This window comes from Rana temporaria, chromosome 1 (assembly GCF_905171775.1).
Source record: "Rana temporaria chromosome 1, aRanTem1.1, whole genome shotgun sequence".
Classification (NCBI taxonomy): Eukaryota; Metazoa; Chordata; class Amphibia; order Anura; family Ranidae; genus Rana; species Rana temporaria.
In genome coordinates, this window is record NC_053489.1 from 502,809,920 (window position 1) to 502,954,098 (window position 144,179).

The 144,179-nt window shown below is 43.3% G+C and overlaps 1 pseudogene; it reads left to right on the forward strand.

Moving 5' to 3' along the window:
• Nucleotides 1-124,591: 124,591 nt before the first annotated feature.
• LOC120918972 lies at nt 124,592-125,235 on the forward strand (annotated as a pseudogene).
• The last annotated feature ends 18,944 nt before the right edge of the window (nt 125,236-144,179 follow it).

Genomic DNA, 144,179 nt, shown 5'->3' on the forward strand with positions numbered 1-144,179 from the left:
CCCTGTATAACAGTCTCCTCCACAGCTGCCCCCTCCCTGTATAATAGTCTCCTCCACAGCTGCCCCCTCCCTGTATAATAGTCTCCTCCACAGCTGCCCCCTCCCTGTATAATAGTCTCCTCCACAGCTGCCCCCTCCCTGTATAATAGTCTCCTCCACAGCTGCCCCCTCCCTGTATAACAGTTTCCTCCACACAGCTGCCCCCTCCCTGTATAATAGTCTCCTCCACACAGCTGCCCACTCCCTGTATAATAGTCTCCTCCACACAGCTGCCCCCTCCCTGTATAATAGTCTCCTCCACACAGCTGCCCCCCTTACCTCACACAGCAGGTAGAAGACAGAGCATGGCATGTCCGAGCAGAGGGCGGGAGATGTTCAACTCTTCATTTAACAGAGATGATTGGTTGCTAGGACCGCCCCTAGCAACCAATCACAGGCTTTTTAACTTAAAAAGTTTGACAAACTTCTGCTCGTACATTGTGTCTTCTCTACCTGCTGGATGAGAGCGGCGGCGGGGGAAGGAGGAATCACACAGGAGAGGAGAGAACACCCAGGCAGGCTGTTCTACAGGTTCACTGTCCCCTGCACATGAACCCCCCCTCACCCCCCTCGCTCTCTTCAGCAGTGATACTCTGCAGCAAGCGCTGGACCTAACAGTGCTGGGAGCGCAGTTTGCACAGAAAGCAGTAGCACAAATGAAACACCTCACTCCTCACCGACGCAAGTAGCCAGCATTGCGCTCCCTACTGATGTGCGCTCTAGGCCATCGCCTAACTTGCCTATTGGTAGCGCCGGCCCTGCTTCTAGGATATATTCCAGCAGAAGTATAAAGTTAAATAAAAATAGCAAATGTTATCAAAGTGGAGAAGTACCCCATAAACACATGGGGGCAGATTCACGTAGAACTCCGGCGGCGTAACGTAAATGAGATACGTTACGTCGCAAGTTTTACGGTAAAGTTGCAGCGGTGTAGCGTAAATCCCCCTAGCGCAAGCCCGCCTAATTCAAATGATCTGGGTAGGGGGCGTGGATCATTTAAATTAGGCGCGCTCCCGCGCCGATCGTACGGCGCATGCGCCGTCCCTAAAATTTCCCAACGTGCATTGCGGTAAATGACGTCGCAAGGACGTCATTGGTTTCGACGTTAACATAAATGGCGTCCAGCGCCATTCACGGACGACTTACGCAAACGACTTTAAATTTTCAAATTGCGACGCGGGAATGACGGCCATACCTAACATTGGATACGCCACCTAGGGGGCATGTTTATCTTTACGCCGCGTATCTCTTACAGAAACTACGTAAATTTACTACGACGGGCAAGCGTACGTTCGTGAATCGGCGTAACAAGTCATTTGCATATTCTACGCTGACCGCAATGGAAGCGCCACCTAGCGGTCAGCGTAAATATTGCACCCTAAGATACGACGGCGCTGGCCATCATATCTTAGGCATGTTTAAGTGTATCTCAGTTTGAGAATACACTTAAACATACGACAGGCTTAGATTTGGAGTTACGTCGTAGTATCTACTGATACGCCGGCGTAATTCTATGTGAATCTGGCCCATTGTGAATAATAAAAGCTTGGCATGTGAGTAGTTGGTAATTTTTTGGGAATCAAAATTACTGAAACCCTTTATTTCAGGGGTCTCTGAACTCTTTCGCCCCATGAAGTTTCAGATTGTTAATTGACCTCAAAACATTTAGTATATGAAAATAATGTAATAAACACTATTATTACTACTACTAATAATAATAATCATAATTTTTTTTAAATAATATGTGATTATTTCTACACTTCCTCTTGGTGTTAGCAGCTAATATTATGGTTGTTACTATCCTAATTTTATTATATTTTATTCTGTAAATAAAGAAGCAATCAGTTCTTTGACATCTCTCCCATCACCATGGTTATACTCAATTGTACTCACTAGCTCCTCAATAAAGTTTAAACAGGGAAATATGCTTTTGCGTACCTGATCGGAGACTGAACTGATAAGGTATCTATAGCCAAGGTTGTACTGAGGGTACAGAGGGACAGGAGGAACATGAGTGCTAGCAGGTGTTGATACAAGTGTTTTCAGCAGGAGATGCAGACCCTGGCAGGCTGGCAAAAAATCACGTCAAGACAGTAGCTGTAGTTAAAGCGGTTGTAAACCCTGACATTTTTTTTTTCAAATCACCTGCAAGACAAAGCCATAATGAGCTAGTATGACTAGCATACTAGCTCATTATGCATTACTTACCTTAGATCGAAGCTCCCAAAGCCGTCCTCGTGTCCCCTTCCAGCCGCAGACATCTCTCCACAGATATCCGGAAGGTTACTCTGTGATTGGCCGGAGCGGCAAAGACATCACACCGCGCATGCGTGCGGGAGCCGGCAAATACGGCATTGGCGTTTTTATGAATGGAATTCATGAATGGAATGCGCCATAGATAATGGTGTATACCTTTTGGCAAATATCTCCTAAACCGTATAAGTTTAGGAGATATTGCAAACACCTACAGGTAAGCCTTAATCTAGGCTTACCTGTAGGTGTAACTTCCTGGGGGGGGGGGGTTTACAACCACTTTAAAGGGGCACTCCACACAGGCTGCGGGTTCTAGATGTGAGGCTTGTCAGAGCTCCCAGCAGGCTTGAGACAGAAACTCCCTGTGATGAGCAGAGCTGATTAATATGACAGCCGGTTAGGCACTTGAACCAGAATTGAGAGCAGAGCCGAGAACAGCAGCATAGTCTCAGAGATAGCTGAGGTCAGCAGTAAGTGGGCAGAATGGTACACAGATATAAGACAGTTGTGATGTGGTCAAGAACAGAGTCGGGAACAGGAACTGGGACAGAGTAGAGGCAGGATCCAATTTCAGGTCAGAGGCAAGCCGAGTAAGCAACAAGGGAACAAGCAGAGTAATAGCAGGACACAGGCAATAGCTGACAGACCAATAGGCACTGGAGCATGAGCCCCTTTAAATAATCCGTCTGCAGCCAACATGCATTGAGTCCTCGATCATGCCCATGCTTGTGCCTGTCTTCCCATGTGCATTCATGTGCACATACACACACCTAGTCACTATTCTGCAGAGAATTCTGTGTGCATGTGCACTTATATTAGCCATTCTTCATGCATGCACATTTCTTTCTTTTTTATACATCATAAGACACAGAGTTAGGCTAATATTCATTACCTACTGGGTTATATGCCATCTCTAGGTGAATGGACACTGGTAGACAAAGTCTTAGACAGGAAGTGATCCCCTATATAACCCCTCCCATACAGGAAGTACATCAGTTTTTTTTACCAGTGTATGCAAGGTGGATGGGCACATTTGTTTGAGCTCTATGAGCTCCAGGTCTCCATTCCCACAAACGATTCTTAAAGGAATTAAGAAATTTACCAATTGGACCCATTTGACACATGTTCTATATGCTCAGATAAATGGTACCCGAGCCTCGCAAAGAAGACTCAAGATCCTGCAAGGTTTTGCCTGTAATGTGACCTCCGGGTGCTGGACTCTGCGAAGTGGAACCCTGGACACCACAGCACTAAGGCATTTCTGTAGGGTTCTGTACAGGTCCATGGTAGTGGACCCTAAACATGAAAAAGGTACCCAGTCCTTCAAGGTCCTCAAGTGACAGGAACCTACCATGATGAGTGAAGATTGGGCTCTTAGTTTCTAAGCTGCCCATGTGCCTGGATGGGTAAGTAAAACCCCTTTATTTATTTACTGTGGGGTGTCCTAGGGATTTTAACAATCAGTCAAGCTAGCTAGAGACTGGACACCTGTGTGCGGTGACCATACGGGGGAGTTTTGGGCTAGCTGTGGGTGTTTGCAAAGTGTACCTTTTTTGCTTGTGTCTGGCTGTTTATTACCTGTATGATAGCACACAACAGTACGCCATTTTGCATTGGTTCGCCATGGCGCATGTGCTGCTGTGCTCAGCAGTTTGTTTGGCAGCCATGATGCACGCGGCTTCACCATAGGCGTTGTGTGCACTCAGAACCACGCATGCACCATAGCCTAATATGGGCACACAGAGATTTGCATCATATGCGAATACAGCCGTGCCCGTTTGCCGAGACCACACGTGCATGCACACGCATGTGCGGAATATCCCGGCACACAGCCAGCTTTTTTAAGCTGCGTGTGCCAAGCATGCTACAGTGCTTCCAGAAGGCAGCTGTGGGACACAGAGCAGACTCTGAACCAAGCATTTGCAGCAGTTCCTTTCTCCTTATCCAGGTCACGTGAGTAACCAGGTGTTGCTTGACAGGCTAAGGTGCTTAGCAGGATTGTTGCAGAGGGGCATGGTGAGCCCAATCAAAGGGTCTCCCTTCTGAGGTGTGTTAATACTACACCCAGGTACTCTCTTTTTGTGGCTTGTAAAGGTCTTCAAAAAAGATGAGTGGGGCTAAGACTACAGGGAAGAGCACACCTATGTCGTCAGTATCTCCTGATGAACCTAGTCGTATCTCTAGTGTAGTGTTGCTCACGAATATTCGCATTGCGAATATTCGACTCGAATATAGCATATTCGAGAAATCGCGCTATATTTCGAATTTCGCGGTGAATATTCGCAATTCCGAATATTCGCATTTTTTCAATTTGATTTTTAAAACAGATCACATCCTATCGACGTCTAAAAGCATTGCTGGTATGATTAGAGACCCTGGGCCGAGTAGCTAAGCTGAGGCGATCCTTTTATGTTGCCAAATTGAAAAAAAAAAATTGCGATTTTTCGCTATTGCGAATGCGAAAATGATTGCGAATTTTCGATAACTGTGTTAGGAGAACTCTGATTGTCTCTGATGCAAAAGGGGGGGGGCTTTGTGTATGTGTATGTTATGAATATTTGTATGTTTGATATTATTATTTTTTGTAAGAAGGAAAAAATTGCGCATACCTTAAAAAAGGGGAGAATACAGCAGCAACTCAAAATGTTATACAACATAAATTAATACAAGACAGAAAATGGAGTCGCTCTACAAGAATAAAAAATATGTCTAGTGACAAGACATGTGGGCAAATTATAAAATAAGCAAGCGCAAATAACTTGTGAAATACACAGTGAAACAAATATATAAAGAAATATAGTCCCAATAATAGAAAAATAATCTTTCATAAAAATGTCTTTGATATGTGAAGTGAAAAAAAGTCCAAAGCATGCAGCATGAACGTGTTCAATCTTCAAGGTGTTTGATTGACAAACGGCTGTGACAGATGGATAGAGTAAAGAATCACCACCAATGCAAAACACTTTTTATTTTCTATTGTAAAATATCAAGAATATTCTGAGCCAATCAGAGTGCTCCTTCCGCATTTGCCGAATATTCGCAATTATTTTGTATTGTAAAATATCAAGAATATTCTGAGCCAATCAGAGTGCTCCTTCCGCATTTGCCGAATATTCGCAATTATTTAGTATTGTAAAATATCAAGAATATTCTGAGCCAATCAGAGTGCTCCTTCTGCATTTGCCGAATATTCGCAATTATTTTGTATTGTAAAATATCAAGAATATTCTGAGCCAATCAGAGTGCTCCTTCCGCATTTGCCGAATATTCGCAATTATTTTGTATTGTAAAATATCACGAATATTCTGAGCCAATCAGAGTGCTCCTACAGCATTTGTCGAAATTGCGCAATAAATATCGCATTCGCATGTTGCGATATTTCGATAAAATATCACGAATATTCTGAGCCAATCAGAGCGCTCCTCCAGCATTTGTCGAAATTGCGCAATAAATATCGCATTCGCATGTTGCGATATTTCGATAAAATATTACGAATATTCTGAGCCAATCAGAGCGCTCCTCCAGCATTTCTCGAAATTGCGCAATAAATATCGCATTCGCATGTTGCGATATTTCGATAAAATATCACGAATATTCTGAGCCAATCAGAGCGCTCCTACTGCAGTTATCAAAAAATCGCAATTATTTTCGCATTCGCAATAGCGAAAAATCGCAATCATTTACTTTCGATAAAATATCACGAATATTCGAATTTAGCGAATATATCTCGAATATTCGAATATATATTCGAGATATATCGCGAAATCGAATATGGCATATTCTGCTCAACACTACTCTAGTGTTGTATCTCCTGAAAGACCAGAGGCTTACGGGCAATCGGAGTCTCTGTGCCTATATGGTATGGTGCCTACAGTCAATGCTGTTGCTTCACCTTTATCACCAAGGATGAACTGTCCTCGGCCCTAGCTAGGTTAGAGCACAGGATTGCTGGCATGATTGCCTCCATCCCGCATGGTGGCAAGAGGCATTACAGATCCCCCTCCCCTGAGCCTCCTAGTATGAAGCAGGAATGGGTTGAGGATGGGGAAGAGCTAAGAGCTCAGGATTCAGTGGAGAGCCTGGCAAATGAGCCAACTGGACAAGAAGATATCCAGTTGGTGTCTGCCTCTCAATCGCAGAGGCTTTTGATCCAGACTCTTACTGACATGGTTTGTTCTGCCTTTAAGTTGCGTCTTGCATAGGTCACTGAGCCCCCCTGGTCCTCTTTGTGGTCCCTGAGGCCTCTTCAGGCCACACAGGCTTTCCCCTTACACCCACTGTTGGAACAGGCGGTGTATGCTGATAGGGAGCATCCTGGCAGGATTTTTGTTCCTCCTAAGAAGTTTTCCCTTTTATATCCCATGAATAAAAAGTTTGTTAAGAAGTGGAGCATACCATCTGTAGATGTAGCAGTCTCTTCCTTAAACAAGAACTTAACTTGTCCAGTGGATAACACACAGGGCTTGAAAGAACCTGCTGACAAGAAATTTGAGTCATTTTTAAAGGCTTTCTTTTCTTTGTCCAGTTCAGCCATTCAGCCAGCTGTTGCAGCAATTGGTATCTGCCAGTCCATAAAGGATCGGGTCAGACGGCGAACCAGGAGGATGATTTTGCTGAAAATAGGACATATATTCCTCAAATGCTGTGTTTTGCCATTGATGCCTTAAAGGATTCAATACAGTAGGTTTATCGTTTGGCTCTCGTGTCTGTACATATGCGCAGACTTTTGTGGCTTAAGAACCTGGGCAGCCGGGCTTTCTTGTAAGAAGTTATTGGCAGATTTCCCCTTTCATGGGGAACGTTTGTTTGGTGATGATTTGGACAAATATATCCAAAAGATTTCTGGAGGGAAGAGCTGTCTACTTAATGTAAAGAGAAGTACCAGGCATCCCCCATTTAAAACCTTAGGGATTGCTTCCTCAGATGTCTCAGTGCCAACAGGGAGCTAGAGCCAGGGGCAAGCAGCAAGGACAGGGCCAGAAAAAGCCCTGGGTCCAAAGCTCTTCTAAACCCAGCACCAAGCCCTACTTTTGAGGGGACGTTCCCACTCTTTTGGGTGGGAGCAAGGCTGATGCACTTTGCGGACATTTGGAGAACAGTGGTTCAGGATGAGTGTGTCATCTTGACTATATCCCACAGTTACAAGCTGGAGTTACGGGGGTTCCACCTCAGAGGTTTCTAAGATCCAGCATTCCCTTAGATCCTCCAAAAAGAAACTTACTGTTTCAGGCACTACATCATTTAGTGCATCAAGAAGTGATTGTACAAGTTACTGTATCTGAAAGGGGCGCAGGGTTTTAATTTAACCTGTTTATGGTTCAAAAACCAAATGGGGACACAAGGCCCAGTTTGGATCTAAGATCTCTGAACCAGTATCTACTAATCCAGTCCTTTCGGATGGAGTCTGTCCACTCAGTTGTAGCCTCGCTTCAGATGGGAGACTTTCTAGCCGCCATCGATATAAAGGACACGTATTTACTGTAGGTGACCGCGATATTGTGTCAATCTCGCTCCCTTTCTCGGCGAGATTGACCACCTACGAGCCCCGTCGCGGGAGCCAGAGCCAAGCCTGCTCGCCGCAATGGGGAAAAAGCCGCCATAGAAGCGACGGGGATCCAACTTCGATTCCCGCCAATTCTAGCCGCGGCGTTTGGTATGAATCATGAGGGAGAACTCCACGCCAAACGGCATGGTTCCCCCCCAGGGGCATACCAGGCCCTTAGGTCTGGTATGGATTGCACGGAGACCCCCCTACACCGAAAAAACAGCGTTGGGGTCCCCCTACAATCCCTTCCAGACCAAGCACGCTGCTGATTTTACTCTCTCCCTATCCGGTTTGGCAGGTCAGCATCTGTCCTTTTCTAGGAAGACAACTATTTTGTTTTGTTTTGCTTTGTTAAATATATCTAAACAAATTACAATGTATGATTTTCTTATATGTTGTTTTTTATTCTGTTAGAGCTGGCTATCTAATTCTGCTCGTGTTCAAACCCCTGAGGAAGCCTAATAAGGTGAAATATATTGGGTGACAACATCTTAAACTGACCAGTTATCCAAAATTTGGGAACTCCAACGACCCGGATATACAAGTTCTGACTTAATACATTTGTTTTTAATTTTTGTATCATGTATTCTATTATCTCTGACTCTGATATTTTAATAAATTATTAAAATTATTTGTTATATCTAGAACTTATTCTATATAGCACCGCCATAATCACACTCCTCTTTTTGTTCTTTTCTTCAGATGTTGACGCGTCGCTTCCTCCCGCTGTAATGCTGGGTGTCCGATGCCTGATGATTTATATAGGCCTCTTATGACGTCACAGTCCCATCATGCTCCGGTCCCGGTCCCGGAACATGATGGGACTGTGACGTCATAAGAGGTATATGTATGTATGTGTATATGAAAATGCACATAAATATGTCATACGTGTGTTGATATATAAAAATAGTGCTCATATTATTTTCAAAAACATGCACTACCCTCTTTCAGGTACACAAAAATATGAAATTAAGAAAACAAAAAAACAAACAAATGTCACCAAACCACAATTGGTGTAGTGAAAAATTAAAAAATAATAATAAATATATGTGTGAAAGAGAATTCCTAAATGGATCCTCTTCTCTTTACTAGAAAGAAAGTCCCAATGTAATAACCACGTGCTCTTAATCAATAAATATTCCTCCTGTGGGGTGTTCAAATGCAACGTGATTTCACCACTTCCGTGATCTTCCCATCACTGTTAAAAATGGCCACTCACCAGATCCCATTCAATAAATGCCTTTGGTTCATTCCCAGGATAACCAATCCTATTTTATGTCACCACAACTGTCAGGTATCTTGAATGTATTGTTATGGCATGTCTCTCTCTCTCTCTATAAAAACTCACAGAGAAAGGATGCCCATTATAGTATAGTAGGTAAAAAATGTATTTTTAGTTTAAAATTAACATATGAGCACTATTTTGATATATCAACACATGTATGACATATTTATGTGCGTTTTCATATACACATATGCAGTTGTTTTAGAAGAACACATATACGACTTTTGGTGGATTGTCACTTATCAGTAAATTTATGGTGGAATAGCACAAGGTAATACTTATAGGTGCTAACTAACTGTGTTTACTGCACAGGATTAGATATAGATTACCCACCACGGTAGTGCAATCCTTATTCTACACTAATTACACTTTGGGCAAACCACCATCAAGTGACTTGCCCTTTTTTTGATTGCAGCAGACCATTCAATACAGAGCAAAAGAGTTTTTCCATTTGTGCCAGTAACACTCTTACTATAGATTATCTCAGCAGCCAGAAGATCTGCCCAGGGAAATAGTCCCTGCACCCAGGGGTGTTCCAGGAAATTTGCCAGCATTGGGGATAGCCAGAGGTTGATCTATTGGCATCCAGGTTTAACAACAAGCTACATCAGTTTGTGTCTTGAACAAGGGATTCTCTGGCAATTGGAACATATGTTCTGGTAGTTCCATGGAGCCAGTACTCCCTGGTTTATACTTTCCCCCGATCCCTCTCCTTCCACATTTTTTGCGCAGGATTCGGAGAGAGGGGGTTCCAATCATTCTGGTGGCACCAGCTTGGGCCAGAAGGCCCTGGTTCTCTGAGATTGTGAGACTGGTAATAGATGGGCCATGGTCGCTTCCAAATTTGACAGCATGGCTATTGAATCCAGGGTGTTGAAGGACCGTAGCATCTCAGGACCAGTGGTGTCTACCCTAGTGAATGCTAGAAAAGCTGTCACTAAGAAGATCTATCATAAGGTCTGGCAGACTTATATTGCTTGGTGTGAAGCCAGAAAATAGCATCCTCGGAAATACATGATTGGGAGAATTCTCTCTTTTCTACAGTCAGCTGTGGAAATCAGATTGGATTTGAGTACAATCAGAGGTCAGATTTCGGCCCTGTCAGTATTCTTTCAAAGGCCTTTAGCCTCCCATTTTCTGACCAAACCTTTATGCAGGGGGCAACTCGTTTGTTTCCCCCCATTAGGTCACCTATGTGTCTTTGGGACTTCAACTTGGTGCTGTCTGTGTTACAGAAACAACCATTTGAGCCTATCAAGGAAATTCCATTAGACTTGCTGTCATGCAAGCTAGCCTTCCTGATGGCCATCACTTCGGCTAAAAGGGTGTCAGAGTTGGCGGCCCTTTCGTGCAGGGAGCTATACTTGATCCTTCACCACGACAGGGTCATGTTTCGACCTGTTCCGTCCTTTTTGCCAAAAATGGTGTCAGCCTTTCAATTAAATAAGGACATTATTTTGCCTTCTTTTTTTTCTCAGCTTCGTTCGGGTGAAGAGAGACAACTGCATTCTTTGGATGTTACCCGGGCAGTCAAGTTTTATTTGTCTTGATCTTCAGAGATCTGAGGATCAGACTCCTTTTTTGTTTTACCAAAAGGATCCAAAAAGGGGCAGGTAGCTTCCAAGGCTTCCATTGCCAATTGGGTCCATCAATTAATTCAGGCCTATGGTCTGAAAGGTAAAGCTCCTCCCTTTAGGGTGAGAGCTCCTTCTACCAGGGGTGTAGGAACCTCCTGGCCTTTTTCACCATCAGATATCTGTCGCTCAGATTTTTAAGGCTGCTACCTGGTCTTCAGTGCATACGTTCACAAAATTTTATGAAGTGGATGTTCGAGCAGCCGAGAATACACCTTTCAGCTGCAGTGTACTGTGGGCTGACATATAAGGTCTGATGGATTTGTTTTGCAGGGCGTCTCCCTCCCCTCAAGGCTATTGCTCTGGGACATCCCAGTAGGTAATGAATATTAGCCTAACTCTTAGTCACATAAATCATTTAAGTCAGTATTTGCCATGCAAAATGCTAATGTCATTAAAAGCTTTTATAAACCAACACATTTACTGAAAAGCTCAATAAACAAAAAATTACCTTTGCCTTTAACATAGCAGTAATTCTTAGTAATATTTAAAAGAACCAAAGCACCAAAGTAAACTGAACAGATACCAAAATATAAATAAATAAGGTGCTAACACATTTTTATTATTACCACATTGAATATAGCAGCTGCAGGGGAAAATTAGTTGTGCAAATCAATTAATAAATGGAAAGTAGAAAACCGCGCTAGTGCTAAATGGTATATAAACTATAAACCACATGTGTGCTAAGGTGACCTGCAATGGGGTCGCTGAGAAAATAGTCCTCAATGAAAAGTGCTGGTACTCAAACAATGTAAATTGGAACAATTCCACAGATTCAGAGTGCCAAATAAAGTGCTTGTGCTCATAACATTGGAAATTCCGTGTTTCTTAGGTGCTCAGACAGGATGCCCCCACATAGATGTAAACGCTCCCCTCAGAGTGGACCAACTATCGCTAAAATGGTCAAATGCATTTGTGGGGCAACCCTGATAGGTTTCTTTAAGACTGGCATTTCCTGGGATGGGTATTCCTCATGCAGATAAGGGTAACAAAAAAACTTCATTGCGCAGTACCGTTTAAATTTTTTATTTCATATAAAATCATAATAGTTCAACTCACATTTCATGGTGCCTGTATGCTGGCACCCAGTGTGAACAGCAGGTAAATTAGCCATGAAATCTGCCCATGGTACATAATATTCCGCTACCATGGTAATGGCTCAATTTCCGGGATGGATGTCTGGGCAGAAGTGTGTCATGATGATGCAAATCAACCTGATTCCCTATTTTGTAGACGCTATAACTTTTGCGCAAACCAATCAATATACGCTTTTTGCTATTTTTATTACCAAAAATATGTAATAATATATATCGGCCTAAACAAAGGAAAACATACACATATACATTTTTTTTAAATGGGGCTATTTATTAGAGAAAAAAAGTAAAAAATATTGTGTTTTTTTCAAAATTGACGCTCTTTTTTTGTTTATAGCACAAAAAATAAAAACCGCGGAGATGATCAAATACCACCAAAATAAAGCTCAATTTGTGGGAAAAAAGGATGTAAATTTTGTTTGGGTACAGTGTCGCATGACCGCGCAATTGTCAGTTAAAACAATGCAGTGTTGTATCGCAAAAATGGCCTTGTCATTGAGCAGCCAATTCTTCTGGGGCTGAAGTGTTTAATAGAAGAACAGCCTGCTATCTGTAATCCTCCTCACTCTCTTAACTTAAAAAAATGACACCATGAAAAAAATGGTGGTACCACTGTCCTTCTCTTTACAGCTGCAACAATCAAGTGAGATATTATCACAATAATGAATGAATGAATGAAAAAATATGTTGCACTAAATACAATAAAAACCTCCCATTTACGATTCACTTCTTACTGGTTGCTCTAAACTGAGGCTTGTTGGGAATAGAATAAGTTAAGTTCGACTGCTTTTACAGCTCTGTTTGCCATTGTTAACCTGAAAAGATGTGCATAATGTCATTATCTGTAATGCATCACAAGAAAAGGATTTAATGGTTAAGTCAAGAATCTAATTTTTCTTTCTAGTCATATTCAAAATGGCTTCTTATTTCGTTAAAGTGAAATGACTAAGCCCAAGAGCTGCCAGTTTGATTGTTTCATCATCTCAGCTATGAATCTGTTCTTCAAACATCCATTCTGACCACATATTTTTTTAACTGTGGTGTGCAAGAACAGAACCAGAAAGATGGGAAACCTCTCACACACAGTCACCCTCTCCCTCCTGGAGTTCCAGTCATCATGTGACACACGTAGACATAGGGGGTTATTTACGAAAGGCAAATCCACTTTGTACTACAAGTGCAAACTACAAGTGCAAAGTGCACTTGAAATTGCACTGAAAGTGCATTTGAAAGTGCAGTCACTGTAAATCTGAGGGGTAGATCTGAAATGAGGGGAAGGTCTGCTGATTTTATCATCCGATCATGTGCAATCTAAAATGCTGTTTTTTATTTCACTTGCATATTCCCCTCGGATCTACAATGACTGCACTATCAAGTGCACTTTGCACATGTATTGCAAAGTGGATTTGCCTTTCATAAATAACCCCCATGTCTCTTTCTCATATTCCCCTTTGCATCGACATCCATAAAATTTACAATGCATATTAGTTGCATGCATGATTTTAAGGACCAGTCATTTCTACAATGGGATTCTAAACCACCTGTTGGTGGGTTATACCTCATATAAAGCATTGTAATAAAAATCTCCATCAAATAATGTGTAAATGTGTATTAATGTAAGTGACAACACGCATTCATCCAAAAACAACTCATATGCTGCCCACACATTCATTGTTTTAAAAAATATCCAAATAAAGTCCAAAGTATAAATAGCACCCAAGTGAAAATACAGTATAGATCCCAGTAGTGCAGAATTATACTTTCTCTATGAACATGTGCTCCAAGTGAAAAGACAAAACCCCCCACCTTTCCCTAAAAGGTGAAAGCTCGCCTCCAAAAATTTAACCTCATCACAAAGTACAATTTAGCATGTTGGAAGGAACCAAGATCCAGAGAACACCTTCAATTTGCTCCAGTTTGTATATGCAATCATTCAGAGAAACAGCAAGTCACAGCTATACAACCATGCTACTTGATGACATTGACCACAAAGGATATCCATCTCTTAAACTCAAAAGGAAGAGAGGCAAACCATAGTGCTCACCTCACCTAAAAACACTTTATTAAAATCATAAAAATGCCCTCACATATAATAAAACCAGGCAGACAGTTCTGAATGGCATCAGCCAGTGTGAGATGTAATGCTATCTGGGAGGAGTACGAACATATACCACTATGTTAAGACAGGGATCTCTCTAGCACTACATGTTTTATCATGAATGATGTAATGTATGTTTTGGACTTTATTTGAATTTATTTTTCAACAATTTATTTGTGTGCAACATATGGATAGTTTTGGGTAACATATAAGTTGTTTTTGGACACATTAGTGTTGTCACTTCTATACACACACAATTAACCATTTATTTATGGACATTATCATTACAATGCTTTCCGTAGTTTTTAGTGCAGCACATTCATACACATAAAATATATTTTTGTATCTGTTTTATTTCAGAACATCCCAATATTTTGCTAATTGTTGATTAAAAAATATTCTTCCATGACATTTACTGTGGACTTTTTTCTCATTATAACTTTAATATTTTCTTAACCAGTGACATTACCCAAAATTAATCTTTTGAGAACATATATTAGGGATTATAAAAAGTAACTGAAAGCTCTGTTTCAATATCAAGTCATTTCTGACTGATAAAATAGGAACACAATTATGGAAACATTTCCAGGGCAGAGAACGTTAATTGAAGATATTTTGTTTTGTGTTTTGAGACAATAAAAAACAAAGTGCACAATTATTAAATCTGACATTACAATTAAAGTACATAATTGCTATAAAATGTTTTGTCATGTATTCTTTGAAAGGAACATGACTTACTAAAACACAGTGAACTCTAAAGAAGAAAACTTCCTGTAGTGTAACAATGTAAATTAGGAATTTAAATACCCACGGGGTTAGCTCTAATGACAAATAATATATTTTGCTAAAAGTTATTTTTTTTTCATATAAGTTGTCTCCTTTTCAACTTTCACATTTTAATATCTATAATCAGTATAACGCAGAGCATTAGTTAACCTTTACTCTTTGTTCTTTAAGTAGAGATGAGAAATTTTCTTAAAATATGCTCTGTCAATGATTTTCCTTGGTGATCAACTTCACGGCATGAACATTTGCATTGATTCACATATTTTCCCAGCATGAGTTTTTAAGCATTAAAAGTCATTGAAGAAAATGTTTCTAAAAGAATCCTCACTCATGCCATCCCTTTTCAACCCAAATACACATTTGTAAAAAATATACCAGAATTTATCCGAAGATAATACTGATCCAAGCGCTCTATGGATATAGTGTAATATGTATGATGGTGGTTTTGGCAGAATAGCAGCTATTATAAAAGTAATACTATAAATGAGGAGAGGTGTCTCTAAATGGAAACACTAACAGCGCTCTGGTAAAAGATTGTAATAAATCTAAAATTACCCCTCTGCTTATGGTGATAAATAATCACCCTTGGTGAGAGCAAGTGTTAATCTGAATCAATCATAAGCCATGAGTGAAAAAGAAGAAAACAAAACCTCACTGCAATGATAATGGTTAAAATTGAAAAAGAATCAATGATGCAAAGTCCATTCACAAAAAAAAAATCATTAGCATAAAAAAGTCTCTAAAATCATTGTGATACCTGTGCGTAGATATTCCTGAAGTGTCCAAACAAAGATCTTCACCTACAGGTCTCCCTTAGGAGTTCTACTCACCAGATGCCTATGGTGTAATCAGCCTTGAGAACTCCTGTAATCCTGCTGGGATCCTTCAAATGGAATAGGTTTTGTTTTCTTCTTTTTCACTCATGGCTTATGATTGATTCAGATTAACACTTGCTCTCACCAAGGGTGATTATTTATCACCATAAGCAGAGGGGTAATTTTAGATTTATTACAATCTTTTACCAGAGCGCTGTTAGTGTTTCCATTTAGAGACACCTTTCCTCATTTCCAAATACACATTTATAAAGGTCATCACTAAATGTTACTTTTATATTTGCTTTTAGGAAAATGAGGGAAGCAAGGGAGGACACAAGGGGGTGAACCCCACCCCATGCAGGCTAAACAAATACTGTATCAATTGCTCACATCCTACTGGAGAATAGGAATAAGATTGAGGCCCCCGATGTCTATGGTGGGAGCCAATCCACCAATGTCTGCTGTCACCAGAGCCTCCCTGACTGATACTGGGATCGGAATGGGAATGCAGGGGCGGTTCGTGCTGTTTACCAGTGGCAGTGTGGAGGCCCTTGGACTGTCCTGCCCTTGATGTGCAGAGCTAGCTGTCCGGATCCTGCCCTTTGCTCCGTGCAAAAAGTCCTGAGAGTATTTGTTCCGAGTGGAACAACCAATGGAATCTCCTTGCGAGTACCGGGTCGATTGGATCACCGGAACGGTGACCGCGGAGGAAGAGGTTCCCTGGCCTACTGCTACTACTACTGCTGCTGCTGATGCTGCTGATGCTGATGTCATTACTATTTCTTCTACAACTGCAATCACCATGTCATCGGCCGCCACTCCGATCGTGTCACCAGAAGTAAGTGACTCTGATATCAAGGAAAGTTTGTCTGCTGTGAAGGTGGAGGCTTCAACGAGAATGTGTATATGGCAGTGGTCCCTGCTTGGGTCACCTCTGAAAAAATGGGCCCGTGAAGGTCTCCCACTGCTGTGGTCGAGGCCTACCCTTGTGCGGACATGAGAAGGACTCCAGGGGAAGTGTCGCCCCTGATGAGCCCAGAACCAAGGACAAGCTCAGTGCATCTGTTACCGAACGTGTCTGTTTGCCTGCAGAAGAATTTAACACTTCTCAAATTGACTCTTCCTCTGATTTGGGGGATGATTAGTGGTTTGAACCGGATCAACCTGGGTCACAGTGGGGCAGAGGCTCCTGTGTTTCAAAACCCTGCAGGTTTAGGAGACATTCCCAGGATACCACGCCAAGGGCGGATATCCCGCAGTTAACCTGGGGAGTCACAGAGCCAAATGTTAGTGACACAAGGGAGACTGCTCCAATACCAATACCAGCTGCACCGCCTGTTGTAAGAAGCGCACTGGATGCAATCTGCCAAAGCTAGCTCGCCTTCAGGGTATTGTGATGAAGAAGGTGGCTCTGGACTATGAGTGGGAATTTCTGTGCCCCCAGCTCTTATGGCACTGATTGAAGAGAGAAAGGGAGGATTGGTGCAAGGATGCCATATGGGAGTACTTGAATGTCCCGAAAGCTGCTCGTGACACGGACTATGCTTTTGTTACCATTGGCCACCGGTTTGAAGGTTGCCTAACCGACTGGAGCCCTGGTCGGTACATCTACCATGACAGAGTGGTCATTAAGAGCCCCGGAAGAGTGGATCGGGTTTATTCAGTTACCACAGTGAATGACAAAGGGGACGTTATCACTCTGCCAGATCCCAGGTTTTACCTGTAGGTCCAATACCAGTTTTTTTTTCTGCTGCTGTCGGAAGAAATCAAGGACAGGAACGATCACCCCTTTTAAGTTTTTGTTTTTAGTTCTTTCTCCTGATCCACATTTGGCTGTGATGTGAAGAACTTCGGGGGGATGGAATAATAGGTTAGTTAGTTAGATTAGGGTCCTGCGGATTTCATAACAACAAGAAAAAGAAGAAGATGAAGTTATTTTTCCCCTTTTCTCCTGATTGCTCTATTTTTGAGTGTGGACTGCACTATAGTAGTAATACCAGTGCACTGACTGCTAGGGGCAGTGTTCAGCAGCTGTACTCTTGCAGAAAAGACAATTCTTCAGTATTTTCTCTTAGGCCCTTGCAGTTGAAAATGTTTTAGCACTTATCTTTAGAAAATGTCTCTTTGGGAGGAAGGAGGCTCCGCCTTAACTGGCAAAGGTACAGACTCAGTCACCCTAAGCGACTGTAAATAATGTATATTGTGTGTATATTTTTACATTTTTGTTTTGCAGGTTGTTGATCATCTATCAATACTATCAGAGAATGGGGGAAGGCTAGATAGACAGGCATGGCTATGTCAAAATGCACCACTGTGTGAATTGTTAATATGTTTTATATTTTTATATTCTTTTCTATCTTTCCTCCCTTTACTTTACTGTTAAAGCAGATCCAGGTGAGGTGTTCAGGAGTGAACACTATTTTGTTGTTCAGACACTGATGACAGTGTCTATTCAAGTGGGGGGAGTGTGTAGCGCCTGGTTACTTTCCAGAATCGGTGCTATGTTAAATTTAGAAGGAGTCAGAGAGTTAGTCAACTCTGACCATGTCGATTTGTTTCAATTTGGGTCTCTGTCTCAGCGTTGGCTGTGCTGTGGGTTCATTCTGTCATTTCTGGGGTGCTGGTCTCACCCCAGGTCGACAGGTGGCAGCAGTGGAGTCAGCAGTGGAGTCAAGGATTGGGTGATCTTGCCCAGCAGCCATCAGGAGGGTTTGGCCTCGCTGTGCATGCTGGGAGAGAGTATTTTTGAGGCAGACGCCATCTTCCTGGGTCTCTCCTCATGTGGCGCCAACCTTTAGGGTAGCCACTTCACGCCGCCCCGGCAAGGGTCCTGGATTCGGGACCACGTTGGTCCAGAGCTATTGATCTGCCGCTTGGGGACTCAGTAATCGACTGGGTCCCACCAAATGAGGTCCTGGGCCATCCGTCCAGTTGAAGGAGGCCATACGGTGGAGAGTCTGCCTGAGGAGTACCAAGAGAGGCTGGTGTTCTGATAGGGAAAGGCTGGATGTTGGCCACCTGTCAGTCGGTACCCTAAATCAAAACTACCTGAAGGAGATCCAGGTGCCAAATTTGCTAAGGAGGATTATCTCCGCTGTTCAATTATCAGGAGGGTCTGTGGCAGAGACTTTTTCCTAAGGTTCAAGTGACATTCTGGCTGCCAGGCCGGTGAGAGAGGCCTGTCCAGGTGCACTACACCCACTCAGGCTCGAGTGGTGAAAAAGACATTACACGTGGGAGCAGGACTGTTTCCCTATTGCTGACATCTTGATCTGCTATCTTCATTTCTTCTAAACCTCTACTCTTCACCAAGTTTTATTGTTTTTACCCGGCTGTGTAATAAAGAGCACAGAAAAAGACACCTGTCATGGACATTCCATTACTACAACCTTCACTAAACACCCCTAGACATCAGAGAAACACAAGGTAACATGCTGCCCAAAACAAATCAGCAGCTCCTTTGGGGGTAGTGTAAATGTAATGTGCTCAAAAATGTATCTAGATGTACTTGCATGTCCTGACTCTTGATAGATGGTCCAGAACTCTCAACCAGAAGAGGGTGCATCCACAAAAAATACCTTTACCTCTCTCCAGCTTCATTTCAGGATTTTTAAAATGATTACCACTCATGTGAGGTCAAACATATTTGCATTAAACTGTCAGCCATGTTCCCATTAAAAAAGGGTCACAGGAAGTAAAGTAAAAAGTGAGCAATAAATGCATTGTGAAAAGTCAATGCAAAAAAACTACAGTTTACAAAATTTGCAACTTCCAAAGCATGTCAAATACATTTTCTAAGACTTGCTTTTTTTATTAGTCTGAAATACCATCTAGTCTTATTTTATAATTTTATGGATAAAAAAATAAAAGATTTAGGACCAGATTCACGTAGAATCGCGGCGGCGTAATGTATCCTAGATACGTTACACCGCCGCAATTTTTCATCGCAAGTGCCTGATTCACCAAGCACTTGTGATGAAAACCTACGCCAGCGGCCTCCGGCGCAAGGCGGGCCAATTCAAATGGGCGTGTGCCATTTAAATTAGGCGCGCTCCCGCGCCGGACCTACCGCGCATGCTCCGTTTCTGAACTCCCGCCGTGCTTTGCGCAAAGTGACGGAATTTTTTTGAACGGCAACGCAGTTTTTTTGAACGGCGACGCGCGTAGCATAATTCCGTATTCCCGGACGGCTTACGCAAACGATGTTATTTTTAAAATTTCGATGCGGGAACGACAGCCATACTTTACACAGCAATACGATTGCTGTGTAAAGTTAAGGCACCAAAAAAAAACGACTAACTTTGCGACGGGAAACTAGACTAGCGGCGACGTAGCGAACGCGAAAAACCGTCGGGGATCGCCGTAACTCCTAATTTTCATACCCGACGCTGGTTTACTACGCAAACTCCCCCCAGTGGCGGCCGCGGTATTGCGTCTTAAGATCCGACAGTGTAAAACAATTACACCTGTCGGATCTTATAGCTATCTATGCGTAACTGATTCTATGAATCAGTCGCATAGATAGAAACAGAGATACGACGGCGTATCAGGAGATACGACGTCGTATCTCATTTGTGAATCTGGCCCTTAGTTTTCATCAGGGGATCATACAACGTTTATCTTAGTCACTCTGTCATTAAAAAAAGAATGGAGGCTGTCATTGCAGTACTTCTTTTGAAAATGCTAGATACCTGGCTGTGTCTGACTTCTGTATGATTTAGTTAGAGCCACTACATTGTATCTGTAAAAGAACACCATTGTAATCCTACGTTTTTCTCCTGAATGGACCACAAACATCTTCCCCTCTCCTCATCTCCATAATACGGGGGAAGGTTCTCTAGTTCACAGGAGAGCACTTGGAAGGTTGATAAGATTTTTAGGATTTCCTGTCCATGTATAAAAAGTTAGAAAAACATTGGATTTCTGTCAGGATCTGTTGTTATATGAATACAAACTCTGCCCAGCTGACCCAAACAATATTTAAATCCAGCTACACAGTCAATACATTTTTATGATGAATAGTAAAACGATGTAAATTCATGTTCGGAAAGATAACGTGGCAAAAGTTACAGTCCACATATAAAAACAGGGAAATTCCGTTTTTTGTAAGTACTAAAAAAGCATGTCTTGTTTAGAAGAGCCAAGAATAAAATTAACCCATTAATGCAGTTAGCATTAATCAATTTCAGAGAGTCTTCAAGAATGCCGAAAATATGTTTTTTTTTTACTGTGTTTTTGTTATTTACTAAAGCATAACAAACTATAAAATATTAACAGGGTGCCATTTACATTTAAACTAAGTATGTCAAGTGGCAACTACTCTACATATTTTAAAAGGTTGATTGAAAATGAAGGTCCAAATGACATTATGTAATGCAACAAAGCATTTCTAAGTCTTGCCACCTCTGTTAATTTAACTTTAAAAAGGAACTATAAATTATACATTTATATTCCTTCTTGTGCCAACATAAAAGTGAATTAAGTGGATTTCAAATGCTGTAAGTGCATGGTTCTCAAACAATGTTAACATGCTTATTTTCACATGGTATAGCAATGTGTTTACTACTTTCAAATTGAAATTTTGTGTCTTTTTATTAAATATATTAAGTCAGATTTGTTTTCCCTTTACCACCTGCCAACTGCTCACAGTAAATATACTGCAAGCCGGCTTGCTTCTGGGTTTTGGACTCTCAATCATATGCCCCATTCCGTCCTGTGTTGTGAATGGACTTAGCATGAGTTTGTTAGCAGTTTTCAGCCAATGATTTTGTCTGATTTTGTCTGTACAAACACACAGAGCTCCAGGTACAGAGAACACCGATCTGGCTGTTTCTTCTCCCTAAAAAGCAGATAGAAAAACAGCCAGATCAGTAAGTAAAAGCTGATAACATGGCACACATTACACTTGTTAAGCACACAGGTAATCCCTTGATTGCCCCTTAATGCTAACCTATTCAGTGTCATTAGTACACTGTACAGTATTATGACTGATCATTGTGTTAGTGTCAGTAGCAATGCCAGTGTCAGTTCCTCAGTCAGTGACCGTCACAGCCAGTGTCTGTTAGTGCCAGATTGGCCGCCACACTATAACAGTTACACCAGAAGTCACTGATCACCGCAATTAGAGTATAGCATCTATAGCTGCATAAATTCCAGTATATATACTGTAGTGTGTAGACACTAATAACTTTTACACAAACCATTTAACATACTGTACACTTATTGGGATTTTTTCTTTTTTCTTTTTTTCTGTTCAAGTATTTTATTAAAGAAAATCACAGAGTACAGCAAAAAATAGTCCTGGTTGGAACTATAAAACACATTTCACGGTACATCTTGGGTGAGGTCAATACAGTCATAACAACAAAACCTTCTAAACATAGACAACGTACATTATCACGGGCCAGAGTCAAGTGAAGTACAGTGATAATAACAGCTGTAAACATCCTATTCGATGACAGAGAATGCATACAAAGGGGAAGGGAGTAGCTCCAATCCAATATCAGTGTAAGCCAAAGGCATATACTCTGCGAGTCAGGAAAAAAGAGACCATAGGACAAGCCTAGAGAATAAGCCCAGGCCTAGCCACAGGAACTCACAAATAAAACATTTTAATCAGGCAAAAAAAGAAAGGGTCCAGAAAGCAGAAAAAGCAAGAGGAAACAAGGATAGAAGGAAAATAGATATGAGAAGGAGAAAATAAAGAGAGAAGAAGTGTTGGTGGGACCGCACGGATCCCCAGAGGATCATTGTATCGGACAAAACTATCTTTCAAAAATTCAATTCAAGCATCAAAATTTGGAGGGAGAAAATTTTACACCCACGGGGTCCAAATTATGCGGTGTTGGGGGATTCGGTCCAAGATCGTGGCTTCAATTTTACTATGGATCATCATCTGGGTCACTCTATTCTTTTCTTCAGCTATATGTAATTTCGGGGTCTTCCAGGCTCTGGCTATTGTCTGCTTAGCAGCTGTGTTTAATTGAAGGAGGAGACGAGTTTGAGCCTTTGTATAAACTTTTTGTACAAAATTTAAGAGAGCCAGGGATGGATCAGGAAGAAGAGTATCATGGAGTAATGTGGAAGCAATTTGGAATATAGTCGTCCAGAATTGTTGCACAACAGGGCAGGACCACCAAATGTGGGCATGTGTGCCCCTCTCCCCACAGCCTCGAAAACATACAGATGGGTAAAATGGCAGAAATTTGGAAATCCTCGCGGGAACAAGGTACCACCGCATGAGAACCTTGTAATTGGCCTCCAGAGCCACTACATTTTGTGTAGAAGATTTTGTGCTGGCCCATATGCTTGACCAGTCGTCTACATCCAGCCTGACCTGTAGGTCCTTGGACCACTGTACAGCGTAAAGGGGAAGATCAGCTGGAGGGGAAGTGAGGTGGGTGTAGATATGTGAAATGATACCTGGGGTTACAGATACTTTCATAAAAAGAAAAACTGTCCAGAGAGGAACAGGCACCTATCACTGATTGGACAAAGTGGGCTATTTGGAGGTAATGGAAGTATTCATTAGCGGGTAACATATCTTGAGTTTGAAGAACTGAAAATGTTTTAAGAGTGGTATTAGAAACGAGATCGCAGATTCGGTGTAACCCAGCCTGAGACCAAAATTGAAAGGAACTAGGTTCGGTAAGGGCAGGGTAGAAAAGTGGGTGACCTATAAAGGAAAGTAATGGAGCATGAGGAGAAACCAATTTAAAAGGGCCACGTAGACTATCCCACAGCTTTAATGAATGATGCGTAACTGGATTAGTCATAGGGCCTCGGTTGCTGGGGGCAACCACAATAGATTAGATACTATTAGGGGAGAGAGATCAATTGCTTCCAGACTGACCCAAATTGGGATTTCAGTGGATGCATGAAACAGAGTGATTTGGGCCAGCTGGGCAGCGTAGTAGTAACAAGCAAAATTTGGGAGCCCGAGGAGCTCCGAGTCCCACCAGTGACATCGGGGTATTTAATTACCCATCTGAGCCAAACACATACAGGCATCTTTAGCCCAGATCCCCGCGGAGTCCGGTGCTGTAATTTTGGACGAAATTGGATGACCAGCGCCGGAGAAACCCTGCCACCAGCTCTCGAGGCCGCCGCCATATTGCCTGCTTGAGGCCTACCGAGGGAGCCGAACCTAACCACTCCCGGAGGTAAGGGACCACTTCCAGCCATCTCCCTCCTCCTCCCCACCTACCTAGTACTGTCCGGAGGCCGAGCCGAGTCCCGTAGTCGTCTGCAACAGCCGCGGTCTGCTGCGGCCTAGTTGGGCCTGAGACTTTCCTAGCAATGTGCTCCGCATAAGCACGCCTCGGCCGAACCATCCCTGGTAGTATGGACCCCCACTGGCATCCACCCTACCACCCATCCTGAGCCCTGCTAAGGCCATTATTTGGATCTGCATACCTGATTGTAAAACTACCATACAGTAGACTTACGGTGGCCATCTTGGTACACCCGAGGCCTACAGTCCTCCTGCAAACTAAACCAGACCCTGCCCCACCACTAGAGCCCCCAGACCTAATAGAGCTAAACCTCAGTGGGGGACTAGGGTGGAGTCTTCCGATCAATGAATGGAGGGGATGGAGATACTCTGCTCTCTACACTATAACTAAAGTGATCCATATGGGGCGAGACTTGCCCTGTCCCGAAATGGCCGAATAGAAACGGTGCTCCAGGCCCCACAGGGAACAATCGGCACATAGCAGCCCACACAGTGGTGATTGAGACAACCTATCTTTATAACTACACTGCGCTGACTCCTGCAAACATGACCAAGAAACAGAAGGGACCTCAGAAGCCGCATAAACTAACAGAATACTTCGCCCTAGAACAGAGGCAGGATAGCAGCAGCACGCCTGTGCCCTCTGCAGCCAGCACTCCTCATCTACTGCAGAGAAAGGATAAACCCTCTAAACGTTCATCTCCTGCTGGCAACAGACACTCTCCTACCTCCTCTTCTACATCTGGGAGCCCGGAGAAAGCCAGATTTAAGTTGGATAGCACAGGATCTTCCCATGAGGCGAATGCGAGCCTTGAATCGGGAGATGATACCAGGGAACTCCCGGACTCCATCGACCGTTTCCCCATGAGTAATCAACCAGTGTTAGATACCACACTTAAAGATATGTTGGTCTCTCTGAGGAGTTCCCTCCACAGCGACGTGATGGCATGCCTCCATAAATTTGCAAGCAGTGACATCACAGGTAGATCATGTTGAGAACAGGATGGGGGAATTTGCAACCACAATCAACAGCCTTGTGGATGCCCATGACGCAAGAGATGAAGAGATGGAGGCGGTCAAAGCAAAAATAGCATACATAGAGGACCGTTCCAGGAGGAACAACCTCAAAATACGTGGGGTTCCTGAATCTGTTCCACAATCAGAACTGCACGAATATGTCGCCAAGATCTTTACCTCAATCCTGCCTGATCTCACTGAAATGGACATAACAAGGGACAAAATCCACAGGCTACCAAAACCCTCCTATCTTCCAGATTAAATTCTGAGGGATGTTATCCTACGCCTGCATTTTTTTCACGTAAAAGAACGCCTGATGTCCAAGGTGCGTAATAGGGATCTTATCCCACTGCAATACAAAGATCTCCAATTCTTCTCCTATTTGTCTCAATTTACGTTGCAGAAACGACAAAGTCTCAACACCATCTCCAAGGCACTGCGTAACCACAAAATAGTCTATAAATAGGGATTTCCAACCAAACTCATTATCACCAATGATGGAAAGGAGCATACAGCGGACTCCCTGGCTAAAGACGCCTAATTGTACCCACCCTAAATATCCACACATCTTCAAAGCCAGTGCCCCTGCTAAAAAAAGGGGGGTAATGACTGCAATTAGGGACATTGTGGCGTTCAAGTTGCACAATGAAATTGCTGACTCTCAGGGAAGATACCACATCCTTGTGTGTGACATTAACTCTACCACTTGTTTATGCGCCTAATGACCACCAAATACGCTTTGTGAAGCAAGTCCTCAGATGTGTTAGGCCGGTGAAAAAAGGCTTTCTTCTTTTATGCAGAGACTTCAATCTCCCCCCTGATCCTCAGATTGACTCCACGTCCTGCTCAGGCAGAAACCATCACTCTCTACAACCAACACTACACTCACAGCATCTCTATGACGCTTGGAGATGTCTCCACAGCACAGAGAGGGACTATTCTTTCTTCTCAACGAGTCATGGTGTTTACACAAGATTAGATCTCTTTCTTGTGGATAAATGGTTGCTGCCTAACATTGTGGATTCTAAAATTAATGTTATCACATGGTCGTGTAACGCTCTCGGTTGCTGATTCGCCAGGCGTGAATACTGCATTCGTCTGGCATTCCAACCAGAGGTTGTTTCAAGCTGATCACTCTAAAAAGACCCTGCAGAAGGAACTAACTGATTTTTTTCTTGCAATGTTGGTTCTGTGCAACTGGGAATAGAACTGGTCCAATGAAATGGACTTTAGACGGTACAGGTAGATATAGTAAAAATACTATGGGTATATTTATTCATAAAAGTAGAAAATTTACAGAACAAGAAATGATATACAGAATGAAAAGAGGCTCACCAAAATATATGCGTATAAAAAAGCTTTGGGCTAATGCACAAAAGTATAAGGGTAAAACACGGTTTATGTCAGGCGACAAGAGATACTCCAAAAGAAGTCCCAATAACGAATCCGGGATTGGTAGCCAGCGAGTCTGGATAGCTTGTAGGCTAGTAATATAAAGAGAAGGACCACCTGTAAAGGATTTCATGATGATGATATGCACCAGAAATGACCCAACCTAACCCTTAAGTTTAAAAAGTAAGGGGAGAAGAAGAGAGGGGGGCCTTAAGGCCCATAAGATGGTGGAAAATATATAATAAGGGCTATATGAAAAGCCAAAAGGTCAGAAATGGTCACAAAGGAATCTTAAAGAATAGTGAGGTTGGAAAAGTATAAATTACCTAAATATCCAGCAGGGCATGGAAAACCGGTCCGAGCAGGAACCAACAAGAGTATACAGTGTCAGTGTCGCACCAGACATGTGCAGCAATGAAGCCATGGCAACAGCCATCTTAAAAAGGCAGCGCCACCGGAAATGAATCGGCGGAACCGGAAGTGACGCAATTGCGTCAAATGCGGGCGCATGCGCAATAGGCGCAGAAGCGTCAGGGCATGCATGGGAAAACCCAAAATGGTGGCGTCTATGGTTTCAGTTGTAAACACTGAATAGTCAATACCCACACTGTAATTAAACAGAATTAGCGGGCAAATATGTAATAACAACTGTGGAGACGGCCAGAAACTGGTAAAAAGGAAAATAAATAAATAAACAGGGTAGAAGAAAAAAAAAAAAGCAAGGTGCCCCGGGGGACCGTGGTGAATACCACATGCAAGCAGCAATCAGGCAGTGGCAGAAATAGTTAAAAAGGCCCTAAATCACAGTTTATATTAAAAATCTCACCATAGGAAGTGAGACAAACATAGAAGATGGTTGTATACATACAAAGCAATCAGGGAATCTAGAGGTAAAAAAATATCTGTGTTAAGAGGGCACAGAAAAGACAATAGTACAGTAGCACAATAATCATTATATACCAAGAAATGTTTTAATATATGAAAAACAAAATGAAAATTAAATTGCATAAAAATATAACTGTACATATACAACAGAGCAGATCGTTATTTATAGCACTGTCTCAAGACAGACATAGACTCAGACTAATGAGTAAAGTGAATCATGTAACTAGATATATTCCCTAGATCGAAAATGTTAGCATGTGCATAATTAACCCCCCCAAAAAAACCTGCATAATACAGATGTCAATGGTTATTGACAAATGAGTGCTCAAAATAGTGAGCTGTGTAGTGAGTGAAGAAAGAAAGAGGATTATCATAATAGAGGAGAAGGCAATTATTAATATCTCCTCCTGTATATGTACTCCTGTATGTGATTAATAAAAAAGGGGGGGACCCAAAAAAAGGAAACCGGAAAAAGGGAGATATAAACCTCCTAGTAGAATATATCATATCAATGAGTGTATATGGTGAAACGTAGTATCTATGTGTACTTCCAAAAACGGGAACGAAAGGACTAAGGAGAAGGATGGGTGGATCCATCCCTCTAAGTACTGTAGTAATAGTGATAAAGTGTGATGTGTTGTGATATTCAAGCAGAAGGTCATTGGCTGAGGGTTCGAAGATGAATACAACCCAATCATCAATGATGCCGTTTAAGGTTTCAGGTTAATTATGAACCATGTATAACATTACAAGATAGATAGATCTGAGTTAGTCTGTCTGGGTGAATGTATCACTTATTTTACAGTAATGAGAATACAAACTAAATGAATATAATATCTAAAGAATCAACAATACAGAGGATAGAAAGATTGATCAAATCATGTATCGCTGGAGGTAGTACCAATAAATCAAATAAATTGCACAGAGGCGTGCATATATCAATATCAGACATTGCTGAGGCGATGAACAAATCACCACTATTGTTGATCACCACTGAGCAGTAAACCATTTAGAGGAAACATCTATAAGACTGTGTCTCATTGAGGCCAGGAGGGTTGACCGCGTTAAGTCTTTCAACCCAGATGGCCACTTTTTGCAATAAGATTTTGTCCCATTCCCCACCCCTGGGGTTCCTGGGTACCACAGCCAGGACCAAGAACAAGACAACCGAGGTATCAAATTTATGGTATAAATCAAGATGTCTACTGACAGAAGTCAACATTTTACCGTTACCTGAGTAGTATATGTGGTCGTTGATGCGTTGTCTCAACTGTCTACTGGTTTTCCTCACATAAAATGCCCCGCACTGGCAGGTCATAAGATAAATGACACCTTCAGTGCGGCAATTGGCCGAAAATTTTGAGGAAGATTTGTCCCCATTGGGTAGTGAGATTGTACGGCTAGTTGTTACCCAATGGCAGAAGGAACAGCTACCACATTTGGAAGTACCCAGGGGTAACTGAAAATAATCTCGGGCTTGTTGCCCACATATTTGCCAAGAAAAGCATCGTCTTGTAGGAGGTGCCAATGGTTTCCCAGAAGTGTTCTTACATCTAGATGGTGATTTGAGAATGTTGTAATCAACTTAACCGTAGATTGGGGAGGGACTTATTTTTGTACAGTAGTTCATTCCGAGTTTTGTTCATGGCTTTATGGTAAGCCCTCCGCAAAATGGATTTGCTGAAGCCTCGGGCCAATAGTCTAGATTTTAACGCATTGGCCTGCGTTTGAACGTCTGGCATGTAAGTGCAGTTCAGGCGTAGCCTGATGTATTGAGCATAAGGGATACTGCGTAGAAGGGCAGGGGGGTGACTACTAGCCGCGTGGAGCAGGGTGTTACCAGCTGTCATTTTTCTAAACAAGTCAGTGGCAAGAGTATTGTCACTGTTTTTGAACACCGTCATATCTAAGAAGGTGGTGGTAGTTTGATCAAAATTAAAAGTAAATTTCAAATGAAACTGGTTATCACCAAGCTTATCGATGAATTCAAGTAATAGAGTTGGTGTACTAGTCCACACGATAAAAACATCATCAATATACCTCATCCAGACGAGCACATGGCATAGGTAATTAGCCATGGACTCGCTGGAAAATAAGCGTCGCTCCCACCCCCCCAGGTATAGATTGGCATAGCCAGGGGCACAGCAGGTGCCCATGGCTACGCACTGCACCTGGTAGTAGTGGGAGCCGCAAAACGCAAACCAATTGTGGGTCAAAATAAATTGTAATAACTTAATGACAAATTCATTATATGGCCAGTTAGAATGGTCCTCCTCATTAGGGATGAGCTTCGAGTTTGAGTCGAACTCATGTTGAACTCGAACATTGCCTGTTCGCCTGTTCGGCGAACAACGAACAATTAGGGGTGTTTGCGGCAAATTCGAAAATCCACGGAACACCCTGTTAAATGGGAGAAAACTAAAGTGTTAATTTTAAAGGCTAATATGCAATTTATTGTCCTAAAAAGTGTTTGGGGACCTGGGTCCTGTCCCAGGAAACATGTATCAATGCAAAAAAAAGTTTTAAAAACGGCCGTTTTTTCAGGAGCAGTGAATTTAATAATGCTAAAAGTGAAACAATAAAAGTGTAATATTACTTTAAATTTCGTACCTAGGGGGGGTGTAAAGTCAGCATGTGAAAAAGCGCATGTTTCCCATACATAGAACTGTCCCTGCACAAAGTGTCATTTCTGAAAGAAAAAAAGGCATTTAAAACCGACTTTGCGGCTCTAATGAATTGTCGGCTCTGGCAATTACAGAGATGATTCATTCATAAAGAAAAAAAATGTGTGGGGGTTTCCCCAAATTAAATTACCAGGCCCTTCAGGTCTGGAATGGATATTAAGGGGAACCCCGCCGTAAAAAAAAAAAAATGACGTAGGGTTCCCCGCAAATATCCATACCAGGCCCTTCAGGTCTGGTGTGGATTTTAAGGGGAACTCCACCCCAAATAAAAAAAATGGCGTGGAGTCCCCCTAAAAATCCACACCAGACCCTTATCCGAGCACGTTAACCTGGCCGGCCGTAGAAAAAAGGGGGGACAGAGTGCGGCCCCCCTCTCCTGAACCGCACCAGGCCACATGCCCTCAACATGGGGAGGATGTCCCCATGTTGATGGGGACAAGGGCCTCATCCCCACAACCCTTGCCCGGTGGTTGTGGGGGTCTGCGGGCGGGGGGCTTATCAGAATCTGGAAGACCCCTTTAACAAAGGGGACCCCCAGATCCTTCCCCCCCTATGTGAATTGGTAATGGGGTACACTGTACCTCTACCATTTCACGAAGGAAGTGTAAATAGTTAAAAAAAAAAACACCCTCGTACGTCACTGTGAAAGACCCTGAAAGACCGGGTTTTCCCAGTGATGTACGAGGGTGCGTCAGAGGGGGCGGGGTCACGTGACGGGTGGCCGCTTCCCCTATATAAGAAATGTCACAGCTCCAGCGCGTCATTCCGCTGGGCTGTGTCCAGCGGAGAGAGGAGCTCCCCTGCTGCGCTCTGGACGGATGGATCTTCTCATCGCTGGACCGGACCGCTGATCATCCGTCGCTGGAGAGATCATCCATTGCTGGATAGAAGAAAACGTTGGAGTGGGGGGGCCGCATCGAGAGTGGATTCACATCGCTGGATTTTTTTTTTTTTTATTAATAAAGGATTTTTTTCTACGGTGTCTGTGTGTTTTTTTTTAACTATTTATACTTCCTTCGTGAAATGGTAGAGGTACAGTGTACCCAATTACCAATGGGGTCTGGTGTGGATTTTTAGGGGGACTCCACGCCATTTTTTTTTAATTTGGGGTGGAGTTCCCCTTAAAATCCACACCAGACCTGAAGGGCCTGGTATGGATATTTGCGGGGAACCCTACGTTATTTTTTTTATTTTTTTACGGCGGGGTTCCCCTTAATATCCATTGCAGACCTGAAGGGCCTGGTAATTTCATTTGGGGGACCCCCACACATTTTTTTTTCTTTATGAATGAATCATCTCTGTAATTGCCAGAGCCGACAATTCATTAGAGCTGCAAAGCCGGTTTTAAATGCCTTGTTTTCTTTCAGAAATTACACTTTGTGCAGGGACAGTTCTATGTACGGGAAACATGCACTTTTTCATATGCTGACTTTACACCCCCCCAGGTACGAAATTTAAAGTAATATTACACTTTTATTGTTTCACTTTTAGCATTATTAAATTCACTGCTCCTGAAAAAACAGCCGTTTTTAAAACTTTTTTTTTGCATTAATACATGTTTCCCGGGACAGGACCCAGGTCCCCAAACACTTTTTAGGACAATAACTTGCATATTAGCCTTTAAAATTAACACTTTAGATTTCAAATGTTCGAGTCCCATAGACTTTAACAGGGTTCTAAAGTTCACACAAACATTTGGTGTGTTCGCAAGTTCTGATGCAAACCGAACAGGGGGGTTTTCGGCTCATCCTTACTCCTCATAGAGGAAGGTACGTACAGTCTCGACTCCCAACTCATGATGGATACTGGAGTATAGGGCCTCCACGTCCAAGGTCACGAATAGGGAGTCGGGAGGTACGACCATCCCCTCAATCTGTTTGAGAAGGGCCAAGGTGTCCCTGAAATAAGATGGCAGTGCCGTGACATGGGGCATCAGATCTGAGTCTACCAATTTGCTGGCATTTTCTGTTAGACTACCTATGCCCGATATTATTGGTCTACCTGGGTGCGAAGTCATATTCGTATGCACTTTAGTGCGTAAAAAGTAGCCACCCTGGGAGAACAGACATTGAGGTAGTTATAAGTATCTTGGTTTACGAGTCCTTTGGAGAAGGCATCATTAATGATATCCAAGAAGCCAGTTTTGAAGGTTGACGTAAGGTTAAGACTAATTGGGCGGTACCAGTCAGGATGGAAAAGAAAAAATTGCGCTAACAAAACAGTGAATCAATTAAGTGAATAAATACGGAGGCAGCAATAGCGTGACCTAACACAAAATACTGAAGAAAAAGAAAAAATTGCGCCAACCAAGTAATATGCAATAAAGTCCTTTGTGTGTCCACAAAAAAATAATCAAATTATAAGGAAGAAAAAATCGCACAAATATAAGTGCAAATAGGTCCTTAATACGTGAACATATGCAATAATAAAGTCCAAAAAACAGTGAAATCCAGGACAAACACCATCCAGTGTGTAGATAATAACATAAACGTGATCCGCCACCACATGGACTGAGGCTTACCAAAAGGTAACCAAATAACAGCGTTATTTTAGGTCACAGCAGGATACTCCAGAGTATGGGGACACAGCTTAAGATGAACCAGGAATGTAAACAGACCACAACTCATAGAAAATCCTCGGCGGGATACAGCAAGATCTAATGTGAAGTACTCCTCCTCGGATCGTCTCATACAGCCCAGTCGATATTAGACATGCAGGGAAGGAGACCGCACATAGGGTAGTAGGTACCAACAATTTTATTAAAAGTTTAAAAACTACTTACAAACGTAGAGCGAATACGAGCGTAAAAACAAATGCCGGCCGGCATATAGCAGAAGCCCTTCCTGAACGCGGTGACGTCACTGCACGCCGTCCCAGACGCGTTTCGTCATAAATTGACGTTTTTAATGGGAATACACTCTGCAGTGAACCATCGCTTTATATAACCAGGCCTCGCTTTGACCGCCAGGAACCAGAAGTAGCAGAAACACCATTTTGAGAATGGGAAACTGTGTAATATGGCTATGTGCGAGACCGAAAAGTCCCTAAGGCTAAGACAGGGAAATAATTATACTAACGAGACTTAAAAATATTGGGCCTGATTCCCAAAAAAGCTGCCTAACTTAACTTTCAGCAGTTAAGTTACACTGACTTAAAATCTCTACCTAAGTGCCTGATCCACAAAGCACTTACCTAGAAATTTCAGGCCGTGTAACTTAAGTGCCTCCGTCGCAAGGCAGTCCTCCTCTCCGGGGGGCGTTTAAAATTTAAATGAGGCGCGCTCCCGCGCCGGCCGTACTGCGCATGCGTGTGACGTAATTTTCCCGACGTGCAGCGCGCGAACGTAATTGACACCGGGCTTTGTGGATTGCGACGGGACACTAAAGTTGCGACGGGTGAAAAAAAATATACGCGCCGGGAAAACAAATAATTATAAAAAAAAATGACAGCGTCGCTCAGCATGCATTCCTGAGAGGGAGAACTCCATGCCAATTTTCAAAGAAAAAACCGGCATGGGTTCCCCCCCCAGGAGCATACCAGGCCCTTAGGTCTGGTATGGGTTGTAAGGAGACCCCCCCCACGCCGAAAATTTGACGTAGGGGGTCCCCCTACAATCCATACCAGACCCGTATCCAAAGCACGCTACCCCGCCGGTCAGGAATGGGAGTGGGGACGAGCGAGCGCCCCCCCTCCTGAGCCGTGCCAGGCCGCATGCCCTTAACATGGGGGGGTTGGGTGCTCTGGGGCAGGGGGGCGCACTGCGGGCCCCCCCACCCCAGAGCACCCTGTCCCCATGTTGATGAGGACAGGACCTCTTCCCGACAACCCTTGCCGTTGGTTGTCGGGGTCTGCGGGCGGGGGCTTATCGGAATCTGGGAGTCCCCTCAAATAAGGGGGCCCCCAGATACCGGCCCCCCACCCTAAGTGAATGGATATGGGGTACATCGTACCCCTACCCATTCACCTGTAGGCAAAAAGTAAAAGTTATTAAACACACAACACAAGGGTTTTTAAAATAATTTATTATTCTGCTCCGGAGGCCCCCCCTGTCTTCTTTAGCTCTAATACCAGGGGGGCTTCTTCTTCCGCTCTCCGGGGGTCTTCTTCCACTCTCCGGGGGGGGTTTCTTCTTCCGCTCTCCGGGGGGGGCTTCTCCGCTCTCCGGGGGTCTTCTTCTATCTTCGCCGCTCTCCGCTGTTGACTCGGCGAACCCCGGTTCTTCTGCAGCTGTCCGGTGCCTTCTCCTTCAGCGCTGGCTGCCTGCTATCTTTGTGTGTTAGCTCAATTACTAACAGGCAGCCAGCGCGGTCTTCTGTGATGTCAGGTTCTTCTTCTCCCCTCTTCCGATGTTGACTCGTCGCCTCTTGACACTGCAATGATGGAAGCGCGCCTTGCATCCCATTTATATAGGCATCACCGTCCCATCATGCTCCGGTAGGTACCCACGTGGTGGGTGCACGTGGGTAGGCACCCACCACGTGGGTACCTGCCGGAGCATGATGGGACGGTGATGCCTATATAAATGGGATGCAAGGCGCGCTTCCATCATTGCAGTGACAAGAGGCGACGAGTCAACATCGGAAGAGGGGAGAAGAACAGAAGAGAAGAAGGTGACGTCACGGAAGACCGCGCTGGCTGCCTGTTAGTAATTGAGCTAACACACGAAGATAGCAGGCAGCCAGCGCTGAAGGAGAAGGCACCGGACAGCTGGAGAAGAACCGGGGTTCGCCGAGTCAACAGCGGAGAGCGGCGAAGATAGAAGAAGACCCCCGGAGAGCGGAGAAGCCCCCCCCCGGAGAGCGGAAGAAGAAACCCCCCCGGAGAGTGGAAGAAGACCCCCGGAGAGCGGAAGAAGAAGCCCCCCTGGTATTAGAGCTAAAGAAGACAGGGGGGGCCTCCGGAGCAGACTAATAAATTATTTTAAAAACCCTTGTGTTGTGTGTTTAATAACTTTTACTTTTTGCCTACAGGTGAATGGGTAGGGGTACGATGTACCCCATATCCATTCACTTAGGGTGGGGGGCCGGTATCTGGGGGCCCCCTTATTTGAGGGGACTCCCAGATTCCGATAAGCCCCCGCCCGCAGACCCCGACAACCAACGGCAAGGGTTGTCGGGAAGAGGTCCTGTCCTCATCAACATGGGGACAGGGTGCTCTGAGGTGGGGGGGCCCGCAGTGCGCCCCCCTGCCCCAGAGCACCCAACCCCCCCATGTTGAGGGCATGCGGCCTGGCACGGCTCAGGAGGGGGGGGGGGGCGCTCGCTCGTCCCCACTCCCATTCCTGACCGGCCAGGTAGCGTGCTTTGGATACGGGTCTGGTATGGATTGTAGGGGGACCCCCTACGTCGAATTTTCGGCGCAGGGGGGGTCTCCTTACAACCCATACCAGACCTAAGGGCCTGGTATGCTCCTGGGGGGGAACCCATTCCGGTTTTGAATTTAAAAATTGCCGTGGAGTTCTCCCTCAGGAATGCATACCAAATGCCGTCGCTTGAATGGGCCTTTACAAGGTGTGACTAACTTTCCACATTGTAAAACCAGCCCTAGTTTTGCGCAGGCAAAATCGGAACTTACGCAGAAATCACAGTGCTGCTTAAGTCCTCATTTGCATACTCAAAGCTGCATTTCAATGAGAAATGCCCCCAGCGGCGGATGCGGTACTGCATCCTAAGATCTGACCGTGTAAGTGTCTTACACATGTCAGATTTTCTGCCTAACTTTGGAAAAAGCCTTTTGAGGATCGTTTCCAAAGTTAGGCACAGAGATAAGCAGGCTGAACAGCAGTTCCGCCTGCGTATCTCTTTTGGGAATCAGGCCCATTACGTGCAAGAAATTACATGCATATTAATAAATCTCAATCTAAATAGAATGACAAAACCCAAATTAAATATAGAGTGTCCGATACAGACAAAGGCAATCCGTCCCCCTACAGATCGAGACTGGAACAGCATGCCAATGAAATTAATAATAAGTGAATGAGCATTACCTCATTACCAAATGCATCAGTATTAATAACTGATGAATTCGATAATCCAACTCAAATGTGGAGTCCATGATGACCACAAACTACACACTGAGTTGATTTAATTGTGTAAATAAATATATAAATATAAATTATATAAAAAATATATATATAGCAACATATAAAAGTACATAAAAATAAATATATACGTGAAAATTCATAAATTATTAATAATGGAAACATGATCAGATCAACCCCCGTTTGCATAAAAATATGAATTATAAAAATTAATGTGAATTAATGTGAAAATTTTATAGTGTAATAAATATATATAAATATCCCAATATTGTAAAAAACAAGACTAAATGTGACAAAAAATTTTAACAAAAATTATTCCCATCCTGGTGAGATCAAAGTGAGGCTGAAACAGCAATATACATAGAATAACATAAAAATATTATACAAAAGGCACATTTAAACCAATAATGTACACCTTAGACACCAACATAAATAGCATCAAGCGTTATTTATAAACGCATTTACGTCGGTGTCTATATTGAGACCATGGGGTACATAACATTTGAGACGGTGTATCCAGGCCATTTCCAGCCTGGATATCTCCCTTACCAAAGCACTTCCCCTCCAATTTGGTCTAAATTTGTCGATACCCAGGAACAATGTATTTCTTGGGTCTTTTTTGTGCTTTAAAAGATAGTGCTTAGACACCGAATGTTGTTCAAACCCGGTGAGAATATTTGTGATATGTTCATTCAATCGGACACGTAGTGGTCGCTTAGTGCGGCCCACATATTGTAGGCCGCATGGACATTGTATTAAGTAAACCACTCCTATGGTCTCACAGGTTATAAAGGGCTTGGTGGAGTGCTCCTTCCTTGTGACAGTTGACTCAAACGTGGTCGTACGTCTACTCCTACATGAATTAGTTGAACAAACTCTACACCGTCTGCACTGATAAAAACCTGTTAGTTGGTTAAAAAAGGTATTCAAACCATTACGCGGGGGATTTAGAATATGCGGGAGCGGATCTTAATTCACGTAGAACGAGCGGATCTATAGATCCGCTGCGCTCCGTGAATCTGGCCCTTTATGTATTCTCGCTGGAGAAGTGACGCTTGAGAGGGAAGATGATATTGATCTACAAATACCTCGATGGAGATCCCAACACAGGAAAGAAACTATTCAGTCTCAGGGAGTGTAAGAGGTCAGGGGTCCGCACAATGAGACTGGAGGAGAAGCGGTTTAACCTTAACCTGTTCAGGGGGGTTTTCACTGTCGGAGTGGTAATGATGTGAAACTCTCTTCCACAATTGATGGTGGCTGCAGGGATTATGGATATTTTTAAAAGACTCTTGATGTATATCTTAAGAAACACAACATACAGGGATATGGGAAATAACTGGTATGAGAGTCAGCTCCATCATCCTCTTCACTATCAGAAAAAATTATTAATACAGGTGGCGCATACACATTCTTATCCCAGGACCCTAGAATGCTAACTGAATATTTCTGCCTCTAGTAAGGACGCTATTTAAAAAAATTAAAAAAAGGTGCTGTAAGCAGAAATACTTGAGGTCCAATTCAAAATTGTTAATGCAGTGCATTAGCAGCCCATTCAACATATACAGGCTGCCTTAATGCAATGCAAGGTAATGCATTGCAAAGGAATGCTAAAGTGAGACACCTTCTGAAGGCTACAGGTCCCATGTTATAAAATTTCTCTGAAATCTTACATCTCAACTTTCACATAATTTGCTGCATGGCAATATCTATGCAGACTAGTATATGCATTCTGAAGTTATAAACCTCAAAAAATATGGAGGGTTTAAAAGCAGGCTTTGTTAAACTGTGGAACTTAAGACTAAAATGACAACCTCTATTTTTATTTCTGCATTTCTTTATTATTTCTATTCCTCTAGCTTACTGTTGTTGCAGGAATAATCATTTTAAATTTGTAAGAGTGCATTATTTATTATTAATTACAGGAAAGTTGTGCAGGTACTAAATTATGTTTCTTTTTTTTGTATTGACATTTTATGCCTGGAACACTCTTTAACTTCTCATTAAATTTAGGACTCAATAATGAATATTTGACAGTGAATACAATTTATGAACTTTTCTGGCGTTCCCTTCCATTAGTGTTGCTTCCTATTGTATGTCATAAATTGATTAACTGTATTTGTATTCTAAGTTATTCATTCATTGATTTTTTCAGAGGATTTCTATTATTAAAAGACTTTTGTTTCTACAATATTGATTTAATTGATTTTGTTAAACAATTATCCAGCTCTCATGTGCTGTGATTGGCCTACTTTTATGTTGGACAGCTCTATGGTTAGTAAAAAGCAAGGGAACCTGTTTTATAGGTAAGAAATTTAACTTTTTTTAATTAGAAGAAAATTAAACTAATAATGACCCATGCTTTCTGCATTAGTAATACAAAATGCTGCACCTAAAAATTTGACAATATGTTTACTTATAATATAGTTACATAGTAGGTAAGGCTGAAAATAGACAAAAGTCCATCCAGTTTAACCTGTGTTTGTGTACGTGTGTCAGTGTTGAAAATTATTTCCCATATCCCTGTATGTTGTGTTTCTTAAGATATACATCAAGAGTCTTTTAAAAATATCCATAATCCCTGCAGCCACCATCAATTGTGGAAGAGAGTTTCACATCATTACCACTCCGACAGTGAAAACCCCCCTGAACAGGTTAAGGTTAAACCGCTTCTCCTCCAGTCTCATTGTGCGGACCCCTGACCTCTTACACTCCCTGAGACTGAATAGTTTCTTTCCTGTGTTGGGATCTCCATTGAGGTATTTGTAGATCAATATCATCTTCCCTCTCAAGCGTCACTTCTCCAGCGAGAATACATAAAGGGCCAGATTCACGGAGCGCAGCGGATCTATAGATCCGCTCGTTCTACGTGAATTATGATCCGCTCCCGCAAGTTTAGGAGGCAAGTGGCTAATTCACAAACAACTTACCTCCAAACTTGCGACGGCGGATCCTAAATCCCCCGGCGGAATTCAAATTCCGCGGCTAGGGGAGTGTACTATTTAAATCAGGCGCGTTCCCGCACCGATTTAAATGCGCATGCGCCGTCTGGGGAATTTCCCGGCGTGCATTGCTCCCACTGACGTCACTAGGACGTCAGTGGTTGCGACGTGAGCGGGACTTGCGACGCGCGTGTTCGTGAATCGGCGTACGCAAACGACGTAGGAAAATTCAAATTCGACGCGGGAACGCCGGCTATACTTAACATTGGCTGCGCCTGATAAAAGAAGGGGTAAGTATACGACGGAAAACCGCTACGGAAACGATGTAAGAACACTGCGACGGGTCCGCGTACGTTCGTGAATTTGCGTATCTCGCTGATTTACATATTATTTATCGTAAATCAGCGGGAACGCCCCCGGCGCCATTTTTAAATTGAAAAAAAGATCCGACAGTGTAACACATTGTAACACTGTCGGATCTAGCCCTATCTATGCGTAACTGATTCTATGAATCAGGCGCATAGATAGGACCAGTTTACGTCAGAGATACGATGGTGTATCTGAAGATACACCGTCGTATCTCTTTGTGAATCTGGCCCTTAGTGTCTGCAGTTGTTCCTCATTATTAAGGTCCTCAAGTCCCCTTATTAGTTTTGTTGCCCTTTTTTTGACTCTTTCCAGCTCTGGCACATTCCTTCTGAGAACTGTTTACCAGAACTGGACAGAATACTCCAAATGTGACCTAACCAAAGTTTTATACGCTGGCAGGATTATAGTTTTATCCCTGGAGTATATCCCTTTTTTATGCATGCTAATATTCTACCGGCTTTGGTAGCTGCAGCTTAACATTGAATCGCCAAAACCTTCTCCATCCTAGATTCCCCCAGAGGTTATTCCCCTAGTGAGTAGTTTGCATTTATGTTTTTTGCCCCAAGTGCATTACTTTACATTTCTCCACATTAAACCTCATTTGCCATTTGTCTGCCAAACTCCATTATTTTGTTCAGGCAATTTTGTAAAATGTATATATCCTGCTGTGAAGTTATTGCCCTGATTATCTTTGTGTCATCCGCAAAGGCTGAGACTGAGCTATTTATACCATCCTCTATATCATTTATGAATAAGTTGAATAGAATTGGTCCCAAGAAAGAACCTTGGGGTACCCAACTGACCACTCCTGACCAGTCTGATTACATGTTATTTATCACCACCCTTTGGACATGTCCCTGTAACCATTTTTTTACCCATGCACAAACCTTATGGTCCATGCCTGCAGATCTCAGTTTGTAAATTAAGTGTTTAATGGGAACTGTATCAAATGCTTTTGCAGAATTCAAATACACTAAGGGGCAGATTCTGGTAGATTTGTGTAAAAATGCGGCGGCGTAACATATCTCATTTATGTTATGCCACCGCAAGTTTTACGGGCAAGTGCTTGATTCACAAAGCACTTGCCTGTAAAGTTGTGGCGGCGTAGCATAAATCCCCCGGCGCAAGCCTGCCTAATTCAAATGATCCGGGTAGGGGGCGTGGATCATTTAAATTTGGCGCTTTCCCGCACCGAACGTACTGCGCATGCGCCGTCCCTAAAATTTCCTGACGTGCATTGCGCGAAATGACGTCGCAAGGACGTCATTGGCTTCGACGTTAACGTAAATGGCGTCCAGCGCCATTCACGGACGACTTACGCAAACAACGTAAATTTTTAAATTTCGACGCGGGAACGACGGCCATACTAAACATTGGTTGCCCCTCATATAGCAGGGGCAACTTTACGCGTTGCAAAAGATACGGAAATGTCGTAACTTCACTGCGTCGACCGCGCGTACGTTCGGGAATTTTGCGTAAATAGCTAATTTGCATAGACGACGGGGAAAACGACGGAGGCATTAAATTGCATTTAAGATCTGACAGCTTAAGAGCCTTACGCCTGTCAGATCTAATGGATATCTATGCGTAACTGATTCTAAGAATCAGTCGCATAGATACGACGGCCCAGATTAGGACTTACGATGGCACAAACGGCGTTGCGCCGTCGTAAGCCCTTTCAGAATCTGGGCCTAAGTGCATAAGCCTCCCCCTACCTAGATTGAGCTCACTTCCTCCTAGAATGTTAGCAGATTGGTCTGGCTGGAACGACCTTTAATAAACCCATGCTGATTACTACTAATGATATTTTTTTCCTTGGTACATTTTTGGATATAACCCCTTATGCCGCGTACACACCATCACTTTATGTGATGAAAAAAAATGACACTTTCTGTGAAGTAAAAAATGACGTTTTTGAAACTTCAATTTTCAAAGACGAAGTTGCCTACACACCATCGTTTTCTCACAATGATCTTGCAAAGTGAGGTTACGTTCCACCACGTTTTACCATTGAAGCTCGCTTCATAAGTAGCTTCTGGGCATGCGTGGATGAAAAAATGTCTTAGAAAACGACGTTTTTTGCTACACGCGGTCAATTTCTGTGAAGTAAAAAGTGCACTTTTGAAAAACGACACATAAAATTGAAGCATGCTTCAATTTATTTTGGTCGTTTTTTACAAGACATAAAACGACGTTTTCCCCCACACACAGTCAATTAAAGTGACGTTTTTAAAAACGTCATTTTTTTTCATCACATAAAGTGATGGTGTGTACGCGGCATTAGAATCCCCTCCAATAATTTACCCACTTTTGATGCTAGGCTGACTGGCCTGTAGTTTCCAGGAATTTGTCTCTGCCCTTTTGTCCTTTTGCCCCTTTGTCTCTGCCTCTGCTATAACCTGACTCTGACTCTGCTATAACCTGACTAGGTTTAAGCCATCTGGTCCTGGTGATTTATTTGTGTTAAGTTTAATAAGCCTTTCCTTGATTCCAGCCTCTGTTAGCCACAAGGGTATGTCCTGTGTTGTGTCAACAGTACAGTCATGGCCAGTAAACCCCTCCTTACCCTGCGTAAAAACTGAGGAGAAGAAGGCATTTAGTACAGTTGCCTTCTTTGTGTCATCCGCAACCATCCTCCCCTCGTTTTTTCTTGTGTGCAATGTGCTTTGATTTTGCCTTTTTACTGTTAATGCAGTATGTCACAAAAGTGAGTACACCCCTGACGTTTCTGTAAATATTTTTTTATATATTTTTATGTGACAACACTGAAGAAATTACACTTTGCTACAATGTAAAGTAGTCAGTGTACAGCTTGTACAACCGTGTAAATGTGCTGTCCCCTGAAAATAACTCAACACACAGCCATTAATGTCTAAACTACTGGCAACAAAAGTGAATACACCTATAAATAAAAATGTCCATATTGGGCCCAATTAGCTATTTTGTTACAAGGTCTCAGGTGTGAATGGGGAGCAGGTGTGTTAAATGTGGGGTTATAGTTCTCACTCTCTCATACTGGTCACTGGAAGTTCAACATGGCACCTTATGGCAAAGAACTAAAATACTGAAATAAAAAATATTGTTGCTCTACATAAAAATGGTATAGGCTATAGGAAGATTGACCCTGAAACTGAGGAGCTGCAGCACAGTGGCCAAGATCATACAGCAGTTTAACAGGACAAGTTCTACTCGGAACAGGCCTCGCCATGGGTGACCAAAAAAGTTGTGTACACATGCTCAGCATCCTATCCAGAGGTTGTATTTGGGAAATAGTCATATGAGTGCTGCTAGCATTGCTGCAGAGGTTGAAGGGGTGGGGTCAGTGTGTCAGTGCTCAGACCATATGCCGCACACTGCATCAAATTGGTCTGTATGGATGTCATCCCAGAAGGAAACCTCTTCTAAAGATGATGCACAAGAAAGCCCGCAAACAGTTTGCTGAAAACAAGCAGACTAAGAACATGGATTACTGGAACCGTGTCCTGTGGTCTGATGAGACCAAGATAAACTTATTTGGTTTAGATGGTGTCAAGCGTGTGTCGTGGCAACCAAGTGAGGAGTACAAAGACAAGTGTGTCTTTCCTGTAGTCAAGCATGGTGATGGGAGTGTCATGTTCTAGGGCTGCATAAGTGGTGACGGCACTGGGGAGCTACAGTTCATTGAAAGAACCATGAATGCCAACATGTACTGTGACATACTGAATCAGGGCACAATCCTCTCCCTTCAGAGACTGGGCCGCAGGGCAGTATTCCAACATGATAACGACCCCCAAACACATGACCACGATAACCTGCAATGCTAAAGAAGGTAAGGTTAAAGGTGGTAGACTGGTCAAGCATGTCTCCAGACCTAAACCCTATTGAGCATCTGTGGGGCATCCTCAAAAGGAAGGTGGAGGAGCGCAAGGTCTCTAATATCCACCAGCTCCATGATGTCATCATGGAAGTGTGGAAGAGGACTCTAGTGGCAACCTGTAAAGCTCTGGTGAACTCCATGCCCAAGAAGGTTAAGGCAGTGCTGGATAATAACGATAAACACAAATAATTGACACTTTGGGCCCAATTTGGACATTTTCACTTAGGGGTGTACTCACTTGTGTTGCCAGTGGTTTAGACATTAAGTGCTGTGTGTTGAGTTATTATGAGGGGACACTGTTATACAAGCTGTACACTCACTACTTTACATTGTAGCAAAGTGTAATTTCTTTAGTTTTGTCACATGAAAAGATATAATAAAATATTTACAAAAATGTGAGGGGTGTACTTACTTTTGTGAGATGATGTATATCTAAAAAAAAAATTTTTACTCTCCTCTGCCATGTGTCTCTTTTAATCTTGCCCTGATTGCGTTTTTACACTTCTATTGCATTTCTTGTAGTGTTGGAATGCTGACGGTGACCCATCCCCTTTATATTTTTTAAAGGCCATATTTTTCTCTTTAATGAGGCTTTTCATGTTATGGTTTAGCCACACAGGAATTACTTTATATGTAGTATTGGATTATTCATCTGTCAAGGGAACGTGACAACCACCACATAAGGGAGAAATCTATTCGTTATAACTCCTTGATTCTGTTTGTAAAACCTATTATAATGAGGAGTAGACGTGCACCAATAGGATATAAGGGAGCGATGCACGCCCCCTCCTCTCCGTCCAGACGAAGCTACGCGATCACGTTTGCGAAACGCTTTGCATCGCTATGAGGATTTTCAATAGACATCCAAGTCTAACAGGCAATTGGACTAACCCGAAGGGTATTTGCCGTTAGTAGCGACACTCAATAGCAGGCAGCACACAGTAGACTAACTCACTAACAGGAGAACTGCTGGTTATTCAGTGACTCACTGCTTAACCACTTTGTTACCGGGCCTATTTTGGCACTTTTTTTTGTCCTTTATGTAAAAATCACAATTTTTTTGCTAGAAAATTAATCAGAACCCCTAAACATTATATATTTTTTTTTAGCAGACACCCTAGGGAATAAAATGGCGGTTTTCGCAACTTTTTTTCTCGCATGGTATTTGCGCAATCATTTTTCAAACGCCTTTTTTTAGGGAAAAAAACTGTTTCATGAATTAAAAAATAACAAAACAGTAAAGTTAGCCCAATTTTTTTGTATAATGTGAAAGACGATGTTACGCCGAGTAAATAGATACCTAACATGTCACGCTTTAAAATTGCGCACACTCATGGAATGGCGCCAAACTTCGGTACTTAAAAATCTCCATAGCCAACGCTTTACATTTTTTTACAGGTTACTATTTTTGAGTTACAGAGTAGGTCTAGTGCTAGAATTGTTGCACACGCTCTAACGCACGCGATGATACCTCACATGTGGGGTTTGAACGGTGTTTACATATGTGGGCGGGACTTGCATGTGCGTTCGCTTCTGCACGCGAGCGACCGGGACAGGGGCGTATTACATTTTTTTTTTTTATTATTATTTTTTTTTTTTTACTTCATTTTTTTATTTTTACACTTTTTTTGACATTTTTTTTGATCACTTTTATTCCTATTACAAGGAATGTAAACATCCCTTGTAATAGGAATCCTCTTTATGGAGAGATGTGGGGTCAATAAGACCCCACATCTCTCCTACAGACTTACAAGCATGAAATCGGTGAAAAAAATTTCACCAATTACATGCCGACAGCCGCGATAGCGGCTTTGTTTACTTCCGGGTACCGGGCGTGACGTCATAACGTCGCGCCCGGCCCTCCGACGGTTATAGAGATGACTGTGACCATCTGGTCACCAGTCATCTCTATGGTTCACCAACGAGCGCCGGCCGTTTCGCTCTCCGGGCCCCCGATGGCACGGGAGAGCCCGGAGAAGCACCGGATGGCGGCGGGAGAGCCCGGAGAAGCACCGGCTGCCTAGAAGAACGATCGAGCGGCGGTTTGATCATTCTTTTGGTGCACAGAGTCGCCAGCTGAAGACGGCAATATCTGAATGATGCCTGCAGCTGCAGGCATCATTCAGATATCACCGCTCAAAGTGGAGGACGTCCCAGGACGTCCTACGGATCTGAAGTGGTTAATAGATGCCAGGCTTAGGCTGTATAGTGTCACACTTATTAGTAATTGGTCATTAGCATCCTAACTCCATCATTACATAGTGGTTATTCCTTAACTATCCCCCGCGGGGACACACTTGTCGGTTGTTCCCTATATTTATATTATTGTCATTATTTAATTTAGATACACAGGGCCAAATTCCCAAAAACGCCGCCTAACTTTCAGCAGTTAAGTTACACAGGCGTTAAATTTCTACCTAAGTGCCCGATCTTCAAAGCACTTACCTAGAAATTACACGCCGTGTAACTTAAGTGCCTCCGTCGCAAGGCGGTCCTCCTCTCCGGGGGCGATTACAATTTAAATGAGGCGCGCTCCCGCGCCGGCCGTACTGCGCATGTGTGTGACGTAATTTTCCCGACGTGCAGCGCGCAAACGTAATTTACGCCGGGCTTTGTGGATTGCGACGGGACAATAAAGTTGCGACGGGTGAAAAAAAAAATACGCGCCGGGAAAAAAAATTCAAATTTAAAAAAAACGCAGCGATCGAAAAAAAGGTCTGGTTTTACATGGTGTACTAACTTTCCACATTGTAAAACCAGCCCTAATTTTGCACAAGCAAATCGGAACTTACGCAGAAACCACAATGCTTAAAAGCTTTGTGGATCTGCTTAAGTCCTCATTTGCATACGCAAAGCGGCATTTCGGAAAGCACATAAAGGATCATTATTATAAACACATATATAGAACCAAATTAAAAAATTGCTATTGGTAGTGATTAAGACAAAAATGGATTTTAAATTATAAGATATAAAATAAAATCCAAAATATATTGAATATAAAATATAAAAAATATATATAAAAAAAGCCCTGTACACCAATATTTCAACTCTATATGCATATACTGGACCTGCACACCTTATGCCACGTACACACGATCAGTCAAACCGATGACAGCGGTCTGATGGACCGTTTTCATCAGACCAAACCGATCGTGTGTAGGCCCCATCGGTTATTTATCTATAGGTTAAAAAAAAGGAATCTTGTTTTAAATTTAACCCACGCATGCTCAGAATCAAGTCGACGCATGCTTGGAAACATTGAACTTCATTTTTTTCAGCACGTTGTTGTGTTTTACGTCACCGCGTTCTGACACGATTGTTTTTTTAACTGATGGTGTGTAGGCACGACTGACCATTAGTCAGCTTCATCGGTTGATAAGGTGAAGGTGTGCTGCGCTAATAAATGAAAGATAACCTGAAACCAGGATATGATGGTATACAAAACGTGAATGTTAACCACTTCAGATCCGCGCTATAGACAAAAGACGTCCGCAGCGCGGACCTGAAGTGCTGGGTGGACGTCCATGGACGTCCTGTGTTTACCTGGCTCCTGCGCGTCCCCGCGAGCGCGCATCGGGGGAAAAACTGTGTTGGCCGTGTCCCTTGGACACAGCCAATCACAGATCGTGCTGAATGGCCAATCACAGCGGCCATTCAGCACTCGATCTAGCCGTCCAATGAGAGATGATCTCAAATGTAAACATATGAGATCATCTCTCATCGCTGGCTTTCTCTCCTCACACACAGACAGCGTGTGAGGAGAGAGAGAGATCAATGTGATAATATAAAGTGAGTGAAAGAAAAAAACGTAAAATCAGTGCCCACAGTCCCTGCCAGTGCCACCTGCCAGTGCAATCAGCCAGTGCCACCTGCCAGTGCAATCAGCCAGTGCTACCTGCCAGTGCATTCTCGCCAGTGCCACCTGCCCCTGCCATCAGTGCCACCTGTCCCTGCCATCAGTGCCACCTGCCCCTGCCACCTGCTTGTGCCATCTGCCATCAGTGCAATCTGCCATCAGTGCTACCTGCCAGTGCAATCTGCCATCAGTGCCACCTGCCAGTGCAATCTGCCATCAGTGCCATCTGCCTGTGCCATCTGCCCGTGCCATCTGCCCGTGCCATCTGCCTGTGCCATCTGCCCGTGCCATCTGCCTGTGCCATCTGCCCGTGCCATCTGCCCATGCCACCTGCCCGTGCCATCTGCCCGTGCCATCTGCCTGTGCCATTTGCCGTCAGTGACACCTGTCAGTGTCATCAGTGCCACGTGTCAGTGTCATCAACAACAATGGCTAAACGATCATTTTCACTTGAGGAGGCGTACGAAATTCTAGTGGCCGATGGGAGCAATGGGGAGCTCCCCGATTCGGATTCCTCCGCAAATTCAGACGCCGAATCTGACGTTGACTACGAGCCGGTAGTTAGCAGTGGAACAGAGACATCCAAGGAGAAGGGGGAGGAGGAAGAGGAGGAAGAGGAGGAAGAGGAAGAAGAGGAAGAAGAGGAAGAAGAGTAAGAAGAGGAAGAAGAGGAAGAGGAGGAGGAGGGTCTGCCCGTCAGACGAAGGCGTATTGCTGAGGAGGCAGTGCCATCCACCAGCACCGTGGTGCCATCCACCAGCACACGTGTTTCATCCACCAGAACTGCTGTGCCATCCACCAGAACCGCAATACCTCGGCAAGCAAGGTCACGTACCAGTAGGTCCCATGCCAGCCTTCCCTATTCCCTTCAGAACCCCTTGTGGCTTCCTCCTAATTCAGGAGAAGCCAACATTCCCCCTTTCACTGCCCAGCCAGGAGTCAGGGTGGACACAGAAAATTTTGCCCCGATTGATTTTTTCAATCTAATTTTTACTGACGACATGCTTGCCTCAATTGTTTCCCAGTCCAATCTTTATGCCTAACAATTCATATCCAGTAACCCCACGTCCTATTATGCCCGTCCCTTCGAGTGGAGACCCGTAACAGTGGAGGAATTCAAAAAAAATTTGGGCCTCGTATTTGTATGGGACTAAACTATAAAAACCAAATACGTTCATATTGGTCAAAACGCCCCATCTATCACATGCCCATCTTTTCCTCCACTACAATGACAATACCCAGTGCCCTCCCCGAGATGACCCAAATTTTGACAAACTTTATAAAATTCGGCCACTACTTGATTATTTTTCCCAAATTTTCCCCCAGTTGTTTACCCAAAACATATGTGTTGATGAGTCACTTGTAAAATTTTCTGGCAGGCTCCGCATAAAACAATTTATTCCCTCCAAAAGGGCCCGCTATGGGGTGAAGCTATATAAATTGTGCGACCAAGCCACAGGATATACGTATGCCTTCAACGTATACGAAGGAAAGGACAGCCAGCTACACCCCCCTAATTGTCCAGACTACATTGGGACCAGCGGGAAAATTGTTTGGGAACTCCTAAACCCACTCATGGAGAAAGGATACCATTTGTATGTGGACAATTTCTATTCAAGTTTGCCCCTGTTCCGAAAACCTTTATAGAAAGAAGAAACCAGCATGCGGCACCGTACGGTCGAACCGGAAGGGGTTTCCTCAAAGCCTTGTCACCAAAAAATTTAAAAAAGGGGAGACGGCGAGTTTACGCAATGAGGAAGTTCTGGCCGTGAAATGGGGGGACAAAAGGGATGTGTACGTTCTTTCTACCATCCACAACAACACATTTGTTACGATCAGGAGGAGGAATGGGCAAATCCGGAAACCAAAATGTATTCAAGATTACAATAAGTTCATGGGGGTGTCGACTTGAACAACCAGATGCTGGAACCCTACCTTTCCACAAGAAGATCATACCAGTGGTACAAGAAAGTTTCCATTTACTTGTTCAATTTGGCCATGTACAATACCTATGTATTATATCGGAAATCCACTCCAAGACCCAAATCCTACCTTTACTTCCAGGAGGAAATCACCACTGCCCTTTTATACCACAACAACCCACCAGCAAACATTCGATCCGATGTGGTTAGCCGTCTTTACGAGCGCCACTTTCCAGATAGAGTCCCTCCCAGACCAACAGGCCAAAAACACCAAAAGAAATGCCGGGTGTGCTCCAAAGGAGGAGTGAGAAGAGACACCATTTATTATTGTGCCCAATGCCCTTCCCAACCAGGCCTCTGCATAGTTGACTGTTTCCGCCTTTACCATTCCTCACTAAATTATTAGCCCCTTCCTGCCATTTACCTTCACACCCCTTATACCTCTGCTTATGACCCTGGCTTGTTATTTGACCACGATTCTGCCTACCGATTTTGTTTATACCTCTGCCTGATCTGGAACTGACCCTGGACTGTTATGTGACCACGCTTATGCCTACCGATTCTGTTTATACCTCTGCCTGATCGGGAACTGACCTTGGACTGTTTGACCATTCTTTTTGCCTGCCTCTTGAACTGATCTTTTACCCTGCCAGTGGACTAGTGGGATTCATAGCACAGGGGTCTCACATATGTGAGGGGCTCCAGAATTGTTTTTCTGGATGAAGAAAACTATTGTTTGTTTTCTCATTCTAGATTAGGGTCTGGTTGCCTGGAGGCTTCAAAGAGATTTGGGTGGGAGAAGCCTTTACCCCGTCCACAATCTGTCCTGAACGAGGCCCTACTTCTGCCTGCTGCCTGTAGGACCTATGCCATCATGCCTGTACTGACTATGGACAATATCCCTGCCTGTTGCCTGGACAATTGCATTTTCTTTTGCTGACCAAGTCCCTGCCTGCTGCCTGGACCAGTGCTATCGTCCTGTGGACAACTGCGCTACTAAAACCACAGGTACATTTTTTTGTTTACCCTTTGCTTAGCATAATGTATTTTGGGGTGTAATTCTTGTCATGTTCATGCTATGTGTCCCTAGAACACCTGTTGGTGTTCCTTGCATGTTGGGCCTCTGTATGTGGTCAGGCTGTGAAAAAGTCCCACACATGTGGTATCGCCATACTCAGGAGGAGTAGCAGAATGTATTTTGGGGTGTAATTTTTGCTATGTACAGGCTATGTGTTGGCAATATCTTATAAACAACTTTGCATAAAAAAAATTGCGTTTTCATTTTTTTTCCACATTTTCCAAAAACGTTTGGAAAAAAATGAATCGTTCAAAAGACTCATTATGCCTCATAGATTATACGTTGGGGTGTTAGCTTTCCAAAATGGGGTCACTTTGTGGGCATTTCCATTGTCCAGGTGCTCCAGGGCCTTCAAAAGTGTAATAGGTAGTCAACAAGTTAGATGTGTAATTTATGCTCCTAGAACACCTGATGGTGCTCCCTGCATATTGGGGCTCTGTATGTGGCCAGGCTGTGAAAAAGTCCCACATATGTGGTATCGCCATACTCAGGAGGAGTAGCAGAATGTATTTTGGGGTGTAATTTTTGCTATGTACAGGCTATGTGTTGGCAATATCTTATAAATGGACAACTTTGCGTAAAAGAATTGCGTTTTATTTTTTTTTCCACATTTTCCAAAAACGTTTGGAAAAAAATGAATCGTTCAAAAGACTCATTATGCCTCATAGATTATACGTTGGGGTGTTAGCTTTCCAAAATGGGGTCACTTTGTGGGCATTTCCATTGTCCAGGTGCTCCAGGGCCTTCAAAAGTGTAATAGGTAGTCAACAAGTTAGATGTGTAATTTATGCTCCTAGAACACCTGATGGTGCTCCCTGCATATTGGGCTCTGTATGTGGCCAGGCTGTGAAAAAGTCCCACATATGTGTTATTGCCATACTCAGGAGGAGTAGCAGAATGTATTTTCGGGTGTAATTTGTGGTATACACATGCCATGTGAGAGAAATAACCTATTACAATGACAATTTTGTGAGGGGGAAAAAAAATAAAAAAAATATTCATTTTGCAAAGAATTGTGGGAAAAACTTCAACATCAAAAACCTCATCATGCATCTTACTAGATACCTTGGAATGTCTACTTTCTAAAAAGGGGTAATTTGGGGGGTATTTGTACTTTCCTGGCGTGTTCAGGGCCCCAAGAAATGAGATAGGCACCGGTACAACAGGTGTGATAATTTTTTTATGATTTGTACCATAGCTTGTAGACTCTCTAACTTTCACAAAGAGCAAATAATATCCACTAATTTGGGTTATTTTTACCAAAGACATGTAGCAGTATAAATTGTGGCCACAATTTATGAAGAAAAATTAATATTTTGCTAAATTTTATCGCATAAACTAAGAAAAATTCATTTTTTTTCAAAAATTTCCGTATTTTTTCATTTATAGCGCAAAAAATAAAAAGTCCAGAGGTGATCAAATACCACCAAAAGAAAGCTCTGTTTGTATGAAAAAAAGGACAAAAAATTCATTTGTATACAATGTTGTATGACTGAGTAATTAACATTCAAAGTGTGAGAGCGTTGAAAGCTGAAAATTGCTCCGGGAACGAAGGGGGTTTAAGTGCCCAGTAAGCAAGTGGTTAAAGTGATAAGTAGTGAAATTATGATATAGCATAAATGACGGTATAGCCAAACAATATATATCTAATGCATCAAAGGTGAAACCAAAGTACAAAAAACAAAATGTGACATGGACCAATCAGGCCTGGGATGACCCATATGATCAAGTGCAAATAAATGTGGAACAGAATAACATATATGACTATATGGCCAAATGTTAAGGAGAGTATCATTGGCGTGACTCAGGATGAAAACTTGCATGACAAAAATGCAAACAGTTCAAAAAAAGGAGAGGGTGCATAGAAAGGGTCATTAATGGTAATGATAACAAATCTTCTCAGGTGGATGGGAGGTGGAGCATCACGCAATACACAATCCTGATGATAAGGCAAATGGTATATTCCCAGATCTAAAGGATATATTTGATTTAAATTTTAAACCAATACTGGGTACAATCAGAAAACTGTTAGAAGGCTGGAGTAGAGGGATGCACTCATGGTTCGGGAGGTGTAACATTTTAAAAATGAGTGTAGTACCAACATTTTTATATCATTTTCAAGCTCTACCAGTTCAGATCCCCATGTCATACTTCAATCAAGTCCGTATGATATTCACAAAATTTATTTGGGCATGTAAACAGCCAAGGATTGGCAGGAAACTACTGACCCTACCCAAGGGGGCGGGGGAATATCAGCACTGGATGTGCTAAAATATTATCAGGCCACCCAATTTGGGAGGATAGTTGATTGGAGTAGACATGGGGATCATAAACTGTGGATTGCTATGGAGCAACAAATGTGCCCCATACCTTTAAATATGGCAATATGGTGTTATGCGGCACTACCTCATACAGTTAAAACCCACCCCACAATAGGTCCAACTCTATGGACAGGCAATAAAGTTTGTCAGAACCCGAAATTCTCTACTAAAAGTTCCCCCCTCTACCCGATTATAGGAAATTTAGAGTTTAAACCAGGTAATACCGATATACCGATGTGGCAAGCGCGGCAGGTTTGACATTTTTTGGAAACACTGGGGGATGCAAAAAATTATAACCGGACACTAACAAAGTTCGAGGAATATTGTGGAGGGGACCAACCACTCCACCATATGGTCTCTAAAATGTATATATTGTTGACTGCACCCCCAGATGACTTTAAAATGACATGCCTGGCCAAATGGGAAAGAGACTTAGGACAAACATTTTCCCCAGTACAATGCCAGAAAATTATAGACCTGACGTTAAAATCCTCAAGGTGTATGAAAATACAAGAATTCAATTATAAAATATTAACACGGTGGTATTATATGGCAGCACTAGAGTTGAGCGAACCCGAACTGTAAAGTTCGGGTTCGGTACGGACTTTGGGTTTTTCCCGAACCCGAATAATTGTTGAAAGTTCGGGTCCAGGTTTGTCGTTCGGGAAAAAAAATGCGCGGAGGTCCCTGCAAATTCAATAACCAGACCCTTTAGGTCTGGTATGGATATTAAGGGGAACCCCGCCATCAATTTAAAAAAAAATGACGTGGGGTTCCCCCTAAATATCCATAACCAGACTGTTATCCAAGCATGTTGACCTGGCCGGCCGCAGAAAAGAGGGGGGGACAGAGTGCGGCCCCCCCTCTCCTGAACCGCACCAGGCCACATGCCCTCAACATTGGGAGGGTGCTTTGGGGTTGTGGGGGTATGCGGGCAGGGGGCTTATCAGAATCTGGAAGACCCCTTTAACAAAGGGGACCCCCAGATCCTGCCCCCCCTGTGTGAAATGGTAATGGGGTACACTGTACCACTACCATTTCACAAAGGAAGTGTAAATTATTGTAAAAAAAACCACACACACACCGTAGAAAAAAGTCCTTTATTAATAAAAAAAAAAAAAAACTCCAGCGGTGATAATCCACTCGTTCCCGGCTTCCTGCTCCAATGTTATCCTGATCCAGCGGCGGGTGCGGGTGATCTCCAGCGATGAGAAGATCCAGCGATGGGTGCGGGTGATCCAGCGACGGGTGCGGGTGATCTCCAGTGATGAGAAGATCCATCCATCCAGAGCGCAGCATCGCCGACCTCCACTCACCGCTGGACACAGCCCAGCGAATGACGCGCTGAAGCTGTGACATTACTTATATAGGGGAGGCAGGGCCACTCGTCACGTGACCCCGCACCCTCTGACGCACTCTCTGCCACGTCACTGGGGAAGCCCAGGAAGGGGGAAGACTGGGCTTACCCAGTGACGTAGCAGAGGGTACGTCAGAGGGTGCGCGGTTACGTGACGGGTGGCCCTGCCTCCCCTATATAAGTAATGTCACAGCTTCAGCGCGTCATTCGCTGGGCTGTGTCCAGCGGTGAGTGGAGGTCGGTGATGCTGCGCTCTGGATGGATGGATCTTCTCATCGCTGGAGATCACCCGCACTCGTCACTGGATCACCCGCACCCGTCGCTGGATCTTCTCATCGCTGGAGATCACCCGCACCCGTCGCTGGATCTTCTCATCGCTGGATATCACCCGCACCCGTCGCTGGATCAGGACAACGTTGGAGCAGGAAGCCGGGAACGAGTGGATTATCACCGCTGGAGTTTTTTCTTTTTTTTTATTAATAAAGGACTTTTTTCTACGGTGTGTGTGTTTTTTTTTACAAGAATTTACACTTCCTTCGTGAAATGGTAGGGGTACAGTGTACCCCATTACCATTTTACACAGGGGGGGGCAGGATCTGGGGGTTCCCTTTGTTAAAGGGGTCTTCCAGATTCTGATAAGCCCCCTGCCCGCATACCCCCAAAACCACAGGGCAAGGGTTGTGGGGATGAGACCCTTGTCCCCATCAACACGGGGACAAGGTGCTTTGGGGGGCACTCCAAAGCACCCTCCCAATGTTGAGGGCATGTGGCCTGGTGCGGTTCAGGAGAGGGGGGCCGCACTCTGTTCCCCCGCTTTTCTGCGGCCGGCCAGGTCAACGTGCTCGGATAACGCGTCTGGTTATGGATATTTAAATTGACGGCGGGGTTCCCCTTAATATCCATACCAGACCTAAAGTACATAAAAATGCCTCACAGCCACCTGGGCGGCCTATAGTAAATGGCATATAGGTAGATTCAGGTAGATAGGACTAAAGTTACGGCGGCGTAGCTTAGCGTGTTTAGGCTACGCTGCCGTAAGTTAGCTAGGCAAGTACATGATTCTCAATGTACTTGCCTGCTAATATACGGCGGCGTAGCCTAAAGCAGGTGGGCGTAATGGCGCCGAATTCAAATGTGTTGGAGGGGGCGTGTTTTATGGCAATGAGGCTTGACCTCACGTTTTTTATGTTTTTTTGCAACTGCGCATGCGCCGGGCGCCTACACATCCCAGTGTGCATTGCGGCTAAGTACGCCGCACGGGCCTATTGATTTCGACGTGGATGTAAACTACGTAAATCCCTATTCGCGGACGACTTACGCAAACGGCGTAAAAAATTCGAATCTGGCGGCGGGAACGGCGGCCATACTTTAGCATTGTTATTCCACCTAATAGATGGAATAACTTTAGGCCTGCTAATGCCTTACGGAAACGGTGTAAATCGACTGTGGCGGCCAGGCGTTACTTTCGTGAATCGGCGTATCAACTCATTTACATATTCTACGCCGACTGCAATGGAAGCGCCATTTTTTCTAAAGCCCATTGTTTCCAGGACTAAATCATTTTTGAAAGATACAAAACAGTTTATTCAAATATTAGAAACTATCCCTTGTAGGCCCAATAGTTTGCTCATTAATGCCAATGTCAGCTCTATGTATACAATTACAATGATTAGTCATGCTGATGCAATTGCGGCAGTTAAATGGGCTCTGATTCAGTCAGAATTATCAGCCAAACACAAAAAAATCCTGCTTCAATGTTTGGAATTCTGTCTGACTAAAAATTATTTTTGGTATAATCGTGATTTTTATTTGCAAATAATGGGCGTCGCAATGGGGGCAAAGTTGGCGTCGCCAACTTATTTATATCTTTATGGGAAGAAGAGAGCATATATGGTGACCCTCCACAGCAGTTAAAATGCTATAAACGCTATATAGATGATTTGGTCATGATATGGGAGGTAGATGTGTCCAGTCTTGAGGCCTTTATGCTTAGGTTGAATAACAACTCAAACAACATTTCTCTTACATGGAATATAGATCCCCAAAGTATTGTGTTCCTTGATTTGGAGATTTTCGAAGAAGGTGTTTATTTTAAAACCCGCAATCATTTTAAGCCCTCAGATAGAAATGGATACATTCCCCTGGATAGCTGCCACCATAGGAGCTGGCTGTGCAATATCCTTGGGGGTAAATTTATACGCCTTAGGCGTAATTGTACCTCCGATGTGGATTATTTTGCACAGTCGAATATTTTTGCTGACAGGTTCCAACAAAAGGGCTACAATAAGGACACTATCCAAAATGAAATTTCTAGAGTGGGTTCTCTAGACAGGAAAGACCTTGTCTCTGATTCCAATAAATTATCAAAAAGGGAAGTGAAACATTGTCCTTGATTACAACATTCAACATAGACAATTTGAAAAAATAATAATCAAGCACTGGGAGGTTCTAAGAAAGGATAAAGTTTTGGGGGCTGTTCTTCCTCCACGTCCTTTATTCATTTAAAAAAAAACACCAACCTTAAGGGACGTTGTGGCTCCAGGGGTTATTGACCCACCTGTTTTTAAGGAAAGCCGCATTTTTCCGTTTCTTACATGTTTTTAAGCCTGTGGACGGTGCCAAGCCTGCAAACAATGCAAATTTAATCTCAAGAAACGTAAGGATTTCACTTCTTTTTCTACAAACAAATCCTATACCATTACAAATCTGATTACTTGTAACACGGTGGGTGTGGTCTATATGCTGGAGTGTGATTGTGGACTCCAGTATATAGGCCACACCTCACAGGCTTTCGGAGTTAGACTAAGCGAACATGTTAATAACATTAGGCGGGGTTTACAGAACCATAGTGTCTCCAGACATTTCAGACAGTGTCACAATAGAGACCCGAAGTGTCTGAAGTTCTGGGGTATAGAAACAGTAGATCGACATTGGAGGTGGGGTAATTATATTCGACATATCAGCCAAAGGGAATCCTATTGGATCATTGAGGCCAAAGTTCTTGCTCCCGAAAGACTCAATTTTTATCTTAATTGTTTTATTTTGGATAAATAGGTTTTTTATTTATAGGGAATTTCGTCTCTTTATTTTTATTTTTATTTCTATTTTATTTTTAATTTTAATTTTATTATTACATTTTTCTTTAATATTATTATTAGGCTTATTTTGTGAATTCATATTTAATTAGCTGCATAGAATGAGATTATTTTTAATATAACATATACAACATGTGTTATTAATTAAATTCGTTTTTGTAAGTGTTTTAATATTGTACTGTTTTTCCAAGGATGGCACGAGCGAATCAGTAATAAAGTGTTTTGGGTAGTAGTTTTTCAACTTGACCACAAGATGGCGATATCTATTACCTTTTAAAAACTATGTTTTATTATTATATACTATTTCTGGATCAACGAGTAGAAATACTAGTGAATCCTAGGATTATATATTTAAATTATTTTTCAGTCGGTCTTCGGTTATCTAGGAGCTGCCGTTTGTGCTTAAACGACCCAGCAAGAACAATAAAGTTGTCCGCATTTGACTGACGCTGGACGTCCTGTCGGCTTAGTTGCGTCAGTCTGTGGTGGGTTTCCTAGATGACGGGAGCCTATTTAAAGGCAGGCTAGTGACATACAAGGCCCGCCCCGCTGAGGAAGTTGCTACAACGTAATGCGTACGGGGAAGGAGCCTGAAGTCGCTCGCTGCCATCTTTGTGAAAACAAACGCTGTGTGTATCTCTTTCTGCTGTTCATCATTCGGGCTAATGTGAGTAGCCTGTATATGCCTTTTTAATAAATGTAAGCTGATTTTAAAACAGAGAGCACTTAGATCTGTTTTTCTCTTGTTTATGATCCCAATGCTGCTGAGCTTAAGAAGTCTGCCATTAACACATCGCACCAATCTGTTTATTGATTTCTGCTGGTATGACTGCCTGGTAAAACAGGGGTCCATACTTTAAGGTGAGAGTAGCCATTCTTAACGGTGGAGGGATCACTCTATTTGAAGTTAAAGTCACCGGTGAAGATTTGGAGTGGTTATCACACTGTTCCTTTGGAATTATTCACTTTTTGGACTTTTCTGTATTTATGTATAATTATTAGTAATTTGCTATCGTATAATTTCTTTGTTATTGCACTTTTTCATTTTTTATTTTAATATTGCGCTGCACTATTTCCTTATATATTTTGCTTCTTGAAAATGCCTAGGGACCGGATATTTAACTCTGGTTTTAATATTGCCACACTTGTGTTTACCAATACGCACTCTCATGGGGCGAGACGTGCGACCTACATAGAGATGGCCGCAAGGGCAAATAATGCCATACACGACAAAGTCCGTCCCACAATTGATAAATTGCTTACACAGGTGGACCGTACCGTCAATACCAACTACTGACTTCTTTCTGTGCCACATGAAAATGCATGTGCCACAGTTCTTCACACTGCATTTGTAACTACCCTTCTGGTCAAATAGGGTAGTCCAAGCATTAATAGTTTTATTAATGGGATTTTTGACCCTGCTTGGAGCAATCATACTTCTTAGATCATGTGGCCTTCTGAAAACAACATTGGGTTTTTCTGAGAGAAACCCGTTAAGGACAGGATCTTGTTTCGAGATTCTTCAACTCTGACCTTTCTCAAACCCACTTCTCCACCCAATACACCAATAAGGCCTTTGAGATACAAAATATTTTAAAGAAAAATTGGGGAATGTTGAAACAAGATCCCGTCCTTAACGGGTTTCTCTCATAAAAACCCAATGTTGTTTTCAGAAGGGCACGTGATCTAAGAAGTATGATTGCTCCAAGCAGGGTCAAAAAGCCCATTAATAAAACTATTAATGCTTGGACTACTCTATTTGACCAGAAGGGTAGTTACAAATGCAGTGTCAAGAACTGTGGCACATGCATTTTCATGTGGCACAGAAAGAAGTCAGTAGTTGGTATTGACGGTACGGTCCACCTATCAAAAAAGAGAAAAGAACTCTGCGCTTGACCTAATAAAAAGTGAATGTGAGAAATCAAACAATTGATTGTGAAAAAATGATCAAACAAAAAATGGTGCTGCTGCTCATGAAAGCCTAAATACTTAAGGCCCAAAGAAACATATAAATAGATATAATAAATTATAAACAAGCGCGGAAACAAAATTTCAATAAAGTGTCATTATAGAAATCCCTATGTGAAATATTTAAATCAGTAATAATTGTGCATATAAAGATATGCAAAAAAAAAACAGTGAATAACAACAAGAGGCAAATGTATTCAAAGTAAATTATGTGCCAAATGTTCATTGTGTGAAAAAAGAACAAAGTCCAAAGCATAAAAATAGGACACTTCTATGATTTAATCCAATAGCTACTGCAATATTCAATGGAGTATCTGGAAAGAGCCTTGGTCTTATTTTCAGCCAAAAGAGTGTAATATTACTGCTGCTTACCGGACTGAGAGGACCTCAGGTTATAGAGATCTCTAGAGCGTGTGCATCAGCCTGCCGGCCACGATAAACGACCACCTCGATCAAGGAGGGATGCTTCCGTCTTGTTGGATGAGGATATCACCTTCAGCTGTTCATCAGACCGGATCACACCACACAGGAAGGATCACACAGGAAGGAAAAACAGGCAGAATCCACTCAGCTTTACCAGGCACTTCATCTGGGAAAAGAAGCCTCAGCAAGAGCGTGATGGCGTTAGGAAATGGTGCTCCATCTGACACATTTCCCCAAAAATGGCTTCAACTGGGAACGGAGGCTGACTTCCCACGCCAGCACATCACACTTATATACTTAAAAGGCAGCCAGGAAACCGGAAGTTACATTTTTCAACCTCACCTCCGTAGTCACTGGATAAATTGAATCAAACTAACTGAATAGACCTGTCAGAAATACGTCTGACATATCCTTCAGCAAAATAGATATATGTATGCGAGAAAAAGCTCCCTCTTTAAAGAAAGAGTTCTTCCGCATAATCGCATACAGCTATACAAAAAAGGAAAAAACATGTGCTAAATAGACAATATAAATAAATCATTTAGGACTGCATAAATAAATCACCTAAGATTGCATACAGAGAATGCAAATACAAGAATAAAAGACGTGTATGAAACATATTTGCATATGCAAATATACCCAAAAAATACTTAAAAAAGGATAAAAGATGTGTATGAAATATATTTGCATATGCAAATATACTCTAAAAATACTTAAAAAAGGAGTAAAAACCAAGAATGATTACCTATTATCAATAAAACAATTGATATTCCACTCCACATTTAAGCCAAAGGGCTTATAGCAATGGAGGTCATATATCCATCAAGTTTCACAATGGGAAATATGTCTTACCAAATTATCTCCCCTCCAATGTGGGGTGTACTTTTCTATGGCCAGTACTTTGAGTAAAGAGGGGTCTATATTATGATGCATACGAAAGTGCCTTGATACATTATGTTCAATAAAACCTCTCCTTATGTTCCCTAGGTGCTCCCCTATTCTTACATTAAAAGATCTTTTTGTTCTGCCGATGTACTGTAACCCGCAAGGGCAAATTAAAAGGTAGATAACCCCTATAGTTCCACAAGTATTAAAATGTTAGATTTTTTATGACCTGGAGGAAACATGTGAACTAAAGGTAGACGTTCTCATAGTTTGAGAGGTTTTGCAGACTTTACACTTCTTACATAGGAAAAATCCCTTTAAATTCCCAAACATACTCATCCTAGAAGCTATATCAATTACACTAGGTGCTAGTTTATCTTTCAAAGTAGATGTTCTTCTATAGACAATGTTAGGCTTGGCAGGTAGGAGTGGTCCCAATACCCCATCCCCCTTAAGAACATTCCAGTGTTTCCTCATAGTTTTATTCACCCACCAATGCTTGGATGAGAAAGTAGTAATACATGTCCATTCAAAGCTTCTACTATCATTTATATTTTTAACCTTGGGTTTCAGAAGTGTTTCTCTTTCAATGCTAGTAATTATAGCAAGATCACTCTCAAGAATGTCAGGATTATATCCTTTATCTATAAAGCGATGTTTTAAAACATTTGCTTGTTCCTTGAAATCTTCTATACGTGAGCAGTTTCTTCTTAACCTCTGGAACTGTCCCTTGTGTATCGCTTCTAACCACTTAGGGTGATAACAGCTTCCTATTGGTATGTATCCATTTCTGTCGGTTGCCTTGAAGAAGATTTTGTAATACATTTTCCCCCCTCCTTCATGATCACCAGGTCCAGAAAGTTAATAGAGGCAATGTCTGCTTCATAGGTAAACTTAATTCCCCATCGGTTATTATTAACCATGTTCATGAAGGCTTTGAGAGACTCGACATCACCTTTCGCCAAAATAATAAACGGGGACATCTCCATGAAAAAATATGGTAATTTTCCCATAGAGCCATAAAGAGATTGGTGAGGCTGGGGGCAAATGTGTTACTTCTATATATTTTATATGGTTCTATGCATTTATGCTGTTTAGCTTATTTGGTCCTGCACCTCGAATGTTTAACGTTAAATGGGTTAAGCCTCCGTCAGGATGTTGGGGTATTGCATCCACACCAGCCATTGCGGTTCTTAATAGTATGAATATTGTGTATATGGGATGCACCCACATTCTAGTTGTATACACGCATATATGCATTTCATGCCTGCCCCTGCAAGCCGTTGTGGCAGTTGCAATAATTATAGTTTGAGAGACACGGCCGGTCTATAAGATTTTTGGTCCCATGGAGTGCAATAATGCAAGTATAGCAATTCATTTGCAATAATTTGCCATTTTGCAGCGACACACTTCGCCACTGGGGGGAGGTCTCTAATAGTATTTTGTATGGCGGTCTCTGATGGGTTCACACCCTATAATGCCAGCCGCTGTTGAACTCGCTGCTGGAACAAGTCTTCAACTGACCGGGGTCCTGCATCACCATCCCTCTGATCCATCTCGTCTAGCGCAATGATCAGGGTGGCCTTGTTCTTCCCACCGGTCCCTCCACGGCTCTCAAGCAAGTCTTTTAGCATGGTTCTCCTGCAGGCTGCATAGCTGGTCATTCATGGTGGTGGTTTGGAGTTGTCCCAGTAACTGGAGAGCAAATCCCACCGCTGCCAACCAATGTGACGAGATCCTTTGCTCGCCCGGTTCTGCTCTCCCGACACTCCTCTGTTACTATTGAGTCAGCTTGCAGATTGCAACGTCTGATGGTCCAGTCATCCAAGGTTCCGGGATCTGAACTACAGCTATGTGCCATTCAGACCCATTAAGAACAAACACCAGGCAGGCTGTATGTAAGTTCAAACAGGACTCTTTATTTTCAAGTACACAGCACACTTTTATACAGAATTTGGAACATCCCACTCCCAACAACTGCTTTCCTATTGGTCAATTGTAAAGTATATGCAGTCCTCACTCAGGTCCTCCTTAATCATGCAAATGAGGACTTGAAATAGTCAACAGGGATTAGTCCAATAGTTCGAATAGAAAGACTATTATGTGTATTGAGACAGAAGCCCCAGGGGGTAATCAATGTACACAATAGCCCGGTCTATTTAGCAGAACTTAATTACTACCTCTGAGAGGTTACATTTCTTTAGATAATAACATGCTAATTCAATACTCCTGACAGGAGACTTCTGACCTTTAGAACAATACAAAGTCTTTTAGCGTAAACACATACATCTTCAAACACACATTCTAAAAGTCATTTAGTGGAGGTAATTATCTCCTAGAGACCTCCAGTCTCTGACAACCGCTTGTAACTTGCAGAACACAATAAAAGGTATTTCACAAGCCGTTCCACTAGCATTTCAATAGCCTGAGCTAAGCATTGAAGGGTCATTGTCTATTGACCTAGTCAGGACAACTAAACCACTTGTAATGTGTCCAGTATCTCCTGCAATGAACTGTCAGTAATGTCCCATCTTCTGAAATACATGAATTAGGATTTCAAGTAGAAACATTCCAGCACTGCAAGGTCCATGACAGCCTCAACAGCATGGCCTTCACCAAAATGGCAGCGATCAAGGGAGTGTCTGTCTAGTCCAGTTGGTTCGGCTCTATCTGCACGTCACGAGTGTGCTATGCGAGCAGGTCGCACAGTGATGACGTGGGGCTTCGGCGCTGGACAATGTGGAGCACAGACGGATTTGTTTGCGCTCCACCTACTGCGTTACTGTGCTCATGCGGAAGTGCACTGTTGCTGGCACGGATCCATGTGTATCTGTGGCCACCTACACCTAGGAAAGCTATGTCCTCTTCAAATTGCTTCAAAACGATCCACGCAGTGAGTTAAGCAAAGAGCTCTATATACACATGTATTTGCAGTTATACCAGTCTCTGCATAGTGGCATTACCTGTATACTTATACTAGTGACTTTATAACATTAATAATAATATTATCTACCCGGCCATTGTCTTATGGTGGTGTGTTGGTCATGGCACTTCCACTACTATTGATACTATTACTATCACCATTACTATCACCATTAATGACCACTTGTGCCAGTCTTTAGTTCTGCTACTGTCAATTCCGTAGTTTTTTTTAGCTAATGTTCTTGCACTCCATGGTTGCCTTTTAGCTGTACTATCCCGCTTGTTGTATTATCATTGCTATTTGTATTTACAATTACGTTTTGTGTTAGGCACGCAAGACCACCCCCTTTTAGGTGGGAGGAGTCTGGGAGTATCCTCACGGCTCGTTGTCATGGTGCACGGTCATGTGTGCGTATGTGTGTGTGTATAAAGGGGAGGTCTATAGAGGGTGGTTCACTGCTGGGCTCTGATGAAGAGGCTTAGAGCTTCGAAACGCATGAGCCGGCGGTGACCCTTTTCACTTTCTCCATGACCGGTCGGAGTGTGGTTCGAGGTCTTTCCAATGCAGCTTATGTTGATTAAGCCTTACTGCGATTCTTTCTACTACACTTGTGAGTAGGCCCTGTATATATATTTTAATTCATTAAAATCTTTTAACGGTAATACACTAGGCTGGTGCGCCTTTGTTTTCTCTTCTCAAGATTAATGGGGGTCCCTGTTCCCAGGCAAGATGATGTGGGGGGCCCTGTCCCCAGGGGAGATGGTTTGTGGGGGATATGGGGTCATCTCACTTACCATGACCAAGTGTGCAGGGCACTCTTCCATGGCCACCTGGGCTCCCTCCAGCAGCAGCACAGACAGGGCGATCACACTGATCAGCATATCTCAGAGGCTAGGGAGATCTGTGTGTGACAGGGGGAGAAGGGGGGCTGGCAAACAAGCCTGCAGTATCCTCCAGCTCTCATACCGCTGCACCTGTGTGCTTAAAGTTTGCACGGAAGATGCGTGCAGTGCTCGTGAATGGATGCAGCTGACTCAGGGGGAAGAGCTCTGGCTGGTAAGGACTCTGGGCTGAGAAGCTCTGCATGGGGAAGGAGAGAGGGACATGGAGGAGGAGCCATGACCGGCCGAACACATGTACAGAATGTGACACAGAGCTGCCAGTATGGTAGAGGCGGGAGCGCTACTACTCACCCCATCCTCCAACCACCAGGACGCTTCTATTACTACCCACCTCCAGCTCTTTAATTTGGCAAAGTAGGTGGTTGTGAGGCCCCTGTGAGTGCGAGGCCTTAGGCAACCACCTAATTTGCCTAATTAGAGAGCCGCCTCTGCCTTTGATGGAGTAAACATGTATGAACTAAAATAAAAAACTTCAAGCAGATAAAGCAGGCCTTGTGTATGTATTTTATCTGTGTAATCAACTGTTTTCTTGGAGTTCATTTTTAAGTGTGCTTTTAAAGTAAAAATGTTGCTGTTACATTCACATATTTGTTGAGGTCTTCTTTAGGTTCCTAAATTATTATGGCAAGGTTATGCATATTGGAAATATGGAAACAACAGACACTATAAACTGAACTAAGATAGAAACAGAGATAAGAGTAACAACATACAGTGCTATGTCTGAAATGAGTTATGCAATCTGTCTGTCTATAACCTGGAGTTTTATTCATTGCATGAATAAATATGTTCTTCCTCCTAATAAATAGATGGCTCTATCAGTTGCAATGATGGCTATTATTCTTGAAAATAAATATGTGACATGTTATTTGAGACAGAAAATATGTCAGGACTAAATGGTCAATAAATCATTTAGCTGATAATGCTTGTACAAAATAAACACAATTTTCATTAAGCTACTGATGACATGATAATGTTTATTACATAAGTACATTTTTATTAACATGATTATGGAAATAAATATAAATAGGGTAGACCTAATATAATGTCAGTGTATCTGTTATAAATTGGTATGTATTTTATTAATTCACCCTGGAGAAAAATTTCAGTCAACCAAAAACAGTGCAGTGGCAGCAAGGCTGGATATACAAGGATGTACTAGGAATGCATGGTTTATTTTGTATATTATGAAAAAAAAGGTAATGTGCTTTAATGAGCCAGTTCACCAAAATTATTATGTTCAATTTTTGGTACATACTGAAGAAACAAACATACACCAAAATCTGATTTAAAAATGTAGGTGACATATCCCACTCCCCCAGGCATGTATTCTTACCCAGGCATGCCCTTCACTTATTTCTTGCACTGCCAAAACCCTTACCAATGGAGGAGGGCTTTAAAATATGGGGGAGTGTGTGCCACCTCCTATGTGACAGCACCAGGGCCAGGGTGACCAATCACCTGATGAAAACACAGTCACACGGTGTGGCATGATGTCACCCCCTGTGTACACTCCTAAACCAGTGCACACCAGAATGTAGACATTATGCTGCAACTGGGAGATGGAGAAGGAATGCAGTTAGATACATGTAGATAAAGGGCGGGTGGCAGTGTACAGACACTGTCACATTTTTTAATGGCAAACAGACAGTGTTTCTCTAACTTTTATATGCAAACAGCACAGCCTACCTTCTAAGCATTTCTTTTCAGGCATTGGTGTGGGATATCAGTCCATCCCAGGTCAACTTTTTTTGTAGCCTCCAACTGAAAATTACACTGTTTTGGAAGCCTGCATATGATATGTGATGCGGAAAGCAGAGAGAAAACAGAATATTTACTATCAAATACTTACTGTAATTTTACATTCCAGATAGACTCCATGGCAGCATACATTTGGGTAGCCCCACCCTCATTCCTACCCCATAGGACCCCATACATTTTCAGGCTGAGTCAGAGGCCATATTCTGTAACTAGCCTACTCATGACTCTGGGAGGGAACTCCTGCTGCCATAGAGTTCATCAGGAAAGGAAAATTATGGTAAGTATTTGATGGTACATTTTACCAATTTCCTGACAGACTTCCATTATAGCATATGTTTGGGAACTAACTAGCCAAAAAAACAAGGGTGGGATGTCGGAAAATAGGGTTTCAGTCATAGCCAACAGAAACCCTATTGATAGATATTAACATCATAGGGAAGTTAGCTACATCCCACAATGAGCCAAAACCACTTTAAAGGAAGACATGTCATCCTCCTACAACTATTCCTGGTGCCCTTTCACAGGGAGCCCACAAAGTCTAAACATTCCTGGAGGATAGTGTGGTGACTGCTTACATAGGAACCTAGCCCTATGCTTTATAAGTATAATAGCTAGTTGGAATGACCCATCGAGTGAAAATTCTGGATGACATCTCCGTCCTGCTGGTTCTGCTAGAGAGGGTGACAAATATGTTATAAAACTGAGAAAAGATGTAGATTGAGAGCATGCTAGAAGTAATCCAATATCAATGGCATGGAACCAGTTATCCCTGGTGATCCTGCATATAGGAGGAACAGATATTTTGTTTTAATAGAATGCCAGTCACCTCAGACTTTCACCCAGTGTGGATATAAACACTACCCGTACTGGACAGAAAGCCACAATGATCCCTCTCGGCACAAGGCCTAGATACCTGCAAATCACCTGACTGAGGAAAAATAACCCACAGAAAGGTTGCCTTCATGACTGAGACTTTACTCAAAACTGGACTGAAAGATTCCATCTAGAGCAGCAAGCTGTCAAGGGGCCTTAAGGCCCTGACTCTGGTCAAGCTTCCTGCTAATGATGTAGCTCTAGAGAGATTGACATTGTGGCTCAATCCTTACTCAAACTGGACTGGAGGGGATCCCACCTGGAGCTATGTCACCTAAGGATCCTTCCTAGACTAAAGTTTTGATCTTGGCAAACTTCTTGGCTTAAGAGATAGCCCTTGGAGTGCATGTCTTTATAGCTTAGTCTTTACCCAAGCTGGATTGCAAATAGATCTCATCTAGAGCTGGTGAGGTAATCCAGAGCAAGTAGTAAACCCCTCCTAGAGAGTATTGGCTCTCCTTCCAGTCTCAGAAGCAGCCCCCCAATCAAAGTGTTGGATGAGTAGGAGAAAGTCTACCCAAGAAACATTACATATGACAGGGACTGACGCAATCTGCCCTCTAAAGCCCCGTACACACGGTTGGACAAAACCAATAAGAATGGTCCAACGGACCGTTTTCATCGGTTCACCTCTGAAGTGGCCGTACGACCTGATATGTGTACACACCGTCAGTCCAAAATCCGATCGGGTCAGAAGGCGGTGACATCAAACACACGACGTGCTGAATAAAACGAAGTTCAATGCTTCCAAGCATGCGTCGACTTGATTCTGAGCATGCGCAGGTTTTGAACCAATGCTTTTCTGTACTAACCATCGGTTTTATCCGATGGGGCAGCGGTCCATCGGTTCGGTTTTGAAGCATGTTTTAAAATTTTGGACCGAAGGAAAACAGACCGATAGCCTATACACACGGTCGGTTTGGTCCGATGAAAATGAACTTCGGTTCATTCTCATCAGACCAAACCGACCGTGTGTACGGGGCCTAAGAGAGCTTTAAGATCAGTTGAAGTCCAGAATGCACCTGACCTGAGGATTGAAGCAAAGACAACAAACCAGTCCAAAAAGGAACAAGCTGTATTCAAATCCTTTTGTAGGATTTATAGATATTTTCTTAGAGAAACCACAGCCAAGCCTGATCAGTCTCTTACTGCCAGGATGATAAACTGAAAGAGATGAACAAGGGTGGAATAATGCTCTTTACGAAAAAAGATCTCATCCAAGAGTAAGGACTTCAATCCAGTACTCCCGTACCAAAGGCAGAAATCAAAGCCTGTTTGACCAATAGGGAATTACTGCAAAATGTGCCATGGTTTTTAGCAAGAACCCCCCCAAAACACTGTATATGGATCAAACTGGAAAGCATATGGCTTGTGAGACCTTTCCTGACACAGCATCTGCACCCAGGGCTTGGCCCAGGCCCCTAGGGAGAAGCTTTCCAGCTTGTAAAACTAAGGATAAATGTAAAAAAAATTGTCAGATGGCGCAAAGGAAGGCAGGTAACAGACAACAGTGGCTCATGAATCTAGGTAAAATAACATGAATACGGACGTAGTTAAAAAGTTAATGTCTAATTAGTCACAAAATATTATTTAAAAGTTCATAAATGAGTCCAAAAAGCGCTTAGCGGCAGCAGTCCCAGAAAGAAGAAGCAGGCTCTGAAAGTGATAAACAAGAAAAACAAGGATGCGCCAGATCTAAATGCAATATGTAACGTTTTAATGAGTAAAAAAAAGACACACAGCCAAATGTCTACTCACAAGTGCTGAGGGATAATAGGCATGTAAATTGACTAGGGTCCGGGGTCACTGGTGTCCGATGTATTCAGGTTGTCAGCATAAGATGGAAAACGCTGTAGATGGAATGTGGCAGCAGACAGAGCAACCAGGCGGGGAGACAGCAATCCGTGCTGAACGCCGTACGAGGCGGCGTGAGCCTTAGGGTGAACCACAAAAAAAGGGACCGTCGCACCAGAAGTGACGTGGCGTGGCTTACAGAAGAGGACCAATAGGTCTTGTCCAGGAATAAAATCCATTTGGGGGAACCTGGATGTAGAAACCACTTATTGCCCAATTGGGCAACAGAATATGGATTCTTCCCAGAAATTCTATGTAGATGCAAAATAGATGATGAAGAAGATTATTTTCCACCTAGATCACAATCATCTCTACCTCTTCTCAGTGGACCTACCCTGCATGTTCTGATCTGTCCCCTGATGTAGGACACCACTGTGATGTTGTTCAGTCTCACTGGGGACTAGAAATCATGCTGTCAGGTGAAAAAAGGCAATGGAAGCATGAAAGAACTGGCCAGAAAACAAGAATGTTGAAATAACTTCCCAACCAGGGAGTTCTACTGGCAAAACAACTTCCCGAGAGGTGAGTTCCACTGGTTATAACTCAGTAGTACAGAAGATGTATTACTGAGCCAGCACCCAAGGCTTCACTTGTCTGTTTGCAAGACATGAATCGCTGGGTGCATGATCAACATTGGAGAAAAAAAAACATTTTAGGAAAGGAGGCCATTTCCATTGAGTCTCAGTATAGGGATGGGAGAGACCATGCTCCTGATCATCAGGTATCATCAGATATTGAGAAGCTGACAGGTGATAAGAGGAAAGCCAGGATTACCCAGTGTCCTACCACCAGTATGGTCTAGTGGCAAAAACGATGTATCTTGAACCGTTATGGATTAAGCTCTCAGATACACAAGGATTTGCATAAGAGTCGCATGACACTTTTGAAAGACTAGCCAGCCAATCTTTTGTAATGCTCTCCCTCCTATACTTGACAAGAATCCCTGTCTAGAGGAGGAGTGGATCGAGAACCAAACCAGTAGAAATATATTCTGCATGACGTCTTGACCCGTGTAGAAACAGAAGTATGTCAGAAGACAGCTCTGGTAGATGGAAATAGGCATCCTTCTGAGCAACAATAGTACTCCTCTTAAAATCACATCTACTGGAATTGGAATTGCCATCCCTAGAGACGGTAAGAATCACGTTGACTAGCAGAACTTTTCTATTGTTGTTGAGCAAAGGATTTTCTCCTGGCACAGCCAAAGGCTTGAAGGTGGCTGACTGACCAACATGGCCTGAAGTGCTTGACCTGAGAGTCCAATCGCTTGGACCAAAGCTGTATCTTCCTATTAGAAGACCAGATACCCATAAGATACGTATGGGTGGCACAAATATGAAAAAGGCCAGTAAGCAACCTCTCCCCCAGAAGTGAAGCTTTTGCTGACTATTTGGTCAAGTCAGATGGGCATTAGGAGACTAAGCTCTTCCAGACTTTAAAACTCTGTAGCAGATCCAGCATTTGTTCCCACAGCAGTCACGGTAAACTTCTCACTCAGTAGGTCAATTGTCATAGAAGCAAAAAAAGAAGAAAACAGGCATGTCATCATAAAATCCAATAATCATAGTAATCGAACGCAGTTGTTAGATGAACAGCAACTCGACATGTTTTGTCTGATAAGACATCATCTGGAGTAAGATTTCTTATTCAGACAAAACATGTCGCATTGATGTTCATCTAACAATTGTGTTTGATTACTATGATTATTGGATTTTATGATGACATGCCTGTTTTCTTCCTGTTAGGTGTAAGTGCAATATTCTTTTAATAAATTCAATATAAATGGTTTTACACTATGTGGAGACCACTGAGTGAGAAGTTTACTGTGACTGATGTGGGAACGGATGCTGTATCTGCTACACATTTTTTTTTTTAATTTAAACTTTATTTTGTTAAGGAATTATTTCCAGATACAATACAAAAATCCATATACATTTTAAAATCTTACATACATTCTCTTTGTAAACCCTTCACCCCCCCCCCCCCCTTCTTAACTCACTTCTACTCCATCTGTTTCTTTTTTAGCTAATGCATATATAAAGGCACTCCATTTCTCCCAGGTTAATCTGTATATTTATTCCCTTCCCTGCTCCCTGCTGCATTGATACTCCTGATCTTACAGATGTAATCCACTCTCTCTAACCATTCTTTTAGGGTTGGTTTCCCTACCTGTAGAGATTTTTTGGCATCAAAGCTTTTGCAGCATTGAGCAGGGGAGGGATCAAAGTTTTCTCATATTGTTTTTTTGTTTTGTTAGTACCGTGGACCAAAACATTCCAGGGGTTTTGTGTGATCTTGTCCCTGGTTATCTCCTCAACGTATTCTAGGATAAGCTGCCAGTGCTCTTTTATTTTGGGATACTCTTACCAAATGTGTATTGTTGTTCCCCTTTGTTTGCACTCTCTCCAACACTGAGGGGACTTATTTGGTTGAAATTTGATAATTTTCTCCGGGGTCAGATGCCATTGTACCATTGTAATTTGCCTCTATCGAAGTAATATCAGATGCAAAATTATGAACTGCTTCTATCATTTGTCTTTCGTCTAACTTTTTTGCTAAGTCTTGTTCCCATTTTCCTATGAAGGGTAGTGCCCCACGTCCTTCTAGTTCTGTTAGTATATCATACATTTGAGAAATTCCATGTTTCATAGGCGTTTTGATAATGCAAAGCCTTTCAATTGGGTTCAGTGTTTTCTCTTCTCTAAGTGGTTGAGGGATTGTGCTTACTAAGTGTTTGAGTTGCAGATACTCCCAGTCGTTTGTCCTAATTTTACCTTGTGTCACTATATCCTTTAATTGTGCATTCCCCATGTGAGTTCCCAACCGTGTCCTGTTCCCTGGGATAAAAACAACTTGTACCTGTCAACAGGATTAATGAGGAATTATATTCCAATTTTTCCTTTCGATATAATGTATCCCATACTTTAAATACAATTTTAGTTAAGTCATATGGATCAGTGCTGAGTGTTCTAAATTTCAGTGGTATCCAAATATTTTTTTTTTAACTGTGTCGCGTAGAGTGTATCTTCCATTTTTACCCATCTCTTTTTTTGTATTTGTGTTTGCCCATTCTAATAACCTTGCCATTATAACCACCGTATAATATCTTTTAATATTAGGGGCTGCCAACACACCTTTTTTTTTCCTGGATAGAAGCAAATTATTTACTCTAGCTTTTTTATTCTGCCATATGTATTTCAAAATTATTGTTTTTGGGGCGTGGCTAGCTGCAGAGTGGAATGGCAGCTTGATTCCGAGATCCGCAGGAGACCAGCAGGGCCGAACAGTTAACACACAGCCTCACCACCATGAAAGTCTACCTCAGAATCCACCTCTCAAAACCATGCACATATATCTACACTGACAAATATACCTGTAATTGACAACCCAGTGTCTGAAAGCATGCTAAAATCAATGTTGCTCACCCTGCAAAAGGATCTACACAGGGAGCTGCAGCTATCCCTCTCTCAAGTACATGACAGGCTTGACTGCCTGGAAGACAGAGCAGACACAGTAGAGAAGCACATGTCTGAAATTGGCAAAGCTCACAATGAGCTCCTTGATGCACACGATCATCATTCGGATGAGATCCAAAAAATTCAATTGAAGCTGGCAGATCTTGAAGATAGGGCCAGAAGAAACAACATAACATTTAGAGGGATCCCGAGTCGGTGTCACCCAATGAGCTTAAAAAATTAATTTTTTTCCACATAAAGGAACACGCTCATAATCTGTATTACTTACATTCTGAGTTGCAACGGTTATTTTTTTTTTTATAAGACGCCAAGAGCTATTTAATAATTTGTTATAATCCTCTAAGCAAACTACTACCCAATAAACAATCTCTTTAACAGACAGCTGTATACAATACTATGGTCTCGCTCAACTCCTGCAAACTAACCTCACTTACTTGTAATTATGCCACTCAATATCACATCTATTAATGCCAAAGGGCTTAACTTCCCTTTTAAGAGAAATTTTCTATGGAAAGAAGCATGTTCCCAACACGAGAACATACTATGCGTTCAGGAGACGCACTTTTCAAACATCAAACCACCATCCTGTACACATAAAAAATATTCACATTACTTCCTCGCCAACAACAAAAAAAAAAGGCGGAGTAATGATAGCCATTAGTGCAAAAGTCTCCTTTGTCCTACATCATGTAGACACAGATGACGACGGCAGATTTATAATTCTATCCACCACCATTGATAATCATCCCATGACTTTGGAGAATGTATATGTACCCAACACTTCCCAAAGAAAATTTTACAAAAAACTCAAAACTAAACTGGACCACGATAAAAACAATGCAGTAATCATCTGTAGTGACTTCAATGACACCCCAAACCCCACACTGGATTCCACCAATTCAGACAGAAGGAGGGCATCAGCTCTTTCCTCATTCATGAATAATGAAGATCTATACAATCTCTGGAGGTGCATGCATGATGTTGAGCGCGACTATACTTTCTATTCTCACTCTCGGATTGACCTCTTCCTCACAAACAAAAAAGCTTTATTGGCCACCTCAGATCCTCACAATACCAGTACAATTTATTTCAACACAACTGCGGACTCTCCAATCTATCATCAACTCCTTTATCTGGCAGCAGAAACGGCCAGGATAAAAAAACACAACCTAATGACCCCAACACGAATGGGGGGACTGGGCGCTCCCAATATAACTATGTACTACAAAGCAGTCATACTGGATCAACTCAAACACTGGTGGACCAAATTTACCCCCTCCAATTGGACACAAATAGAGTCAGTAGTGCTGGCTAATGACCCAAAAATTTACCTTTGTGCCTCGCTTCTTGCCCCCACCCCCAATCACTTCCTGATGGACTTAATACCGGCCTCCCTAAGAGTTTGGAAGTCTATCCCTCAAATGTTGAGAGGTGTGCCTTACACCATATTACAATACGTACCAATCCAAGCTACCCTACTCATACTTCCAGACCTCCAACTAACATCATGGATTGATGCAGGTATTCACACCTTTGGAAACCTCTTCACTGCGTCCTGTTTAATGTCATTTGATCAACTTCAATCTAAATTTGGTCTTTCACCAAGAACTTTCTATATATACCTTAGGATCGGATCACTACTCAACAAATCACACTGGATCAAGCAGGACAAGATTCTATCCTCTACGATAAAATATCTTGATTCAAACAAGGATACACATAAGGGTATCTCATATATCTATGGTCTACTCTCTCAATCAGCAGAAGAATCCACCCTGATCCAAATCTCGCAGTGGTCCAAACAAATCCCCTCAGCCCCTCCACCTATTTAATGGTACAATGCTCTACCATTACCCTCAAAACTCTCTCATTGTACCACATACTGGGAATCCCTACAGAAGCTCTTCCAACACTGGTACTACACTCCCAGCAGAATTGCCAAAATTTATCCCAGCACGTCTCACCTGTGCTGGAGAAACTGTGGCCTCCTGGGAACTCTTTTCGATATCTGGTGGGAATGCCCAACCCTCAAAGAATTTTGGAACCAAATACTAAATTTGCTCCAATCAACTGTCCCTACAGCAAATAATCTATCCTCTGTTGACCTCCTCCTAGGCCTAATGGTTCCCACATGGCCTAGAAAATCTCAAACTGTGGCCACCCACATCCTTATTGCCGCAAGGCCGGACGTTAGCAAGAAAATGGAAAAGTACTCATCCTCCTAACATAGAAAGTGATTACAATCTTAAACAGCAATTTTAAATTGGAACACAGCTTCTCCAAAGCCCAACTTACCACTGAAAATGTTTACAGAAATTGGAACTTGTGGGTCAATAACTCCAGAAGTATACAGCTGGACTGACTTTCCATTCACAAAGGATTCATAATACCCTGTTTGCTCCCATGTTACCCCTCAATAACAAACAGGCAACACACTCAACTCTGCAGTGTGCACCTAGTATTAACATGTAGTAGATTAAACAACATGTGTGATTGCCTACTGGTTCTACTTTCTATAAGTAGTAAAGTTAAGGTTAAAGTTAAAGGGTCACTAAAGGAAAAAAAATTGCCTACAATTAATGTCTGCAAGGTAGACAGACAGAATAGTGTAATGATTCTGTTAAAAAAATAGTAAATACCTATTGAATTCATTCATCTTTATCACCTCCGGCATTCTAGTTTCTGTTCTCTCTTTCACTTCCTGGTTTTCATCGCTCGTTCATGTAAGAACTACATTTCCCAGTATGAATTGCGGCACGCCCAGTAATTCACACCTCCTTGAAGTCTCTAACAAGTAGAGAGCATCCTGCCACACAGATGTAGTTCCCAGGAGGGGGTGAGCATGTTACTGACCACCGCAGTAAGGCCTCCCATCACGGTGGTCAGTAAAATCAGACAAGCAGGAAGTAAACAAAACAGAGAAGAAATAGAGCAACTTCTGAGCAAAAACGAACAATGAGGAAGTGAAAAGAGGAATGTCTGCAGATAAAGGATGCTTATTATGAAAAAAAAATGTTTCCTTTACAACCCCTTTAAGTCTAAGTCTAAGGCCCCGTACACACGACCGGATCTGTCTGCTGAAACTTGTCCGCGGACCAGTTTCAGCGGACATGTTCGGTCGTGTGTACGGCCTATCGGACATGTTCGCTGGTTAGTACACAAAAGCATCGTACAAAAAACCTGCGCATGCTCAGACAAAATGAGGGGACGGGAGTGCTCGTTCAGGTAAAACTTGCGTTTGTTTGTGACATGGCTCATTCGTCATTTTAAATATCTAGTGTGTCGTTTATTGCCTCGTTTTTTTTCTTTGTTCTCTTGCTAGAATAAACCCGTTCTCTTGCTGATGCTATTTAGACTGAGTTGTCCCATACTGAAATGTTAAATTTTTAGCTTGTGATTTTCGATTTTTTAAATGTTTGCTAGCCAGATGTTTGAACTTTTGTTTTGTCCTCCACATGTATATATTTATGTTCTTTTTAGTTAATGTTGATCTTATATATAATTTTTAATTTTTTGGTTTCAAGTTATGTCAACATTGTGTTTTTTTTTGTACTTGCAATTTTTTTTATTTATTTTGTTGGCAAGTTATGTCAACATTTTTTTTGTGTGGGTGTTTTTCCTTTTTTTTTATGGTTTACCAAGTTGGCACACCAAATGTACCCCCCCCAAGGAGTTTGTGGCCTTTGTAAATGACACATTGTATTTTTTTAAATGTTTGATGCCTAATCACCACAGTATAAAACACAATAGACAAGGTTTTAACGTAAATAAAAAAGCCATTTATTTTGGCAAATCCAAAAATTATAAATAAGCAGAACGGCAGCACTTGATCAGATAGCAACATACATGCAGACTTTTGGGTTCCAGACTGCACAGGCAACATGGTCAAGGAGAAAATGGGAAACCTTCAGGAGCACATACCGAACATTATATAAAGAACAAAAAATAAAAAAATCAGGAGCAGCAGCAAGTGAGCCAATGGAGCCCAAGCTGTGATAGTCCAACAAGTCCATTTTTTGGGTGAATCAACTGGAAGGCAGGGAATCACTTTCTCGTCTTCCTTGTAGCCTTCCTTCCAGGCTGCCTTGCAGCGGAACTTGCACGGACCCGTCCACGGACCCTTGCAGGTGGGGATGATGTGGCAGCAGGAGGAGGTACCAGGTGTTGAGCAGGCCGTTCCGGGTCACTTAGCTCAGTGTCCCTGGTCAGCAGGCCCCGGTGCATCCACGAAATACATTATTTATAAGGTCTTTTGCCAGCATCCTTTGCTCCTCCCCCGCTTGGTTGAGTTTGTGAGCAATTGATGCGCTCTATGCTTCAGTGGGGTTGAGGGGGGCCCTCATTAAAGCGCTAGCCTCCCGAGTCATCTGCAGGCTTTCGTCCTCCACCTGCCTCATGCGCCTCCTTAGGTCTGGTCGCCTCATCTGGAGGGGAGGAACTTGGCTGGTGGTGCTGAGCCTGGGCCTGGGGACCTGCTGACCTCCACTGGGCCCAGCCTCCTCCTGGCTGCCACTGACCCCTTCCGCCTGGCTGACATGTTCCTCATCAGGAGCTGCCACCTCCTGGCTGGTCTGTTCTTCCTGTGTCAAAAAAAGGGACATGTTGTAATATATTGCACAATCGAATCACACACATTTTCATGCTCTAGACTGGTTTGTTTTTTATTCATTTTACTTGAACAGACTCTCCTTCTGACCCCTGCACTTGGCATCCCTGACACCCATTTTTTATGCCCACGACTTGTGTATTTTTTCCAACTTTGTTTTTTGTTTACAATATCAACTCAATAAACAAACAATAATTAGCAGCCAAGAAATATGTTGGAAACTACTATACCTCACTGAAGCCCACCAGATCTGGGTCCATGTCAGCCAGCCCCTCGGCGGACTCTGCAGGGGTGTGGGGATCCGTGGAAGTTCCACTGGAAGGAAGCGTGGAAGGAAGGCTGGAAGGAAGACTCGAAAGTGATTCCCGGCCCTCCATTTGATCACCCAAAAACTGGAGCTCCTTGAAGAACCACAGCCTGGGCTCCGTTGGATCACTTGCTGCTGCTCCTGATTTTTTTTGTTGTTGTTCTTTATATGTTCTTTGGTATGTGCTCCTGAGGTTTGAAATTTTATCCTTGACCATGTTGCCTGTGCAGTCAGGAACCCAAGTCTGCATATATGTTGGTATCTGATTAAGTGCTGCCGTTCTGAGGTCTTTTTTGTGATATAAAGGGTCCTTTGTATTCCACAGGGATGGCATTTCAACGATATTTCTGGATCAGCCTAATGATATTGGTCTGGTCCCTGCAATTGGTCCATCCTTTTGTAGGTATATTTTTAAGTTTTAGTCTAGATTAACAAAAGAAAAATAAACAGAAAATAACGATTTAAAAAAGGCTCAGCTTTGACATTGTCAGAATATGTGCCCAAACATTTTTGAGCTACTAATACAAACACAGTGGGCCAGATTCAGGTACCGCTGCGCACTTCTTACGGAGGCGCAGCGTCCCGTTTTTGCCCTGCGCCCCCTGCAAATTATCTGCGCTACGCTTCATTCACGAAGCAGTAGCCACGTAATTTGCGTGGGCGCTCCTCAAAAATGCCTGGCGTAAGAGTGCGTAATTTAAATGATCTCGTAGGGGGTGTGGATCATTTAAATTAGGCGCGTTCCCGCGCCGAACGTAGTGCACATGCTCCGTCGGGAAACTTTCCCGACGTGCATTGCGGCAAATGACGTCGCAAGGACGTCATTTGCTTCAAAGTGAACATAAATGGCGTCCAGCGCCATTCACGATTCACTTACGCAAACAACGTAAAATTTAAACTTTGCGACGCGGGAACGACGGGTATACGTAGCATTGGCTGCCCCTGCTAATAGCAGGAGCAGCCTTACGCGAAACCCGACGAACGGAAACAACGTAAACTGCGTACGCAGGGCTCGCGTAGGGTAGTGAATCGGCGTTAGTATGCAATTTGCATACTATATGCTGACCACTACGGGAACGCCCCCTAGCGGCCATCTTAAGAATGCAGCTTACGATATGACTGGCATAAGAGCCTTATGCTAGTCATATCTTAGGCTGCAGTCAGCGTAACAAGGTTCCTGAATCAGGAGCATTCGAAACGCCGGCGCAAGTAAGCAATTGCGCTGCATAACTATGGTTACGCAGACGCAATTGCTTTTTGAATCTGGGTCAGTGTCTCCTGCTGCTAAAATGCTGGCCAGCTCTGCCCCATTGTTGTACCAAAACATGAATTTACATGCAGACCCTTTGGTTCCATTTCACAAAATACGTGGCATCTATAACCATCCACAATTATTATTAATTATAGCAATCATCAAGGCACTATTTCATGTGTAGTTATCATGCCCCTCAGCATTGATGACATAAATACACTTCCTAATTACCTCTGTCCAACCAACACAGAACCATACTTGCATGATCTGAATACACCAGTCAAAAATTAAAAAGAGGTAGAGCATTCTTCACATCTAGATTTTGTGATGTGTCCAAGCATTTGGTCCCTAAGATACATAAATAGCGTTAAAAGGGTGCAAACAACAGACAAAACCCCCATCCCATGGCTCTCAAGTTTCTAGGTCTCTGCTGATCCCATGTTGTAATTTCTTACCCTTGTCTCTGTAGCTCCTCGCTTAGAACGCTTGAATAATCTGGGCGTAACCTACATAATCACGTTGTTTTCCTTTTATACACTCCGCGTATGCATGAAACGCCGCCCTTGTCACCGCCCATGACGGATCATTTGCTCTTTTCCACGCCCCGAATGATTGTGAAATGGAAAGATGGCGTAACTCTGTAGCTCCTCGCTTCTATAACGATCAAATAATCTCTGCGTAACCTATGTAATCACGTCGTTTTCCTTCTATACTCCGCGCATGCATGAAACGCCGCCCTCGTCACCGCCCATGACGGATCATTTCCTCTTTTCCACGCCCCTGATCACTGTGAAACAGAAAGATGGCGATGTCACACGAGCGTGCATTAAGCTCTCAGCCTGAAAATGAAGGGATAGAGGCAGGAACGTCCCGATCCAGGCCCAAATGCTACAAGGCAACTAATATGTCTTTAGAAGAAATGGTGGAGTTAGTTGACATACTGCGGAGGAAGGACTATGACGGGGAATATGGCCCATACAAGACCCCTAACCGGAGAAAGGCCAAAATTATGGACATGGTGGCGAGGAGAATTCATGAGATGTTTGGTGTCACCAGGTCCAAAGAGCAGCTCCGGAAACGTTGGTCGGACTTGAAACTGCGGGAGCCACATCAGTTCAAGAAGATAAAGAAAATGATTAAGAAAAGTAAGTCCTTTTTTTTTTGGGGTCAATTGTCTTTATTAATTTTTTGGCATGTATATTTCAACATCTGCCTGGTTGTACCTTTGAACACATGTTGAAATTGTATGTGTTTTGGGAAAATAGCAATTTTTAGGAACAAACGTAGTAGTTAACATCGTTCCTTCACATCGTTTCTCCCAAATCCGATGTTTGTCCAGGAACAGCACACCTGGACATGGCTATTAGGCGAAAAACAACGTTTGTAAACATTGGGGAAAAGATGATGTGTTTGTTCAAACTTACTAGAGTGTGATAGGCAAACAGGATTCATTATCAACAGTGAGAATAAGCAGCTGTTTTCCCATCTGGACTCAAGAGCACCTGTGTCTCCCCCAAAAATACCTAACTTTTTGAGGGTCTCGGAGAAACATTTTTTATGGGGGTCATCCATGTGTGTCACTTCGCTAAAAAGGGGCAGGATCCCAGCTTGGGCTAAAGTCATATAAAAACAAAGTTTTGGCTTGCTGGAATAAGCCAAAAAATTATAGAAATTGAAAACCACTTCTAAGCAATGTGTGCAATTTCTGCCCTCCAATATTTGTGTGCTGATGAGTATACCTTTTGTTTTGTGTTATTTAGGGGAAAGAAGAGGACAGCATTTGGAGGAGGCAGGGAGGCCCAGACACGCCAAAAAAAGAACATCGCTGCATGTAGAGTAGGAGGATGTGGAAGGAGAGGTGGAAGGAAGAGAAGAGGAAGAAGCCATTTTGGAAGGAGGAGTTATGGAAGATGAAGGTGAAGTTATGGAAGAAGAAGGAGGATTTATAGAAGATGAAGGAGGATTTAGGGAAGATGAAGGTGAAGTTGTGGAAGAAGAAGGAGGATTTATGGAAGATGAAGGAGGAATTAGGGAAGATGAAGGAGGAATTAGGGAAGATGAAGGAGAAGTTGTGGAAGAAGGAGGAGTTGTTAAAGATGAAGGAGAAGTTGTGGAAGAAGGAGGAGAAGTTGTGGAAGTTGGTGAGGTGGAAATGAGCAGCCCATCAGGTCAGTGTCACCCCAGCTTCATAGGGCAAAACAGATCTAGATAGGCCTGCACCATACTAATTTTATTAATTGTGTTTTTTTTTTTAGGGGATGAAGATGGTGTTTGCACATCTGCTAATCCGCACTTTTCACGTGCAAGTGCACAAATCATCATCCAACAGATAATGGAGTGTAGCACAGAGATGGACAATATGAGGCAAAGAATGTTAGTAATTGAACAGAATTACAAAAATATCCTTGATATGATGGGCCGTGTCAAAGACTGAACCCCCCCGCCCCCCCCCAAACCATTTTATCACAATTTTAATATAATACGCCAAAATTTGAAGATGCACACACAGTGTGTAAACATGTGCTATCTGCCATCACAGAATATCAATTGTCTGTGCTTTGTGGGTACAACCCCCTCCTCGCTTCTCAAGTAGGTGAGAGGAAGGGTTTGCACCCACAAAACACATACATTTATCACCCATGATGGCAGATAGCACATGTGAACATTTTCCTGGTATCTCTGTCGATTAAACACCATTTGGCGAAGCACACTGAATGTGTGCATCTTCAAATTTCGGCGTGTTTTAGGGTGAAATCAGACCATGACTGTTGTTGTGAATAATGTAAAGTTTGAACTTTGTAAGTTCTATTGTTTGTACATTTTTACATTTGGAGTAAAAAAAAGATTTTGAAAATCAATAAACCAAATCCCCCAAAAAAAAATATATAAAAAAAAAATCTTTTTTACAAAGAAAAAAATTATGGGCCAGATTCACGTAGAGCGGCGCATATTTAGATTGGCGTAACGCATGTCATTTAAGTTACGGCGGCTGAATTTTGTGGTATAAGTGCCGTGTCCACAGAGTATTTGCGCCCAAATGTGCGCCAGCGTAACGTAAATACCGAGGCGGTAAGGCGGGGTAATTGCAGTGGGAAGGAAGTGGGCGTGCTCCTTGAAGAGGAGCTGTGACCCCATGCAAATGAAGGGCCCGCCGTACTGCGCTAGCGGCGCACGAATCTGCACCTCACTGGGCATGCTCAGAACTCGGCGGCCCGGCAATCAGTGAGATAGGAAAAAGGCCAAGCATACTTAGTGAGATACGCCCTGTGTATAAATAGCCCCACACAAACGCCCTTCCTTTATAAAAGTACATCCCTGTGTTTCCCTTCCTAAAGCAAGGTGCTTTTGCTCTGTTGTCTGTTGGTGTTTGTTGGTTAGTGTAGTAGTGTTAGATTAAAGATTTATTGTAGTAGGAGGTTGTAGTAGCTGTGTGTTTTTTCTGATTGTTTTTTGAGTCTGTTTTTTCTGTGTTTTTTTCTTTAATTTGTATTAGCTGTCTGCTTGTGTTGTTTGATATTGGTGTCTGGTTTTTGCTGTTTGATTTTTTTTGGTTTGTTCTGTGTCTTTTTGTATTTGTTTGTTCTGTGTGTTTTTGTGTTTGTTTGTTCTGTTTGAATTTTTTGTGTGTTTGGTGCTGAGTGCTGTGTGGTGAGATGGCACCAAAGAGAAGGAAACTGAACTTCTCGGTGTGTGAGAAGCACTTACTTGCAAGGGCGATCACCCAATTTGGGCGATATTTGCATGGCCCTGAGAGCCGGGACATCACCCCGGCCAGGAAGAGGGAGATCATTCAGCAGATTACTGATCGGATCAATGCGGAGGGGGGGGGAGACAAGGACCCCCAGTGGGATTGCCAAGAAGATCAATGATCTGAGGAGCCTGGTCTGTGAGAAGCTGGCCAAGCAAACAGCCCATGCCAGGGGCACTGGAGGAGGTCCACCTTGCCCCGTCAGGTGGACAGAGGAGGAACATGCGGTGGCCTGGTGATTCCATAGCCAGCAAGTGGTGGGCCTGCCTGGCTTTGACTCCGAGGAGGGCGTGAGGACAGGTAAGTTTTTTTTCCATCTGGCGAGTAGCATGTGTGGGGGGGGAAGGGAATATGTGCCAAGTGTGTGGATCCTCCAACACGTGTATGTTTTGTGTCATCCACAGATGGCCAGGAGATTTCTGGGCCATCAGGCCAGTCCGCACCATCCCCCGGACACCAGACTGCTGAGGAGCCCCAAGAAAGGCAGGAGTCCTCAGGGGAGGGGAGTGGCCACAACTCCCCTCATGAGGAGGTTCAGGGGGAGGAGGATGAGGGGGGGGGGGCTGTGGATGATCGGATGGACATTGCCAGGGAAATTATGGAGTGCTAGGATGTGGCAGTCAGGCCACCATCAGGAGTAGTCCCTCCCACTCCTCCCCCAACAGGCCCCCCCCAGGGGGATCCCCTGCTCCCAGGCCACAAGCCTCATCTGGAGGCAGTCAGGCCACCATCAGGGGTAGTCCCTCCCACTCCTCCCCAACAGGCTCCCCCCCAGGGGGATCCCCTGCTCCCAGGCCACACGACTCAACTGCAGGCAGGAAGGCCACCCAGAAGACCAGGGGGGTGGCCCGAGTTCCTGCTTGCAAATCTGCAGAGGGACCAGGCCCGTCAGACCCAACATCTGGATCAGGTCACCCGGACTTTGGCCCAGATGGAGGAGAGCCTGGTCTCCATGAAGGAGTCGGTCAGTGAGGTCAGCACAAATTCATTAGCGCTAATAACGTGTTTTTGTGACCTGCAGTCCGCCACAGCACGCGTGGCCCTGGAGGTGACTGCCCTGACCCAGGCTGTCCAGGACAATACACAGGCTGTCCAGGCCAATACGGCAGCCCTCACTCTGGGCCTGAACAGGATAGCCATGGCCTTGGAGGGCAGGCCAGCAGGTGGGCAGCCACCCGGGGAGGCTCCTCCTTCCCCTGCTCCCCCCCATGAGTCTCCCCTGAGGGGCCGTGGCCGGCCCAGGCGTAGCTCACGCCGCCGTTGATAATTTGGGATGTTCTTTTGGTTTATTTTTTTCATTTTTTTCTGATTTTCTACTGTGATTATGATTTGTTTTATGTGTGTGAATGATGTATGAATATGGGGGTGACATTCCTGGTGAAAAAGGGTGTCACCCTCATTTTTGGTGGAGTAGGGATCCCCAGGACCAGGGAGAAGTGATCCCAGGTCCATGTCAATGGTGTATGAATGCACAGTGACATAATTGGAGCCTTGGCGTGGCGTTGCTGCTCCCTAATACCATGTGGTTTACTTGGATCTAATCCAATTCGATGTGCATGTGGGGTGTGTGTGCTAGGGACCACAGTGGTGTGCATGCGTGCATTCTCATTGTGCCATGTTTAATGTGTGTGTTTACTGTGCAAAGATGCCTTCTGTGAGGCGTCTCCTGGCTGCTCTTCCCTCAGAAGAGGGGGTACCCTGGGTTAGGGGGGGATTGTCGGGTTCAGGGGGTCAGGTCATCACGTATGTCAATCTCCAGGCCCCTTCTCACTGCGAAGTTGTGCAGCATGCAACATGCACCGATGATCTGGCACACAAGTTTGGGGAATACAACAGGGTACCCCCAGACTTATCCAGGCATCGGAAACGGGACTTCAGGAGGCCAAAGGTGCGTTCCACCACTGCACGGGTACGTATGTGTGCAGCATTGTAGTTTTCCTCTCCTGGGGTTTGGGGGTTCCGGAATGGAGTCATGAGATGGGGTCCAAGTGCATATGCAGAGTCACCTGGATGGGAAAAGACAGGAGGATGTTAGTCATGCATGTGCCCCTCGTGATGTCTGCATCATGGGGGGGGGACAGTCATACCTGACACCCATGTCACTCACCAACCAGCCAGCTGTCCCCATACATGTTCTGTTAAAATTGTCTTGGGATGTCGCTTTGACGGTATATGAAGCTGTCATGGCTGGATCCTGGGTGTTTGGCACGGACATGCCATATGAGGTATTGGGCATCCACTATCACCTGTACATTGATTGAATGCCAATGCTTCCGATTGCGGTGCATGTGCTCTGTCTCATGGGGGCTGTAGTGCCACATGTGTGCAATCAATGGCCCCCACGGTGCGTGGGAATCTGGTAATTTTGTAAAAATCTGTAATTGTCTTCAGCCGCAGGTCCTCCTGGGTGGGTTTGATGATTTGGTTGGCCATGCGTCTCAGGATTGCAGGGATAACCGGGTGCACACATCTGCTCATGGAGGATTGTGACATCCCAGTCAACAATCCACTTGTGCGCTGAAAAGAGCCAGTGGCAAGGAAATGGAGTGTTGCCAGGACCTTGATCAGTGGCTGCACTGCATGTGAGCGGTGTGTTGGGCTGGTGATGTCATCCTGGGTTGTGGTTAATTCCATGATGGCTTCACAGTTGAATCTAAAGGTGCGATACACCTCAGAAGCAGTCATGCGAAAGACATCTAGGCGTCTGCGGTATATCATCTCCTGTGCCCTCCTCCTCCTCCTCTGTTCCCTCCTCCTCCTGCGTGCCTCTAAAGTCACTAGTATAGTTATGAGCATGGATGCCCCTGGCATGTTGGCATACAGATTGTAGTCCGGCAAGTGTGTGTGCTCAGCCCTTCCCTAATGGTGTTGCTTTAGCTGACCTTTACACGGCTGGTGCAAAATTAAGGCACCTTTTATAAAGTGTAACTTCCCGCCGGGAAACTAACAGATGCGCACAGGGCGTAGCCTACGCCGCACAAACTTAATTTTGTGGATCGCCGTATCTCCCTCATTTGCATCTTTGCCTATCAAAACAATGGTTTGTCTAGCGCATTTTGCGCTCCAAGATGCGCCGCTGTAATCGTTTTACGTCGGACGGAAAAAACTGGCTTTCAGGCGTATCTTGTTTCGAGGATCAGTCGCAAAGATACGTGCGGCGCATTTTTCAATTACGCCGTGCATCTCTAGATATGTCGGCGTAAGTGCTTTGTGAATCTGGCCCTATAATTCTATTTTCCAAAAAAAAGCCAGGTTTTGCACAAAAAAAATAAAAAAATTGGCTAATGAACAAACTGAAAATAAAAAAAAGTATACCAAAATCACAAAAAAAGAGTGGCTTCTTGTTTCTATGCTCAATACCCAGTTTGTAGATGAGTGCATAATGTGCAATTGTGGTTATTTACTAAAACATGAAAAATAAATTTGTCACTAGAAGTGCACTAGTTAGTTGGAGAACCAGGAAGACAGATAAAAAGAGAAAAAGCAATAATGACAAACAACTGTATAAAGTCCAATGGTCAAATTATTTATTCTTTTGGGGGCCGAATTAGAAATAAATATGATCTGGCATAGCAATGGCCCCCCGACCCATGAAGTACTCAACATATTTGTCGCGTACCTCACAAGCAGATTGGGTGGCCAAGCCAGCGCGACCAGTGTCCAGCCCAGGAAGGGTATCTGAGGGTAGCACCGATGTTGGGTAGGTACGCCTGGGAGTGCCTGCGTGAAAAATTGTGCAAAATGCAGCAGGCAAAAACAACGGTGTTCAATTTATATTCCGCCAGGTGTATCGCTGTCTGGAACAGGCGGAGGCGGCTGTTGAGTATCCCAAAGGCATTCTCGACTACCCTCAGGGCTCTGGCCAGCCGATAATTGAACACCCTCCTCTCCGAGGTGAGGGTCCTCTCGGGAAAAGGCCGTATGAGGTGAGGTCCAAGCCCGAAAGCTTTGTCCACTAAAAAAACAAACGGAAGTCCTTCAACATTGTCTTCATCCGGTGGCAGTTCCAGACCACCAGTTTGGAAACGCCTGTAGAATTCAATCCGCGCGAACACTCCCCCATCAGACAGCCGGCCATTCTTCCCCACGTCCACATACAAAAATTTGTAGTGTGCCGACACCACCGCCATCAACGCGATACTATTAAAACCTTTATAGTTAAAATAGTAGGACCCCGAACAGGGTGGCGGCACTATGCGTACGTGTTTCCCATCTATTGCTCCTCCGCAGTTAGGAAAATCACACCGCTGGGCAAATTGGGAAGCCACAGTCTGCCATTCCTGTGGCGTGGAGGGAAGCTGTGGGGACAAACAAAATACAAATTATTAGTACTTTGGCACATAAACATTGCAAACACAATACAAAAACCATCCTTGTGCAACATCACAGTATTCACATTTCAGAAAATCATTGTGGAGTGAGTATTTCTGACAACAAATATAGGCCCACTTAATTATCAGACTCCACACCCCTCTGATGGGGCAATAAACATTTTTAGGTGGGGAGGGGGGGGCAGAACTACAATGGAGTAGACAAAAAAAAATGAAAAAATTGGCTAGGTGTGTTTGGCCCTAGGATAGCATGCTGGACAGGTTAATAGTGGTAAGTAAGGAAAAAATATGCAGGTAGGCCAAAAAAAAGGACATGGAAAGCTTATCAACATGCATGGGGAGAAAAGGGAACATTCAACACACAGCATATTACAATCTCATGGTTATTAGGGAAAACACAAGAAATTAGACTTTAGCACACATTATTAAAGACAGAGTGGGGCTGATTTACCAAGCCTTTGCTCCATGACTCATGGAGCAAAAGCAGGAGTAGCAGCCGTTTTGACATTTACTAAAGAAATACGCTGCTAGTGCAGTGTATTTCCTTAGTTACTAAAGTGCTCAGTGCGCCCAGGAGAGGGCGCATTGTGCACTACTATAGACCTGGCGCACGGCACATTGAAATGTAAATATCGGGGATTCGGGCGGGAGTTTATTAGGGGGGAGGTGGGGTGATGCGGGGGAAGTGAAGTGACATGTATTTGAATGTGTGTTGCGGGCCGAATTGAAAGTGAAAGTGATTTTTGAAAACCGATCCCTGTACGCTTGCACAGTGCGCCTGAACCTCGGGAGGTTCATTTTCATACTGGGCATGCGTACAGAGAAATTTCGGAGCTTCCCGTGCGCCTTGTCAGTACGCCGAGAAAATCTTGGTAAATACCAAGCGGCGTAATTGTGATGCGTGACGCGGCGCACGGGAATCTCAGACCTGTTTTCAGCCTGCGCTGACCATGAAGGGGAACTCCGCGCCAAATTTCAAACAAGAAACCGGCGCGGGTCCCCCTCCAGGGGTACATTAGGCTTCTCGGCTTGGTCCGGAATGTGAGGGGTTAAACCCGCCCGAAAAACAGCGTGGGGTCCCCCCAGATCCAGACCAAGCCCTTATCCCAAGCACGCAGTCTGGCTTGGACAGGAATGGGGGTGGGGACGAGGGAGCGCCCCCCCTCCTGAGCCGTACCAGACCGCATGCCCTCGACATGGGGGAGTGTGAGCTGTGGGGGAGGGGGGCACTGCCCCCCCACCCAAAGCACTCTTGTCCCCATGTCGATAGGGACAAGAGCCTCTTCCCGACAACCCTTGCCATTGGTTGTCGGGGTATGCGGGTGGGGGCTTATCGGAATCTGCGAGCCCCTTTAATAAGGGGGCCCCCAGATGCCGGCCCCCCACCCTATGTGAATGAGTATGGGGTACATCGTACCTCTACCCATTCACCTGGGGGAAAAGTGTAAAGTAAAAAAAAACACACCACACAGAATAAAATAATTTATTAGTCAGCTCCAGGGCCCCCCCTTTCTTCTTTAGCTCTTTTAGAAGGGGGGGTGTCTTCTCTCCCGATCTTCCGTCGGTGCCCTGGGCTTCGCCGATTTCTGCCGGGGGAGGGCGCTATCCCTCGGTCCTCTCCGGTGCCTTCCGCCGGGGCCCCCCAACCCATTTAAGCTCTTTTTCATTAGGGGGGGCATCTGGACTTCGGCGACTTCTGCCGGGGGATGGAGCCTATCCCCCGGTCTTTCCGATACCTTCCACCAGGGCTCCGGTCTTGTTCATCTTCTGCCGGGGGTGCGCCAACTCCCCGGTCTTTTCTCTGCTGTCTTGGCGTTCCCTCTTCTGCCTGTCTCCCCCGCGGAGCCAGGGCTTTCTTTCCGCTGTCTTCTCTGTTCCCTCTTCTGCCTGTCTCCCCCGCGGAGCCCAGGGCTTGTCTCCGCTGTCTTCTCTGTTCCCTCTTCTGCCTGTCTCCTCCGCGGAGCCAGGGCTTTCTTTCCGCTTTCTTCTTCCTTCTCTTCCATTCAATGTTGACACGACGAGGTCTCGCGCTGGAATGCCGTCTGAACGGTGGGCATTGACTTATATAGGGCAATGCCACCATGTGACCTCAACCCATGTGACATCACATTCCCTGGGCATGATGGGAATGTGATGTCACATGGGTTGAGGTCACATGGTGGCATTGCCCTATATAAGTCGATGCCCACCGCTCAGATGGCATTCCAGCGCCGGACCTCGTCGTGTCAACATTGAATGGAAGAGAAGGAAGAAGACAGCGGAGACAAGCCCTGGCCCTCGCGGAGGTGCCAGGCAGAAGCGGAAGGCACCACAGAAGCCCGGAGGGTGGCGCCCTCCGACGGAAGATGGTGCAGAAAAGCCCGCGGCCCTCCCCCATAAGCAAGGAGCTTCATGGTGAAGGGGGTCCCGGCGGAAAATGGCGACGAAGCCCGCGGCCCTCCCCCATAAGCAAGGAGCTTCATGGTGAAGGGGGTCCCGGCGGAAGGCGGCGCAGAAGCCCGTGGCCCTCCCCCATAAGCAAGGAGCTTCATGGTGAAGGGGGTCCCAGCGGAAGACGGCGACAAAGCCCGCGGCCCTCCCCCATAAGCAAGGAGCTTCATGGTGAAGGGGGTCCCGGCGGAAGACGGCGACAAAGCCCGCGGCCCTCCCCCATAAGCAAGGAGCTTCATGGTGAAGGGGGTCCCGGCGGAAGACGGCGCAGAAGCCCGCGGCCCTCCCCCATAAGCAAGGAGCTTCATGGTGAAGGGGGTCCCGGCGGAAAACGGTGACGAAGCCCGCGGCCCTCCCCCATAAGCAAGGAGCTTCATGGTGAAGGGGGCCCCGGCGGAAGACGGCACAGAAGACCGGGGGGGGTAGGTGCACCCCCCGGCAGAAAGCAGCGAAGCCTGCCCCCCCCGAATGTAAAAGAGCCTTATGGGGTGGGGGGCCCTGGTGGAAGACGGCGAAGCCCGGGGCCCAATGGTGTGGTGGTGGGGGGCCCCGGCAGAAGACCCCCATCTGACTAATAAATTAATTTATACTCATTCACTTAGGGTGGGGGGGGGGCGGAATCTGGGGGCCACCTTATTAAAGGGGCTCTCAGATTCTGATAAGCCCCCCGCCCGCATACCCCGACAACCAACGGCCAGGGTTGTCGGGAAGAGGCTCTTGTTCCTATCGACATGGGGACAAGAGTGCTTTGGGGTGGGGGGAGGCAGTGCCCCCTCCCTCAAAGCACACACTCCCCCATGTCGAGGGCATGCGGTCTGGTACGGCTCAGGAGGGGGGGCGCTCGCTCGTCCCCACCCCCATTCCTGTCCGGCCAGACTGCGTACCTGGGATAAGGGCTTGGTCTGGATCTGGGGGGACCCCACGCTGTTTTCGGCGTGGGTTTAACCCCTCACGTTCCGGACCATGCCGAGGAGCCTAATGTACCCCTGGAGGGGGACCCGCGCCGGTTTCTTGTTAGAAATTTGGCGCGGAGTTCCCCTTTATCCCGGTCCTGTCAGGGGGGGAAATGCCTGATCGTCTGTTCATACAATGTATAAACAGCGATCTGTCATTTCCCCTAGTCAGTCCCACCCCCCTTACAGTTAGAACACACCCAGGGAACATAATTAACCCCTCCCTCGCCCCTAGTGTTAACCCCTTTCCTTGCCAGTGACATTTTCATTGTAAGCAATGCATTTTTAGAACATTGGTCGCTAGAAAAATGCCAATGGTCCCAAAAATGTGTCCGCCATAATGTCGCAGTACCGATAAAAATCGCTGTTCGCCGCCATTACTAGTAACAAAATATATTATAAAAAAGCCATAAAACTAACCCCTATATTGGAGACGCTATAACTTTTGCGCAAACCAATCAAACGCTTATTGCGATTTTTTGGAACCAAAAATATGTCGAAGAATACGTATCGGCCTAAACTGAGGGAAAAAAAGATTATTGTTAGATAATTTTGGGGATATTTATTATAGCAAACAGTAAAAATGTTTTTTTTTGGTAAAAAAAAATGTCGCTCTATTTTTGTTTATAGCAAAAAAAAAAAAAAAACGCAGAGGTGATCAAATACCACCAAAAAAAAAATCTATTTGTGGGAAAAAAAAGGACGCCAATTTTGATTGGGAACCATGTCGCACGACCGCGCAATTATCAGTTAAAACGACGCAGTGCCGAATCACAAAAACTGGCCCGGTCATTGACCAGTAATATGGTCTGGGGCTCAAGTGGTTAAAAATTAACAAAACACTAAAGTTAGCCCAATTTTTGGTGATAATGTGAAAGATGATGTTACACCGAGTAAATAGATACCTTACATGTCACGCTTTACTATTGCAAACACTCATGGAATGACGCCAAACTTCAGTACTTTAAAATCCCCATAGGCGACCTTTTTTTTTCAGGTTACCAGTTTATAGCTACAGAGAAGGTCTAGTGCTAAAAGTAGTACTCTCGCTCTAACGCATGCGTCAATACCTCACATGTGTGGTTTGAACGGTGTTTACATATGTGGGCCTGACTTACGCAAGTCCCGCCCACATATGTAAACATTGTTAAAACCACACATGTGAGGTATTGACGCATGCGTTAGAGCGAGAGCAATACTTTTAGCACTAGACCTCCTCTGTAACTCTAAACTGTTAACCTGAAGAAAAAAAATGTGCGTGTTCGCTTCTGACTGGGAGGACAGGGGCATTTTAATTATTATTATTTATTTTTGTTACGTAATAATTCACTAAGAACTCCCCTTCAGGCTGGAAAGCATGAGTTCAGGGAAAAAAAAAACTCTCATGCTTTCAGCAGCCATTGCAGCTTTGTTCCTGCATGTGTGATGAACTGAGCCTGCTCAGACACTTAGAAAATGTTTTCCTTTCTTTTTAAAAGGTGAAAATCACTTGGATGCTCATAGAGCGTGGGTGGGTTAGTAATTTAAGGACATCCTTACCAGGTGTAAGCACTTACAAGCTCACCCAAACTAGAGACTGAAATTTGTTCATGTGATTTCAATTGCTTAATTAGCACACATGTTATAAAAAGCGTGGATCGAGCAGTCCTCAGCTGCCCTCAGAGGGGCAGGCATGTTGTTGCTAAACGGAAATGTGGTTTGGAGCATGTTTATTTTTATTTTGCCAATGTTTTTTGTTTATTTTTAAATGATGTTCACTTTGATGTATTTGTCTCTGCTGCCTTATTTTGATAAAAGTTTCTGAAGATGTTGGGACGGTTAACCTATGTTTATTTTGATTTTTGAAATGTATTTTTGTTTGTGTGTGTGTTTGTTTGTTTGTCTTTTTTGCTTTCCTTGTTTTGTTGACCAATAAAAATTACTTTCAAGTTTTGAAGTTTGTTTTTTGTTACTTTTTCATGCTACATATTTTGACAGCTGCAGCTGAAATAGGTTTGGGCCTAACAAATTAGGGTGTGATTTTTGTCTAAGCTTCTTTCCTGGTGTGTAATCATGAAATGTTTGCCATTTTTATTCACCAGGAATTAAACAGACAAAGTGGTAAGTATTTTCTTTTTACTTGCAGTGGTCCTCAGCCATCAAGTACATGTTTTGTGGATTTTTCTTATCAAGAATTGCTGTCCAGACTGTCTTTTAAAGCACATGTGCAAGATGAAGGAAATCCTGCAACATGGCCTGGGTGGGGGGGGGGGGGGCCGGGGATGGTGGACAGGCTTGAAGTGCTGAATTTACAGCCACTGTGCTTAAATCTAGCGCAAGGCAATCCTATTCAAATTGTGGGTGTTTGAGGGAAGCCAAGTGAGTGTTAGAACCCCTGCTTTGTGTTTTTTTTTGGGTTGAGCTTTGTGTCCCTTCTCTTAAAATTGGCTTCACTTCCTGTCACACAGCTGAACGTGAAGTGAGGTTAAAACCCTAACCAGTGTCTTTTCTTGGGGACACAGGTCAATCTAACTAGTGTCCCCATTAAGCAATTGCACTCCAGCACTGCTGTGTACCACCCCAAATCATGGGTCTTCAAACTACGGCCCTCCAGTTGTTCAGGAACTACAATTCCATCATGCCTAGTCATGTCTGTGAATGTCAGTGCTTTACAAGGCCTCATGGGATGTGTAGTTCTAAACAGCTGGAGGGCCGTAGTTTGAGGATCCTGCCCCAAATTATTATTTAGTTTGGGGTTTAGTAAAGGCAAAGCCACTCTGCAGTACAAGCGTAGTCGCTGAAAATCAGAGAGGAAGCACTGATGGTTTTAACATCCAATCCTGTAGAAGCAAAGTTTTTTTGTTTTCTTCCTTGCTTGTCCACTTGTAGTACAAAGTGGATTTGCCTTTAGTAAATGGACCCCAAAGTCCAAGATCCCTAATAATTTGGGGTGTACACAGCAAAATGCTAGAGTTGAATTTACATAATGGGAAACTATTTAGATTGATCTCTGTGTCCCCAAGAAAGTATATTAGTAGGGTTTTACCCTCACTTCCTGTTTGGCTATGTGACAGGAAGTGAATGAATTTGAATTAGAAAGGGTGAAGACACCTCACAAATGTTGTCACTATCAGGGGTGCAGACATCCCCAAAAAATGAGCAGATAATACTTATTTGCAAATTAATAATTTTTTAGTTAACATTGGGTGGTGTTTGTGGGTGGCCCTAACACACACATTCATACATATTAGCAACGCTGTATCCTGGCCTATTGGCATGGTTATATTTTCTTAGGCCTCTCAATAAAACTCTCTGAAATTTGTGCTTAAACTAGAACTATAATCAACACTTTTTATTTTCTTTAATTTTGGATAGAGGGAGGGAGGGTTATAGGCCATGTCAGTTTATTTTGTATTATCTGTGCCCAATTGGGGAGATTTGCCTTCACTTCCTGCCCCATAGCCAAACAGGAAGTGAGAGAAAAACTATGCAAATTAAGGGAATCCAGTGCCCCCCCCCCCCCCCCCAACTAGTGTGTGTGTGCCCTGAAAATTCCTGGGCGGGTCATACATAAACAGGGTGTGGCCATGACAGGAAGGGGTGGGTCATTTTTCTATTAGGAGGTTCAGAAATGTAGTGAGGCCTAGGGCAGCACAAAACCTAAATATACTACTGCATATTAGTGCTTATTTAGACCGGATCCGATTTACAGCATGTTTTTATAGTGTGGGAGGAAACCCACGCAGGCACAGGGAGAACATGCAAACTCCAGGCAGATGGTGTCACGGGCGGGATTCGAACCAGCGACCCTTTTGCTGCTAGGTCAAAGTGCTATACACTACACCACTGTGCTGAACGAATATGATTTCAGCTGAAAGCATGAGATTTTTTTTTTCAATACCATGCTTTCCAGCCTTATTGACCCCGCCTCTCTCCATAAGGAGGACCTGTCACACACTAGTCCTATTACAAGGGATGTTTACATTCCTTGTAATAGGAAGAAAAGTGATCCAAGATAAAAAAAGTGACAAAAAAGTGCAAGATGAAAAATATGAGGTAAAAAAAAAATAAAAAAAATAAAACGCCCCTGTCCCTAGAAGCTCGCACTCAGAAGCGATTATGCATGTAAGTCCCGCCCACATATGTAAACACCATTTAAACCACACATGTGAGGTATTGACGCGTGCGTTAGAGCGAGAGAACTAATTCTAGCCCTAGACCTCCTCTGTAACTCTGAACTGGTAACCTGTAAAACAAAATCAAGCATCCGAAGTTTGGCGCCATTCCATGAGTGTGTGCAATATTAAAGCGTGACAAGTTAGGTATCTATTTACTCGGTGTAACATCATCTTTCACATTATCCATAAAAATTGGGCTAACTTTACTGTTTTGTTATTTTTTAATTCATGAAACCGTTTTTTTTTTTTGGGCCAAAAAAAAAAGGTGTTAGAAAAATTATTGCGCAAATACCGTTGGAAATCAAATAAAAATGACCGCCACTTTATTCCCTAGGGTGTCTGCTAAAAAAAATATATATAATGTTTGGGGGTCCTGAGTAATTTCCCAGGAACAAAATATAATTTTTACATGAAGGAGAGAAGTGCCAGAATAGGGGCGGTATGGAAGTGGTTAAAGTGAAACAATAAAAGTGAAATATTCCTTTAAATTTCATACAGGGGGGAGGGGGGTACACGCATGTTTCCCATGCTTAGAACTGTCCCTGTACAAAATGTCATTTCTGAAGTGAAAAAAAAAGTAATTTAAAAGTACTCATGGCTATAAAGAATACAGTCATTGCTCATAAAAACTAAAAAAAAAAAAGTGTGGGGGTCCCCCAAACTAAATTACCAGGCCCTTCAGGTCTGGAATGGATATTAAGAGGAACCCCGCCTTAACAAAAAAAGCCCCCCGCCCGCAGACCCCCACAACCACCGGGCAAGGGTTGTGGGGATGAGGCCCTTGTCCCCATCAACATGGGGACATCCTCCCCATGTTGAGGGCATGTGGCCTGGTGCGGTTCAGGAGAGGGGGCCGGCCAGGTCAACGTGCTCGGATAAGGGGTCTGGTGTGGATTTTTAGGGGGAACTCCACGCCATTTTTTTAAAAATTTGGGGTGGAGTTCCCCTTAAAATCCACACCAGACCTGAAGGGCCTGGTATGGATATTTGCGGGGAAGCGCACATCTTTTTTTTTTTTTTTACGGCGGGATTCCCCTTAATATCCATTCCAGACCTGAAGGGCCTGGTAATTTAATTTGGGGGAACCGCCACACATTTTTTTTTCCTTTATGAATGAATCCCTTTAGAATTGCTGGGAGCCGACAATTCATTATTGCCGCGTGTGAATTTTAAAATGACTTTTTTCCTTCAGAATGTCATTTTGTGCAGGGACAGTTCTAAGTGCGGGAAAAATGCGCTATTTCACATGCGTTTTAAAAAATAAAAAAAGTGTTGATACATGTTTCCTGGGGCAGGACTGAGGTCCCCAAACACTTTTTAGGACAAAACTTGCATATTAACCTTTAATATGAACACTTTTGATTTCTCCCATAGACTTCTATAGGGAGTTTGGCGCGGCTTTACATATTACTTGCAATGCGCCGGCTGCTACGCTGGTTCATGCGCCTAATTAAGGCTTCACCCGGCGCACTAATTAAGGCATGAACCAGCGCAGCGCACAGACAATAGTAAATCAGCCCCAGTGTGATGTTAAAATGAGGAAACTTACCTTAAGATACTCCTCCTGCAGAACTTGTATGATGGCAGAACACGTCTCCGGTATGATGACCCCAAGCGTCTGGGGAGAGATGCCTGTCCAGAACTTGAGGTCCTGCAGGCTCCTCCCAGTCGCCAGGTACCGCAACGTGGCAATAAGCCTCTGCTCGGCCGTGATGGCTTTGTGCATCACAGTGTCCTGCCTCGTGATATAGGGGGACAGAAGATTGAGCAGACGGTGGAAAACGGGGTCCGTCATACGGAGAAAGATCCTAAAGTCATTAGGATTATTCTCCTGGATTTCCCTAAGCAGAGGCATATGAGATAATTGGTCACGCTGGCGCAACCAATTCTTGGCCCAGGAACTTCTCCTCCCCCTGTTCCTGGCCAAACTACTGGATCGATGAGCAAATCAGGAAGCAAGCCCATATCCAGCACCAACTCGCGTAAAGTGACGCTGCTGCTCCATCATGGCTTCATACAGGCCGGCTGGTCAGTCAAGAACGCACTCAAACAGATAGCACACCCAAATCCAGCACTACCTGCAAAGAACGCGCGACAAACAGATACGAGTGGACAGGACACCACTGCAAAGCAGAAACAACCTGAAAGCCTGTACCTGATTGCCAACTACGATCCCGCAAGCACACGCACTGAACCCGAGATTACGACCTGTAAAGCGCGGAGACTGAAAAACGCTAATTAGCTCTAACAAAACCGGATGACCAGGTAGGAAAGGGGAAGGAAACTATAGTGTTGTTATAGCTATGTGAAAGTATTCCCCCTCATTGCTCTGGAAACGGTAGAGCCTCAACGATCACCCGTGTAGGTTACAAGAATAACATAAACAAAAACAAGGATAGATAGAGAGGATAAAACATGGATCTTATTTGAAAAAAAAACGGGATAAACAGATCAGGGAGATATTAGTGGAAATTCAGAAATTAGAACTTCAACATAAAAAGAAACAATTACCCGAGACTGGGAGAAAGCTGGGGCAACTAAGGAGGCAAATCTCAGAGATTATGCGGTATAAAGCTAAGGCGATTATACAGAGAGGCAGGAAGGCCAATTATGAGCTGGGAGACAAATGCAGTAAACTACTTGCAGGGAAACTTAAGGAAAAGAATAGGTCGGTCTATGTCCCACAGATCAAAGGGAAGGAAGGACAGCAAAAAAAAAAACCCAGAGAGATAGCCCAGACATTCGGGGAATATTACTCGGCGTTATACAATTTACCAACAGTAGGGGACAAACAGCTGGAGATAGAGGAATATTTATCTGGGGTAGGCATACCTAGACTACCATCTTTAGTCCGAAAGAAGCTGGAGAGTCCTATTTCTGTGGAAGAAGTAGGGGAAACTTTAAAAAAAATTAAGTTAGGGAAATCTCCCGGCCCAGACGGATTCTCGGTAAGTTACTATAGGGAATTTTCCACGATATTAAACGGACAGATGGCAAAGTTTTTTAATGCAGTTGGAAGTACGGCGGTATTCCCCCCCGAGGCACTTTTGGCTCATATTACTGTCATTCCTAAAGAGGGGAAGGACCCGGCCGAATGTGGCAGTTATAGGCCGATTTCATTACTAAACGCAGACCTTAAACTTTTCTCCAAGATAATAGCGTCTCGGCTTCAACCATGGATAGCTGAATTAGTAGATATGGATCAAGTGGGATTTATCCCAGGAAGGGAAGCTAAAGACAATACGACTAAAATACTTAATTTGGTACACTATGTAGGAGAAAAAAAAATCCCCTGTGTGTTTTTGAACACAGACGCAGAAAAAGCGTTTGACAGGGTGAGCTGGCGTTTCTTGGAGGAAGTACTGAGACAAGTGGGAATAGGTGAACAGATGGTCAGATGGATTATGAGTATATATACATGCCCACGTGCCTCAGTAAGGGTCAATGGAGTAATATCACCTCCTTTTAAAATTACAAATGGAACAAGACAAGGATGCCCCCTATCATCCTTGTTATTCGCCCTTACACTAGAGCCCCTATTAAATAGGATCCGACAAAATGTAGACATCCAGGAAATTCAGATGGGAGATCAGACACATAAAGTAGCAGCATATGCGGACGACCTGCTTTTCTCAGTGACCAACCCTCATGTATCACTCCCTAATCTCGTAAGAGAAATAGAGGTATACGGTAGACTATCTAATCTGAAAATAAATAACATAAAATCTGAAGCTATGAAGGTGGCGATACCAGAACCTATGGGGGATATAATTAAACAGAATTTTAGGTTTAAATGGGGAAGGGTATTAAAGTATCTAGGCACATATATATCATCAGATATTAAAAATATTTATGCGTTGAACTTTCCCCCATTATATAACGAAATACGAAGACTGCTGGAAAAGTGGAGACATGGAATGCACTCCTGGTTCGGGAGAGGAAGTATAGTTAAAATGTGTATCTTGCCAAAGGTATTATATTTGTTTCAGGCACTGCCAATCCGCATACCAATGACCTTCCTTCGACAGGTAAACACCCTGTTCATGAAATTTATATGGGCAGGGAAAAAAGCCAGAATTAAAAAAGAATTGTTGAGAATGTCGAAAAACGTAGGAGGGATGGCAGTCCCGGATATAATAAAATACTACAGAGCATCGCACTTAACTAGGTTGGTAGACTGGTGTAGACACGGGGAGTCTAAACGTTGGGTAAATATAGAGCAGTATGTGAGTCAGATAACCTCTGGCTAGAGCACCTTTGGTGCTACGCGGTTTCTTCCTAGATACCTCAAGAGACATCCTATAATAGGCCCTACACTGCAAATCTCAGCGAGAATTTGTCAAGATAAGAAATATACACCAAGTAAATCGCCATTGATACCTATAATAGGTAACCCTAATTTTACCTCAGGGATGGAAAAAAATATAAAAGAAAAATTTAAAGAAAAGGACCTCTGTCAGGTCTCAGATTTTTTGAGGCCAAATGCGTGGCCATCAATCAAGGACCTGACAGAAGTGGGAGGTACATTTGAACTTGCAATATGGCAGGCATTGCAGGTAAGCCATTTTTTTAAGATCTTTGGGCCCGGTAACAGAATTTCATAGGAAATTGACAGTATTGGAAAAAGGTTGTAGCGGGGTGGAACCAGTCTCAATGACATTATCTAAAATGTATGGGTTTCTGAACATGCCAGCTGAGGAATTTGTGATGCCAGGTATTCAGAAATGGGAGGAAGACTTGGGGAGAATATTCACCCCAAGTCAACATAAACAAATAAATACCTGGCATTCAACTCATCATATGTTCAAAATGCAAGAAGCTAATTACAAGCTCCTTATACAATGGTACTACACTCCAGAAAGATTATATCAATTTGATAAAGAGGTAGGGTAAAAGTGCAGGAGATGTGGTAGAGAACAAGGAACTCTGTTTCATATTTTTTGGTCATTGCCAAAAAATGAGACATTATTGGGAGGAAGTAAGAAGAATCTCTCAAAAATTCTCGGAAGAATTGATTTCGGACGACCTGCTTTCTTCCTGTTACATAGCTCACAGATACCAGTGCAGAAATATAAGAGGTCGTAGTGTGCCATATGATAACGCGGCAAGAGTAGGAATACGCTGAGGTGAAGGTATGTGCCCGCCCGCCATCTATTGCAGGTGGCTGAAAAGGATTGATGAGGTAGGAGCAATGGAAGATTTGGTGTATGCAGCACAGAACAGGAAAACACAGTATGAAGAAACATGGTCGGAGTGGAAGGTATTTATTAGATCAGAAGAAGGAAAGAGGTTGTTGGAGGAAAACTAGAATTTTAGAGAGAAGGAAGTAAGGTAGAGGCGGATGGGAAAGTTCTGAGAGGTTCAAGTCCTATGTCTCGAGAGAGGAGAGAGGGAAGGGAAGGGAGGGGGGATAGGGTGGGGTTTTTTTTTTTTTTTTTTTTTTTGGGTAGGGAGGGAGGTTAAGATGGGATATAAATGAAGATGGTATAGGAAGTAGGTACTGATAGATGAAAATGTGTGGAATATGTAATTGTAGTTGTAACATTTTGTGTTGTTTATTGGAGAAAACAAAATAAAAGATATGTAAAAAAAAAAGATAGAGAGGAGAGATAGTAGAAAAAGAAAGGGATGAGGAGGGTGGGATAGGGGTGAGGGGATAAGGGGAAGCAAATAACCCAGTTACGGGCTTAGTACTTTGTAGCAACTGTGCGGATACCTGGAATAAGGGAGATTCCAACATATGCAGCCCAAGGACCCCAAATCTTGTGGAATATTGCGGAGGTATCGGACAGGATGCTGGATATTTTTTCTTGTGTCATAATCCACAAATTTTTTTTTTGACAATAGTCAAGATTTGGCGATCGAAATCTTGGTGCCCAGAAAAATAAAGTGGGTTAGCCTTTGAGTGGACCTAGGAAGCTGCGGAATATAAGCATTTAGTAGGGCAACCTCAGGAGACCTTGGAACCTGGCAACCGGTCACCTTGTGGATCATGTTAAAGATAAGTCTCCAAAAAGTACGGATTCTGGGGCATTCCCACTAAATGTGGGCCATGGTGTCCCTAAGCTGACAGCCCATATGTTGCTTCTTTATCTGGTTTTCATCCTCTGCCCATAAAATCCCTGGGTCAACCCCTCTGCTTTTTTCTTGTATTTTTTGGATGTGGCTTAGGCTACCAGCCCTTAATCTACAGGTGACCTTCTACAATTTTCTCTCATATAAACCATTAGGAAACAATATTTCAGTTAAAAGGTAGCACTGCTTATAACGGCCATGAAATGTACGGGGGAAATTTTTCTACCGGTTTATATAAAAGCTGTAAAGACCCAGTTGCAGAAGATACTCTCCACTCTGCCATAATAAAAAAATACATTTGGACTGAAGCTGGTCTATAAGTTAAATTTTAAATATCCTCCTTGCATCTGTTTTTAGATTTTGTCCTTACTGTTCCTTAGACAATCGCAATACATACATATGTTTGACAGACTTTCCACAGAGTACTGTACAAGCAGCTGATTTAACCAAGAATAGAAAGCAAAAGAAAAACTTTCCTTAGCATTGATGTAAATAAAAAGAAGTCATGTGCTGTTCTTCTAAAACAAAAGGAAAAGATTGTTATAGAAGTAGGCTGTGTAGTCTGGTTTAAAAACACTATTAGAAACCAACCATATGGTATCAAAATAGCAATACAAAACTGAAAACACAATTGTTTAAGAGAACCGCTTCATAAATGAACCAGATGGTTCACTAGAAAGAATTAATGCTTTGCCTTCACAACAGGATTCTGAAATTCTTCAAATAAAAAGCAGAGAACTGATGAAGCATACTATGGCAGATGCCCACACATAATATGTAGTTTGTGCACTAGATTGTAACTTTAACTTTTTCTAACTGTATCCTGTAGTTAAAAGTTTTTCTTCAGTATCTGAAACTGATGAAACATTTTGAAAATGCTTTATGTCCAAAAAGAACGTAAACATTTGTTCTGCTCACAGTAATTTGCCACCTTTTTCATTTAAAACCAAGCGACGGGAGTCAAATTAAAATGCACCATTACACTAACTTGATTAAATGATATCTCTGAAAGTTCTTTGTATAATATATTTGCATATTTATATTAACATAAATTCATGTTTTGTATGGAATGATAAATTAATCAGCATTTTTCTTGGTATGTTACAGGATTTGTACAATTGACTATCTTTTAATTTCTACATATTTAAAGGATACGTTCACCTTTTGGGAAAAAATAATAAATGCTTATATTTTTGCAGGGAAAAAATGTGCATTTATAATTTTTTCTCTAAGGAGCCTGGAAAGCATTGTACCATGATCAGTGAATCAGTGGTACAATGTCAGACTTCCACAGACAAGCCCTGCAGCTTTCAGCCCAGGCTTGTAAATGGGCTACAAGGCCATTCATCAGTGAACTACATATCATCAGTTGGCTGATGGTACAGTAGATGTAGGTTGTGCATTCACAGAAAACAGTGAATAGCTGATGCAGCCGTGTGGGCAGAAACACTCATGGCGACATTATTTTCATATAGTGACAGGGGGCTGAGGTAGAAGATCCCCACTCACTGTCATGGGGGGAGATTGGGAGAGGCTGCAGCTGCTGGAACATGTTACATGTTCCACTCTAAACACAGTTGGAACATGTTCCAAAAGGTGAACTCATTCTTTACATGTGAACTCAGTCAATAACATTTTTAGAAACAGTAGGCTTTAGCATATTATGTTCTGTTTAAATCCATTTCAGTATTGAAAAGTACTGATATTCTTGCAATGAAGGTCTTCATTCAAGAACTTCCCGTTATGGGGTGAAAATGCTCTGTTTCTGTCTCAAAAAAGTTTTTCTGAATTTTCCCCTTGTCACAAGAGTTTCCAATAGAGATTATAAGTTTCTCTTTCAACATACATTCTAGATTCAATAAGTTTTTATTGGTAACATTTTCACAGATATGTGTGCATTGAACAACATAAGTTGAGAGCAATATAACATAAAAAGGCAAGAAGGCAAAAAGGAGAAAGAATTTTCCACATAGTGCTGGCACATATCGGACGATACTACTATAATTTTTCACAAAATAGTCATAAAATAGTCACAAAATAGTCATAAAATAGTCATAATGCATAACTCTATTTATGAATCCCCCGTGGAGCCCATCGCCCGGAAGGCCAGGCGGACAGCGCCGGGCGGCGACCCCCGGCGGACCCCCCAATGGGATCCAGCTGTGTCCACCGAGGGCCCCCCCCCCCCGGCCCAGCCCGCCCCGCCCCCCACACCAGGCCCCAGAGCCCCCCACATCCAACAATAATAGATGCGTCAGGGCCCCTCATAGAATGCATGTAGAGGGTTGTCCTCCAGGGGAGCCGTGAGAGTCGGTGGAGGAGAAAGGAGAGGAACGCAGAAGGGAGGGGGAAAGAAAAAAGAAAAAGACAAAAAGGGAGAAGAATGGAAAAGAAAAAGAGTAAGGGTAAACCTTAAGTACTGAACTTTGAAATGTGGATCCGCAATCAGCCCTAGTATCTTGCATTTATTAATACTTATAGTTAGAACTTAAACAATATTAACCTTATATCTCGGAGAACCACTCAGTCCACGCTCTCCATCGCCCGTGAGCTTCCATAGCCCTGCCTTGGGATGCTGCGAACATCCGTTCGTAATCAATATGTGTACTGGTAGTTGTGATTATCTCCCGCATTGTGGGAGCTGTGTGATCCCTCCAGTGGCGAGTGATTGCTAATCTAGTACTCATTAGAATATGGGATACAACTGCTCTATTCGTTTTTGGGATAAAGTCTAATCCCAGTGAAAGGATCGCTAGTCCCGGGGACATCGGCACCTCCTCCCCCGTCACCTGGGCAGCCAGGAAGAAGACCTCCTCCCAAACTGGACGAATGACGGGGCATTCCCACAATATATGGAACAGAGTTCCCACCAGCCCACATCCTCTCCAGCATAGAGGAGAAGCCTGTGGACTGAATTTAGATATCCTATACGGGGTCAAGTACCATCTTAACACTATTTTCTGATGTAGCTCCCAGAGATTGATGCTCCTGGTGGAGGAGTTGGAGATACGGATAGCTCTCTGCCATTGATCTGATGTATATGAGGCTCCCATGTCTCCTTCCCACGCTACTATATTGGAAGATTTTACAAATACTAGTTTGTTGTTCAAAACATTGTAAAATAGGGATATTCCTTTAATCTTAGTGAATTGTTTGGACAAATAAAGTACGATTTTCCATGGGAGCTGGATCGAGAGAGACGGACCAGTCCTAAGGAAATGGTTCAAACGTAAGAAAGTGAAGTAGTCAGCCTCTCCCAAGCCAAACTCCACCTGGAGTGATCTAAACGTTTTCCCGCTTGGGCCTATCATTAGGTCAGATATATTGACTATTCCCTTATTGGGCCAATGGGCAATGTTTAAGTCTGGTATGATGCCAGTAAGGCATGTTACCGGTATTGGGAGAGATGTTGTGGTGTATTGCGAGTGGGAGACCTTCAGAAGTGCCTCCCAGGCCTTCAGAGAGGCCACCATTGTAGGAGATAGCCCGTCAGTGGGTACGGCTCTAATTGCACGTGCCATTAGGAGGTCATGTAGACTTCCGTGTGGATATTGAACTTCCTCCAATTCCCGCCATCTCGTGGAAGGCGGGTCCGGGAACCAAGTCCTCAGCTATGCTAACACAGCCGCTGTATGATAGTCCTTCACTACTACATTACCAACCCCTCCTGCTCCTTTAGACGTAATCGAGTTCCTAAATGCCCACCTTGCTTTTTTACCCTTCCACAAAAATCGGTTAATAAGGGCCTGGATTTTGGTAAAGAATGAGTTAGGGGCAGGAATAGGGAGGGTCCTAAATAAGTAAATAAGCTGTGGGAGGACCATCATCTTGAAGGCTGCTAAGCGGCCTGACCACAGCATCTCGGACTTAGCTAGCTCCTGTAGTTTACCCGGGAGAGAGGCCAAGAACGGGGTGTAGTTATTTGTAAATAATTCCTTTGCCTTGGCTGGTAGTACAATTCCAAGATACTTAATGCCCCCAGTGCTCCAGGCGTATGGAAACCGCGAACCGAGCGTCCTCCGTACAGTGTCATTGATACCCATCCCCAAAATAAAGGATTTATTCTCGTTGACCTTATAGTACGAGATCGTCCCAAATAATTGAAGTGCCTCATGTACCGAAGCCAGGGAAGTGACAGGGTTTGAGAGCATCAAAATGATGTCGTCAGCAAAAAGACTGATAGTATGTACAGTATTAGAGGAAGGGAAGCCGCTAATGTCTCTATGTGACCGTATATAAGATGCGAGGGGTTCTAGAATCAGATTGAAAATTAAAGGGGATAATGGGCACCCCTGGCGGGTACCGTTGGTAATAGCAAAAGGTTTGGAAAGTGTCCCAGAGGTGAACACTCTAGCTGAGGGTGCTGAATAAAGAGCTAGTATTGCCGCACAAATGGGGCCCATGAAACCAAATTTCCTGAGGACCATCTCTAGATACCCCCAATGGACCCTATCAAAGGCCTTCTCCGCATCCAAAGCGAGGAGCAGAAAAGGCCTTTGCTGAACCCCCGCGAGATGAACGATATTGACCAATCGTCTCGTAGCGTCCGAGGCCTGTCGCCCTTTGGTGAATCCCACCTGATCCGGATGGATCAGTGTGGGCAGTATGTCCACCAATCGACCCGCAATAAGCTTGGCATATAATTTAAGATCATTGTTCAACAGTGATATAGGTCTGAAGTTGGCTGGGGTGTCAGGAGTCTTCCCTGGCTTGGGCAAGGTCACAATCAGTGCCTCCAGCATTTCTGGGGGGAAGGACGAAGAGGCGGCAGCTTTGTCGAACACCTTTAATATGTAAGGTGTCAGGGTGGATTTAAACAGCTGGTAATATTCTCCCACAAATCCATCAGGTCCCGGGGATTTGTTGGTCGGCAGGGAATCAATGGTTTTGTGTATTTCTTCTACCGTAAATGGGGAGTTTAGAAAATTTAGTTGTGATGGGGAAAGTTGTGGTAGGGAGACTTTATTAAGAAAGTCATTTATCGAAGAGATAGTGGGTTGGGGCGTATTTTTGTCGTCCTTCAGGTTATAAAGGGCGCCATAATATTGACTGAAGGCATCTGCCATATCTTGGGGGTGGAGTAGTTTTGTTTTGTGCTCGGGGTGTAATATATGAGGGATTCTGGCTTTAATCCTACGTCCCTTGATTCTATTGGCCAGCATCTTACCAGCTCTATTGCCCTGTGCATAATAGGTCATTCTCAACCTCTTGGAATGCCTCTCAAAGTCCTCCAGTAGGAGAAGCCTGAGATCGCTCCTGAGTTGCATTAGTTTAGTAGAGATTGTGTGAGTGGGTGCCTGTTTGTTTTCCCGATCCATCCTTGCGATTTCATCGGTGAGGGTTTTTATTTTTAAATGCTTCTGCCTCTTTGCCCTGGCCCCCAATTGAATAAGTATACCCCTTAAATAGGCTTTGTGAGCAGACCACAAGGAGAATGGGTCTTGATCAGGTACATCATTTATAAGAAAAAATTCCTTCAGGTGATTTTCAATAAGTAGTCTGTTGGCGGGTTGTTGCAACAAAAAGGTGTTGGCCCTCCACACAGGGGATGGATTGGCAATGGAGCCATCTCTAAGAGTCAAAGAAATTGAGGCGTGGTCTGACCAAGATATGTCGTTTATAGATGATGAGATGGATCTGGTTAGGGTAGGGTAATCCGTCAAAAACAGATCTATTCTCGTGTACGTGCGATGCGGGGCCGAGAAGAAGGTGAAGTCTCTTTCACCTGAATGGTGACATCTCCACACATCAAACAGTTCTGCCTGATGGATCGCGTCCTGTAGCAACACTCCTGCTCTAAGTGCCTTGGACGTGGTGTCCATGTTTATGTCGGGCACAGCATTAAAGTCCCCGGATAGTAGAAGGAGGCCCCTTTTGACGGGTTGTATTTTCCTTAATAGCTTATTGAAAAAATGAACCTGGTGAGCGTTTGGAGCATAGACGTTCACAATGGTGTAGGCAACTGAGTTGATATCGCAGATCAGAATCAGGTATCTACCACCAGGATCAGCTATTTCCTTGTGTAGGGTAAAGGTGACCGTGTCCCGAATGGCAATTAGGACTCCCTTAGTTTTGGTGTCCGCATTCGCGGTAAATACATTGGGGAAATTTCTGTGGGAGCACTGAGGCGCTGATTCTCTACTGAAATGCGTTTCTTGAGCGCATATAATGTCACTTTTGTGTATTATAGCTTCCCTCCACAGGGACTTTTTTTTTTTACAGGGTGATTCATACCTCTAGTGTTGATAGACAAAACCTTAATCACCATTGGTAGTAACGGGAGGTGATGTTTTGTGTGGCAAAGTCACATTCGGGAGACCAGAGGTCCCTCTGGGTGGTCTAGACATCAGTAGATGAGTGTGTCTGGCGTAAAGGTTACTCACTGTGGTCCCTGGTTGGTAAATTCTCTCAGAGGTCTGTGGAGGTATTTGAGTTTTGCACGTTGGAGAGCGGGTGGAGCTTCCGAGCAGATTCCATCTCAAGTGGTCAAGTGTGGCTGTGTAGATCCAAAAACAAGAAGGAAAAGAAAGGAACGAAAAAACAAAACATGAAGTTAGGCGAAACATCAGCAAACAACTAGCCATTACCATGGCAACAGAAGAACGCTCGTGAGGGCTATGCCCGGGTGCAGCTAGACGCTGCTCAGGTGTTAGCGGGGTTAAGTTCATGCCCAGGAACCATTCAGGGTCCCACGAGTTTTCGATAAATCCAGGATTAGATCATCATCACACTTGTAGGAGAACGTAGGTAAAGCTTAAAAGGAAAGCCCCAAACTTAAAAGAAAAAAAAAAAAAAGAACTCATTTGTGTGATCTTGCATTTCTATGTGTAACTTGCTTCCAGACAGGGGTGACTGCATTGTTATGCAAGGTTGGCTTGTCTTCCTCTCTAGGGGCTGGCAGAATTTCCCATGTTTTTAGTAAGGCAATACCTCTGTCGACTGAATCTACATTGAATGACTTTTCTCTATAAGTGATGATGAGTTTGGTGGGGAAGCCCCACTTGTAGGAGATATCATGGTTTCTCAGAGCTTTGGAAATTGTACCTAGATTCCTCCTTTTTTGCAGAGTATGTTGGGAGAGGTCAGGGTAAAATTGTAAGTTTTGAAACCTGGGGGGGATTTTTTCATTCCTGCGCATCGCCTGCATGAGCTGTTCTTTTACATGGAAAAAAGTCATGCGCAGGATCACATCCCTAGGGATGGCAGGAGGGAGGAAGGATGGTTTTGGGAGCCTGTGGATCCTATCGATAGTGAAGTCCACGTTGTTAAGGTCAGGGAGGAGAGACGAGAACAGATCGATCGCATACGATCGCAGGTCTGGGGGTTGCACTGACTCGGGGACCCCCCTTATTTTCATGTTGTTCCTCCTGGATCTGTCTTCGAGGTCTGCTAACTTATTCCTGATCCATTCATCATTCTCCTCCTGCGCTTCACTTGCATCCACCAGACTGTTAATGGTGGAGGCATATTCCCCCATCTTGGATTCTATGTGTTCCACTCTGCCCTCCACTTCCCTCAGTTCACCACTCACTCTGTGTATACAATTCACCATGTCTGCCTGTAGTGAACTACGTAGTGTCACTAGCATGTCTCTGAGGACTGTGTCCATCACAGGCTGGTTAGAGGTAGGGAAAGTTGCAATAGAGTCATGTAACTCACGTGTGTCCTCCCCAGAATCTGTGGCAGGGCTCGCTGCAGGGCCGCATCCAGCGTCATCCAGCCTCATCCGAGTCTTTGCTGGGCTGGCTGATGGTGAGGGTGAAGAGGTATGGGCGTCGGGAGAAGCCCTCTGTTCCCCGCCCGAATATCGAGGCCCTCCGCTGCTTTTGGCCTGGTGTGTAGGCGCGGGAGTTGAGGTCGCATCGGCGCCATCTTGCCTGCCCCCATCACGCGGTACTGTGAACATGTCCATCAGACGCTGGGGTTTCACGGAGCCTTTCCGCTTGTTGGTCATCCTCCCAGTGTGTGCCCGGTTCGGATCGCACCCTTTTGGGGTCAGTTTTGTGCCCTGGATCGGTCGTTTAGTGCCGCTTCGTTCTCGTGGGTGGAGGAGCTCGCTCACCACGCTACCATCCGGTCCCGCTGCAGGCCACGCCCCCTTTCAACATACATTCTATTACACATTAGTATATCCTCAGCATTATTAAACATTCCTTGATAAATGTCATGCTATAATCATTATAGTGTAATCATGTAGACAGAAAGTTGCTGCATGGACACTGCAGAGGTCAGCACCACTGAGATGAGGATAAAAAACAAACAAAAAAACAAGCATTTAATTAAATATTAACTTTTTATGTTACATGTTACTTTAGCAATCTAAATGCAATTAAGTTAGGATTTACATTAACATTAATTGTGTCATATTTCACAGCAATAGTATACTTAGTTTACTTTAAAAACGTACATATTTAGCAGTGTTGTATTCGTGAACACTTTTTAAACACTGACAACAAATATTAGATTTTTTTTATGCAGAAATTGGGGGTGAACTGAGGTGTGAAGGTGCAGGAATTGGAGTGATGTGAGCTTTGTGGGTGCATAATTAGAGGTGATCTGAGATGTGAAGGTGCAAGAATTGGGGGAATGTTGGGGCTGATCTGAAATCTAATGATGCAGGAATTAGGACTGATCTGAGATTTGAAGGTACAGGAATTGGCGTGACCTGAGGTGTATAGGTGCAGGAATTGGGGTAATCTGAGGTTTGAAAGTGCAGGAATGGGGGTGATCTGAGGTATAAAAGTGCAGTCATTGGGAATCATTTGACATCTGAAAGTTCAGAAACTGTGGTGATATGAGATGTAAAGGTGGAAGAATTGGGACAATTTGAGGTGTAAAGGTTCAGGAATTGGGATGATCCGAGGTGTGAAGGTGTAGGAATTGGAGTGATCTGATGTGTGAAGGTGCAGAAATTGGGGTGATTTGAGGTGTGAAGGTTCAGGAATTGGGGGTGATTTGTAGGTACAGAGTTAGAGGTCAGCTGAGATGTGAAGGTACAAGAATTGGGAGCATCTGAGGTGTGCAGTTGGAGAAATTAGGGTGATGTGAGATGTGATGGTGCAGAAATTAAGGCTGATCTGAGGTGTGAAGGTGCAGGAATTGGAGTGATGTGAGTTTTTTAGGTGAATAATTAGAGGTTAACTGAGATGTGAAGGTGCAAGAATAGGGGGGATCTGAGGTGTGAAGTTACAGGAACTGGGGTAATGTGAGGTGTGATGGTGCAAGAATTAAGGATGATTTGATGTGTGAAGGTGCAGGAATTGGGGTGATCTGACATGTGGTGGTGTGGGATTTGGGGTGATCTGAGGTGTGAAGGTACAGGAAATGATGTGCTCTGAGGTCTATATTGCAGGTATTCGACTTTTGTACTGAATTGGTGTTGATCTGCTGATCTGAAGTGTGATGGTGCAGGAATTGGGATGTTCTGAGGTGTGAATAAACAAGAATTGGGTTGATGTAATGTGTGATGGTGCAGGAATTGGGGTAATCTAAGGTGCAAAAGTTCAGGAATTGGGACTGATCTGAGGTGTAATGGTGCAGGAAATGGGGTGATCTAAGGTCTATAGTGCAGGAATTGGGCTGATTTGAGGTGTAAAGGAGCAAAGCTCAATATTAATTTCTTATGCCGCGTACACACGATCGGTTCGTCTGATGAAAACGGTTTGATGGACCGTTTTCATCAGACGAACCGATCATGTGTGGGCCCTATCGGTTTTTTATCCATTGGTGAAAAAAATAGGAACTTGTTTTAAAATTATCTGATGGTTAAAAAAACAATAGAAAAAAACGATCGTCTGTGGGCACGTCCATCGGTTAAAAATCCACGCATTCTGAGAATCAAGTCGACGCATGCTTGGAAGCATTAAACTTAATTTTTCTCAGCACGTTGTTGTGTTTTACGTCACCGCGTTCTGACACAATCGTTTTTTTAACTGATGGTGTGTAGGCAAGACTGATGAAAGTCAGCTTCATCGGATATCTGATGAAAAAATACATCAGACCGTTTTCATCGGATGAACCGATCGTGTGTATAGGGTATGACTGTTGTTCAAGTCGTTTATAGCATTTACTTCTTAACCATTTCTTTTTGTAAATGTGTGTGTGAAGTTGGCCTTTATTTATTTAGCTGGCAGTCTCAATTTCTTTGAAAATATCTATGCTCAAAATGTTGCCCCCCCTTGGGCTTTGGCATATTATGACAGTTTCCCTAGTTACACCTGAGCAGCCACATACAACATATAACATTGCTCTGTAATGCCTCGTACACACGACCGGTTTTCCCACCTGTGGGGAAAACCTGAGGTGGAACATACACATGGCCGGGTTTCCCAACCAAAGCTCTCATGGCAGTTTCCTGCCAGGAAACCCAGCCGTGTGTAGGGTGAAAAAGCTACTGAGCAGGTTCTTGGTTTTTGGTTTTCCCCTCGGTTTTCCCAGCTGACTTTTTACCACCGGGAAAACCATTTTTGTGTACACGGCATAAGGGTATCTATCTAAGAAATGCATAATTATTCAAAACCTTTAGGCAACAAGACACAAACCTTCATTCAACAGTAAGCTAAGTGACAGCCATGTGTCATAATACCACTGAACCCTCTCTGGTTATCACCAGCATCTCACTATACCTTGAGGCTCTTGACTGCTTACACCTATATTTAACTGTGTGCAGCACTACCTTACTAATCAATAATTGAACAATAATAGTGGAACCTTCTAATGTATGGTATTCTCAATGAACTTCAATTTTACCACAATACTATCTATTATGGTTTATCCATAACTGCTTTCGAGCCATTATCCAAATGATGAGAAGCGGTGATCCCATAAGTGCATTGAATACCTGCAGAGCAGAGGATCTATGGAGAAGATAGACACGGAATAAGACCCCTGGAAGGGGCGAGAGCATTGGGATCTGTGAATAGGTTTGGGTTGAGAGCATTACCTGGTGGTGGATTATGATGCAGCTTTCTGAAAACATATTTTGGATGTTTATTAATTTTGCTTCACTCATTTCACAAAATTAAGACTTTTCATTTGGGAGATTTCCACCATTATTGCATTTTGGATTTGTTGGGGTCAGATTGTTACACTGAATGTATTATGTTTTATTTATTATTTTAATGTAAATTATTTCACTTGAATGTCATCTATAGGAGAGGTTTCCACCATCTCTGCTAAGTTTCATATGTGTATGCTTTCTTTTTAGTTTGATGTGTTTTTTTTTTATGTGTAGTTACACAGAGATTAGTATTGTGGTAATATTGATGTTTTTTGAGATTACCACACATTGGAGGATTCCACTATTGTTGTTAAAGCGGAGTTCCACACAAAAGTTCCGCTCATCTTATTCGTCCCCCCTGCGGTGCCACAATTGCCACCTTAGGGGGGGAGGACAAGTATCCTTTCCCACTTTAGGGAGTCCGGGATTCCTCCTCCCCTGGGCCAATAGTAGAGAGGAGTAGGGCCTCGTGCATGCGCAGTAGGGTTCCCGACAAGAAGCTGAAAGGCTACACTGCCGGGTTCCCGTACTGCAATGGCGGCGGCAGCATCCAACAGCTGATGGAAACATCAACTGCGGGTGCTGACATTGCTGGACTCCAGGACAGGTAAGTGTCCTATTATTAAAAGCCAGCAGCTGCAGTATGTGTAGCTGCTGGCTTTTAATTGTTGAATTTGTTTGGTGGAACACCGCTTTAAGTTATTGATTACCAAGTAAGGGTCTGGTACAGACTGGGGGGAGAACCCACACTGTTTTTTTCTTAATTGTTTCTTTCAATAGCGGAGTGCCTGCGATTTCAACTACAATTCAATTTAAATGTGATTTTTTTTTCTTTAGCAAAGTAATTTTTGCTGCAGCATGTTTTATCCATGCTACAAATGTGCCACTTTACAGGCAGACTAAGGGGACCCTCTAGGCACTATTTTTAAAGAAATTCTTTATTTCTATTATTGCACGTTAAGCATCATTAAAATTACTGCTCCTGAAAAAAAGGTCTGTTTTGTTCGGGTTAGAAATGTCCCCCTATTCGGGAGTTCTGCTGTGAACCAAACATTGGGGTGTATAGCCCATCTCTAGCACAGACATACAACAGCATGAAGAGGCTCCCTCCTCCCCATCACTACTCCTGTACTGCCAGGGCCATCCTCCTTCACATCAACTTCTCTCACATGGGCAGACAATGTAGAGCTGCCGGATATTCTTCACTATCCCCTACAGGCTGAACAATATGGCCACAAGAACTGTGGGCCCACTCTAGACCATTCGGTTGGTAAGCATCACTGTACTTCCTAAGCAAGGGAAAGATTTGACCTAATGTAGCATTTACAGGCTGATTACTTTGCTCAATGTTGATCTTAAATTCTTCTCCAAGATTCTTGGTAAAAGGCTCCTTCCCCACCACACTCACGACTAGAGTTATTGATTTTATTCTCCAGGCCAGATCGCAGTCTTTGCCGATAATGCATCTCTCCACAGACACTGGGAGGTATTTGCCCACGTTGACTTGTCATTCTTGAGGTCTATGTATGCTTATGTGGATCTAGGCACCCACATGCTAACTTGGATGACCACCCTGTACTCACTCCACAGCACACCATACAAATTATTATTAAAACAAGGTTTGACTTTTGTGGACTCCTTAATGGCACACAGCAGGGCGGTTCTCTATCAAACTTAATTTTTTTCTTGACTTTAGAGCCTCTATTATGTGCCATTAGAGCAAACCTGGCAATCACAATGTCATTGCCACCACTCTGTGGCATTCTTTGCCTTTTACATGGGCTGCCACCAGTCTTAAATATCTGAGGTACAGTTCACACCTGATCCAGCTTTCCTTTTAATCCGTTGGCATTCCGTCTGACCTTACCTCAAATTTTATATCTGTTCCAAACTTTCCAAACTTTCTCTGTAGTGATTCCAATGTAGTTTTTTGCTTGTCCCTTTTTTGCTTGTCCCTGCATCAAGATATACCTTTCAACATTACCCAAACTGAAAAGAGGCATAGGTCTGCCAGACATTCTGCTATACTGTAAAGTTCTGCACATGGCACATGTAATCAGCTGGTGTACTCAGTATAATGCAATACCATAGGTGGATATTGAACAAGAGCATTCCAGTTCCTTGTAGAATAGAAAATTCTGCGCCAAATATAAATAAGTACTAGATTAAACTAAATAAGCTGCTCCTCAAAGAACAATACTGAATTGTGATAATCAAAATGGAAGGTAGAGGGCGCTCAACCACACAATAGTGATTGTGAAATGTGGAATACCACACAACAACGTGCAACAATTAATAACAAAATACGTTTCCAAAAGCATATGTGAACAGTGATTGCTGAAACAATATAAATCAATATACAGCAGAAATGTCCCACACAGATGTGCATGAATACGCAGATTCCTCTGCAGTGTAAGCAAAAAACACTGAGGTTCACTGTGTTAAACACCAAAAAAATATAAAAATAAAAATAGAGTCCCAATAGCATGCATAGAAAGCCAAACGAATCTTGACAATTACTGTGATCTTCCTAGTGGAGAAAAGTAGAAAATGCCACCACCATACTTTTCAAATTTCACTTGTTTCCACCCAAGGTGCTTTGTATATAAAGTGCTCTTACCAGAGCCTGTTGACCACTTTACTTAAAAAGATGGTCATACGGGCTAGTGCAGGATTGTGCCTACACACACATGGATATGGACTGTTGAATCTCGTTTCCAGGCGTTCCAGATAAGGATGATATGCAAAAAAAGAGAACCGGTAGACGCCGATAGCGTAATAACGTTTTAATAATAAAAACAACTAAAAACAACGGAAAGCCAAATGGCCTCTTACTTTAAAAGTGCCTACCCGGCACTGGGACTACAGGCCTGTCACCGCCAATCTGCGGTTCAAAACTTGGGTTATCAGGATCGGATACCACCGCCGTAGTTCCACCATAAACTCCTTCCTGTCAGCTTCACCAGAGCGGGGGGGCGTCTCGTGACCAGGACTGCCTCCAACGTCCGTTTTGATTACTCGTCTTCAGGGGGGCGCCAGTTCCTTAGTTAGTTCTCCTTCATAGCCACCATTCCTTGCTACACATCCAACGACTGGGACTACAAAAAAGGTCACAGCCTCAACCTTTTTCTTGGTGGACATCTTACCTTCTCCCTCCCCTATGATTCCCATCCTGACAAACTTAGATAGCTAGATTCAGATAGCTTTACGCCGGCGTATCAGTAGATACGCTGTCGTAACTCTGAATCTACGCCGTCCTAAAATGAAATTTATCCTGCAAGGCTAGTTAAAAACACCTGAACATATTAAAAAATATGGGGGTTTGGTCACACTATATGGTCATATAGTGCTAAGCCCAATTAATGCGACAAAGTTTAGTTTGTCGCATTAGTGGGTCCTAACCTGTTAATAGAATGAAAGAACCTAATGTCTCAACCTTGGGAGATAAACTCCTCTATATGAGAGAACTGAAGGGATTCTTCCTATACAGTACACTGGTGGCCACTAATGTGAGGAAATGAAGAGGGGGAGGGGTGCTCCAGCCCATGAGGATGGAATCACAGATTGGGACAAGAACAAGTTACTCCTATCCAAAGTATTGTTTAGCACAATACACAGATGTACATGTCCGCTTGCTATTTTGCTTTGGGTGGAAGAGCAGATCAAACCACCGACCAGGCCTTCACCACTGTTTTTGTGGAGAGCATAGTGCTATATCTGCATTACATATTCAGCAGGCCAGAGAGACTTGCTGTACTGGAGAGTACATTTTAAAGGTGGATTTTATTTGAGAAGAATTATCTACATAGATTTAAAATATGTTATATATGTTGTTGGTAAAATGTTGCAACTAATTTCAGTCTATTCATGAATTGTGTTGGGTACATATTAAGCATAGTTAATTGGGAACATTAAAGGGGGAGTGTGACACATCACAGGTAAATTACATGTATGCGTTGGTACTAAATGTTTTATTTTTTTTGGGGGGAAATCTGATCAGATACAAATCCTTAGGAGTAGCATTTTAATTTATACTTGGGGTGTTTTGATTGTTTCAGTTGGGCTCTGTCTCCGCTTTTACAGCCCCAAGGTCGTGCAATTTGCAATGTAACTTTGCAGTGGAATTTCATGCGACCTGTGAAAACCGTGTGAGAACAGGTCGCACCGAGGTAGGAATAAAGTAGCACAAGAGCCTTTTTTGGAATCGCTGCGACTTGGGTGACATCGGTTGGAACTGGGAGCCTTAAAGTCTGGATTTAAGAACTGTTTTAGTTATGTAAGTTGCTTATTCTTGCATTATTGAAGTTAAAAGGTGTTTTTTCGGTATAGACAAATGTGCTATAGATCGGATTGATATAATTGCCCTGGGTTACGAGGTTTTCAGTAAATGACATTATACTGTTTTAAAAGAACAGAGCCTAGAGTGATGTTTTAAGTAGGGGGAAAAAAATGTTGTAATAAAAAAGATTGTACGTTTCAGGGGAAGTTGACCACATTTGTTGATGTCGAAAAAGAAAAGGAAAAAAATTGGAGTTTTGCATTGTATAGGGACATTGCCTGTTATAAAGCAAGAGAATAATCATTTGTGCAAATAGGGTTAATTGTGTTTAAGATGTTTTAACATTGATTGGGAGTTTTAAAATTTTGGATTTTGTCTTTTTTGGTTAATACAAGTTTAAGAAATATGAAGGTTTAAAAATTAGGAATCCATGCTATGAAAAAATAAAGGGGAGTTGTATATTCCAGGAGCTATGCCAGATGAATTGTGGTTGGTAATGAAAGGGGAAGTGACTTTAAGGTTGTGTAATCCTGTGAGGTTTTTGAGGTGTCTCTAAAAGGTATTTGAGAGGAAAATATGGAAAAATTAAGGATGAATGGAATGGCCAAATGAATGTGGAATGAGAAAGTGGTTGTATTGTGTTTAATGAACACACAGGGTATCATTTTGATTAGTTGTCTCATATTGTGTTTAGACCCATGTTATATTTTTTATAAAAGTTTGGAGTTAAATTAAAAATTGATAAAGGGATTTTGGTAACAGAAGGGTGAAATTCAGGAAAAATGTTTGAAGAGTTACTGAAATTAAGTAACCAGAATCTGAATACATTGCTGCATATATTGAGTCCATGAGGTATTAAAATGTGATGGGAAAGTTTGTGTGAATAGCAGTCAGAGTGACTATTCTGGATATTTACCTTTTGAATTCCCAGAGTGTCAAATTGTAAAGTGTTAATGATGTAATGTTGTTTATCCATCAATGTTTTGTTTCTTGCTGATGGTCAGATATTTGCAAAGGTGGGAGGCTTCTGGTTTTGGGTAAAATGTTCTGTTCTGAGTCCCGGGGATAGAAGAAACTAAAGGTGTTTAAGTGTTGTCGAAGTTCTGCTGTAATACTGGATTTGAAAAAATGTTTAGTTAAAAATATTGGGCCAAATCCACAAAGCAGATGCGCCGACTTAACTCGAGATTTCTAAATTTACACGGCGCGTATCTTTGCGCCTGATCCTCAAAATGAGATACGCATGAAATTCCGGTATTTCCGTCCTACCTAAAATAATTACACCGGCGCTTCTTTGTGCGCAAATTACGCTAGACACGCCGTTGTATTTGATAGGCAAAGATGCAAATGAGGGAGATAGGGCGATCCACAAAATTAAGTGTGTGCGGCGTAGATTACGACCTGTGCGCTTCTGTTAGTTTCCCGGAGCAATTTTACACTTTATAAAAGCAGCCCTAATTTTACACATGCCGTGTAAAGGTCAGCTAAAGCAATACCATGAAGGAAGAGCTGAGCACACACACTTGCTGGACTACAATCTGTATGCCACCATGCCAGGGGCATCCATGCCCCTATCTATAATAGTGACTTTAGTAACCCAGGGTACCCCCTCTTCTGAGGGAACAGCAGTCAAGAGACGCCTCGCAGAATGCATATTTGCACAGTAAACGCACATTAATGATGTCACAATGAGAATGCATGAATGCACGCCACTGTGGTCCCTAGCACAGACACATCACATGCACATCGAATTGGATTAGATCCAAGTCCCCCCCCCCCCTTTTGGTACTTGGGAGCAGCAACGCCACGCCACGGCTCCAATTATGTCACTGTGCATTCATACACCTTTCAGGAACCTGGGATCACTTCTCCCTGGTCCTGGGGATCCCTACTCCACCAAAACTGAGGGTGACACCCTTATTTTATCAGGAATGCCACCCCCCACATTCACACATCATTCACACACATAAATCAAATCATAAGTACAGAATACCAAATTAAATAATAAAAATAAAAAAAAAACATCAAAATAAAAAAACAAAAGTATCCCTGCTAATTAATTATCGGCGGCGATTGCTACGCCTTGGCTGGCCACGGGCACAGCCACGGGCATGGGCACGGCCACGCCCTCGCGGAGGATGTCCATTGGGGGGGTGTGAGCTGGGGAAGGAGGATCCTCCTGGGGGGGGGAAGGAGGAGCCTCCTGGGGGGGTGAGCAGGGGAAGGAGGAGCCTCCTGGGGGGGGTGAGCAGGGGAAGGAGGAGCCTCCCCTGCTGGCCTGCCCTCCAAGGCCACTGCAATTCTACTGAGACAGGCAGTGAGGGCAGCCGCATTGGCCTGGCCAGACCTAGTATTGTCCTGCACAGCCTGGGTCAGGGCAGTCACCTCCCGGGCCACGCCTGTTGTGGCGGTCTGTAGGTCGTTCATGCATGTAATGACCGCCACTGAGTTGGTGGCCACATCACCGACTGCCTCCATCATTACACCCAGGCTGTGCTCCATCTGGGTCATTTTTTGTCTGCCGGGCATTGTCCCTCAGCAGACTGACCGGCAGACGCTCGGCCACCCCCCTGGTGTCCTGGGTCGCCATCCTGCCTGCCCCTGAGGCTTGTGGCCTGGGAGGAGGGGATAGAGTGACCCTTGTGGGTGGAGGCCTGTTGGGGGAGAAGTGGGAGGGGCTACCCCTGATGGTGGCCTGACTGGTGCCAGCCTCTGGGGAAGCCTCAGGGGAAGACTCAAAGGTCATCATATCAGAGGCCAACAGGACTTCCCGGCCAATCTGAATATTTTCGTCCTCCTCCCCCTCATCCTCCTCCCCCTCATCCTCCTCCCCCTCAACCTCCTCCCCCTCAACCTCCTCATGAGGGGAGGTTTGGCCACTCCCCTCCCCTGGGGAATCCTGCCCTTCTTGGGAGTCATCAGCAGACTGTCTTGGGGGTGGTGAAGCAGCCTGGCCTGATGGGCCTGCAACCTCCTGGCCATCTGTGGAGGACACAAAACAATCACAGGTTTGAGGATCCACACACTTAGCACATCTTCCCTTCCCCCACCCACACATGCTAATCACCAGAGAGAAAAACCAAAAACTTACCTGTCCTCACAGGAACATCTGACTGATAGCCAGGCAGGCCCACCACCTGCTGTGGGTGGAAACACTGGGCCACTGCCCATTCCTCCTCCGTCAGTCTGACTGGGCAGGGTCCCCCTCCTCCAGTGCCCCTGGTATGGGCGTCCATCTTTGCCATCTTATTGCGGACGACGCTCCTAAGGTCGTTAATCTTTTTCTGTATGCCATCGGGGGTCCTGGTCTCCCCCCCCGCCGCATTGACCTGATCCATTATCCGTTTAAGAAGCTCCTTCCTCCTGGCCGGGGTGGTGTTCTGGCTCTCAGGGCCATGCAGATATCGCCCATATCGCACGATGCCCCGAGCAAGAATTTGCTTCTCTCCCAGGGTGAAATTAAGCTTCCTGCGCTTGGGGGCCATCACAGACACCACCCAGCACCAAGAAACTCACCCAAAAAACAATCACCAATACACACCCAACAAACAGACAAAAATACACACCCAAAAAACAGACAAAAATATACACCCAAAAAACAAACAAAAATATACACCCAAAAAACATACAAAAATCTAAACACACAAGCAGACAGCTACTATAAATTCAAAATAAAACACGAACAAAAAACAAACAAAATACAAGCACAAAAAAAACAATCAGCAAAAAAAATAACAAACAAATTAACAAAATACACTTATCAAAAACAAACACCAACTAGACTCTCGAACTCCTCAAACACTTTTCTCACAAACACAACTTAACAACACACCAACAAACGTTAAAGCGGTGGTTCACCCTTATTAACATGTTTTTAGCATAAAATTCGGCATAGTAGCGCGAGCTACAGTATGCCTGTCTTTATTTTTTTAGTCCCGTACTCACAGTGTAATCGTAGACACAAGATTTCGACTCCCCGCGGGGAATGGGCGTTCCTATGGAGAGGGAAGGTGATTGACGGCCGGCTCTGGCACGTCACGCTCCCCGAAGACAGCCGGAACAGGTCTCGGCTCTTCACGGCGCTATACGGCGCCGGCGCACAGACTATGCGCAGGCGCCGTGAAGCGCCAAGTCCTATTTCGGGTATTTCCGGAGAAGTGTGACGTGCCAGAGCCGGCCGTCAATCATGCTGCTTCTCCATAGGAACGCCCATTCTCACCGAGGGGGGTCGGAATCTTGTCGCTACGATTACACTGTGAGTACCGGACTAAAAAAATAAAGACAGGCATACTGTAGCTCGCGCTACTATGCCTCATGTTATGCTAGAAGAAATTGTTTTTTTTTTTTTTTTATTAATAGGGTGAACCCCCGCTTTAAGAGCAGAAGCAAATTGCTCATGGAAGGGAAACACTGGGATATACTTTTGCAAGAAAAGTGTGTTTGACTGGGGCTTTTTATACACAGGGTGATCCTCAAACTAAGTACGCTTGGCCTTTTACCTATCTCACTGATTGCGCCAAGCAAAGTTCTGCACATGCGCAGTGAGCAGCAGATTCGTGCGCGCATGCGCAGTACGGCCGGCCCTTCATTTGCATGGGGTCACGGCTCATTACAATGAGGCACGCCCACTTCCTTCCCACTTGCAATAACCCTGCCTTACGCCTCGGAATTTAAGTTACGCTGGCGCAATTTTGTGCGCAAATGCGCTGTGGATATGGCACTTACGACACCAACTTAGGGCGCCGTAACTTAAATGACATAAGTTTTGAGTAACTTAATTTGCGCCGCTGGCTGTGGATTTGGCCCATTGACTCTATATAATGAACACCCTTGCTGAGAAACATTTTTATTCCTGCATGCTTTACTTATGTTTGAATCAATACAGAATATTAGTTCTAATACCCCCAAATGGTTAAGGCCTGAATTGATCGTGTAGGTTCTGTGATTATTCATGTCAGATGAAGAGTATCCGCCCCAGCCAGCCAGCATTCACCCACAGCCCCATGCACATGAGGAAATGCCCACCCCATTCATACCCTACACCCCATCCATACCCTGCCCATACCCTATACCAGGGATATGCAATTAGCGGACCTCCAGCTGCTGCAAAACTACAAGTCCCATCATGCCTCTGGGTGTCATGCTTGTGGCTGTCAGAGTCTTGCTATGCATGATGGGACTTGTAGTTCTGCAACAGCTGGAGGTCCGCTAATTGCATATCCCTGCCGTATACGTATGAAGAGATGACTACAGATTTACATGGAAATTTTCTTTCTTCATCCTTGGTCGTTCAAACACCATGGGAGGTGCTTAGATGACCAAAGGCGAGCCAGATGACGCACGCCCAAGGTCTACAAAATTTCAGTGAGCATCACAAGAGAGATCCAGATGTACCAGCCCGAAGACCCAAGTCTAGCCCAATGCATCAGTTCCAGTTTGTCCGTGGATGTCAAGTTCTCTCCTTACAAAGAGGCAGTGTCTGGGGTAGAGAATTCATGTCTGTACATATGAGTGATCATATGAGCCAGCCCCACACACACTCTTGGCTCTTTTTAGGGCAAAGTAACAACTGCTCTCTGCAAGCTTTATATAACATAGGCTTGTGTGCTAATGAGGCAATTGAAAACACATGCACAGCCCATGAAACACACAAAACGCAAGTTCACCCAATGAAGAGACTGAATTTTAAAGTGGGTACACCTGTTAAGGATGTCCTTAAATTACTAACCCAAAAAACACGCTCTATGAGCATGCCCAGAAACCAAGTGCTGTTCACACACAAAAAGCAACATCAAACAATCTAAGTCCCTGGGCATGCTCAGATCAACAGAAATGCAGCTAGCAGAAAATAAGGCCCTGTCCAAAATGAATAACATCATCCAGCATGCTACAAAATTAGAGATGGGACAAACACCCCCTGGTCCGGGTGGGCAAACAAAGAGCCTAACATGGGCAAAAGTTATACCATAAATACCATTGCAGTCTATGTGAAATGACTTGTTCATTTTGCTAGACCCCACTTGGCTGGCTTATCTTCTATTAATTGGCCTTAAAATGGGTATGCAGGTCCCACCTAAGAGACATACAGTACCTGCCGCCGTTATTGAACTTTCAGCGTGATCTCATCACTCTGGTTCTCGGCGACAGGTTACTGTAAATCTTGCGCTGGCTGCCACAATAGAAAAAACACAGAAGAGAGAGCGGCCTCCATGATGGAGGGGGGGGCATGCAAAGTATGGGCACAGGCAGCACTGGGCAGAAAGGCAGAGGCTTAGAGGCAGAGCTGGCTGGATGTAGCGGAGGCGGAGCGGTACATTAGAGGCAGACTGGTGGTGGACGGTAACGATGTGACCGCAGGTAAACAGACAGGTCACACTCACTGCCAGTGGCACGGTGATGATCAGGGGCACGCAGGGGATGTTTTCTTTCCTTCCTCCATTCCTCAACCGCTGCTGTGCCAGCACCTCTAACACTGTACGGAGGGACTCTATAGTGGAGCAGCTGCCTGTTGAGTTAGTTGCTGAGAGGGAGTAGGATCACCGGTGGCCGGGCGCCCTGGCTGGTAGTGCCAACGCCTCTCTCCAGTGCGCCCTAGGCAGCTGCCTAGTGGTAGCACCGGCCCTGACTCCAAGGCAAATTTTAACCACTTCCGTACCGTAGGATGTCATATGACGTCCTGGACTTCAGTGGGGGATATCTGAATGATGGGTGCAGCTACAGGCATCATTCAGATATCCTTTTTTACAGGCAGCGATTGTTCACACCATAAGAACGATCATAGCGGCAGTTCCGCCACTTGATCATTCTTACAGGTGGCGGGAGGGGAAATCCCCCCTCCCACTGCCATCTGGTGCCTCTCTGGGCTCTCCCGTGCCATCGGAGCATAGAGATTTAAAAACATAAACATAAACAAAGCTGCAATTGCAGCTGAAAGCATGAGATCAGTGTTTTTTTTTCCCGATCTCATGCTTTCCAGCCTGGAGGACAGATGTGGGGTCTTTTTGACCCCGCCTCTCTCCATAAAGAGTACCTGTCATACACTGTTCCTATTACAAGGGATGTTTAGGTTCCTTGTAATAGGAATAAAAGTGATAAAAAAAAAATTAAAAAAAATACGTAATGAAAAAACAAAAAACAAAAACAATTAATTAAAACGCCCTGTCCCTAGTAGCTGGCACTCAGAAGAGAACGCGCATGTAAGTCCCACCCACATATGTAAACACCGTTCAAACCACACATGTGAGGTATTGACGTGTGCGTTAGAGCGAGAGCAATAATTTTATCACTAGACCTCCTCTGTAACTCTAAACTGGTAACCTGTAAAAAAAAATTCAAGCGTCGCCTATGGAGATTTTAAAGTCCCAAAGTTTGGCGCTATCCCATGAGTGTGTGCAATATTAAAGCGTGACAAGTTAGGTATCTATTTACTCGGTGTAACATCATCTTTCACATTGTCCCCAAAAATTGGGCTAACTTTACTGTTTTGTTATTTTTTTTTTTGTTACGCTGATCATGAAGGGGAACTCCGCACAAAAAAAAATGGTGTGGGTTCCCCTTCAGGAGCATACCAGGCCCTTAGGTTTGGTATGGATTGTAAGAGGGAACACCTACGCCGAAAAACAGCGTGGAGGTTCCCCCAAGATCCATACCAAACCCTTATCCGAGCACACCGCCTGGCCGGACAGGAATGGGGGTGGGAACGAGTGAATGCCCCCCTCCTGAGCCGTACCAGACCGCATGCTCTCAACATGGGGGGGTGGGCAATTCACCCCCCACCCCAAAGCACTCTTGTCCCCATGTCGATGGGGACAAGGGCCTCTTCCTGACTACCTTGGCTGTTGGTTGTCGGGGTCTGCGGGCGGGGGGCTTATCAGAATCTGGGAGCCCCCTTTAATAAGGTGGCCCCCAGATTACAGCCCACCACCCTATGTGAATGAGTATGGGCTACATCATACCCATACCCATTCACCTGGGGGGAAAATGGTAAGTTAAAAAAAACACACTACACAGATTTTTGAAGTAATTTATTAGGCAGCTGGGGGGGTCTTCTGCCACCCCCCTTTCTTCTTTAAGCTCTTTTACAAGGGGGGTAGGCCCGGACTTCACCGTTGTGTTCCCTCTTCTGCCGGGCTCCACCGCGGGGCCCGGACTTCACCGCCGCCTTCTTCCGGGCCCCTTCCCCCTTTAAGCGCTTTTACATGGGGGGGTAGGCCCGGTCTTCTCTGCCGTTTTCTGCCGTGGGGAACCTGACTTCGTGCTGTCTTCTGCCGGGGCCCCCTCCCCCTTTCTTCTTTAAGCTTTAAGCTCTTTTACGCTGTCTTCTGCCAGGGGCGGTCTTCTCTGTTCTCTCTTCTGCCGGGCTCCACCCGGGGGGGCCCGGTCTTCTCCACCACTGTCTTCTCTGTTCCCTCTTTTGCCGGGCTCCACCGCGGGGGCCTGGTCTTCTCCTCCGCTGACTTCTCTGTTCCCACTTCTGCCGGGCTCCACCGTGGGGGCCCAGTCTTCTACTCCGCTGTCTTCTCTGTTCCCTCTTCTGCCGGGCTCCACCGCGGGGGCCCAGTCTTCTCCTCCGCTGTCTTCTCTGTTCCCTCTTCTGCCGGGCTCCACCCGGGGGTGGCCCGGTCTTCTCCACCACTGTCTTCTCTGTTCCCTCTTTTGCCGGGCTCCACCGCGGGGGCCTGGTCTTCTCCTCCGCTGACTTCTCTGTTCCCACTTCTGCCGGGCTCCACCGTGGGGGCCCAGTCTTCTACTCCGCTGTCTTCTCTGTTCCCTCTTCTGCCGGGCTCCACCGCGGGGGCCCAGTCTTCTCCTCCGCTGTCTTCTCTGTTCCCTCTTCTGCCAGTCTCCACTGCGGGGGCCCGGTCTTCTCCGCTGTCTCGTTCCATCTTCTCTTCTAGTGATGTTGGCATGACAAGCTCTCCCGCTGTAATGCCGTGTGAGCGATGTGCAACGACTTATATAGGCAATGTATGTAAAGCAAATTAGCAAATCAGTGTATCAGTGTCAAACCCATGGAAATAAAATGAAGTAATTTTTAAATAAATATTTTTTTCTTCATCTTGCTGATTTACCAGTATTTATTTTAACAGAAATTAAACATACAACATACTATACACACTACTGTTTTAGTTTAGCTTTTGTTATAACCTACACGTTACACCAGAGCAGTGCTTTGACTTTAATAAGTGAAAGTCAAACACCTCCATGTACCTTTTATTAAACATGACACATTGCAATATAATTAAAAGTAAGATTATTTCCTGTAGATAAATTAACTTAGTGAAACAAAGGTGTTTATTTATTAAATAGCATCTCTGGAGTTCTAGCATTGTATCTTCTCTCCTGGGAAGGCTGTGATTACTTGCTTCTTTTTTTTCTATGCCTGTTTGCTCTTTAATTTAAAACTGCCTTTCTCCTTTAGGAAACAGAATTTGATCAAAGAACAGTCTGCACTAGCAACTAAACAAATTACCTCTGTTATATTTTCCACACAGTGCTTTCTTGTTTTCCAACATTGAAAAAATAAATAAATAAATAAATAAATAGCGTGAAAAATCTCTTGTGATGAATAGATTATATTTAGAGTTCATTTACTGCTATTGGACCCTAAGCATCCTACCCAACGACATTTATAGTCTGTTAAGTATTATAAATAATATTAATTATTTGTGTTAAAATGTTATTTATTATGAATCAAAAAAATAATCTGTGTTAAAATGTTGTGGTTTGTTTATTTTTAGAAAAAAAACACAATGATATTCATATGTAGCTCTTTCTCATCCCGCTTCCTTTGCTGGTGGAGGTGCAACTGCTCTTCGGTCGTCCCGAATCTGGGTTCATCCGACACCGAAACCTGTCCGAGAGAAGCGGAATCCCCTTAGTCCGGCACAGTCATGCCTCCTAAGTTCGACCCCCTCGAAGTTAAAATCGTTTTCCTAAGATTTACTGGTGGTGAGGTAGGGGCTACCTCAGCTCTGGCTCCCAAAATTGGACCTCTGGGTTTGTCTCCCCAATAAGTTGGTGATGACATTGCCAAGGCAACCGGTGAGTGGAAGGGCTTGAGGATCACTGTCAAACTGGCCATTCAGAACAGACAGGCCCATATTGAGGTTGTACCCTCTGCCTCTGCTCTGATCATCAAGGCCCTGAAGGAGCCTCCACGTGACAGGAAGAAGGTGAAGAACATTAAACACAGTGGAAGCATCACGTTTGATGAAATTTTTAGCATTGCGCGTCAGATGAGGCATCGTTCCCTGGCCAGAGAACTATCTGGTACCATGAAGGAGATCCTGGGCACAGCACAGTCTGTGGGCTGCAACATTGATGGCAGACCCGCACACAATGTAATTGATGATATCAACAGCGGTGACGTTGAATGCCCAACAAGCTAAATCTCCTCGGAAGAGCTTTAATATTTAATAAAACAACACATTGCTCTGATATTCATATGTATATACAGTGTATATATATATATATATATATATATATATATATATATATATATATATATATATATATATATATATATATATATTTTACATACAGTACATTTTTTCATATAGTTTGTTATTTGTGATACTGCAGAAAACAATGAACCTTACTGTATGATATATTGTACAGGGCCTTGCATTTGGTTTGAGAGTTTGGTTGAGAACACAGACAAATAGCATTCCTGGCATACCGGGAATGTAACTGCTTTTTGAAACCCTTAAATTAATGGGTTTAGTTCCACTTAGGGGAGGAGCCTAGTGACGAGACCCAGGGAGCTGAGGAGGAGCACAGTAACTTTGGCACATAGTACCTGCACCTTTTCATTAATGATCGTGTGTGTAGCAGTGTTTACTGCACATCAGGAACCACCTGCAGTGATTGCTTCATGATTCAAACAAACCCGTTTGCACCTGTATTGTGGACGGTTGTTATTCTCTTTGATCCTATTTATGCACCAATGTTTGTTTTATATTCAATATTGCACCAGCACAATTCCTTGTAGTCACAGGTATGATTGATATCAAATAGGTTGATTTTAGCGCAATTATACAATTTTTACTATATTTGCCACAGTGATTGTAACACAATTATTTTAGTTGCAGCTTTTATCATTTGATCATCTATTTTTTATTTATTTATTTATTGGCACACATGCATGTGGGTTTATTTTTGATAAATTGTATCAGCGCTTTAGTCACTTTAGTCACTTATATTATATATCGGGAATGTAACTGCTTTTTGAAACCCTTAAATTGATGGGTTTAGTTCCACTTAAGGTAAATATTTATTGCAGTTATAACTTTATTAAAACTGCAGTAACAGTTACTTCATGTATCATAGTTAAACAATAGTGCAAGTCAGGACAGGTAAAAGGGAAGACGGATGTTTTAAAGTGTACTGCCCCCTATGCATTTGAATCAACAACCAAATACTGCCCATTGTGTGTACATCGCAGACCTACCTGGATAAAGATCCGAGCAAGCTGTTTTCTTTTCTTCTGCAAAGTCTTTAAAGATTAAACAAAGAGAAATTCCTTTGTGGGAGATGTCAACTGCGGCTCCTTTCCTTGGGATACCTTTGGATGATTGGAAGTGAGAGGTGAGAGAGATTGTCTACAGAACCATCAGTTGCTGAACGGATTACAGTCTAAAGGCCCTGGCAGGGTTATCAGCCAAAGGCATTATAGGCCTTTCTATAGGTCCAAAGTATCTGGTAAGCAGGCATTTTTCTTTGGTGGTGATCACATATGGTGTCGGCAGCACAGGAGACCAGGAATGCTTGGAGAGCATATATGAACTTGGATTAAGAATTTGGGAGTGTGACACTTTCTGTTTTCTCACTATGTTGGCCCTGCATTCTTCTCCCTCCTATTACACAGGATTGTACAATATTGTATGTTTATGCTGACTTAACGTTTCTCCATTGAAAAATGACTTTATATTATTGCACTGACCAATGCATATGTTGAGATGTTCATGATTATTATTATTCTTCTTTAAGGGTTATGCACAACTCTGTTTTTAGCTTTTTGGTTTCTTTGTTTGGATCTGTTTGGATCTGAAAAAAATAATTGTTGCTCTACATCAGGAATATGCAATTAGCGGACCTCTAGCTGTTGCAGAACTACAAGTCCCATGAGGCATAGCAAGATTCTGACAGCCACAAGCGTGACACCCAGAGGCAGAGGCATGATGGGACTTGTAGTTTTGCAACAGCTGGAGGTCCGCTAATTGTATATCCCTGCTCTTCATAAAGATGGCCTAGGCTATAAGAAGATTGCTGAAATGGCCAAGACAATACAGCAGTTTAACAGGACAGGCTCCACTCAGAACAGGCCTCACCATGGTCGACCAAAGAAGTTGAGTGCACATGCTCAGCATCAAATGCAGAGGTTGTCTTTGGGAACCTTTTTTTTTTTCTTTTTTCTTTTTTTCTTTTTAATAAAGGACTTGTCCTAAACTGTCTCCTGTGGTTTTTAACATTTTGACAATTTTTTTGTGAAATGGTAGGGGTACAATGTACCCCGTTACCAATTCACATAAGGGAGCCAGAATCTGGAGTTCCCCTTTGTTAAAGGGGGCTTCCAGTATCCGATAAGCCCCCCACCTGGAGACCCCCACAACCACCAGGCAAGGGTTGTGGGGATGAGGCCCTTGTCCCCATCAACATGGGGACATCCTCCCCATGTTGAGGGCATGTGGCCTGGTACCCCCCTGTCACATGAAAAGATATAATAAAATATTTAAAAAAAATGTGAAGGGTGTACTTACTTTTGTGAGATACTGTGTATATATATATATATATATATATATATATATATATATATATATATATATATATATATATATATACATGCAAACTGGCAAATAAAGTGACTGAGGTGTATAAATAAAATCACAATAAATCCAACAGTAAACTGAATAAAGTGCAAACAATGCAAATAAAGGTAACTGTAGTGTATGAATACTATAAAAGTCACAGCATTTAAATGGTATATGAAGCTCCAGAAACGTTCAACAGGTGGCAAGGTGACTTAAGGTGGATCTTTGGTGTGAAATGACACCCGCCGGTGTGCTTACTTTTTACCTTACAGCCAAATATACCATTTAAATGCTGTGACTTTTATAGTATTCATACACTACAGTGACCTTTATTTGTATTGTTTGCACTTTTTATTTATTTAGTTGGATTTATTGTTATTTTATTCATACACCTCAGTCACTTTATTTGACAGTTTGCACAATATTTATTACCGTCTCTTCTTTTATATATTGGCTGCACATCACTCGTTTCATGTATATTGTCAATATATATATATATATATATATATATATATATATAGAGCTTTTTTTCTCAGAAAATAGGTGCAGGAACTCAACCATGACCCCGCTCAGATTTCACAAACAGTAGAAGGGTCTTAAAGGGGCATTAAATACCAGGATTGCATTACATACAGAGTACAGAGTTCAGGGGGGTTACACACAGAGTGCAGAGCTGTCACTTGTAAACAAAGAAACCAGACTTCTGTGTTTACAAGTGATTGTGGTGAGCAGGCACCAAAGGGTCTGAGCCAAAGGTGGTGGAACTGAGTTCCCCCAAGTTCCCCCTGAAAAAAAGCCCTGTATATATATATATATATATATATATATATATATATATATATATATATATATATACAGTATATACACTGCTCAAAAAAAAATCAAAGTATAGCATCAAGTCAATTAAACTCCTGGAGGTATTAATCTGGTCAGTGAGGCCACGCTAGTACGGTGCCAGACATTGCATGTGATTTGCACCGCATTGCTGTTCAGATCACATGCAATGTCTGTGCGATGCAATTTCAGCCATACAAATGGTATGGCTGAGATCCCATCACATTTGCACCAAAATGGTGCAGGACCCTTTTTTGGTCCGCACTGGAATTGGATCGCATGGGTGTTCACACTTATGCAATCCGATTTCTGCACCATTTCACAGTTGGCACTGCGATCTGCTGACCAATCTGGGGGTGTCATTAACTTTACATTGACACCCGTAGCGGTTCGCAGATCTCAGTGTGAACCACTGTGTGATTCAGTTGTGGTGCGGGAACCCGCACTGGATTCGCATTGCACTAGTGTGAAACGGGCCTTAAAGCAGAACTCCACCCTAAAGTGGAACTTCCACTCATCGGAACCCTCCCCCCTTTCGGAGTCACATTTGACACCTTTCAGGGGGGAGGGGGGAGCAGATACCTGTCTAAGACCCACTTCCGGGAGTCTTCTCTGCGGGGATTCTGCGGGTAGTTTGTCACTTCCCGCCCCGCCCATTGTGTTTTGGGAAACACTCGGCTCCCAGAACACAGCGGGGACCAGTAAGGACGGTGCTGCATGATTCACGCATGCGCCGTAGGGAATCGGGCAGTGAAGCCGGAATGCTTCACTTCCTGATTCCCTCATCAAGGATGGCGGTGGGGGAAGCAGACTTCGCTGGCCCCAGGACAGGTAAGTATCCATATATTAAAAGTCAGCAGCTGCAGTATTTGTAGATGCTGGCTTTTAATATTTTTTTAACGCCAGAGCTCCGCTTTAAGTAGCAGAAGTGGTTGTTATTCAGTTTCAGCTGCTTTTGTGTTGATTAAATTAACAACAGGTGCACTACAGTAGATGGGCAACAATGAGACGTCCTACAAAACAAGAATGGTTTTACAGGTGGCAGTCATTGACATTTTTTTCCCTACCCATCTTTTCTGACTGTTTTACACTAGTTTTGCATTTGGCTAGGGTCAGTGTCACTACTGGTAGCATGAGGTGATACCTGAACCCTATAGAGGTTGCACAGGCAGTCCAACTCCTCAAAAATGGAGCATCAATATGTATCATTGTCAGAAGGTTTTCTGTGTCTTCCAGCACAGTCTCAAGAGCATGGAGGAGATTCCAGGAGACAGGCAGTTAGTTTAGGAGAGCTGGTCCTTAACCTATCAGCATGACCGGTATCTGCTTCTTTGTGCCTTGAGGAACAGGATGAACACTGCCACAGCCCTACAAAGTGACCTCCAGCACTGGTGTGAATGTCTTTGACCAAACAATCAGAAACAGACTTTATGTGGGTGGCCTGAGGGCCCGATGTCCTCTAGTGGGCCATGTGCTCACTGTCCGGCACCGTGGAGCTTATTTGGCATTCAGTTTTGAACACCAGAATTGGCAGGCCCGCCACTGGCACCCTGTGCTTTTCCCAAATGAGAGAAGATTCACCCTGAGCACATGTGACAGACACGAAAGGGTCTGGAGAAGCCGTGAAGAATGGTATGCTAAAAGTTCCAATACCATTGTGCTAATCTTATTTTTTAAGTTATTTCAAGAAATTTTATTTGGGTTTCACAGAATTCCAACAAAATAGAACAATCAGCATGTACAGTGTAAACAGACAAATAAGCTGGTCGAGGATCATTGACATCTCAACCAGGGAAACAAATGAGATTTACATTGAATGTGAAAGAATGCACAAGCAAGATCATGAAGCATTAGATATTTGGGTGTTAAATTCTCATTGAACATCTTATATACTCATTTGGGAGTATGTTTTTTAAACTGAGTGGTACTGTAGTTACCTATTGATAAGGGAGGAGATTGACTAACTAATGCAGTTACAATGGGCACATACATGTGCTTGTAAACTAAGTCTAAACAATAAACCCTATAGACTTAGGTCAAGTAGAAAAGGCTGGATTGCGAGGGTCTGCAGTACAATACAGCTAGATTGGTCAAGGGGACACAGGCACTAACCAGATACCTACATTTACAGCAAGGTCTGGAGCATAAAACATGTAAGCCTTACCTGTCAAATGTTAACCCAACCTGGCATATGGAATGTATAGGAATATCAGAATAGAAGACCACCTAGTAGAATGGTGAGAAGAGGGGACAGAACTAAATAGAAGGAGAGAGGAAGAGAGATACGAATGGGGGGGGGGGAGTGGAGAGCAGTGGGGTGCTTGTATTTTTATTATTATACTGTAATCTGTATGGAGGGATGGCTGGGTCTTGTTGTCTTCTGGCCACCTTATTTTCCCATAAACTCCACTTCCAATTTGGCACTGGTGTATCCTGATAAAGGAGCGTGCATGCTCTGCAACATGTAGCCATGCCCACAGTGTCACATCCGCTTGTGACATCACATCTCTACTGTGCATTCCACACTGACCAGAAAGCCCTGGGTGCCTCCAGCACAGCAGATCAGCAGGGCTGCAGTCCATTCAACCTAGCGGACCAGGACTGAATGTCGCAAATGGTTACATGAGTGAGTGAGTGAGTGAGTGCAAATCTTTGTGCCAATAAAGTTTTTACTTATTGCTGCACTTAGTTGGCACTCCACCTCCTTTTGTGGTTACAACCCTAAACCATTTCACAGGTCTGTTTTTAAGCAAAGATGATGTTTTACCCTGAATGGCTGACTCTGACATAGTATATAGTTACATGGTAAGTCAGGTGAGTTAAAAGGGGTTGTAAACCATCGTGTTTTTTCACCTTAATGCATCCTATATCACTTGAAATGAACATTACTAAAAATAAAAGACAAACACTTGACACATCTACAAAGGAAAGTTGTGCACTTACTTTGTCAATTTTACATGACCCCAATAGAAGTTTTCAGTGGTACTTAAATATATACATTAGAACCCAAGTGACAGGTGATTAAATTACAGTGTATTTAATGTATCCATAAACTGTAAGAGTAATATAAATAACACCAACTGAAAATAAATCACTTATACAGTAATAAACCTAAGTAAATTATATTTACTTTGCTTTTCCCAAGCTTCATGAAAACTAATCACATGAATTTAAAAATCCTATAAGTTTAAATTGCATCTTTTTTGTTGATGATTTAGCAGACCTGCAAACTTTTCAAATAGGAAATGCAATTTACCAACAACTGAGTAAATCCATTTGTTCAAATTTTATTAATCTAATGTTCTATGGTCAAATGAACAGAAATCGTTAAAACTGTCATCATGCTAGTCTTGCACCTAGTACACGCTATAATTTACATTTAAAGCATGATGGCAAATCTACGCATTATGATTTTTAATTGAAGGTTCTGGAAACTGCATTGCTAGTATGGATGCTTAATTTACACCCAATTTAAAAGCAATCACTGAACTTGGGAAAGACAGTATTCCTGAAATGATTTCTTATGAGTTGATACAGATTAACTTTGAGAGACTTATTATGTTAAAATACATTATTTGCACTTAACATTTCTGTTTCAATTATGTTGAAAATGAAGACTAATTGCAGTGGTCATTTTGATTTGACAGAATGATACATGTTCTATTTAATTTAGGGGAGTACTATTTATACTGCTTGTGTATTCTTTTTGTTTAATGTTGTACAGGTCATTTATAACAATCATGATTATAACATATTTGTTCTGTGCTTTTATATCACATCAATGTTATTTAAAATAAAATACATACTGTATTTAATGGTAATTATTAATACTTTGCAAATACTGTTGCTATTGCATTTTTAACACCTGATCTCAATATTTAGTCTGTTTATTTTTTTTTTGGTTTTGATAATATTTTTATTTCTTGTCCTATATCTATAGCCAAAACTTGTTTTTTTGCTATTTGTGCCCAATTTTAAGATTGTTCTTTACATTTACATATTTTCTTTACCCTTTAGGTGCAATAGGAATTAAGTAGAAATCTCTTCAATGTAAGGGAAATTACCATCTTAGACAATTGTCACAGAAACAGGCGTCCCAACTAGAAAATGTCCATCTTACTTTCTCAACCTCTATTAAATATGTTGAAGGTAAAGTCAGTCCTTAATCACCTCCATTCCCTTCCAATCATCAAATTGATCTGTGGATCATGTACATGGCATTGGTACTTTTTTTTGTTTGGAAAGTCCACCCCCCCAGGATAGAAATATATCATAAAGTTGAAGAACAAAAGTTGATCCTCAAAAAAAGATGATGAGCTTTGTGGGGAGTATAGAAATCTGGAAGCCCCCTTTAAAATAAAGAGAGTTCCGGACAATCTTCCACTTAAAATAAAATGATTGCAGGGGTATATTAGCACCCTTTATTATTCATTTTCAGAAAGAATTAAAGGAGACAAATACACCAACAACCTAAAAATGTTCTTTAATTCTGTTGCAAATAAAAAAAAACATCATTAATGTCCTCTGATTTACATTGTCCAATGATGTAGATCCAAATTGAATTACAACGGCCTTTTTATGACCAACCACAATTTGAAAAAAATCTCTGAATGCACACTTTTTTAACTTAAACCCTTTTACCACCATCAACGCATGTAGTACATCGACGACAGAAAGAGGTTTTACTCATGCTGTGCAAATATGACAAGCCAACTGTCAACTGTCAGCTGGAAGTGATCCAGTGGCTGTGCAGCTGCTGGATCACTTCCATGCACCTGGGTACCTGCCACCCCCTTTTCATGTTTCCCAGTCCTGCGCACTCATCAAAGGACCTGGGACTGGCATGCACATATGCACAGCAATAATGTTGAAAACTTCATATTAATGCAAATATGACTAAATTAAAAATAAAAATAAACACAATGGGGGTAATTTACGAAAGGCAAATACACTTTACACTACAAGTGCAAAGTGCACTTGGAAGTGCAGTCGCTGTAAATCTGAGGGGTAGATCTGAAATGATTTTATTATCCAATCATGTGCAAGCTAAAATGCTGTTTTTTATTTTTCCATGCATGTCCCCTTTGGATCTACAGCGACTGCAGTTTCAGTGCAATTTCATGTGCACTTTGCACTTGTAGTGCAAAGTGGATTAGCCTTTAGTAAATAACCCCCAATATATATATATATATATTTTAACACAGTGAACATGACTACCTAGTGATAATAGTGCTTATAAAACATGAATACATCAGTCCATTCAAAATTAACATGCCAAGTTCATCTGTGACAATAGTGTAGTCCTTCAGAGACTAGATGGATAATCTTTAAAGTGACATATGTCCTCCACCAGTCAACCTATGCGCTCACCTCCCCATAAGACCCCAAAGTGGGTCTAGTCGTGCCTTCCCCTTGGGGGTAAAATCCTTCTGGATGACAGCTGCAAGGGTGCTCCGTGGGTTCTCACACACCTCAGACCACGATAATCCCAATAAACACATGTGGATAGAAGGAACTCATATAGTGCTTACTGTTTAAAACTTGGCATTTATTAAAAAGAAATAACAACACTCACATTTTAATTTTGCACTCTGGCAATGCTATTAGTACATCAGGGGTGCAGAAACCCCATACAACCACTTAGATGTCTGTATATCCTCGGCTGCAAACCACCATTAGGTCCCAGTCTCCTTCCTGGTGATGCATTGTATCGTCACAGGCTCTGTCCAATGCGTTTGGTTACTAATCACGTGACTCAGTGTTGCGCTGAGGTCCAGAGCACTCTGGAGCAGGTTTTCATCAGGCATGTCTTTGTACATTGTTGCATTCATCTTTCCTTTGATCCTGACTAGTCTCCCAGTTCCTGCCACTGAAAAACATCCCTGCAGCATGATGCCACCACCATGCTTCACTGTAGGGATGGTATTGGCCAGGTTCATGAGCGTTGTCTGGTTTCCTCCAGACATGACTCTTGCCATTTAGGCCAAAGTGTTCAATCTTTGTTTCATCAGACGAGAAAATGTTGTTTCTAAGAGTCCTTCAGGTGCCTTTTGGCAAACTCCAGGCAGGCTGTCATGTGCCTTCTACTGAGGAATGGCTTCCGTCTGACCATTCTATCATACAGGCCTGGTTGGGGGAGTGCTGCAGAGATAGTTGTTCTTCTGGAAATTTCTCCTTTCTCCACAGAGAAATGCTGATGCCCTGTCAGAATGACCATCAAGGTTTTTGGTCACCTCCCTGACTAAGGCCCTTCTCCCTTGATTGCTCAGTTTGGCCCACTCTAGGAAGAGTCCTGGTGGTTCCAAACTTCTTCCATTTATGGATGATGGAGGCCAGGGGCATTGGGAGGGGGTGGCTAGGAGGGGCTGAAGCCCCGAATGTGACCCTGAAAAGCCCTGAGTCTATGGAATGCTGCATTCTATTGTTAGCCCCGAGGGCCGGGACAGATCTGATCGCGAGTGTGGCCGAAAGTGGCCGAGTGCCGCTGAAATTGGCCGAGTGCGGCCGAAAGTGGCCGAAGTGGCATAGCAGGTCCCCTCTTCTGGAGCATGAAGCATGCATTACTGACTGACTGCCTAGTCTGCTGTGACCGCACACCACGGCTGGGGTAGGTCAGACAGTGTATGTAGGTCGTTGAGATGAAATTTCTGAGCCGCATGGCACAGGCAACCTTTATTACAAGAGCTGGGCCTCTTACCACTTAATTTTTATAAGGCCAGTATAAGCCTCCACTGGGGGCCGCCGGGCTCTCTGCCTTCCCTCTGCTTAACATTTTAGAGTGTTCACACTTCTTCCGGATTCAAAAAAGCCTGAGTAGTTTTCTTTTTTTTTAAGGAAACGGGGGCTGTCTGGGAAAACCTGAGCTTATTTCCTTTCATCTTCAACCAAATTGGGGGATTGGGGGGTGCTTATTTCTGAATCATGTATGTCATTGTCAGTGCATGTAGGTCAGTGTGTGTAGGTCAGGCAGGTCACTGGTCAGTTTATGTAGTTCAGGCAGCAGTGGTCAGTGTATGTAGGTCAGGCAGGTCAGTGTATGTAGGTCAGTGAGTGTATGCAGGTCAGTGTATAATGTAGGTCAGTGTATATAGGTCAGTGTATGTAGGTCAGGTAGGTAGGTCAGTGTATGTAGGTCAGGCAGGTCAGTGTATGTAGGTCAGGCAGCTTTCGGTGCTCTCACAATTTGAAAGACAATTACTCAGTCATACAACATTGTACCCAAATGAAATTTTCATCCTTTTTTTCACACAAATAGAGCTTTCTTTTGGTGGTATTTAATCACCGTTGGGTTTTTTTTTTTGCGCTATAAGAGAAAAAAGACTGAAAATTCTGTAAAAAATATGAATTTTTCTTTGTTTCTGTTATAAAATTTAGCAAATTTGTATTTTTTCTTCAATCTTTTGCATAATGTGAAATATGAAGTTACGCCGAGTAAATAGATACCCAACATGTCACCTTTCAAAATTGCACATGCTCGTGGAATGGCGCCAAAATTTGCTACTTAAAAATCCCCATAGGCAACGTTTTAAATATTTTTACTGGTTATATGTTTTTAGTTACAGAGGAGGTCTAGGGCCAAAATTATTGCTCTAACGTTTGCAGCGATACCTCACATGTGTGGCTTGAACACCATTTTCATATGTGGGCGGGACTTACGTGTGCGTTCGCTTCTGCATGCGAGCACACGGGGACAGGGGCACTTTAAAAAATATATATTTTTTATTGTTCACTTTACTTTACTTTATTTTAGTTTGACATGTTTTTCCGCAAAAAATAAAAAATGTTGATCACTTTTATTCCTATTACAGGGAATGTAAACATCCCTTGTAATAGGAATATGGCAAACAGGTCCTCTTAACAGCGAGATATGGGGTCAATAAGACCCCATATCTCACCTCTAGGCTGGGAATCCTGAAAAAAAAAAAACAATCCTGGCTGCGCATGTAGCGTTGAGTCGGTAGAAGCAGGAGGGGGCAGAGTATTGCAGGGTATTGCAGAGTATTGCGGGGTATTTCAGAGTATTGCGGGGTATTGTGGGGTATTGCAGAGTATTGCAGGGTTTTGCAGAGTATTGCGGGGTATTGCGGGGCATTGCAGGGTATTGCGGGGTATTGCAGTGTATTGTGGGGTATTGCAGAGTATTGCAGAGTATTGTGGGGTATTGCAGAGTATTGTGGGGTATTGCAGAGTATTGCAGGTATGGGGCAGAGTATTGTAAGTATTGGGCAGGCATGGCTGAGCAGGGATGGATGGATGAATGGCTGGATCTGTGACTGCATTTGTCACAGATCCAGCCCACTGCACTGCTGCTGCCTCCTCTCTCTCCCCTCTCCTCTCACACTGTACTGTTCGGTACAGAGAGGGGAGGGAGGAACCGGTGCCATCACATGATGCCGGTTTGTTTACAAGTGATCGCTCCGTCATTGAACGGAGCGATCACGTGGTAAACCACCGATATCAGTGGCGATTTACTGTGATCCGTGATGCGCCGGGTCCTCTGGACCCAGCGGTCACGGAGAAAAGTGTTTGTGACTATAAAGAATGTATTACCGTAATATATATGTATTCCTAGTACTATAAACTTGCGATAATATTTATTATGTTTCCTCTGTGCCTTCTTATATTTATTTATCTGTGATTCAGGTTTACCTCCCTTATTGAGGGGTAAACACCCCCCAAAACAAAAAAAAAGAGTTGTGTTTAAGATGTTATATTTACATGTGTCTTCTATCTATGTGTTTTTGGATCTTTTCCCTACCCCCCCCCCCTCCCAAAGGGGAAGAGGAGAAAAAGAAGAAGAAGAAGAAGAAGAAAAAGAAAAAGAAGAAGAGGAAAATAAAAAAAACTCCCACACATTCCGGGGGAGTTGTATGGGAACTGTATACAGAATATATAAAAGTCTGGGTACCACATTCATTTTTAGGGTATTAATTCTCCAAACCATGTTAGTGTGTTTCCCTTCCATCTATTCAGATCTTTCATTATTTCTGTAATTAATGTTATATAGTTACGTTCATACAGTATGTTTTCATCGGCCGCTATGTGCACTCCCAAATAGCACAGTGATTCTCTATTCCACAAAAATGAGTATCTATCCTGTAACGATTTAACCACTTAAGCCCTGGACCAAAATGCAGGTAAAGGACCAGGCCCCTTTTTGCGATTCGGCACTGCGTCGCTTTAACTGACAATTGCGCGGTCGTGCGAGGTGGCTCCCAAACAAAATTGGCGTCCTTTTTTTCCCACAAATAGAGCTTTCATTTGGTGGTATTTGATCACCTCTGTGGTTTTTATTTTTGCGCTATAAACAAAAATAGAGCGACAATTTTGAAAAAAAAACAATATTTTTTACTTTTTGCTATAATAAATATCCCCCAAAAATATATATATAAAAAAATATTTTTTTTCCTCAGTTTAGGGCAATACGTATTCGTCTACATATTTTTGGTAAAAAAAATCGCAATAAGTGTTTATCGGCTGGTTTGCGCAAAATTTATAGCGTTTACAAAATAGGCGATAGATTAATTGCATTTTTTTTACTACTAATGGCAGCGATCATCAATTTTTTTCATGACTGCGACATTATGGCGGACACTTCAGACAATTTGACACATTTTTGGGACCATTGTCCTTTTTTACAGCAAAAAATGCATTTAAAATGCATTGTTTATTATGGAAATGACAGTTGCAGTTTGGGAGTTAACCACAGGGGGCGCTGAAGGGGTTATGTTTCACCTAGTGTGTGTTTACAACTGTAGGGGGGTGTGGCTGTAGGAGTGACGTCATTGATTGTGTCTCCCTATAAAGAGGATGACACGATCGATGCAGCCACCACAGTGAAGCACGGGGAAGCCGTGTTTACACGCGGCTCTCCCCAATCTTCAGTTCCGGGGACCGATCGCGGGACCCCAGCGGCGATCGGGTCCGTGGGTCCCGCGACCCACGGCTGGGTAGATGTACAGGACGTGCCGGTACGTGCATCTGCCCAGCTGTGCCATTCTGCTGACGTATATTTACAGGAGGCGGTCCTTAAGTGGTTAATTACAGGCAATGGTACATGGCTTGGCAATATTACTGATTTCTCTATGTTTATTTTGAAATTGGATATATTTCCATGTCTTATTACTTCCTGCATCAGCTCATGCACTGAGTCTTCTGGTTTTGAGAGAAAAACAATAAATCATCGGCATATGCTGCCACTTTATGCTCTCTCTGTCCAGGTCAGGCAGGTCAGTGTATGTAGGTCAGTGTATGTAGGTCAGGCAGTTCAGTGTATGTAGGTCAGGTAGGTCAGTGTATGTAGGTCAGGCAGGTCAGTGTAATGTTCAGGGTCTTGCAGGTGTGTTTAGTGGTCAGCATTGATGGGCACTGGTAAGTCACACGACCCCACCGCCCAGCCAAAAAAAATCTGTGCCACATACATCACCCCCCCCCGTTCTTGGACTTCGAGCTGAAGCCTCTGGTCTTTTTGCCACCTAGCAACGCCCCTAATGGGTGCCACTGTTCTCATTGAAACCTTCAGTGCTGCATACAATTTTCTGTACCCTTCCCCAGATCTGTGCCTTGATACAATCCTGTCTCTGAGATCTACAGGCAATTCCTTGGACTTCATGGCTTGATTTGTGCTCTGACATTCACTGTTAATTGTGGGACCTTATATAGACAGGTGTGTGTCTTTCCAAGACATGTCCAATCAACTGAATTTACCATAGGTAGACTCCAATCAAGTTGTAAAAACATTTCAAGGATAATACATGGAGACAGGAGGCACCTGAGCTCAATTTTGAGTGTCATGGCAAAGGTTGTGAATACTTATGTACATGTGATTGTGTTTTCTTTTTTTTTTTTTTATAAATTTGCAAAGATTTCAAACAAACTTCTTTCATGTTGTCATTATGTAGTATTTAGGGCTGTTACTAATCAAAATTTTTGTGTTCGATTAATCAATTTTTTTTTTAATCGATTAATCGACTCATTTTGATTAATTATAATGCACATACAGATCCAACTACTTTTTGCTGATCTCCTCCTTGCAGGCTGATTCCCAGTGCAGCTACCAACCACTGGAAAAATGGATAGCAGGATACAAAAAACACACAAAGGCAGCGCTCGATGGGAATAGCATTACAACTTTTATAGTCTTCAACTAGGTAACAAAATAAATATTGCACTGGAGATAAAATCAATGTAGCTACATAAACTGTAAAAAGGGTGCGAGTAATGCCAAACGGTAGCAAAAAGCAGTCATAAAATACTGGTATAAAAATGTGTACAACGATACCACTGCTGAATCCAGATGAGGAAAAGTTAACATCAGTCCGTCGGCATGTAGATGTCCCGTGAAGGGAACTATCACAACTCCCAGTGGATGGCTGTAGAATCCCAGGTTGATAGAGGAAAGTGTAACAGCCCTTGCATGTGGCAGATAGTAAGGTCCCGCCGGCATGCAGATATGAAGGCACAGCAAAGGAGCCCTTCAGATTGACACGGAAAGCCCCGCCGGTGTCCGTGACATCACCGGATCTCCGACGGAGCTCCCTGAAGGCCTGGAAGCCGGCGGAGAGGTGAGTACCAATCAAAATAATTTTGATTGATCAAAAACATTTTGATCGATCAAAAACATTTAAGATTAATCGATGAATTAATAGTTAATTTCCACAGCCCTAGTAGTATTGTTTGTAGAATTTTGAGGAAAATAATGAATTTAATCCATTTTGGAATAAGGCTTTAACATAACAAAATGTGGAAAAAGTAAATCTCTGTAAATACTTTCCAGGTGCACTGTAGCCAGAAAACATATTGCCAGACTGTGGTTGTCTCCTCGCGTTCCCACAGTTAAACAATGGATTGATCAGGTCAACTCCCTTCTAGTGGGTGAAAAGTTAACATACCAACTCAGGCGAGCGCATAGTACATTTTTCTCTATATGGCAAGCCTGGCTTGAAACTCCAAGACTTTCTCCTCTCAAATTGGCACTGGACCAACTGCTACAGATGTGAGGAACAGATGTGTAATTTTATAGTTTTGATATGGGTTTAGTAGAGGACTCCTGAGTTGTCTCAATGACATTGTCCCTTTGGTGAGGTTTTCTATTAATTATTCTGTAAGGGAATGCAGATAATAGATCTGATGTCAGACTAGGACTGGTACTTCCTTTTTGGTTTAGTTTTTGTTTTCTTTATTGTTTACTATCAGTTCTCTTTGGGATCCTACTTGATTTGAGCATAATGCCATTGAATAGAGTATTACTGCAATGTATGACTTTGCATTCTGCTGAATGTTTGTATACTCGTTTATTTTGTGACTTCTACGGCACATTTCTTTTTTGTACTCTCATTTTGTACAAATGTATTTCTACTGTAAGATGATATTATTTTTGGTCTGCTAAAGCCCAACTCCAATCAAAACTTTTTTTTTACCTTTTGGATCCAGGAAAGTAGTGTTACAACCTTTGTCAGATTTTAAATGTTTTTGTATCCTGTTGAGGAGATGTTAATGCTTTTTTTTTTTATGTACAATTATTTGTATTGAGTGGATTATCTCTGTTTTGTTTGACAACTGTCATCTAACAGAAAGTATGGGTATATCTTATCTTATAACTCAGAAAAAAAACACTGTCAGATGTTTTTACCCCTTTCATGCGCTTCTGATGAATGTGGTGTTATTTTTTTCTGTGTTCTTTGTTTGATTTCATGAAAATAAATTGGGTCAAAGATAGCAATAAAAATGTAAAAGCCATTTCAAAACGTTTTTCCTCTATCCAAAGCTTTAAGCTTTAAGCTGAACTAAGTTTTTGACATTTGTACTCTAAAAAAACATTAATGAAATGTGTGCAATGTTTGACCACTGCTTTGTTATATAATACTTTTACTTTAATTCCCCTTAGCACAGTACAGTTTACACGGATCCTCCAGTACTGAAACTTGTAGCTCCTGGCTTGAGTACACAGATCACTCTGCAGATTTTCCTTTCTGAAAATGTCTTGCTTTCTTTTCAATGAATGCAAAACATTCTGTAAATGGAGGAGGTGTGAATGAAAAGAATCCACAATATTTCCAGAAAATATTATCTGCAAAGTGAGCAATCCATTGTGATCTGTGTACTCCAACCAGAACTACAAGTTTCAGCGCCAGAAATTTAGTGATGACTGTACTGTATGGGGGTGTGGGATGGGGAATGAGAGTATTATATAATGTAAACACTAGCTGCACATTGAGCACATTTTATTTGAGTTCATTTATTGCACTGCAAATGGTTAATGTTTGACCTGAATTTACCTTTTAAAAGGTAGTTGGGTGTCAGATTGGCTTACCTAAACAATGAGAGAAAATTCTTGATTGTATTCCCATACCAGTATCAAAGCATTCCCATGTTTAGATAATGGCTTGCTCACACACAGTACCCACGGTAGTGGGTAGTGATGAGCTGAACTGCCTTGGGTTTGATTTGAGCAAGGTTCAGTGAACTTCAAAGAAGTTTGGATGCTGAATTGGAACATCTATGAAATCAATGGGAGCTTAATATGTTAAAATAAAAATGTTCATGTTCTGGGCTAATGGTGGTGTAAAAAAAATAGCAAGGGGGTAGACACCCCCTCAAGCTCCCCAAGCTTTCATCAGGAAAACAATTTGGGGGTACCTATTTCAGATGATTGCAAAATGAGTAAATAGTGTGTACGAGCAGTGGGAAAAGTGAATAGAATTCTAGGATGCATAGCTAGAGGGTTCACCAGCATGGGGACAACGGTGGATCCAGGGGGGGGGGCAACAGGGCAATTGCCCCCCCCCCCGAGACAATCATGTCACATTGGCTTTTAAATTTTTTTATCATTTCTTTTTAAAACTGCTTTGCGGTGCCTGCAGCTGTCGCTGCCGAGTCTCTCACTCTCTCTCATCACCAGGGCCGGACTGGCCCAGCCCGGTAGGCTGCCTGTCCTGAGGCTGCTTTGAGCTGTAGCTGACTGCAGCGCTCCCCCTCTCTCCTGCGTGTATGACACCGGGCATCTCTCGCTGTGTGTGAGAGCTGGGTCAGTGTTCGGCTGTGCTGCCTGTGCTATACCTGCTTGTGTGATAGTAGAAGGAGATGGAACACTGATTGAATCAGTGTTTTGTCTATCACACAAGCCCGTCTAGGGGGGGACCTTGCTAGAGCACACTGCCCTGCCGAACACAGACCTACAGCTCCTGTTTGTTCCTTGACACACGTCGGGAGAGGAGATACCTGCTGTGTGTGATCGAGGCAATGCCATGGTGAGTGCCATGCACAGTGGGGCTTCATTCATATACAAAAGTGGGGCTGCATTAATATACAAAGTGGGACTGCATTCACAGACAAAAGTGGGGCTCCATTAATATACAAAAATGGGGCTGCATTAATATACAAGTGGGGCTGCATTCATATACAAAGTGGGGCTGCATTAATATACAAAAGTGGGACTGCATTAATAGACAAAAGTGGGACTGCATTCATAGACAAAAGTGGGACTGCATTCATAGACAAAAGTGGGGCTGCATTTATATACAAAAGTGGGGATGCATTTATATACAAAAGTGGGACTGCATTAATATACAAAAATGGGGCTGCATTTATATACAAAAGTGGGGCTGCATTTATATACAAACGTGGTACTGCATTTATATACAAAAGTGGAGCTGCATTTATATACAAAAGTGGGACTGCATTCATATACAAAAGTGGGGCTGCATTCATATACAAAAGTGGGGCTGCATTTATATACACAGCGAGGCTGCATTCATATACAAAAGTGGGACTGCATTAATATACAAAAGTGGGACTGCATTAATATACAAAAGTGGGACTGAATTTATATACAAAAGTGGCACTGAATTTATATACAAAAGTGGGGCTGCATTCATATACAAAAGTGGGACTGCATTCATATACAAAAGTGGGACTGCATTCATATTCAAAATTGGGGCTGCATTTATATATACAGTGGGACTGCATTTATATACAAAAGTGGGACTGCATTTATATACAAAAGTGGGACTGAATTTATATACAAAAGTGGGACTGAAAGTGGGACTGCATTTATATACAAAAGTGGGGCTGTATTTATATACAAAAGTGGGACTGCATTTATATACAAAAGTGGGACTGAATTTATATACAAAAGTGGGACTGAATTTATATACAAAAGTGGGACTGCATTTATATACAAAAGTGGGGCTGCATTCATATACAAAAGTGGGACTGAATTTATATACAAAAGTGGGACTGCATTTATATACAAAAGTGTGGCTGCATTTATATTCAAAAGTGGGGCTGCATTTATATACAAAAGTGGGGCTGTATTTATATACAAAAGTGGGGCTGCATTAATATACAAAAGTGGGGCTGCATTCATATACAAAAGTGGGGCTGCATTTATATACAAAAGTGGGACTGCATTTATATACAAAAGTGGGACTGCATTTATATACAAAAGTGGGGCTGTATTTATATACAAAAGTGGGACTGCATTTATATACAAAAGTGGGACTGAATTTATATACAAAAGTGGGACTGCGTTTATATACAAAAGTGGGACTGCATTTATATACAAAAGTGGGGGCTGCATTCATATACAAAAGTGGGACTGAATTTATAAACAAAAGTGGGACTGCATTTATATACAAAAGTGGGACTGAATTTATATATACAGTGGGACTGAATTTATATACAAAAATAGGACTGCATTTATATACAAAAGTGGGACTGAATTTATATACAAAAGTG